The sequence below is a fragment of the Mytilus californianus genome, unplaced genomic scaffold (assembly GCF_021869535.1).
Source record: "Mytilus californianus isolate M0D057914Y unplaced genomic scaffold, xbMytCali1.0.p SCAF_11, whole genome shotgun sequence".
NCBI classification, from domain to species: domain Eukaryota; kingdom Metazoa; phylum Mollusca; class Bivalvia; order Mytilida; family Mytilidae; genus Mytilus; species Mytilus californianus.
The window spans coordinates 69,511,014-69,617,289 of record NW_026262593.1 but is presented as its reverse complement, the minus strand read 5'-3'; the positions used below and the strand labels follow the sequence as shown (position 1 = coordinate 69,617,289).

The following is a 106,276-nucleotide window of genomic DNA, read 5'->3' as shown; positions in this document are numbered from 1 at the left end:
AAAAGATCACCGATGACATAAAAAATGTAAACAAACTTGATTTGTTTCACTATATGAATGTCTAAATTATTATTTTCTGAATAATCTCGTTCTATAGTAATGTTTCAAATGGCTCTCAAATTTTATTTGTAGTTGCTTTATCAAAAATTGGAGCAAAATGGAAATATTTATATAAATTTGATATTTATGATCGTGAGGGATCGGTACCAATTTTTTGTGATCGTAAAAAATATCGTGAAAGATTCGGTGTCGCTTACTTGTCATAGCACAAATCATTGAAAGTGTTAAAATCGTTTCGTAATTATATATACATTTATCATGTAATTGGTACAGCAATATACTGAACTTCCATGACTTGTTCCGGTTTACTTTTGTTGGGGAGCAAAACTATTAGGCTATAATGGTTCAATGTCATTTGGTCTGGTTTTTTAATAAGACCACGCCGACCAATCCGCCGTGCCCTTCACCAATAACTGTCTGTCTGTCCGTTGTCAATATTTTTATGCCGCATTATAAACCAAGATTGCCTCATCTGATATCAATATTTTTATGAATAGTCATGATCTGTAAGTGAAAGATAATTTTGTCGATTTTCTTAGTTAAAATGGGGGAGGAATTTTTGCAAAAAGTCATTCTTTTTGGGTAAAAAACATAAAAATTTGGAAATTTATATTTGAGCTAGAATTTTAATGGAAAATGATAATTGAATCCATAGGTCTCAAATTTGTGGCATGTGAAAATTAGGAGGGAAGTGTCGTAACAAATCTAAGTTTTTATTTAAAATAAACAAATTACGATTTTGATTTTGATCTTCATGTGCTAGGACTTCAACAACAGTTTACATTAGGGTATACTATGGAATTCTAGATTGATGCCCAGTGTCAAATTGTCGATAAAAAAGAAGTTTTTAATAAAAAAAAAACAAATTTAAGGAAAACTATTTCTGTTTTAGGACTTAGGACTTTAGGACAAAATTAAATGAGATATATTGTGCTCTTTTAAATTGATAATTGGTGTCCAATTTGTGGTAAAAAGTGAGCTTTTATTAAAACAAATCACAAAATTTGAGAATCATCTTTTTGTGTTATGATTTTAACGAAAATTTATTCTCGGTGTCAAAAATTATCAGTTGGCTGTCATTTTCGAAATGACCGTCAACATGTATAAACTTTTTCATGGAAGACATTTTGTATCTAAACAAAAGTTTAACAAATCCCGAAATAATTCATGATTTAAATTGTTGTGTTTCAACGTTTCAATGACACGCATTATCTAAATAGCGGCGGTTGAAACAATGAATGTCTTTATTGTATCAGATACGCCGAGCTATTATTTTTAAGGTTTTTTTTTAGCTAAAAAAGGTGTTAACAGTTCGCAGGATCACTACATCCGGACATATCATGTTGACTTAGAGTAAGATACTATACATGTAAAAATTTAACATTCGGGGGGATTTTATCTTGCACGAAACTATTTAATTTATCTGCTTGATATTAGTTGTAATATATTTATCCCATATTGTTGTAAAGTATGTGTTAAAGTTGTTTTCTATATCTTGTATATTATCATAGTCTTATTGCTGAAAGTCATGGTAGTTGGAATTTCATTTTGAACTTTAGGTTTTAAATCCTCATGTGGAAAAAAAACCATGTACTAGAGGGATATAAATAAATAAATAAATAATGAGTATAAGATATCACGCACTGTATCGACCCTCAACCAATATAATCCATCGAGCAGAGCTCTTTGAATTATAATGGTGTCTCGGGTTGATATGGATGTAATATTGAAAAAATCCCATATGATATTCTCTACATAGATATAAGAAGATGTGGTATGAGTGCTAATGAGACAACTCTCCATCCTAGTCACAATTTGTAAAAGTAAACCATTATAGGTAAAAGTACGGCCTTCAATACGGAGCCTTGGCTCACACCGAACAGCAAGCTATATAGGGGCCCCAAAAATGACGTGTAAAACCATTCAAACAGGAAAACCAACGGTCTAATCAATATAAAAAACGAGAAACGAGAAACACTTATGAACCACATCAACAAACGACAACCACTGAACATCAGGTTCCTGACTTCGACCAGCCTGCAAACAAATGCAGCGGGTTTAAACGTTTAAAGAACCTTCACCCTACCTGAAAAAATAGTGTAACATCACAACATAGAAAGACACACTATAAAATATCAATTGAAATGGCTTCATTTTCTTTTTATTTGGGGTCAGTACTATATCTATGTGCTATAATGCGATTTGACTATCGCCGTATCGGTACAACTATAAACTTTTATTAAACCTTATCAAATGCTCATTGCAAGCATATAATGAGGGGTGGAAGGGGGTACCCTTCTCCCTTCTCCCGCCCCCTATCTCCCACCTCCCACTTTTAGAATCTTTTTTTCTCTCCCACCTCCCTCAAAAGTGTCCATCCCCTCTATAATCACAAAAACAGAAACATAAAACTGATTTACACATAGTTACACATGTTTTCACAGAAGACAAACTTGTTGCAATTATACAATATGACATCCGTTTAGAGTATAGAATTAATCAGCTGTATAAAGAACGGGTGAGGGTCTCAACATGGGATTTTGGGTACAGTTGTGCAGCTGGGATTTAACCCCCCCCCCCCCCCCCATTCATATATTGAAATATTGTGAAATCCCTACCTATACATATATTTCACAGCGAAATCATAACCCATTCATATATTCAATAAGTGCAAAAGGTTCGATATGTGACCTTTTTTTTTACTATACTCTAGTGGGTAAAGATTATTAATTGTGACAGTGTAATAAAATTTGATCAATAACAAAACTTGTGTCAATAAGTTTCGGAGCAATGAATGTGGTTTTTAATTTGATAGATGCTTTTGTGCTTTTTTGTAAATAATTGTTTGTTTTGATATTGTAACACAGTGATGACTGCTGTACCCATATTTTGACTATTTTATTTATAATGTCTGTTTTGTTCACGCATCGTTGTAAATATAACGGAATTTGATGAGACTGTCGTACAAGTGAGAGGTTTAGCGCTATAAAACCAGGTTCAATCCATCATTTTCTACATTTGAAAATGCCTGTACCAAGTCAGGAATGTGACAGTTGTTGTCCATTCGTTTGATGTGTTTTGTCATTTGATTTTGCCATGTGATTAGGGACTTTCCGGTTGAATTTTCCTCGGAGTTCGGTAATTTAGTGATTTTACTTTTTTTCAGCAGATGTGGAAATTTTAATGACAAAGAGTTTTGGAAATTCAGTGAAGATCGTTGCACAACAAACTGAAAAATTATGACCCATTGATATATCACAATTGGTCAATTACTACCTATTGATATATTTCCTCGGTAAAATTGCACCCCATTGATATATTTGACGTCTCAAAAAAGGGACCCATTCCAGCGGCACATATGTATATAGAGTGAGAGACCCATATTCGCCGCATAATTCGTTCATTTCCACTTACATCCGACCTACATTCGAATATTTGGAACTTTTTATGAAGGTTTCAGAAATTTAACTATATGAAAAAAATTTTTGTTAAAGAAATTATCTTCAAAACATTGGTTAATTGTTCTAAAAACGAACGCAAACTCAAGAGGAAATCAAGTTGTTCGTGTACCATTTCGCCGCAATGTATGATATGACAATCCTCATTATCCTGGTATCATTATAAAAACGAATGTTTGCAATTACATGAATTAGCTTGAGAGATCATTCCTATACGATTTTTCTCGCAAATATTTACTTTAAGACTGTGCATGATTGCCATATAAATTTTACATAATTGCCAAAATCATTTAAAAACACCTGCGTATTTCTCAATATGTGCGAATAACCTTGGAAATGGGTTAAAGAGGAATATCAACAGTTGTAACATTACAAACAGCCTTTACCATCTATTTAGGCAAGTATTGGGTAAAGGCACACAAATTTTACAGAAAAAATAGCAAAACGTCGAAAATGTGTCCAAGGCGAATATGCGCCACCCACTCTACCTTCATATAGGAAGAGACTCCCCTCGTGGTATAAAGAGAGATAACTCAAATCTAATCTTAATGTCTAAGAACTTCACAATTATTAAATTCCTAAATAACATACTTAAGCATACAAATAAATCATGATGATTTTTTAAATTATTTTCTCCTTCTTTGTACTGTTTCAGAATTTAGTACTAGTGTTACGGTATAAAGCCAAATAGTACGAAATTACCTTATATTAAATAAAGCGTTTATTTAACAAAGACCATGCGTCTGTTTGACATAGATTGTTTACATCGCATACCATAGAAATCACAGAAAAATAGAAAAAAATGAACAAAAAATAGCATATTCTCATAATAATTCCAAGATTGTTTACATCGCATACCATAAAAATCAAAGAAAAATAGAAAAAAATGAACAAAAAATAGCATATTCTCATAATAATTCCAAGAACTATAGAAGTAAATGGACTAAAAGAGAAATAAACTACATAATCCAGGTAAATGCAATTTTATATGCATCTTCATTTACATCTACATAATCCAGGTAAATGCAATTTTGTATGCATCTTGATCTTCATTTACATCTGAATATTTTCAAAGGTTTATCGTAACCTTTTGGCAAATAATAAAATTGAGAATGGAAACGGGGAATGTGTCAAAGAGACAACCCGACCATAGAACAGACAACAGCAGAAGGTCACCAACAGGTCTTCAATGCAGCGAGAAATTCCCGCACCCGGAGGCTTCCTTCAGCTGGCCCCTAAACAAATATATATACTAGTTCAGTGATAATGAACGCCATACTAAACTCCAAATTGTACACAAGAAACTAAAATTAAAAATAATACAAGACTAACAAAGGCTAGAGGCTCCTGACTTGGGACAGGCGCAAAAATGCGGCGGGGTTAAACATGTTTATGAGATCTCAACCCTCCCCCTATACCTCTAGCCAATGTAGAAAAGTAAACGCATAACAATACGCACATTAAAATTCAGTTCAAGAGAAGTATGAGTCTGATGTCAGAAGATGTAACCAAAGAAAATTAACAAAATGACAATAATACATAAATAACAGACTACTAGCAGTTAACTGACATGCCAGCTCCAGACTTCAATTAAACTGATTGAAAGATTATGTCTTCATCGTATGAATATCAGGCACAATCCTTCCCGTTAGGGGTTTAGTATCATACCATCATAACATATATGAGAAGAACATAACCCGTGTCATGCCAACAACTGGTTTTTAAATAAATGTGTTTAGTGCCGATGCAAAGACCCTATAAGTGAATCAATATTAACGCCAAAATATGCATAATAGTATGGTTGTATATTTAAATGCATTTTAAGTTTTCCGAGGAATGCTGATAGATGTATCCCACTGTAGTGTGCATGTGGAGTGGACCCCAATGAACACAATAAACGTATTTACACTTTTGGTATTTAGCTATATTTTGCCTCCGAATGACCTTAGATCTACTCCGAATCACCTTTTGACGTCAGGCAACAATCACTTTTTAATTGTGACGTCAAATGTTTTGAATTATGATGTCAAAGTTTACGGGAACCTGTGATTTTACGTAATGGCAGACAAATTTGCATACAAGTGTAAATACGTCTATTACCAAAACAGTGCTTAGGTCGGAGTGGAACTGATCTGGGTACAGCAGTCTAAAGAAGGTCATTTTGCAAAGAATTCTGCTCAAACCAGTGTTAGAGGCCGTCTTAAACTTGCAGTGAGGTGAAAGGTTTTGTTTTGCTCCGTGTTAAAGGCCTCCCTAGGACTTTGAGATAAAGAACAGCAATAAAAGCACTGTTCTTTTGCTTTTTGTGTGTTTTTTGCTGTGCATGTACTGAATTGTGTCATGGATGGATACCCCATATCCTTTGTTTTTCTATTATGGAATGTTTTAAAATTTGGAAGTAAGCTTTTGCAAGGTCAAGAAATAGAATCTGAAAAAAAAGGTTGATTTTTTTGGATTTTTTGTCTAGCCTTCGACTTTAGTCGAAAAAGCGAGACATAGCGATCCTACATTCCGTCGGCGTCGTCGTCGTCGTTGTCGTCGGCGGCGTCCACAAATATTCACTCTGTGGTTAAAGTTTTTGAAATTTTAATAACTTTCTTAAACTATCCTGGATTTCTACCAAACTTGGACAGAAGCTTGTTTATGATCATAAGATAGTATCCAGAAGTAAATTTTGTAAAAATAAAATTCCATTTTTTCCGTATTTTACTTATAAATGGACTTAGTTTTTCTGCCGGGAAATATTACATTCACTCTGTGGTTAAAGTTTTTTAAATTTTAATAACTTTCTTAAACTATCCTGGGTTTCTACCAAACTTGGACAGAAGCTTGTTTATGATCATAAGATAGTATCCAGAAGTAAATTTTGTAAAAAAAAAAAATCCATTTTTTCCTTATTTTACTTTTAAATGGACTTAGATTTTCTGCCAGGAAACAACACATTCACTCTGTGGTTAAAGTTTTAAAAAATTTAATAACTTTCTTATACTATTTTGGATTTGTACCAAACTTGGACAGAAGCTTGTTTATGATCAAGAGCTAGTATCTAGAAGGAAATTTTGTAAAAAAATAAATCCATTTTTTCCGTATTTTACTTTTAAATGGACTTAGATTTTCTGCCAGGAAACAACACAATCACTCTGTGGTTAAAGTTTTTTAAATTTTAATAACTTTCTTATACTATTTTGGATTTGTACCAAACTTGGACAGAAGCTTGTTTATAATCAAATGCTAGTATCTAGAAAGAAATTTTGTTTTCTTCCAGTTAAAATTACATTCAGTCTGCAGTTAAAGTTTTTAAACATTTATTAGATTCATAAACTATCCTGGATTTTACCAAACTTGGACAGAAGCTTCTTACAATCAAAAGATAGTTTCAAGAGGAATATTTTTATTGATTTACTTCCTCATTTTTGTTGAGCCTGCGATTAACAGAAAAAGTAGGCGAGACACTGGGTTCCGCGGAACCCTTACGAATTTTTTAATGTAAAAGGACTAAGTATTTTAGCAATCAGCATTACACTTTTAGATCAACAGCAGCATATGCAAGCAAGACACAGGGTTCGACCTCTGTGTAACCCTTTACTTTCATGAGCAACACTAAGGGTGCCACTACTGGAGCAGAATCTGCTTACTTTTAAGGAGCCTCAGTAGGAGAGATTACGAACAATTAATTATACATTTGCTAGAATTGATAATAGAAATCCTTGATTTCCTTTTTTGTTTGATAATGCAAATTTTATAATTGGTAGGTAGAAACAAGATATGTCTGGATCTCTGTCTGTTGTGTCATTTGAGGGAGAACTCAATGCCATTGTACAAGAGGTAAGTTATTAATAATTAGACAAATATTTTTGGTTACATCCTATAAAAAAGTGCTATTTTAGTTTATATATAATGAATGCAGTAGTCAAGCCTTTTAGTCTAATAGTTCAATTAATGATTTGAGGTGGACAACACAGAATTTTGAAGAGAGAGTTTAGAGTTATCAAAAAAGAAATGTTTAGTTATGCTGTAAAAATCATCATTTAATTTCTTATTCTATCTAGATGTAAAATATTTGATTTGCAAACTTTATTTCTGTGAAGTATGAGTACTGTCAAAAACAAAACGAATGTTATAAATCTTATTACAAAGTAGAAAATGTAGTACATTTGTAGGTTTGGTTCAGGAAAGGCCCTTTCGGGCCTCAAATATTAAGTCCATTGTTGTAAAATGAAAAGTGCTTTAATTTAATGCATACATGTATATTCACTTACATGTATGTGAGAAAGTGAAATGTGAAGATTTTTGTCCTGATTTTCTTACAAAGCTTTGTCAGTTACACCCCAATTGGGTAGAACCACAGGCACTTGTCTCAGAATTTTTATTTTTATATTAAGGTGTATAGGAAATTTTTTTTCTGAGACAAGTGCCTGTGGGTAGAACATAGAGAATTTTGTGAAAGTTGACAACATCTTCTGGATTTCATCTACAATTAGGTCTAAAATAAAGTGCAGGTTTTACCAAACTGAATTTTCAACTCAGATAAAGTATTTGTCATAATTACTAACATAATTTTAAAAAGTCACTATATGTTTGACAAACATTTTTTTTAAATCTTTTTTATTGATGCATACACTCTGTTTGCGATCCCAAAAACCTATTGAAATTTGCATTGGAAGAAATTTAAGTTGTACATGTATGCTAATTATGCATGACATCATAAAAAGAACACTGATACACTCAACACTGTCACAGTAAACTTTCAAACAAAAATACTCATATCCTATCCATAGTTTTACAAGTTAAGAATTGACCAGTTTTTACTAGCTACTTTTGTTCATCAGATACTTTGTTGGCCATGGGAATTGATTGACAATGAGCTTGACCTTGTACAATTGTATTTTTCAGTACCTGGAGTTTGTGACATTTGACAAGACGTTGGTATCTTTCCAGAAAGAATGCGAAACAAAGCAGAAACCTATCACTACACAGAGTATAAAATCTAAATCAAACCAGAAATTACTGGCTATACAGGTATTCAGTTGTTATGGTAATACAAATCCTTGATTTAAACAGAAGGCATGTGCCTATACAGCTATTCTGTAGTCATGGTAAAAGAAATATAAGTATTTGTACTCAGATTCGGATAACAAAGTACTGGTTATACATTTAATTGGTTGTCATGGTAATTATACTAATAGAAACAACTAAATACTGAACACACTAGGTGATGCAGTAAAAAAAAACACTCTAAGCTTGCTGATGTTTAGGGATACACTGTCATACAAGGTAATTGGAGGCGATAATAATCTATTCTACAACCTCATCATAAATAGTCAAATGTAATTGGAGGAAGATTTCAGAGTGAATCATCTAAGATCACCAGCATTCACTAAAAATTCACCAGTAATAGTGATTTGTAATTGAATCACAGAATAAAGTCAAATTCAAACGAAAAATAAATAGGCAATACAGAAAACCAAAAAAAAAAATATATATAGTGCAATTTCTTTATTCATTTAGAATTAACTGTAATGATTACACAAAGGCAAATCTACACTAAACAAATTATTAAATTTCCAATAAACATGTTATTATGATTTTTGATTGTCCCTTTTGTGTCTTTGGGCCTGGTTGGCCAAGTGATCTAAATAGTTCATCTACAGTGGTTACTAGCCTTTGTACACTCAGGTTGTAAGTTCGAACCCTGTTAAGCCAAGGTTTGTTTGACTCAAATCTTAATCGCCTTGGATTGCAAGTTTTCATGCTGAATGCAATGGATTTTCTGGATACTCTGACTTCCACCACAAATAAAAAATGGCCCTCATTATATAGCCAAGTGTACTGAAATAGGCATTAAACACAAAAAAAAACCAATCACCATCTTCTGCTTCTTTTTTTGCTGGGCTGTTTTCTGCTCCTTGGTCGGGTTGTTGTCTCATTGACACATTCAATAATAGCATTTCATAACAAAAAAATCAAAATATTAAATTCTTCATCAAAATGAAACATATAGTTTTTCATTATTCAGGAATAGTTGATGCTATGTTAATAAAACAAAACCCCCAAAAAGAACGACCAAATCTACTCGATGATTATTTTTTATCCATTTGGAAGATTCCAAATAATGAAATTTTTTAAAGCTGTCATCTTTGAATTTGTTTTCACATGTTTTGTATGAACTTTTGTTTTTAGAATGAATTGATGCAAAATTTCCATAAAGGAAAGAGAGACAGATTTCTGAAGTTATGGAGTGAAAATTTGGCAGCCTCTGTCAAAGACCAGGACCCAGTGGCAAAGAAACTAGAATTTTATGTCAATATATATTTTGCTGTGTATCCAATAAAGTTTGCAAGAGGTCAGGTAAGATAATTTGTGTAACCATGTTAGTATATCCTTTTCAATATTGTTGTACAGATATATATGATATCTGGACCAGAATCAAAATGGTGGTAAAATATTTATAATTTTTGCTGTATTATCTGTAATGTTTTATACTGTGAATACATTTTTTTTGTTGATTGAAGAAAAATTGTAGTTTCTTGGATATTTGATTTTGAGGTTTTGCCAAAAATCAAATATAAACCAATAGTAAATTTGTACTTCGTTGAACTTTAAAATTTGTGGTTTCCCTTTACCCAGGAAATCCACAAAAACTAATATCCCATGAATAATAATTAATATTCAGTAATATGAAGGTAACAGCCATGTTGATTTTTCTTTATAGAGAGATGCTGACAGAGCTATGGGAGATTTTAAGAAGTACTTAGAAACCCGAGGTGCTACACTGAGTCAGACAACAGAGTTTTTACCATACTATGCTTTACCATTTGTACCCAATGCCAAGGGACATCCATCTTATAAAGAATTGTTCACAGTATGTACATACATCTTATAAAGAATTGTTCACAGTATGTACATACATTTTACAAAGAATTGTTCACAGTATGTACATCCATCGTATAAAGAATTGTTCACAGTATGTGTTTACATCGTATAAAGAATTGTTCACAGTATGTACATCCATCGTATAAAGAATTGTTCACAGTATGTACATACATCGTATAAAGAATTGTTCACAGTATGTACATACATCTTATAAAGAATTAATCACAGTATGTACATCCATCTTATAAAGAATTGTTCACAGCTTTTACATACATCTTATAAAGAATTGTTCACAGTTTGTACATACATTCTTTTCACAGAGGCAAGACAGAGTTAAATTCCTCAAGGAAATACAAGGGTGAAATAAAAAAGTTTATACGAAAAAAAGATGCATATTGAACCCCACAGTAAAAAAAAGACAAAATTTCTGTAACATATATAGCATTGGCAAATATAAGAACCAAAATTGAAATCCAGAGGTCAAATCATGAACAAGGGAAATCAAATGCAATCATACAAGTTAAAGATAATTCATTAACAGACATGTATACAAACAGCATACACAAAAAAAAGCTTTAAGCTCTCATAAGAGAGAGTGTTTGTACATAAATAAATGAAGCTTTGATTAAGTAGTGTTTTAGTACTTGCATGCACTCTGTAATGAAAAATTTTAAATGTTTAACAAGAAAAGCAACAAATATGCATGTACAGTACGCACAGAGAGTTTGTAATCGCCAGGGGCGGGTCCAGGTTAGGGCGTAATGGGCGTACGCCCCCCCTTTTCCAAAAAAAAAAAAAAAAAAAAAAAAAAAAAGACTATCGTAATCTGCTAATATTGTATTGAATATGGCAATTTTTCATATTCAACAATTAAACACATACTCTGATTTCTTTTTATACTGATTCCCCCATCCGATGTGTGATCTGTAAAATTTCGTTTCTCCGCCGTATTTGACTCTGCGATTAGTATCCATTGTTGTTGACGTGATATATAGTGAAATCGTCAAAGATGTCGACGTCAAAACAAAAGCGTCAAAAGACCTTTAAATTATCTCAAGGTGTCTTGGACACCTTTTTTAAACAACCAAAAAGGTAAGTAAATCTATACATGAAATGGTTGTTTTGTGTGACACTTCCTCAATGGTCATTATACATCTACCAGGGGGGGCACTCACTATGTATATGATACCAGGTATGTTCCTACAAACGGGGTTACATTTATAGCTAAATTATCTGAAATGGGGTTATGTTTTTTTCGCCTTGCCTTGGAAGGGGTCAGATTTGACTATATCTAGAACGGGGTATCATACGTTAGTACAAGTCTAAATTGAAAACAACGTTCAAACCTATGATTTAGGTGGATAAAAACCACAATTTTTATACGTGTCCATGCAAAACAAATTTCTTGGTAGAGGGGTCTAAATACAGCACAAACACGTCCACCCTGTGGTTTTAATATAATAACTCGAGAACGGCCGGATACATGTTTTTAACATTTGCACAGTTCAATGCAGTTGTTTAGTGTTATAAAATTAAATCCATTACATATGAGGGTTCGAAAAGGGGGTGCTCGCATAAAAAAAACCGGGAAATAAGACATAATTTCACGATGAACGTGAAATAATTTCCGTCATGAACGTTGCGCGAAAAATAAAGACTTTGATGTGAACCTTTTGACTTGTGACTGAGTCACTTTCTTCTTGTATACTAGTATATAAACTCTCTGTTTTACTTGATATTCCCGATTTAGTATACACATTTATGATATAAATGGTTTACGGCTTTTAAACAAAATTATAACAACCCCCCTTGTTTTTCTTGACGATCCCTGCCAAGTGTTTGAAATTTATTTGAAAAATACCGAGCACGAAAAATAAGCATTTGAAAATCACGATGCACGTTAAAATTAAATAAGCAGAACACGTTGAACGTGAATTAAAAAACGATCACGTTGCACAAAAATAACCCTTTACCACCCTCATATATGTTTCGTCAAATTTTGTGGCAGTAATTGGACTTTGATTTTTTACGGCGGATGGCCGTCATTTGGCTACGTGTATAGCAATGACATGAACTTTAACAAGAATGCAAAAATGGGGAAGTTCCGTAAAAATGTGTCAAGTGTATCATCCGTGTTTGTGTTATTCAAATTGTTCTTGCATTCTAGGCTGGTTTGCAAAGGGTCCATGCATCAAGGTGATATAGACGGCGGTGGACGACAATGTACATGCATTTCATTGGCTTTCATGTTGGATAATACTATTCCAAAGACTAGAGATGAAGTAGATAATATTCTTCTAAGAGGTACTGACTTGTACCATAAGGTTTGTTCTACCGATGGCTACATGCTAATAACAGAGTTTCCGGAGAATATTTGTATTGAAAACGAAAGTTACGCTATTACATTGAAAGATCCGATGAGTGGACTTGTGGAACAGGAAAGGGACAATTCTGACGCTTTAACATTTACTTTAGAGTCTGCAATACACCAATCATTATCACAGAGTGAAACCTCTTTCATTACACTTGGGAGTAACCCTGGTTCAACTATCGGTTTAAAAAAGGCTCAAGGGGTACTTTATTGTATTGATTCACACAGTCGCAATGACATGGGACTATGTGTTCCATCCGGTAAAGCTGTTGTACTGTCATTTGCTTCGTGTTCAAGTTTGATATCATATATCAAAGATTTAAACAAATCGATCACAGACCAAATCGCTGAATCACAGTTTGAGATAACACCCCTTATTAATTCTAAACTAAGAGTGGTCGACTCTGGCGTAGTTCGATTCGTCCGGGCGTCTAATTCACCAGTATCAACTGACTATGAGACTGAAATACCAAATATAGAACGTACTGCCCATGAAATGCCAGTTGAGGAAGAGTCTTCGTTCCACTCTGATAACGGAAGCAACAATGAAACTTCGTAGTTGGATGAGTCTTTTGTGTCCATCAATGAAAATAACGTTGAAACTACAGGTACTCGAAATGATGATTCATTTATGTCCTATAATGACAATAACGATGAAACTTCCGGTACTGGAGATGATGAGTCCTCTATCTTCACTAATGAACGAAACGAAGAAACTGCGGGAATTCAAGTTGACGATACCTCGGGATCGCGATTATCAGATGATATTGGAGTCATCGATGAACATACCCTATCGGATGATGTAAAATTCAGGATTTTGTCTAATCGGTGTCTGGAACGGGGCTTTAAATTTCCGTTCAAATTATATAAAGATAAAAGATGCAAAAGCGGTACTTTTAAAAGTTCTTGTTGTCGCGATTGGTTTGAGCAATTCCCATTCATAGCTTATTTAAAGTCGAAAGATGGGTTATATTGCCTTGCTTGTAAGTTTTTTCCGGACACATCCGGTTGCAGACCAAGATTGTTGGTTACAGAACCATTCAATAAATGGAAAGACGCCACTATGGATTTGAAAAAGCATGCACAGACTGGTTATCACGCTGACTCGGTGGTTTGATTGAACGGGTTTAAGAAATCGTGTGTCAATCAGTCGCTCAGAATCGACGTCAATCTGCAATCGAATAATGCCGCAATCATCGCTAAGAACCGCGATATCATCAGATCTATGCTTAAGTGTTTAGAGTTCTGTGGTAGGCGTGGAATGGCGCTTCGGGGACATCGGGATGATGATGCAGGCGATAGTAAGAACAAGGGTAATTTCAAAGAACTTATACAATTTAGAATAGAAGCGGGCGATACAACCCTAGAACAACATTTTGAAACGTGTTCAAAAGTAGCAACCTACACATCAAACACTTCTCAGAACGAGCTGTTAACTTGCATAAAGACATACATTCAGAAATCTATTGTGGAAGAAGTGAAGTCTCAGCCTTTTGGTGGATACTATGGAATCCAATGCGACGAGGTATCAGACACTAGCAATTGGGAACAATTAGGACTGGTTTTACGTTATGTCGTCGATGGAGTTCAAGTAGAACGCCTGCTAGAATTTATTTTGGCGGAGGAAACTACTGGCGAATCACTTTGTAATCTTATCGTTCAGTCCCTCACTAGTAATGGTTTGGACATCCAGTTATGTAGATCGCAGACTATGGATGAGGCAGGAAATATGTCCGGGAAAAATGCCAGGTGTGCCGCACGGTTGCCACGTATCTCTCCACGCGCAACGTATCATTATTGTGCTAGTCACAATCTAAGTTTAGTGCTGTGTAAAAGTTGTATGGTTACAGAAATCCATCTCATGCTAGATTCTCTCAAACAACTTGGGATATTTTTTAAATACTCCCCTAAAAGAAGCCGACGACTAGAAACGGCAGTAGAAGATGTTAACAACAATCGACAAGATAATAACAAAATTTCTAAATCAAAATTCAAAATCTTCTACGAAACTAGGTGGACAGAGAAACACGCCACACTCGACACATTCGCGACAATGTATGAGGCATTGGTAGGGTGTTTAGAAGCCATAAGCTACAATGAGGGACGTTCGTGGGACAGAAAGGCTATTACGGACGCTCATGGCCTTCTGTCCAAAATAACAGATAGTACATTTATTATGTGCTTCCATACAGTACACAACTTCCTTGGTTATGTACGTGGAGTAAGTTCTAAGCTTCAAGGCTCATCTTTGGACATTGTTGAAGGTTATAAAATGATCGGAGCTGTGAAACAGATCATCGAAGAAACCCGTAAAAATGAACAAGAGTTTGACTTAGTTTACAGTAAAGCGTCTGGCATGGCAGTAAAGGCTGGACTTGATGAGTTAAAAATGCCCCGTCGTTGTGCTAGACAGACACATCATAACAATGTACCCTCTACATCAGATAAAGAATACTTTAAACGGGCAATCTACTTACCTTATCTTGATGAGCTAATTCAACAACTTGATATGCGTTTTGGTCAAGAGGCTGTCTCTGTGGTTCGTGCCCGAGTTCACCTTATCTCCCAAGAGATGGAGAATGATATTTATGATTTTTACAATGCTGATATGCCTTAGCCCGAATCATTCAGGCAAGAGATGAGAATCTGGAAGTTGTTTTGGGAAAACCAACCGGAAAAACCAGAGTCAATTACATCAACCTTAACTGATGTAAGGGCATGCTTGACTTTATTTCCCAACATCATGAAAGTTCTCTTCTTACTTGCTTTGACAAGCGTCACGTCAAGCTCCACCGAAAGAGCTAACTCATCACTTAAGTTGATAAAGAATGATTTGAGAAGCACCATGAAGGAGGATCGTCTAAATGCTCTGCTTCTTCTATATGTTCACAGAGACATTCAACTCGATTATGATAAAATAATTGACGATTACGCCATGAGAAATCCGCGTAAAATGGTTCTATTGAATCCACTTTAGTCTAACCATTCATTGAAAATGAGAGTCCGTCAGTATTTCTGTGTTCATTTTAGGTTTTTCGTTCATAGTAACTAAGTGACATTGACCTACATTTGGCCATTAAGTTCAAGCACCATATTTATTTATGTACCATATACCGTATATGGTACATAAATAAATATGGTGTTTGAACTTCATGGCAAAATTACTTACCACCTATCGGAACTAGACAGTGACATGATTGCTTTATTTTAGTACTGTAGTATAATGACGTCAATTTTCATTTTAATCATGTATTCCACATTAAAGCCTACAATATTTAGAACGAAAGAACTTTTTCCTCAGTGTTTGTTTTTCTTGTATCATGTGTGTCGTTCAACGAAATCAGAACTTAATTTAAAATAGAGAGATATTTATCAGTCTGGCTACTTCATAATTTGATGCTTAATTGTTGAAATCCAGGAGCTTCTGAGCTTCCCCATGGACCCTTTACACAGGGCAACCGTAATTACGCCTCCCGTTCACAAAATCCTGGCCTAGGACTATTGAAATGTTAGGTAACGCCTTAACAATACCCTAGAATTTGGAATTTCTCGTTACTGGTCTACTGCTGTTAAGACCCATCCAATCGTTTTAATATACCATAGACAATTAATGGAGAGAATTTGGCAACCAAAATGTCAAATCCTGATACTTCAACTATTTAAAAATATACATGCTCCAAGTCAGGAACCGTTACATTAGTGCATTTCACTATTATTTTATGTTTTTTTGCAAAAAAAAGGTAAAAAAATTTTCGCCTCCCTCCGCTCGGCGAGTTATTTTATTCTACACCCCCTCTTTCAAATATCCTGTAAACGCCCCTGATCGCGAACTCCAATCACGGATTTCGGAGTGTAGTGGTGTCACACCGCGAATCACGGATTATACTCCCAATTTCCTCCAAAGATTCTCTCCCAACACCGCATGGCTGTTAATTGGTTTATTGCCCATCGGATGTACTGAAAATTAATGACGCGTGACAACATAATCGGATTAGCCAGATTTATTACCTTATTTTGTATTTTTATTATAGTCCGGTCAAAATGATGTTTTTACGGTAATTTGTCCAATCTAAACCCAAGAGTTAATTTATCGGATCAACAAGTGAACTCTGTTACTTTCAATTTATTTTGCAATGTAAAATATTATGTTTCACTACCTCGGTAGATTACCGACTTGAAATATTTGAACTCAGAAAAGAAACTGTAAAGTGACAACTCTGTTGAATGAAGGGAAAACGTTTTGTATGCAATGTGCCCTATATTCATAAAAACACAACACTGAGAGACATTCCCCGCCCAGACACAACACAATAATCACAACCTAATTTAATTATATGAAGAAAAAAAAATCATGTGTTGTTTATCTCTGTTATGATCTGTTATTGATCCTTTATTATTTAAAATAAAATTGGATGGGCGCAATCCGTATTTTACTGCTCGTTAAAATTCCTTGGCGAAATAAAAAAAAGAAGTATTTCAACAATTAATACTATAGAATATTTAAATAAAATTATATCGTGTTCTACAAGAAAGAAATATGTGAAAAAAATGTGGATCGGATTTTTACGATCTACACATTTTCACAGAGGATCTCTACCATTGCCCAACAGGAACTGAACGACATGCATCCTGTTTTCATCTACCATTTATGTATATTGTTGACCATGGACGTATAAATAATGTCCAGGTTTATGTCCTGTGTTGACTGAGAAACGTAAAATTAAAAGGCTGGTGTTCGTTTATTCAGAAAAGGATTCTATTTTAGATTCCGGTTAATCAATTGTAAAAGGACCTTCTAGAGCCTCAATCTTAAGGCATACAAATGTCATGAATTTTCCCACGGTCATCCAGAAAGGTCACCTGAGTTTACCGTTACGTGATAATATTTCCCACCAAATAAAAATCTCGTGGACAAAATTGATGTCACTATTTTTAGCATTCAATATTGTGAGCGAAGTCAAGTTCAAAGTTCAACCACGGACTGTTGATCACTGAGATGTGTATCGTCTTCCCACGGCAATTAATTTCTTTTAAAAAATTTAAAAATCACTGTCCTTTATACAACACACAAGTTTACATTCATTGTGCGTAAATGAATATTATGCAACGAGGAGTTGATGCAGCTATAGAAGTATTCCTGTGGTAGCCGAAATGTAATTATTTATCCTAAAGTAATGCCAACAAATCGTAAAGAGAAAATGCTGTAGACTTATTAAGCATAAGAATGGTGAATAGTATTTTCTTTTTTACTTGCATATACAAATTTTGAGACACATAATTTTCTTTAAACTGCTCACTTTTATATTCAGCGTTAGTTTCTGTTTATTTTTACGCAAGTATGTCTCTTTTCGTAAATAAAATAATTTACCGATGAACTTAAACAAGGTCAAAATCAAGTATAGTTTTTGTTATAAAACTTTAATGCAATTGAAAGAATTAACAACAATATTCTGCTTTTAAATCTTTAATTTGTTTCAAGCAATTATGTAATCGTAAAATGAAAATGGCGTGGACTTATTAGCATAACGAATAGTGAATAATATTTTCTTTTTTACTTGTATACAAAACTTTGAGACATGTAATTTTCCTTTAAACTGCCCACATTTATTCAGCGTAAGTCTCCGTTTATTTTTACACAAGTATATCTCTTTTGTAAATGAAATATTAATTTACTGACCAGAAAAAAAACGAGGTAAAAATCAAATATAGTTTATTTTAATAAAACTATTTTTAAATGTACAGTGTAATTGAAAGAATTAACAACAACGTTTTGCTTTTAAATCTTTTATTTGTTTCAAGCAATCAGAAATATAACCTGATTATCAATAGACAGGAAATACAATTGTTTAATTACATAAGTAATCTCGCATACCTTGACTGTCGCGTGCCGGTATAGATCAGAAGGATTAGGGCAATTAATTACCTGGTGTGACACCGCGTCACACCGGACTGGGAGAGATGTCGCTAATACAATAAACAAAAGCTAGCGAATTTACGCGGAAGTCGGAGGGAATACTCCCAAATTTCTCCGAGAATTTAGGGAGGGATGTTGGAGTTTCCTGGTGTCACACCAAGAAAAAACTTGGTGTTCAGAGTTTGGGAAGCCTTTCGCGAAACTTGTACTGTACTTTCCAAAAAACACTAGTGATACTTTGAAGTCATAATTACTATTATTTTATATTCATTATTGATGAAGTCCTCAGTGTCCATGTCGTGTTATGTCAACATGAATACAGGCATATAAGTGAATCTAATAGAGACAAACTGGATGACATATTAGGCCAAATAAGCCCTGATGAGAGTTACAAGTCCTCTGTTATCCCTGATATTGCAGCCACAAGCTTATATATTATGATATTTTACAGGGGACAAGATTCACCATTATTAATGCAGTTACCATGTATTAAAAGTATCGCCTTGGTGATCTCCTGGTAGCATGTTTGTCTCAAGTGCAAGAGTTAAAGGTATCAAACCTCGGTTGAGTCAGACCAAAGACTTTAAAATTGTTATTTGCTGCTTCTCCACTAAGCATGCTGCATTTAGGAGTAAGATATCTAGAGCAAAGACTGGTCGGCTTAGCTTCAGATAAATGTGTTCATGTAGGGTGATCAGGGCTTCCAAAATTTCCTGACGACAGCCGGACATTTTTCAAAGAAATATTTTTGACGGTCAATGATCAGCTGGATACTTAAATGTAACTGAGAGGATGCATAAATTGATATATGTGTCTAAATAATTAGTAGTGTTATATGCAATAAAATTATTTATAACTGTTTTGTTTTCTTCATTCTAAAAATAAATAAAATATTATCCTCGGTATTGTGTCATTTTTCTGTGTATCGTAATACAGTAACCATCATTGCATCAATCAGCTTCAGTACCTGACTGTTCTCATGTTTTTGTTTCTGTTTATATAATCTATCTTCTCTCTGTGAGTACTTAACACTTTGTAAATTAAGGCCATCTTATTTGAAACTGTTGATGTTGGCTTTAATTGCAGTACAACTTGATCATCAATACACGTGATACTTTTCTTTTTGTGTATTGATTACCTGACCACGTGACTTTTACAACTGATGCGGTATTTATAGATAACATTGAGGAGGCCCGATGAAGGATATTGTTTTAAACCGTGTAAAATCTACTGAACAGTGATAACATTTTTCTTTGTACAATTTCCCAACCTGATTTAGAAAATAAGGAATAAATAAAAACATACTCAGTTGATAAATAATTTAATGAATAACAACATGATATTTTATGTAAGCATATAACAACAATAAAATGTCAGAAGAGCACAATGCTGACAAACACACGCAATAAATATTACAATGAGCACATTGAAAAGAAGCACAGATCACAGCACAAGATTAGAGTTCATTTAGTCTAATTAAAGATTTTACATTCATGAGCTTGCTAAATGCATTGTTCTGATAAACATGGCGGTTACGAACGGATTGCCATTTGCGGATAGCAGGAACAGGGTCAAAGTCTTTAACATCTACACCTACTAAGCTTATCCTCATAAGTTGATCTAAAGCGTCAATACCTAGACTACACCTTAGTCGATCATAGTTCCCACGGCGGGACTTAACTTTACGTCGGACATCACCTCTTTCTCTATAACATCGGAAATTGTCTGAATAAATTCGGAGCAGGCATTGTTCTCTTGATATAATTTAGAAGTGATCACGGCACCATTTAACTTAGTTAAATCATTTATTGACTGAAATTTGTCCATTGGTTTTTCCTATATATTTTAGTAAATTTTCCCCTTGAGAGTACCCCAGTATTTAACACGATGTACAGTGTTAAATAAAATAATATATATCATACTTATTCATTTATAAATATCCTTATTTGAAGAATAACTTTTAAATATCAGGATACTTTTAAAACTGAATGCTCATATAAAATAATATCTATAAAGCGTAATTAAATAGGATGTTGTTCCATACACACTTACATGTTTGACCTCGTTTACCGGATTACCTTTATGTACATTGTTATGCATCATTAATTCTATTGATAAAGATAAGCTAAGGACACCTCATCAAAGGTAACAAACCTGTAATCAGTGAATGATTTATGGCTTCAATATAACTTATTGAAGGGATAATTGTTTGACAGCTTGTTGTTATTTAAATAAAAGAAAACGTGTTTTTTCTACTTTTTATTGATGTACACAAGCTAAAGACCAAGCCGTACATTTATGTACCCAGAGTATTAGACTAACTGAGACACTTCAAAGTATCTGAAATATGCTGCTTCTGTTTTATTAAACCCAATTATGACCGAAATATCTTTGTGAAATAGATTGCCACAATTATAAACTAAAATGCCCAAACGGACATGCCCAAAGCCCCAAACGGACATTTTTATCGATCGATAGTTGGTAAAAATTGAAATGACCGTTTCATGAAAATGCCTTGAATAACAAAATGTGGCACACCAATTCTATTTGACCGTTTGAGGCTGAGAGCAGCCGGTCTTTTTATGAAAGTTTCGGTCAAGTCCGGAATATATGACCGTTTTGGAAGCCCTGAGGGTGATATGTCTTCATGTGGAGTGTTAACTTATTAAAATACCACATTAAAAATCAGGCTTTGAGTGTCTGTCTAGTAGAAAGCAGGGTTTATATTAATCTCATATTATCATGTTCATGTCCTGAATATGCATTTAATTTGCCACTGGACATTAAACAGCTATGATTTATAAGCTAATATTTTGACATCTATTTCCAGGACACATGGGTAAAGGATTTAGAGTTAAGACTGGAAAAGTTCCTGACATTAACTCTGAAGTCAACACCACAACCAAAACTGTTCGATCTTTATGTATCCTTTTAAAAAAAGATAATAGCATTATTTTTTAGTCATAGAATGGATCTTACCATACCTTCTTCTTTGACAATTATACAGAACAGATATTGTGTGAAACAATTTACAGCTGCTTTTTTTTCTTAACATCCAATCAGAGAGGAAATAAAGTTGGCGATGAAAATGGTGAGATATCTTTATTGTAAAAACTTTACTGAAGTTGTGTGTCTTGTAAATAGATATCCTTAGCACATACTTATAGAAAGTTCAGAGTGAATCAAATAAAATCACTAGCCACTGAATTAACTTGTGTAAACTCTTTGAGGAGATATAAATGGAATGGAATGTAGTTTTAACAACTAAATCGGTAGATAATTCTGAATATTTATTACTGAATAATATAATCTTCAGTTAGGGTTGTTTCAGTATAAAATATGTGGGATTAGGTATATGGTAAAAAATTCAAAGATGAAGGCATTTTTTCAGAATCCCCACTTGAATTTGTAATGTAAAAATATATTCTGGAATCTGGACCCAGCCACTAATCAAAATGTATATGCATAAACCTTCAATTAGACCCTCTAGATAAACTTTTTTCTGGAATATCCTTAATACTAGCATGACTAGATAGATACCCTTTAATTTCTGAAATAGGATTAAAAAAATGAAACGCTTAGTTCATCTATTTTTTTCTGGCAATATTTTAAGCTTCCAAATAATTTCATTTGATATTGGAAATGATATTAAAATACAGCCAAAGATGAACTTAAGGTCTGTAGACTGTATTGTAGCTGTACAATGTCATACCCAGATGTCCAGAAAAAACATCGCTAATCAAGCCTATAACTTTTAGCTTTCTTATGATTTTATGTTTTGATTTTAACATTTTTCAATAGAGCAATTTCAACAGATATCCCGATTACAGCAGCAGTTAGTCGACTCTGAAAGAAAGACCATGTCATACATAAAACGACACAACCGTGTACAGGTACCTCTAACACTCAATCCTCACTGGTCTAACATGCATGGACATTGTTCATTATTTATTTTGCATGCTAATTTTGGACTTGAACGAACCTCATATTAGTACATGCTAATCAAATTGGTAATCCTCCTTCACCTAAAATTTTAAACATGTTACAAGGCATGAGAAAGAATACATGTAAAACATCATGGTAAGTAAGGTCACACCAATGTCATTTTTAAAACTTTGACATTTTACATGCAAATATGCATGTAACCAAGTTTCCTTCTGAAAATTTAAAGGTTTAAATATGTGTGCATATTTGAAAAAAAAAGAAAAGATACATGACATTTAAGTCACATTAGTAATAGTTAAAAGAAAAGAGAGGGGTAGGAGGGGTGCCATCCGGAATTCCAGTTCTTTCCCAGATCATGAAATATTAATTCCTGAGTCCAAATAAGTGAAATTTCCTGCAAAAATAAAGGCATACTCCCTATGTCCTGAAAAAGATCTTTCCACCCCTCCTAAAGCTAATCCATAGAAATGAAAATCATTGGTGTGATCAAAGCACATGTTAAACCTATGTGTAGTTACCTCAGGTTGGAATAATAATAGTAAAATATTAGTTAGAAATCTCTCTCTAAATCAGTGTAAGATAATTTCTTCTTTCTTGCATGTATTTTCAGTATTCTCATTGGTAAGTTGTCTTTTCAATCTGTTGTCTTTAATGTTTTGTTTGTCTATGTAGCTTTTGTATTATTTTTACAAATCATGAATATAAATAAAAGGTGATGTATGACATACATCAATGAGAAAACAGCAGTATAGTTAAAGGTCAGATAAGTGTGGAAATAGATGTCATTTTTTGTGTGTAAATATAGATACAATGCTGGTCGATAACTGTTTTCTGTCCTGTAAATCTGTCAATATTTATGTTGACTGAGATTCATATATATAGAAGGTTAGTCACTTTAGGTCACTGTACTGCCTTCAACAATGAGTAAAACCATACCGCATAATTTATTGTTTGTATTTACAAAAGTGAAAACTTTGACAACAATGAACAATATTCCCTAATTCTATTTTTCCTTTTTAATTTGTGCATTATATTTCAATTATTTTTTCATAGAGTTAAAATTTTCTTTTCAAGTTTATAGATGAAATTACCTAATATGTTATTTTTAGATGGGCATTTCTATTTATTGCATTTTGATGATTTTAATTATTTCTTTGAAACTGTGAATGAAAAAAAATGTTGCTACTGACTTATTAAAATTAGCTTGAGTTTTTTTCCCTACATTGCTATACCTTAATTAGGAGATAATTTAATAGATTTTTTAACCTGGCCTATGTAAAACCAAGCTTAATGTAGACCAAGTTAAAATACTTAATTCAGTTATTGCCATCTAATATGAATATAAATTAAACAAAACTTTATCACAAAGTGTATAAAACCTGATTAAAAAGAGATTTCGTGTAAACATCAATTAGACAGTTGTCATGCAGCAGAGGCCTAATCATTCTTGAGAGGACACATGCTCCTACACTGTATGACAATATTATATTATATAGACACTTTTGGTGTTTAAGACTGTATGTTGACAACTAGATGTCCATTGGTTTTGTGCCATTGGGTTGCTGTGGACAATACTCCTGACATTAGTTCTATATATATATATGTGGGGATGTTAAGCAAACAACAATCAATCAATCAATTATATTTCTGCTAGGGTAAAACTTGCAAATCAGTCCAAATTACACTCATCAGTTAAAGATGATAGGAAAGTCGAATTCAATTATGTTTTATTAAAAGTATTGGTCTATGAACTTAAAGTGAACAATGTTCCTGCATGCTATAGACCAGTTAAATGAGTTATTGATAGTTAGTGACTTAAGCCATATCAATTAATTTTTTTTATATATATATATATATATATAATTAAAGATTCATGATGAGAGTGTGTGAAAAGCATTGACAGTTAAAGAAATGAAGAATATAACTACCAATACTTAAAATTTCAGTTTTAATGATTAGAATTTTTAATTGTCGTATTCATGTTTTGATGATAATATTGCATTAATTTTTTGATTGATTGTAATAGTACTAGTAGTGAAATAAAGATTTTTCAAAATAATAGTTTTTTAAAAAAATTTTCTTGTTTTTCTTCGTCTAGCTGTAGTAATTATCAATCAGATGAATAAAGCGGATAGTGTAAATTTTACTAATTATATATCTCTACAGGCTGACTACCACAATTTAATAGGAATAACAGCAGATTTGGTTGAAGCTCTGGAATCAACAGTCCAAGGAAAACCAGTAAGACAAAACAGATTGTTCATACTCTAGTAAAAGAACAGTAAGACAAAAAATATGTGCCTAAATTTTTAGATTCAGTTCGTCTGTCCTGTATCAGGTGAAAGTTTTTGGTAAAGGTTGTTTATCATGAAGTTATGATCACGTCAACTTGAAACTTATTACACATGTCATTATGATGTAAACTTTTAAAATTATATGCCAAATAATGATTTTGACTCCAATTTCACAGAGTACTCTGAAAAGGTAAAATAATTAAGCAAGGAGGGGGGGGGGGGGGGGGGATGGTGTCCTAAAGGACACATGTAACATGTTTTTGTTGATATATCTTTTTCAATACTTACAGGGAGATATTTTATTACAGTATATTTGGCAAACTGAAATTAGATTTGCTTTTTGTGAAATAAGATGACTAAGTTATAAAATTATATCATAAATGATTTTCTTTTGTAGATTAATTTAAAATAAGAGGAAACAGATTATAAATTCTATTGCTTCATTTTTAAAGATCAACCATACATAATTTCATTCCAGATTTCTCCTGATTATCTCCAAGAGATTTGCTCTAGACTATTTAGTGGACATATGCAGAATTCAGTTGATTTCACACGACCTGGTACAGCTAGTCAAATGCTTCGTCAGTCAATGGCTCCAACGTAAGTTTTATTTACCTGCAATTGAGTTTGTAGTGATAGCTGTGTTTTGATTTTGTTTGTTTGTCCATCTGTCTACAACTCTTAATAAAGCAGTGACTACAATTCAATAAAACTTTCAAAAAATCTGTAGTATCTACTTTCAATTTGTATTTCCTATTTAAGATCATTGATCCAAATGATAAAAATACAAATGGCAGAGCAAGATTATGAATTTGTGAGTTCTAGTGAAGAGGAGGTTTGTTGTATTGAAGAGGAAGTTTGTGAGTTCTAGTGAAGAGGAGGTTTGTGAGTTCTAGTGAAGAGGAGGTTTGTTCTAGTGAAGAGGAAGTTTGTGAGTTCTTGTGAAGAGGAGGTTTGTGAGTTCTAGTGAAGAGAAGAGAAGGTTTGTGAGTTCTAGTGAAGAGAAGGTTTGTGAGTTCTAGTGAAGAGGAGGTTTGTGAGTTCTAGTGAAGAGGAGATTTGTGAGTTCTAGTGAAGAGGAGGTTTGTGAGTTCTTGTGAAGAAGAGGTTTGTGAGTTCTTGTGAAGAGGGTGGTTTGTGAGTTCTTGTGAAGAGGAGGTTTGTGAGTTCTAGTGAAGAGAAGGTTTGTGAGTTCTAGTGAAGAGAAGGTTTGTGAGTTCTAGTGAAGAGGGTGGTTTGTGAGTTCTTGTGAAGAGGAGGTTTGTGAGTTCTAGTGAAGAGGAGGTTTGTGAGTTTTTGTGAAGAGGAGGTTTGTGAGTTCTTTGTGAAGAGGAGGTTTGTGAGTTCTTGTGAAGAGGAAGTTCGTGAGTTCTAGTGAAGAGGAGGTTTGTGATCTCTGCAAAGAGGGAAGTTTGTACACACACACATTTTGTGCCTGTATCAAGTCAGGCTACTGGACCATTTGTTGTTTCTGTTTGTTTGAACATGTATTTTTTCAGAGGAGTCGGTGTTGGTAGTTGATGTGGTCTGTTGTACTGTCCAGTATTTTTGGTGATTACTGTTATCCTTTTTTTATGACAATTTTAGGGTGTATATTAAGCCTGATTATTCAGAAACATTTACTTCCTAGATTCCTAATGAAAGAAGCATGTTTTTTGTAATGCAGTTTATATTATTTGAAACTGATCACTGATAGTGAAAAAAGTAATCTTTCACAGAGAAATAAGTCATTAACAAGAAAGTGAAGCTTTATAAAAAAAATTGTAACCATTTGATTGCTTTGAATAGCTACCTGTTCAATACAAAGACTACAAATAAAACAGATACTGATGTAGAATGTACACAGATGTATAGAAGGATTATCTTTGGTGAATATTCTATGTCTTTACGATTAAAGTATAGAATAATTTCTTACCCTGTCTAATGTTAAGTCATAAGAAAAGTAAAGTAGTCATTTTTCAATTTATAAATAAATGTCAAATTTAAGTTTCACAATATTCATTTAAAATTTCTTCTGTCATTATTAGAAACAGACAATAGTTTGAATTAAATCCTGTAATATTTAGAAAAACATATATGTTTATTTAGAATATATGGTGTCAAAAAGTTTCCATGGGAGATAATTCAGTAGAACTAATCCCTCCTTTTTTAAAAAGATTGGACTAACACCAACTGGGCCCTGAAGCTTCATAAAAACATATGTTTAGCTTAAAGTACATTTTGCTGAATATTTATGAAAACTTGACAAACAATTAACATAAAAGAACACTAAAAAAGTTAATTAAGATGTTTTCAAAAGTAAGCATAAAATGTTCAAAGGAGAAAAAGTTTAAAATGGATAATGGGTTATTTCCCTTTTAAACTTCATGAACATTTTTTTTTTAGCTAAAAGTATATTTCTATGAGTATTTTCCAATTTAGTATATAGAGAACTCTGTTACTTGTAACTCACAATTTGGAAGCTTAACCAGTAATCCTTTGTACATATATATGCTTGTCACAAAAACTGTTAAAAAACATCCAAATTACTGAATTTTTACAGGAATTCTTTGTCAGTTAGTCAAATCTTGCGCATATCAATTGGTGCTTTGTAAGTTCTGCATGAGTAATATTTAGTAACCAAGACTCCATACAGAGATAATGGATGTTATTTTGTCAGTGATAATCTTTATCAGATTCAATTATATTTTTAGATTTGAAGAAAACTAATTCATTTGATGAAGTTTTAACTTATATTAAACTTAAATTTTCTTTCAGTAATAATTTTAGATTAAGAATTGTTTCTTTGTGATTTATCTCAAATTGAAAATTAATTTTGTAATGTTTATTAAAAACAAACACCATTAAAAATATATTATTGATGTTATTTTCATTGAAGAAATGAAATTTTATTGATCATAAAACTTTTACAAAAATGTTAAGCTGCCATTGCGTATATTGAAGTTTAATACTACGTTGACATAAATATTTGTCTTTAACATGATATTTTATTGACTTATGTGACAAATCAGAGATAAAGATTTATATCCATTGACAAATGATTATATCCATTTTCTCTGTTACTTCCACACATTTTTACACATATTTCATTTATACATATTGACCTTTCAAAGTTGCATTTACATAAATAAAAGCACATATTTTTTTACAATAAAATAATTGATATGATTAGTCTTTTAGATTTAAATTATTCTCTCTTTGATATTAGTATCTTGCTATAAAACTGCTGTACTTTTTCTCCATACACATGACACTTTTGCACAATATTCTTCAATTTTTATACGACCGCAAAAAAATTTTTGTGGTCGTATATTGGTATGACGTTGGCGTCGTCGTCGTCGTCGTCGTCCGAAGACACATTAGTTTTCGCACTCTAACTTTAGTTTGAGTGAATGGATCTCAATGAAATTTTACCATAAGGTTCAATACCACAAAAGGAAGGTGGGGATTGATTTTGGGGGTTATGGTACCAACATTTAAGGAATTAGGGGCCAAAAAGGGGCCAAAAATAAGCATTTTTGTAACTTCCAGACATAACTTGTGTGTAAGTGTATGGATCTCTCTGACATTGTACCACAAGGTTCCATATCACAAAGGGAATGCTGGGATTGATTTTGGGGGTAATTGCCTCCAAATTTTAGGAATTAGGGGCCAAAAAGGGGCAAAAAACAAGCATTTTTCTAGTTTCATGACAATAACTTGTGTGTAAGTCTATGGATCTCTCTGACATTGTACCACAAGGTTCCATATCACAAAGGGAATGCTGGGATTGATTTTGGGGGTAATTGCCTCCAAATTTTAGGAATTAGGGGCCAAAAAGGGGAAAAAAACAAGCATTTTTCTAGTTTCCAGACAATAACTTGTGTTTAAGTGTATGAATCTTTATGAAATTGTACTACAAGGTTCCATATCACAAAGGGAAAGCTGGAATTGAGTTTGGGGGTAATTGCCCAAAAAGTTTAGGAATAAGGGGCCAAAAAGGGGCCAAAAATAAGCATTTTTCTAGTTTCCAGACAATAACTTGTGTTCAAGTGTATGGATCTCTCTGAAATTGTACCGCAAGGTAGCATACCACAAAGGGAAGGCTGGGATTGATTTTGGGGGTAATTCCCTCAAAATTTTAGGAATTAGGGGCCATAAAAGGGCAAAAAATTTTACAAGCATTTTTTCTAGTTTCAGGACAATAACTTGTGTGTAAGTGTATGGATCTTTATGAAATTGTACTGCAAGGTTCCATATCACAAAGGGAAAGCTGGGTTTGAGTTTGGGGGTAATTGCCCTAAACGTTTAGGAATTTGGGGCCAAAAAGGGGCAAAAAAACAAGCATTTTTCTAGTTTCCAGACAATAACTTGTGTTCAAGTGTATGGATCGCTCTGAAATTGTACTGCAAGGTACCATACCACAAAGGGAAGGCTGGGATTGAGTTTGGGGGTGATGAATCATAAGGGGGTTCAAAAAATTGGTGGGGGGGATTTTTTTTCTTTAAAATTTTCCATTTTAAATTGGTTATTTCTGATTTATATATAAAAGCAAATAATAATGATATGCATACATGTGAACCTCCCAACGGGAGTACAATAATCCCGTTTTCAGGGGTCTCCTCCCGACCTCTCGTTGAAGAGAAAAAAATCCAGTGTATGAAATTTTTTCCCCAACATATCATCTCAGACATCTGGTGTAACTGACATTACCTGAAGTTATATTTTACATGTAAATCAATTAGCATGCATAATTATATGGCTTCACTTGTCAGCTTGGGTGTCAAACTTACTGGTAATCAACAATTTTTACCTCAGGCTAACTGCCGTTGTGTAATAAAAACTTTGTGTATTTATTGGGTTACTTCTCTTGATTTATCCTGTTTTAAGTTTCTTTCCTTTCAATAATGTAAATTTTTAAAAGAATATGAATAAAATATAAATTGAACAAATAATCATAAAAGGATGGTAATTAAATAATCATAAAAGGATGGTAATTAAATTATTTTAAACGTCTTAGGACAAATAAAAAAATAATAATTTGAAAATTATTTGAGGGTTCTATACTTCCTTTCAAGACTTAAATTGAAATTTATATAATAACTATGACCCTTGATTCCATACCTTATATATATATTTCTTAATATGCAAATATAAACTAATTGCAATTGCTGATAGATAAACAAATGTTCTGAATGCAATGATTGTTCTATAGAATAATGATATAAAAGATATGAATTAAAAAATTTAAAAAAGATAGAGAAACTTTATAATTACAAGGGTACTATAAACATAATACATTCGGATGGAAAGTTGAAGAATACACACTTTAAAAGACAATTTTTACAGCACACGGTTACATTTACGTCAAAATTTATGTCGACTAAAAACCTCCTGATCTGAGTCCTAATCTCCTGACCAAAATTTCCCAATCTTATGATCTGAGTTTCACAGTCCATCACATGTATGGATATGGTTTGAATAGGTAAATTAAAAATTTTTAAGTTCTTAGACCACTTTCATTCTGTGTCAGAAACCTATGCTGTGTCAAATATTTAATTACAATCCAAATTCAGTGCTGTATCAAGCTTGAATGTTGTGTCCATACTTGCCCCAACTGTTCAGGGTTCGACATCTGCGGTCGTATCAAGCTGCGCCCCAGCGGAGCATTTTATTGAACATATTTTGATTGATATAGAAATTAAGAAATACCGCTTCAGTTTTCATTACTGACATTAGTCCAGATAGGTCTCTTTGGTAATGTCATTATGTTGAATGTAGGACATTTTGTCATAGAAACTATTGAAATGATGCGAAGGCAAGAGCTAGCAATCCTACATTATGTCAGCAACATTAACATTTAGGCTTAGCCTGTGGTTAAAGTTTTTTAGAAATTGATGACTTTGACAAACCCTTATGTAATTTTATGAACCTTGGCGAGAAGCATTTTTATGATCAAAGGACAGTATTCAAAACAAAATTAAGAAAATGTTTAATTCAATTTTTCGTATTTAACCTGTAAACGGACTTAGTTAATTTTGCAGTTAACATTCAGATATTGCAGTGAACATTAAGATGCAGAATATTTGGGGTGAATAAGTCTTCATATACCCAAATGCAAGGGAAATAAATGTATAATGTAAAACAAGGTCACATGCAATTTCATGTCATGCCAACCCTTCCAAAGAAACATTATTTTACTGTTATCATCAGTATGTTTTGATTAACTTGTGTCTATATGTAGGAAAGCCAACCATATGCACATTGGATTTTGTTTTAGGAGTAATCTGCAAGAGCCTGAGACATATACTGCCTTAGATTATGAAAAAATCAAATATGAAATGGCCAATGCTGAAGTGAGAAGGAAGGTTTTACTTCTACAGGCTATAAGATGGGTATGGATACATTTACTGCTACATTACATTTATAGATATATTAACTGCTTCATATCATTTAATGATTTATTTACCATTACATTACATTTGTAGATACATTTGCTGTTACATTACATTTGTAGATACATTTACTGTTACATTACATTTGTAGATTCATTAACTGCTACATTACATTTGTAGATACATTTACTGTTACATTACATTTGTAGATACATTATCTGCTACATTACATTTGTAGATACATTTACTGTTACATTACATTTGTAGATACATTTACTGTTACATTACATTTGTAGATACAGATACATTTACTGTTACATTACATTTGTAGATACATTTACTGTTACATTACATTTATAGATACATTAACGGCTACATATCATTTAATGATTCATTTACTGTTACATTACATTTATAGATACATTTACTGTTGAAGATATATTTACTGTTTTGGATACATTTTTGTGGTTTTCTGTTTTGATATTTATCAAATGATTAAATGAGCTATATTGGAACTCCATTTCGTGATATTTTGTATAGATAGGTGAATTAAAATTTCTTAGTACAGTAATAGTAATACATTGTGCTAGATTAAAATAAGATCTTTAAATGATTATGACTTTTTTATAAAACAAAATAGAGGAAAAAATACATTACCATTCACATGACTCCATTGCTTCTTGTAGCAGCATATTTTACTATGCCAATACAGTCAACTCCACTTGATCACATATTGGTAATTATTGATAACATAATTTGGTAAATTGCATTATTTTCTCCTGCACAAAACCATTTGCTATTCATCTACTGTTTAACAATCTGGTTATCTGCATAGTCTTACAAGTAACCTTTAGGTCAATTGCATAGAAAATAATCACCAGCTAGATATGTTTGGTTAAAACTGATGATTTTTTTTTACCAGAAACAGCAATTTTGTAAGAATAAATTTCTTGAATGCATTCTTATTTTCGAAGTACTTTTTTGTAGAGGTTAACACAGTCAAATCCACAACAGAGAGACTCTTCTATGACTACTTACAGAGATAATGATTTGTTAGGCTGTTCTGTGGCTGGGACACACAGGGTAGGTATTAAGGTGTTCTTGGCTGGGACACACAGGGTAGGTATTAAGGTGTTCTTGGCTGGGACACACAGGGTAGGTATTGGGTTGTTCTGTGACTGGACACACAGGGTAGGTATTGGGCTGTTTTGTGGTTGGGACACACAGGATAGGTATTAAGGTTTGAGGCTGTTCTGTGGTTGAGACACACAGGGTAGGTATTAAGGTTTGAGGCTGTTCTGTGGTTGGGACACACAGGGTAGGTATTAAGGTTTGAGGCTGTTCTGTGGTTGAGACACACAGGGTAGGTATTAAGGTTTGAGGCTGTTCTGTGGTTGGGACACACAGGATAGGTATTAGGGTATTAGGCTGTTCGGTGGCTGGGATACACCACATAGGAGTTAGGCTGTTATGTGGCTGAGACACACAGGGTAGGTATTAAGGTTTGAGGCTGTTCTGTGGCTGGGACACACAGGGTAGGTATGAAGGTGAGAGGGAATTGCAACACTTTAACCCTAAACAGAGACAGACACAGGAATGACTGTGTAAAAAGACAAATATTTTATATATCTTTTTGTGGAACACATGTATTAAATGTTGTAAAGAGCAAAGATGAATGCAAGCAGATCAACAGCAGATGCTTGGCTTTGAATACTTATAGATGCACTTTGTAGATTTATAAATATTAATTGGTTTCTAATTTATGTCTATTAACTGAAGTATGATCTGAACTCTTTTAAATATTTTCTTGAAAATTCTTAAGAGAAATTGTATATTTGCAGAAGAACTTTTCACCTCCCCCCTCCAAAACAAAACCCCAAAAGCAAGAATAATGAAAATAGAATGTGTGGCCAACAAATTGTTATGAAATTTGCACACATGTAGCTTTGCATAATAAAACAAAATGTTACCTTATCCAAGCATCATTTGTGATGTGAAGGATAAGGTGCATTATATGAAGAAGCCTAAGGGCTTTGAGGGTTAATAAGTGAACCTTTACTTTATGTCAAGGCCGCACGCCTTTTTTTCACAGCTGAGTGATTTTTTGTCTGACCACTACTATATAAGCCCGTGCAGAGACGTGACCAGCCTCTTTTTTAAAAACCCAAACCGCTATGGGCATTTATTGGTCTTAATATTTATTTTTGGGACGGGCGTATTACTGAATATATAATTTGGGAGGGTACATATTAACCCTCGAAGCCCTTAGGCTTCTTCATATAATGCACCTTATCCTTCACATCACAAATGATGCTTGGATAAGGTAACATTATATATCATAATCCTGGTCTTGCTCAGGTTAATAAGTGAACTCTTTGTAGCTCCAATAAATGCAACTTCCAAAATATAATAAGAAATAAATGGAAATTAATAACCAACTGATCTCATGTACATTACCAGTAAAAACTTGAACAGAGATATAAACAAAGAAATTCACCAAATATAAATATCCAACACAAAACTGATTTGAAAATCAGTCAAATCGTTTTGACAAGTTTTGTTTTAAGACGAACAAGTCTTTGCTCTCCAGTCTTTATTCCACATACTTTGCAATTTTATCAAATACCAAAATTAAGTCTAATTAGACCCAGTATAAAGCAAATCTTTCACCTAAAAATTCTTGTAGCAATGCAGAAAAATTAAAATATATGATTAATTCTTTTAATCTTGTTGTGTATTAATATGCATCACATGTAAACACAATATAATTGGAAAACAAATATTATTTGATGTCCATCACTAGTTCATAAATCTTTAGTATGTCCATACACGCAACACGATATATAAATAACATCGCAAAAGTCCAGTCACTACTCCTTCACTATTAAGAATCAACATCTGAAATAATGGTTCCTCCATCTCCAATCTGTTAGTTCCTCAGACAGTACATCTCCTGATGCAGAAAAAACCCTGGAACTGTATCTCTAAGTCACTGTCAGCATCAACGTGATCAGGCTGTAAAAGTATGATTAAATACTGAATGAACATAATTTGAATTTGTATTGTCTACCTTGATATCCTTACAGTAAAACTTTTTGAAGGTCTGAGCTGTTTTCAGGATATCATTTAATGATATACCTGCTCTTTTAGCTGCAGAAGAGGAGGCAGATCTGTATGAATGAGCTTTAAATTTCAACACATTTATGCCTGCATTAGACAGTACCAATTTTAACCATCTGGCAATTGAACAGCTTGTTACAGCTTTTAAAGTTCTGAATGAAATGAACAATTTACTACTTTTTCTCAAGTCTTTAGTTCGGTGAATATAATGTTTTAAAGTTTCAACAGGACAAATTTCTTTTTTCTGAAAGACAGGAATAATAACATCTTGTCCTATGTTTTTTGGTCGTGTCGTCTTTAATAAAGTTGTGACACGAAAAATAAATGATGTGCCTGTACTGAGAACAGAGTTTAAATTAAGACTTGCAAGTGTTTGTGATCTTTGAGCAGATGCTAGAGCAATTAAAGCAACACATTTTAGAGTTAACATTTTTAAATCCAAATCCTGTAACGGGTACAGAGATTCTAAATAGCTCAATACTTTGCCAACATCCCAAGTAAACAAATATCTTGGTCTTGGTGGTCTTAGATTAAACACACCCTTCAAAAATCTTTGAATATAACTGTTATTTCAAAAGATAAGTTACCCAATAAAGTCAGTGTCTGACATATTGGTGATTGACTATTTATACAGCTATAAGATCGTCCTTTTTGAAATAAAATGGACAGATAATCTAAGAGTAACTTTACAGATGGAGAAGTGGGACTAGTTTGTCTTGAATTACACCACAAAACCCAGCTTCTCCAAGAGTATTCATACTGAACATTGGTTGACTTTCTCCAAGATTTAAGAAAGATTTTTGTAGTTTTGTCTGAAAAACCTTGATTAAGGAGATGTTTCCTGAAACAAGACAGGCGATAAGAAACATTTTTCTTGTGTTCATTGTATGACTTTGATTGTTGTGTGCTAGAGTTAGCAAGTTTGACAACTGAGGCAATTTTACAGGAAAATCTGTTAATGCTTTCAATAACTTTGGATACCATAACTGAGTTGTCCATACAGGGACGATTAAACCTGCTTACCTGATCGTCTTCTATCTTTTGAAGTACTCTGCTGATTTGACTGAAAGGAGGAAATATATAAGGATATAATTTATGCCATGAAAATGAAAAAGCATCAGTTGCATAAGCATCAGGATCTGGAAACCAGCTTACAAAATTATTCAATTGTTTATTTAGCCTTGAGGCAAACAAATCTGTATCTGGTATGAAAAAATGTTTGGTTACTTCATTAAAAACTGATTCATTGAGTTTCCACTCTGAAGTGTCATTAAAGTTTCTTGATAAATTATCTGGTATAATATTTTCTTTCCCTGGAATATGAACAGCAGATAGTAAAACTTTGTTTTTTATACACCAATACCATATTTGTTTTGTTATTTCTAATAAAGGTAAAACTGATCCTCCTTGATTATTTATATAGTTTACAGCAGTGGAACTATCTGATTTTACACAAATATGTGTTCTTTCTGCGTGACATCAAAGTGATATTATGCTAAAATAGATAGCTTTTAATTCTAAAATATTAATGTGTAAACACTGCTCTTCCAAACTCCAATGACCTTGAGTTTGCTTTCCATGAAAAACAGCTCCCCAACCATTGAGGGAGGCATCTGTATGTAAATAATAACTTGGGGAATCATTTCTAATAGGTCTCCCATTAACTGTTTTAACATTTTCTAACCACCAAACTATTTCAGATTTGCCTTCTACTGAGATATTCAAAAATGAATTGAAATTATTATTTGATGTATGTAAAGCTCGTGTTTTGTCTAAATCTAAATATCTATGAAACAAGTGAGCATATTGTACTGCATAATGTGCAGATGAATAAAGTCCTGTTAATTGTGCTAGACTTCTAATTGATACTTTGTGAGCTTTAAGCATTTTCTTTGATAGTTCAATTATTTTCTGTACTTTCTCCTCTGGTAAAAATACCTTAAATATAATAATGGTAATACAATTTACTGAATCTATAATATATATCCCAAAAATATAATTCTATTGGTTGGAATAAAAACTGATTTTTCAATATTGATGTCAAACCCAACTGACTCTAAGTTTTAACCCTTTCTGTATTTTGGATTGCCAAATCAAAGTTTTCTGCTTGCAACAGGGAATCATCAATGTAAAAATATGAATCAATACCCATGCTCCGAATATGTGAAAATATTACTTTCAGTATTTTTGTAAATACTCTTGGAGCAGAAGCAATACCGAATGGTAGACATTGAAATTCATATAATTTTTCATTCCATATGAATTTTAAATATTTTCTGTCTGATTCATAGATTGAAATGGAAAAATATGCATCTGTCAAATCCAAAGATGTAAAAAAGCTATTTTTAGAAATTCCTTTTAAAATCAAATCTAGCGTTTCTTGTTTAAAATGGTGATAGCTAATAAATTGATTCAATGGTTTCAAATTAATGGCTGGCCTAAATTTTCCATTTTTCTTTTTTACTAGAAATATATTTGAAATATTTTTACTAGAAATATATTTGAAATAAACTGTTCTGATTCATCAAAAGATTCTTTGATAGCACCTTTCTCAAGCATATCAACTATTTCTTTGTCAATAAGGGCCTTTTCCTTATTGTTAAATTTTATAGGAAATGGAATTTTTTCCTGAATTGGCTTTCTATCAAATTCTATCTTATATCCCTTAATTGCAGAAATAATCCAATTGTCTTTGGTTAAATATTTCCAATTTGAAATAAAATTTTTCAGTTTACCCGACTTTGTTTTAATATTTATACTTTTATTTCTCACCTTTAAAATCTTCTTTTCTGATTGAAGGTGTTGGGTCTGTTTCCTCTCAATTGACCCCGTGGGTTCTGATAACTTTGTCTTGGCTGATAGCCCCTTCTGCCTAAAAAAACGGCTTCTTCCCCTGAAACTTCCTCTGTAATTTGAATTTCTACTATAGCTACTAGTAATGTTCTTGTTTATTTTGTTAATTTCATTGATATCTTTCAATCACTTGCCAACTTCATCTCCAAAAAGGCTAGAACCTACATCTTCATTGCGATTGCAAAGTTGGTGGTATTTCTTGTCTATGTGTGGCTTTAAAGACATCCGTCTTTTAATTGATAGCTCAAAGTGAGTATTGCTTAAAATTGCCAAAGCTTTAGAAATGTTTTCTCTCATTAGTTTTACATCTGGAGTTTTGGATTTCAGAATTTCAGCCACTCTTATCAATGGTACCATACAACAACCCAGCGATTTTTGTATAGTTTGCTGATTCAAATCAGCAGTTTTAGCTTTTCTTTCAAGGAATTGCCATATCTCAGCATTAACTGGGGGTGCTACCAGACTTTTACAATTTACAGGTATCTTCATCTCTCTCGTCATTACTGACACATCAGATTTCTTTTTACAAATATTGTCAAATACTTTAGCCAATGATTGGCTTACCTCTTCATCGTATTTTTCATCATCTTCAAAAATCTTAGGTAGTTCATAATCAAATTCATCATCTGATGCAACAACTTGAGGTTCATTCTCTTCATCATAAAAAATATTGTAATTGGTGTCAATCGCCTGCTCGTCGGCTACAGACTCATTCTCACAAAATTCCATGTCAATATTACTACTTGGTCTTTGTGACTTTTCATTATTCTGACTCAATGTGGATACCAGAGTATCCGACAAACCTTTAAATAGAGTTTTAAGTAACTCTGACTGGTCAAGCTGATTCTTTGCAGTATTTTTCTTTACTGTGCCTGTGGTTGTGCGAGGTTTCGTAGACGTAACCTTCGTAACTTTACCACGTTTTTTAATCGGACTTACTGTTATTCCTCTCCCTGATGGCAACTCGTTGTCCATCTCAGTCACCTGCCTTTTAGGTGTTTTTTGCTTGCTTGCTAAAGCCTTGCCTTTTGTAGAGCTTGTACTCTTCTTACCTTTCATTACTCAATTTTTAGTCTGTTGTTGTTTTTGTGTTTTTGCCATTCGGATGTCCTCGGCAATTAATATTTGTGCTTCCAGGTTATCCAACTCAGGGTCATTAATGTTCTCAACTTGAGAAAAACCAGAAAATGAAGCATCAACTTCTTCGTCTGACGCAAATAATTTTAGTATTTCATTGTCATTGTCATTACTGTCACTGTCGCTTAAACGCGATGTACAGCGCGACATAATTTCTGTATAAACAGCTGACAGATTCTGCCAAGTTTTGAAATTTATTTTCAATATTTCCGATTCGGATAAATTATTTTACAACAGAGTCTGTTGTAAAACTTTTATTTCGTGTTTAATCGAGTCGACTTAACCATGTGCGGCCTTTTAAAAAAGAGGCTGGTCACGTCTCTGCACGGGCTTATGTAGTAGTGGTCAGACAAAAAATCACTCAGCTGTGAAAAAAGGCGTGCGGCCTTGACATAAAGTAAAGGTTCACTTATTAACCTGAGCAAGCCCAGGATTATGATATATAATGACTACTTTTGTGAATAAGTTTTGACATTTTGCTTTCTGTACAACTTATTATGTTATATAATGAAATACATGTTATTTTTAAAGGATGCAGTGCTTGCCTTATTGACATCTAGTGATGAACTTGTAAAAGAAGGAGCTGCCAGATTATTTAATGCTTTTGCTTCTCTTTGTGCAGGTAATGTTTTCTGTCATCTATTGTAAACAACTAATTGAGGAATAATGATACTGTTATTCCTTTTCTAATTTTATACTCTCAAAATGTTCAAATATACAGTAAAAGTTGACTGCTATTGTTGCTAATGACTACAACCATCAACCATGGAATTGATGGCAGACCTTATCCAATCAAAGTTGGCGATACTAGGCTTGTTGGATTAGTATTGTCATTATACGACCGCAAAAAAAATTTTGTGGTCGTATATTGGTATGACGTTGGTGTCGTCGTCGTCGTCGTCGTCGTCATCGTCGTCCGGCGTCGTCATCGTCGTCAGGCGTCGTCGTCCGGCGTCGTCGTCCGAATACGCATTAGTTTTCGCACTCTAACTTTAGTTTAAGTGAATGGATCTCTATGAAATTTTACCATAAGGTTCAATACAACAAAAGGAAGGTGGGGATTGATTTTGGGGGTTATGGTACCAACAGTTAAGGAATTAGGGGCCAAAAAGGGGCCAAAAATAAGCATTTTCTAGTTTCCAGACAATAACTGTGGAACGGTGTATGGATCTCTCTGAAATTATACTACAAGTTTCCATACCACAAAGGGATGGTTAGGATTTGCTTTGGGGGGTTATAGCTCAAACCGTTTAAGAATTAGGGGCAAAAAAGGGGGAAAAACAAGGTTGTCCTGGTTAATGGACAAATACTTTAGTACAAAACATAATTTAAAGCAGTGTAAGGGAGATAAATCAAATACATCATTGAAATTATCTCCCTTACACTGCTTTTAAATTATGTATAAAGTAATGGTTAATGAACAATTAAGATGATTTAAAACAGTGTAAGGGAGGTAATCCAAATACAACGTTTTGGTTACTTCCCTTACACTGCTTTTAAATTATGTTTAAAGAAATGCATATTTATAAAGGAAGACCAGTAAAAATATCTGCAAATGTTGCATCTTTTTTTTTTACAAAAAAATCCATATGAAAGATTTGACACTATATTTTAAATTCTATTATAAAATAGATTAAGTTAGCACTATGGTAAATTTAAATGGGTAATTATGGTTTCGGGGAAAAAAGGGGGGGGGTAAAAGGAAATTGTGGGGGGTCAATTTTTTCTCATTTCAGATTTCAGAAATTAAAAAGAATTATTCTTCAAATATTATTTTTTTTTCAAATTTCAAATATTGAAAAATTTCAAGAAGTCATCTTTAATTGCACAGTATGGCGCATTAGATTTGTAAAATCTTTGACCACATTTATTAATTTGTTATGCCGAATCTAACCATGTATTTAGATTTTTAATTTTGGATCCAGTTTTCAAATTGGTCTACATTAAGGTCCAAAGGGTCCAGTTTTCAAATTGGTCTACATTAAGGTCCAAAGGGTCCAAAGTTAAACTTTGTTTGATTTTAACAAAAATTGAATATATGGGGTTCTTTGATATGCTGAATCTAAACATGTATTTAGATTTTTGATTTTTGGCCCAGTTTTCAAGTTGGTCCAAATTGGGGTCCAAAATTAAACTTTGTTTGATTTCAACAAAAATTGAATATATGGGGTTCTTTGATATGCTGAATCTAACCATGTATTTAGATTTTTTATTTGTGGACCCCGCTATCAAATTGGTTCATATTGAGGTCAAAAGGGTCCAAAATTAAACTTTGTTTGATTTCATCAAAAATTGAATTATTGGGGTTCTTTGATATGCCAAATCTAACCGTGTATTTAGATTTTTAATTTTGGGTCCTGTTATTTAAATTGGTCTACATTAAGGTCCAAAGGGTCCAAAATTAAACTTAGTTTGATTTTAACAAAAATTGAATTCTTGGGGTTCTTTGATATGCTGAATCTAAACATGTGTTTAGATTTTTGATAATGGGCCCAGTTTTCAAGTTGGTTCAAGATAAAACTTTGTTTGATTTCAACAAAAATTGAATATATGGGGTTCTTTGATATGCTGAATCTAAACATGTATTTAGATTTTAGATTTTTGGCCCAGTTTTCAAGTTGGTCCAAACTGGGGTCCAAAATTAAACTTTGTCTGATTTCAACAAAAATTGAATATATGGGGTTCTTTGATATGCTGAATCTTACCATGTATTTAGATTTTTTATTTGTGGGCCCGCTATCAAATTGGTTCATATTGAGGTCAAAAGGGTCCAAAATTAAACTTTGTTTGATTTCATCAAAAATTTAATTATTGGGGTTCTTTGATATGCCAAATCTAACCGTGTATTTAGATTTTTAATTTTGGGTCCCGTTTTTTAAATTGGTCTACATTAAGGTCCAAAGGGTTCAAAATTAAACTTAGTTTGATTTTAACAAAAATTGAATTTTTGGGGTTCTTTGATATGCTGAATCTAAACATGTGTTTAGATTTTTGATTATGGGCCCAGTTTTCAAGTTGGTCCAAGTTGGGGTCCAAAATTAAACTTTGTTTGATTTCAACAAAAATTGAATATATGGGGTTCTTTGATATGCTGAATCTAAACATGTATTTAGATTTTAGATTTTTGGCCCAGTTTTCAAGTTGGTCCAAATTGGGGTCCAAAATTAAACTTTGTTTGATTTCAACAAAAATTGAATATATGGGGTTCTTTGATATGCTGAATCTTACCATGTATTTAGATTTTTTATTTGTGGGCCCGCTATCAAATTGGTTCATATTGAGGTCAAAAGGGTCCAAAATTAAACTTTGTTTGATTTCATCAAAAATTGAATTATTGGGGTTCTTTGATATGCCAAATCTAACCGTGTTTTTAGATTTTTAATTTTGGGTCCCGTTTTTTAAATTGGTCTACATTAAGGTCCAAAGGGTCCAAAATTAAACTTAGTTTGATTTTAACAAAAATTGAATTCTTGGGGTACTTTGATATGCTGAATCTAAACATGTGTTTAGATTTTTGATTATGGGACCAGTTTTCAAGTTTGTCCAAGTTGGGGTCCAAAATTAAACTTTGTTTGATTTCAACAAAAATTGAATATATGGGGTTCTTTGATATGCTGAATCTAACCATGTATTTTGATTTTGGACATTGGACCATAATAGGTAAATTAAAAAAATTGAAGTTCTTAGACCACATTCTTTCTGTGTCAGAAACCTATGCTGTGTCAAATATTTAATCACAATCCAAATTCAGAGCTGTATCAAGCTTGAATGTTGTGTCCATACTTGCCCCAACTGTTCAGGGTGCGACCTCTGCGGTCGTATCAAGCTGCGCCCAGCGAAGCATTTTATTTTAATTATATATTCAAAAAGTGTAATCAGTTTATATAGACACATAAGGGAACTCCAATTCTGTAAATTCAAAAATCTATTTTACTGACATTTATTGTTCATGAGGGATTTTTTTTCCATTGAAAAATCTTGAATATTAATCACCAGCTAGTATGTTTTGAAGAAGGTTATGGTTTGAATCTGTATTTTTCTTTTCAATGATTTAGGTAGAACCTATCTTGCCCAGAACCAAGATTTATTCAAAACTTTGTTAGATAATTTACGAGGTGAAGAAAAAGAATCAGTCACAAGAGAAATGGTACTTGGAGCTTTACAGAAACTCTCTTTAAGGTATGAGAAAGTCTTAGATCATTGTCTTAATTTTTTAGATATTTATACATTGTACCACGGTATATACTATTTTATCATGTAAATTCCTCTTTTTTTTATATTTATTGCTGTAAATGACTTGCCATTAATTAAAACTGACATTTTAAACTCTGAATACATAGTTTGTATGCAATATTTTTGGATATAATAATCTTGCATTTTTGGAATCATAATCCTCAGAAACAAATCCACACAAAATTTCTAAATCTACATTTGTTAAAAAATAAAAATAAACAGAACCATTTTGGATGTAATGTATATGATGAAAGTTTTTATTAAGAATGATGCAATACATCTTGCTTAAAATGAACTTTTTCATTTTCACATCATAGGAGAAACTTACAGACAGCCATGATAGAAGCAGGTTTAATAGAATGGCTGGTAAAGGTTCTTGAAGACAACGATTCTTTATCTGATTACACGCTGGAGTACTCTGTTGCTTTGTTAATGAATCTCTGTCTCAGGACCTCTGGGAAAAAACGCTGCGTCCAAAATGCTGACCAGACTTTAAAAGTCCTTAGTGATTTACTAGGGCATGAAAATCAAGAAATCCGTCCCTATGTCAATGGTGCCTTATACAGCATTTTAGCTGTTCCGTCCATCAGAGATGAAGCTAAGGCAATGGGAATGGAAGAAATTCTCCGTTGTTTTATTAAAGAGGACCAGCCTGATATGAATAGACAGATAGAATTTATAATCAAGCAGCTGAATTCAATAGAGACCGTGGATGAATATGATTCTGATGATGAGGAAGAGGAGGAAGAAGAGGTAAGGTCAAAGGTCAAAGTTTTATCAGTAAAGTCATTTTCAGATCATTTCCGGGAAACTAAGGCTGACTAATTTTAGTGATTATGTGCATTACACATTTAAATGCTATCTATTTTTTTTCTCATGAAAAAAGGAACTGAAAGTGTTTATGACTTATTCCCATCTCTTAACTATTTTATTAAAATTACATCATGGCAAAAATAAGACAAGTGGCAAATTACATGTTTACATTTAAAAGAAACTGCTGTAAATTCAGAGAGTTTTTTTGTATGCCAATAATACAACTGGGAGAGTATCACAATAATAAGAACTTACATTCTAATATTTGATACATACATTTGTATGCAGCAATAATTTATTTCACATTTTATGTCCATTCTTCAAAAATTGCAACAATAAAGGCATGCAATAAATTCTGAATTTACAATATTTGCTTTACGTTATGTCTGTTACAGCTGTTGTCAACATGCTGTTTGTTATTCCACGTAAAGAAAACCCAGTTTTTAATATAAAGATAAAATGAGAAAACTATCCTCCAGAGATCATATGAAGTGGATATAAGCAATAGCGATTACTGTAATGTAACACACTACATGTTAAAGTGTCTGTACAAGGAACCATTACAGTGACTGTTAATGTATTTTTGATATTTAAGTGATTTTTTTCTGTTAAGAATGCTGTGTTTATGGCAGAGTGATATTTAGTGTGAATTAACAGAATGTAGTAAATGACACAACAAAATTAAAAAAAAAAATCTTTCAATTGTATATATAGTTTGAAACCTGAATATAATCATTTATAGGAAGATCAAGATGCCATGGAACTGGACATAGACAAAGATGAATCATTTAAACCAGAAGATAACGAAATGTCTGGAGAAAAACTACTGACCACAGAATATCTAGCAGCAAAAACTGGACCAATCAGACACAAGAAAAAGGTAAAACTAATAGTTTATGAAGAAGAACAATCAATTCCATATTTTTTGTCAAATGTTACTGCTCCCTTTTTTTTCACTTTAATATTAAACTAGTTGCACTTTATTTTAGCATACAGATTTAGTAATGGCCAATGAGTTATTACAAAGACCTGTTACACCTAGTCAAAGAAGAGCTGAAAATCAACCATCAGGAACACAGTATGTATATTAACAACAGATTTGATTAAGTTAAACCTTTTCTTCTCCGAGTCAGGTTTGTTGTTTTATCCAGTGTCTCGCTCTTTTTATTCAACTTCACATACACACTATGGTTTGTATGTATGTGTAAACTTTGTAAGTTTTGTAATTAATTGCACTAGGCTTTTTTTCGTATTACTGACTTAAATACAGAGTATATAACTTGTTTGACATGTTACCTACTCTGTGGTAGGACATTCTGGTACTCGGTCAAGTAAGAGCTACTGAAAGAAGTAAAATCAAACTTAATATCAGTGCAATTTAGGGGAAAAAATTATCTGTTTTGCAATGATTTTTTTTTTGTGTATTAAAACATAAAATTGATTTATAAGATTTGAAGCATACATGAATAAAATCACCCTTCAAACATCATGCTTACTGCCCATCTTTTATCCTTTTTAATGTGAAACTAGACCTTTATACTTTGATAGTTTCCCCAATTTCATGTATTTAAACAGAAATTAAATGAAAGAAAGGAGTTCAAGTGTATTTACAAAGATTAACAGCCGAGCAAAACATAGCAGAAAGTAAAATAACAAAATTACTGAACTCCAAGGAAAATTCAAAATGGAAAGTCCCTTATTAAGATGTCCAACCTTAGGAGAAACAACTTGCATACCATTTTTCAAAGACTTGTGTTTTTGCCTTTTTGAAAGTTGCCATCATTGGCTAATTTTGCAGTCATTGCTATAAACGATATTGTGTTTCATAATATGATTAAACTGAGGTGACAATTTCCCTCTGATTCTGTCTGAATTTGGGTTTATTTCAAGACAGAATGCAGCTTACCAGAATGGATTTCAGTTTCTTGTGCTTTTATGTAAAATTAATCCCTTTATTAGCTCTTGTTTGAGTTCCAATTCTTATTGTTAATATTTACTATTTAGGCCAATGACACCTGTGGTGACCAGCCGACCTCCATCCCAGAGTAGTGTAATGAGACCACCAACAAGAAGTGGGAGTCGACCCAATACACAAGATAGTCAGAGAGACACAGCTAGTAAGAAATTTGCATACAATTTTAAGTTTTTTAACCAGGAAGTATAATGTAAGCATGTGCTAGGTTTAAATTGAGATATGACATAAGGCTTGAAACACAGCCATTTCACAGTGCATTTCTTTTACACAATAATTAAATTTAAAAAAATGACACCTTCACTTTCTCAATAAATTTTTACAGTGAAGTGTACTACTTTTGGGACAAATTATATCAAAAGTATAGAAAACTTCATCAGCTCTAACTTAAAAATATTAACAGTTTTATGTTTATGGTGTCTTGAATTCACTTTGACAGCTTTAGACATACGCATTTTTGAGTTTTTTCAACTGGACCAAATCCATGCTTTACCTCAATATTCATGACCTAAATTATTTTACTGTGTAATTTCATCCCACTAGTGGCTATTCTATGCATAAAACATGGTGAAATAAATTAGAAAGGTGTATAAAACTGAAGTAATACACTGTCCACACCAAGGACTATATACTAATCATTCTCCACTTTATAATTGCCACATTGATATTTGATTTATTTTTAGCTCTTTTTCATTATTCAGGATTGTAATTTAAGTCTCTTAGAAAACCATCATTTTTCATACTGTAAATTCAGAATTTATTGCGTGCATTAATTATTGCGATTTTGTGATTTTAGACTAAAATGCGATTTTAATTTTTGCGATATTGAGAAAAATCATGTTTAATTCATATAAAAAATTTCAAATTGCGTGTTTAAATTATTGCGATTATAACCCTGTCGCATTTTTCGCAATAATAAAAACCTCGCAATAATTTCTGAATTTACAGTATTCTAGATTTATATTCTATGGTAACATTAGTGCAGAACACACAATACCAATCAAAAAGTAAAATCACAAAAATACCAAACTCTGAGGAAAATTCAAAACGGAAAGTCCCTTAGCAAATGGCAAAATCAATAGCTGAAACACATCAAATGAATGGATACCAACTGTCATATTCCTGACTTGGTACAGGCATTTTCTTATGTAGAAAATGGTGGATTAAACCTGGTTTTATAGCTAGCTAAACTCTCACTTGTATGACAGTCACATAAAATTCCATTAAATAACACTTCAACTCACATTTGGGTTTTGGAAGGTATCTTTTGTAATCAAACAACTATTTTGTTTGTTTGTCATCTGTTTATAATTGCCAGGGTTTTGCTATACTTTTGGTTCCTTATATAGCTCTCAATGACTCTCAATGTCATTTTGAATTTACAAATGTTTTAGCCTTGAGCATTACTGAACTTGAAGTGACATAATTTGTCACAATACACATCTTGTGCAATAAAACTGGTACAGTTGTCAAGGTATATTTGTTCTGCCTAACAGAAGTTCCCCTGGAAACTTTGTTATCAACAATGCCATAATATCTGTTCCTGTTGGAACAAATATTCTATACCCTTTATTCCGCAAGGGACAAATTCTGTAATATTTGTTCCAGTGAAAATATTATTACAGAATATTTCTTCAACTTGGAACTTGTATTACGAAGGAACTTCTATTGCATGACACTGTATAATATTATAAACACAGGAATACACATTAAACAAGATTTTTTTTGTATGGGCTAATCTTGTTTGAACTTAACAGTAGATTCACTTTTTGTATATAGCTGATAAACATTTTTAACTTTTATAGGAACAGAAGATGGCAGGCCAACTAGTAAGAGCAGCCAAAGGTCAACAGGAAGTAAAAGTTCTTTGAAAGCACCAAGTATTGCTGAGTAAGTTCATTTCAAGTCCATTATATTCATAGTACTTATAGTCACATAGAATTATCCAGGAGAAATCACTACCGATATTTAAAGTTAAGTGTAGAGATCCTCCACACTGAATTTTATAGATCAGTCCTATTCTCTCCTTTGTGTTTGAAATTATTGCTCTTAATTTCTAAGTTCAACCAAAGAACTTTAATAAAAGATTATCTATGAAGGGTGTGGTACATTCTGACTTTTAGTATTTGTTGTCATCTAATAGAAAAGAAAGGATATGAGGTATACATCCATGACACAAAACCAGTATGTGCACAGCAAAAAACACAAAAAGCAAAGGAACAGCGCTTTGATTGCTGTTCTTCATCTCAAAGTCACAGTGAGGCCTTCAACACAGAGCCAAAAAACTCGCACCTCACTGCAAGTTTAAGACAGCCCTAGCACCGGTTTGAGCGGAATTATCTGTCATTTTCCATACAGATATTAATCTTAGTCTTGCAGACACACTTATCTGTGGAGTATCTGGTATTCATCACTTTCTTGCATCAATCTGTTCTTTACACTTTGGTAAATATTATTTATTCATTTTCAAAGTTTTGAACATTGATTTATCTCCCTTTAGACACCCAGAATACAAACAAGCCTTTGGATCTAAGCCAAGGATTCTTAGAACTCCACATGGAAGGGAAGGCACACCATCTAATCCAGGAACACCACATCTCAGGACCCCAGATAGTTCAAGGAGGCCCACCAGCAGAGGATCAGTTGGTAGTCTACCTCCACAGCCACAGTACTCTGAGTCAGGACCAAGACCAAGTTCTGCTGGAAAGTCTGGTAAGGAACATGAAATTACATAAATACAGTGAAACCTGTCAAAATCAGACCCTTTGTTAACTGGAAACCAGTTTTCATACCCTTTGTTAACTTGTTTATTTAGTTTGTCGAAACTGTGCTCTATGATTCCTAGGCCTAAATGATATCAAGACCATTTTGTCAACTTTCACCAAAATCTTTATTTTTGGCATATTTGGGGTTTAAATCTCAAGGCTTTTTTTTTATAAGAAAAGCTGGACAAAAGTAGTTCTATTTATCATTTACATGTTTTATATTCATTAACTTGCAGCACTTGAATCAAGAGACTTAGAATTCCTGGCCAGATAGGGCTCTTACCAAACTTACTACTTTGTAACATTGCCTGACTGGTCTTTTATTTGGTAGGACCTTAATCTATAAAGTCATTTTTAACTATTGTCTATTCTGTTTATTTATTTTTGAGGATCATGATCGTAATAAGTATGTTCTACTGGCTAATTATTTATTTGTTAGTTCCATAATAATAAATTTGTACTGTACATACCAGGTCTGTTTAAGTATTTGCTAAGGACCCTAATTTTAATAAGTTTTTATACGCCCGTTTACGGGACGTATTATGGTATACCGTTGTCTGTCCGTCCGTCGTCAACATGTCGGACAGTAACTCAAAAACGCTTTAACCAATTTGCATGAAACTTTGGTGAATTGTTTATATCTATTGATGTGAGCTCCCTTTCGATTTTTATAAATTTTAGATTTTACGTTTCCGAGTTATCAGGTTTTATTCATTAAAAAAGGGGGGATTTTCCAGATTTCGGACAATAACTCAAAACACTATCACCAATTTGCAAGAAACTTTGGTGAATTGCTTATATCTTTTGATGTGAGCTCCCTTTTGATTTTAATGAATTTTAGATTTTACATTTCCAAGTTATGGGGTTTTATTCATTAAAAAAAGGAGATTTTCCAGTATTCGGACACTAAATCAAAAATGCTTTCAGCAGTTTTCATGAAACTTTGGTGAATTGTTTATATCTATTGATATTAGCTCCCTTTCCATTTTTTTATAAATTTTAGATTTTACGTTTCCAAGTTATGGGATTTTATTCATAAAAAGGGGGTGATTTTCCAGTTTTCGAACAATAACTCATTGTGCTTTGAGCAGTTTTCATGAAACTTTGGTGAGTGGTTTACATCTATCAAAATAACCTCCCTTTAGTTTTTTTATAAATTTCTGATATGACTTTAAGAAGTTATTGAACTTTATTCTTTGAAAAAGCGACAGGCGTATCATGTGCTCATGGCACAGCTATTTATTACTATTGTCTAACTGGTGTATTTATTTGTTAGGACCCTAATTTTAGTAAGTTTTGACTATGACCTTACTGGTGTATTAATTTATCAGGACCCTAATTTTAGTAAGTTTTGACTATGACCTTACTGGTGTATTAATTTATCAGGACCCTAATTTTAGTAAGTTTTGACTATGACCTTACTGGTGTATTAATATATCAGGACCCTAATTTTAGTAAGTTTTGACTATGACCTTACTGGTGTATTAATATATCAGGACCCTAATTTTAGTAAGTTTTGACTATGACCTTACTGGTGTATTAATTTATCAGGACCCTAATTTTAGTAAGTTTTGACTATGACCTTACTGGTGTATTAATTTATCAGGACCCTAATTTTAGTAAGTTTTTACTATTACCTACCGGTAACTGGTCTATTTATTTGTCTGGACCCTAATTTTGATTAGTTTTTACTATTGCCTAACTGGTGTATTTATTTGTTAGGACTGTAATGTTGGTAAGTTTTTACTATTGCCTAACTGGTGTATTTATTTGTTAGGACCGTAATGTTGGTAAGTTTGTTGAATTGTTGTAGGTTTGTGTATCTGGTGTTTTAATCCTATCACTTCTTAGGTAATATCTATTAATATTGAGCATCATTTTGTTGAGAGACCTTTTTTTCTTCTTCAAAATTTTATAAAAACAATCCCCTTTACAGATAATAAAGCATCAAGGATAATATTTCCAAAATGTTGTCACAACACCAACTTAAAACATTCCAAATAATAGATATTCAACTTTAGCTTTAATATTATATTCATTTTTGTGCACAAAAAAGAAACTACCAATAGTTCTTTAGATAATGAAATGATGAATTTACTCACATTATTTTGAAACTTTTTTTGTTTTATAACTTTCTAACTTACCCTCTGACAAAAGACCCACTTTTGTATTAATCTGTATTAAACCAAAACTAGTCTACATGAAATATAATTGCTTGGCAAAAATCATAGATTTTTAGATTGATTTAAAGGTAAAACTGAATGAAATGGTGCTCAGTGTAACAGCTTAAAGTTCACTTTTTATTTTTAATTTTGAAGTTTAATTTCCTTTTTTCTGATTGATTATTACTATTAACTTATTTTGTCATCACTTATATGTATATGAAAAACACAATATTAATTAATGTTAGGCAAATAGCAGACCAAAATGACTTTTTGTTTGGAAGAATTCACACATAGGAATGCTTATTCAGCCAGGGCGGTAGTAAACAATTTGTTCAATGAATAATGTAGTAAGAAATCTATGGTAATAAAAAAAGTAATAACTTAATAATACTGATAAAAGAGAACTGAAAGATACCAAATTAAAGGGACATTGAAACCCAAGTATAAAACAAACTGACAACACCATGGCAAAAAATGAAAAAAGACAATCAACAGTATACAAAACACAGCATTAAAAAATAAAGACTGATACTGATTAATGTGTGCAAACTATGATGCATCACAGAAGATTTGACTAGCCTGCAATTTCACTGAAGAAAATAATGAATTACATGTATTTTGAGGTCACTGATGAAAGTCATAGGTTAGGACAATTTTTGTCTCACTTGACGGAGTCAAAGAGCAAGACATAGGTATGCTGTTGTCGGAGGTTGCGGCGGCAGCGGTGTCAACAATGTATTAGTTTGTGATTAGGTCTAGTTTATGGTGAATCACAAGTGGTAGGTCAATCATATTTGGTATGCAGTTGTATTAGCATTGGCACATCTCATTTCCATGGAGATTATTTGGCCCTGCTCCCTCAGTCATGGTCTATTGACTTTGAAACTTTTGCTTAGTTTACATGTATTAGTTTGTGATTAGGTCAGTTTATGGGGAACCACTGGTGGTAGGTCAATGATATTTGGTATGCAGTTGTATTAGCATTGGCATATCTCATATCCATGGAGATTATTTGGCTCCACGCCCTTAGTCATGGTCTATTGACTTTGAAAATTTTGCTTAGTTAACATGTATTATTGAGTGATTAGGTCAGTTCAAGGGGAACCATTAGTGGTAGGCCAATGTTACTTGGTATTCAGTTGTATAAGCATTAGCACATCTCATTTCCTTGTAGAATATTTGGCCCCGCCCCCTCAGTCATGGTCTATCGACTTTGAAACCTTTGCTTAGTTTACATGTATTAGTTTGTGATTAGATCAGTTTAAGATGAACAGCTAATGTTAAGTCAATGATATTTGGTATGCAAATTTATTGGCATTTGCAAGTATCGTTTCCATGGAGATTATATAGCCCCACCCTCTCTTCATGGTTCATTGACTTTGAAATTTTTACATAGTTTACAAGTTAATGTTTGTGTTTAGGTTTGTTTAAAAGGATGACTTATAATAAGTCAATGGTATTTGGTATGCAGTTGTATTAGCATTGGCACATCTCATTTCCATGGAGATTGTTAAGCTATGTACCTCAGTCATGGTTCATTGACTTTGAATATTTGCATAACTTACGTGCTAAAGTATTGCTATTTTAATTTCAACATTTGCATAATCAAAATTACAAAAAGGCGAGACATATCTCTGTGATAACAGTTTATTATTCTTAAGAACTTCATTGTCCAAAACTATGATATGTCTAAGATGATATGTTAAGCCTGCAATTTCACAAAAGAAAATAATGCACTACATGTATTTATAATAAAGGTCATAGGTTAGGGCAGTTTTTGTCTCGCCTGCGACGAAAGTCACAAAAAGTGAGACATAGGGATTGCTTTTCCGGCGACAACGGCGACGGCTTTGGCGTCAACAGTTGCTAAGTTTTCTGCTTAAGTTAGTTTGATAGGAACTACTTGTGATAGATCATTGATATTTACTATGAAGTTGCATTACTATCAGTACATATCAGTTTGATGACTATTTCGAGGCCCTACCCCCTAAGTCATGGTCCAGTGACTTTGAATTGATAAGCAATTTTCAATGTTAAGTTTTCTGCTTAAGTTAGTTTGATAAGATATAGATCAATGATATTTTGTATGAAGTTGTATTACTATATGTGCATATCAGTTTGACAACTATTTTGAGGCCCTTCCCCCAAGGACATGGTCCAGTGACTTTGAATTAATTAGCAATTTTCAATGTTAGGTTTTCTGTTTAAGTTAGTTTGATAGGATCTACTTGTGATAGATCAATGATATTTTGTATAAATGTGCATTACTATCAGTTCATATCAATTTGACAACTATTTTGAGGCCTTGCCCCCTTGGACATGGTCCAGTGACTTTGAATTAATTTCTAATTTTCAATGTTAAGATTTTCTGCTTAAGTTAGTTTGATAGGAACAACTTACGATAAACAACGATATTTTTCTATTAAGTTACATTGCTGTCTGCACATTTAGTTTGTCGACCATTTTCAGGCCCTGCCCACTAGATCATAGTCCGGTGACTGAATTAATAAGCAATGTTGATACCCTTGAGATTGTCTTTTTCTGAATTTAATGGTGATAGGCGAGACATATCTCTGTGTCAACAGTTTATTATTCTTAAGAACTTCATTGCCCAAAACTATGATACGTCTAAGATGATATGTTTAGCCTGCAATTTCACGAAAGAAAATAATGAAATATATGTATTTTGAGGTCACTAATAAAGGTCAAAGGTTAGGGTAGTTTTTGTCTCGTCCTGAAAGCGAGACATAGGGATTGCTTTTCCGGCGACTACGGCGACAGCGTCAACAGTTGTTAAGTTTTCTGCTTAAGTTAGTTTGATAGGAACTAATTGTGATAGATCATTGATATTTACTATGAAGTTGGATTACTATCAGTACATATCAGTTTGACAACTATTTTGAGGCCCTGCCCCCTAAGGACATGGTCCAGCGACTTTGAATTAATGAGCAATTTTCAATGTTAAATTTTCTGCTTAAGTTAGTTTGATAGGATCTTCTTGTGATAGATCAATGATATTTTGTATGAAGATGCATTACTATCAATACATATCAGTTTGACGACTATTTTGAGGCCCTGCTTCCTAGGACATGGGGGGCCTCGGTGGCCGAGTGGTCTAAGTAGTTACTACTGTAATCACTAGCCAGTCAACACTGAGGTTGTGAGTTCGAACCCCGCTCGTGCGGGTGCACTCGACTCCAATCTTAATTGACTAGGATTGTCAGTTTTCCTATCGAAGGTCGGTGGTTTTCTCCGGGAACTCCGGCTTCCTCCACCAATAAAAACTGGCCGCCACGAAATAGCCCAAAAGCGGTGCTTAAAAGTGGCGTTAAAACACCAAAAATCAAAAATCAAATCAAATCCTAGGACATGGCCCAGTGACTTTGAATTAATTAGCAATTTTTAATGATAAGTTTTCTGCTTAAGTTAGTTTAATTGGGTCTACTGGTGATAGATCAATGATATTTTGAAGGAAGTCGCATTACTATCAGAACATATCAGTTCGACGACTATTTTGAGGCCCTTCCCCCTAGGACATGGCCCAGTGACTTTGAATTAATTAGCAATTTTCAATGTTAAGTCTTCTGCTTAAGTTAGTTTGATAGGATCTACTTGTGATAGATCAATGATATTTTGTATGAAGTTGCATAACTATCAGTTCATATCAGTTTGATGACTATTTTGAGGCCCTGTCCCCTTTGTCATGGTCCATTGACTTTGAATTCATTAGCAATTTTCAATGTTAAGTTTTTCTACTTAAGTTATATTGATAGGAACTATTTACAATAAACAACAATATTTTCTATAAAGTTACATTACTGTCTGTACATGTCAGTTTGTCGACCATTTGCAGGCCCTGCCCACTAGATCATGGTCCAGTGACTGAATTAAAAAGCAATGTTGCTGTCTATCAGATTTTCTTTTTCTGAATTTTATGCCGATAGGCGAGACATATCTTTGTGTCAACAGTTTATTATTCTTAAGAACTTCATTGCCTGATACTATGATTTACTCCTGACATATTAATCAGCTTATTTGATTATGAGGTTTCTTTAAACTGTGTTAATGATGTTTCAGTTCTCACGGTAGTTATGTATATCTTTTATTTTTTGTATACATGGATAAGCTTTGGAACGATGGAAAAGAAGGAACTTTGCATATTAATTCATGACAAATTCCCTACACACTCTGGTCAAAATCCAAAACAAGGGGACATCACTTTAATTGCTGATCTTCTTACCCAGTCATATTAAGGATTTCTAAATGGAGCTTAAGCTGCTATCTAATATGGAATTGTTTGAGGATTTTTATTCTCATTTTCCAGACTTTGGGAACTAAGTCATTTTTCAAATATTCAAATTTTCAGTATAGAGCATTCTCCATTGTTTAATAAACATTCTACACAACCCAGCCATTCAAGTCTTTAATCAATTTTTTTATTGTTAATAAATGTTCTCTTGTTAAAAATATTTAAGTTACCAAATCAGATAATTTTTTTTCTCCCAACATTTTTGTCAATAACTTTGTTTTTTTCATGAATTTTGATTTCAAAACATAAATCAAATCCAATGTTTAATTTTTCTTACGATGTGATTGTAGCTATATTAACTAAAAAAAAAGGGTTAGTAAAACAAAATGCACAAAAAGTACTTTTTTAATTATATATTCCATGTATTTCTTCTTTTTCATGTCTGCATGGTATTAAATATGTGATTACACTGCATTCTTAACCATTTATATGTTTGTTTTAATTTCACATTATATCATCTTCATGTATAAAAAAAAAAAAAAATAATTATATCATAATCCACCACATGCAACAAATTAATCGGAGCAATTACACGAAAACCAAAATATTAACTTGATAATAATCTGCAAGCAGACCCTTTTACTACAGAAAGATTTGTTTAATGTGTAATGCAAACAGTTATTTTGTTTCCTCTATGTCAGTTGAATAATAGGCTGTTTCCTCTATGTCAGTTGAATAATAGGCTGTTTCCTCTATGTCAGTTGAATAATAGGCTGTTTCCACTACATGGATTCAGTAAGCAGAGGTTTTATTCTTTTTTATGTGTACTGATGAGACTTTTGTAGGAGTTACTTTTCTATGTATTCTTTGAATGCTTTATATAGAAGTTCATTAATAAGTGTACTAATCAGTAGTTTAGAGGGGGAAAAAGTACCAGGTACTGTGTTTAAATTGAAGACCCAATTCAGTAATGAGCATTTTTTTTTTAAAGGAATGCTAAATCAACTGGGTATAAAATGAATATTGGATCAAATATATTTAAAAGAAAAGTTTTAATGGAAATACATTTGTAATGAAATCATAACAATCATAACAAGAGAACAGTTGCATATTTTTAAACAAACATGGATAAACATACACAGACAGAAAACACATTAAAATAAAGATTTGGGTTACACGCCAATGAAGGAAATTAAATGCTTTCCCATGATGATCCCCATAAGAATTATGGTGGATCATCACACCTTTAGGAATACAATTTTGATTTTTCCTTTGCAAAACATTAGAGAATTTCAAAAAGAAAAGTCCTGTAAAGGCTCTGCTGCAAATTTAATTGTTTGTAAATGCTGTGTTTATGATTCCTTTAAATGTTTATAGCAGATGACAGGAATTGCCATCAAATATGGCTACTACCATGACTAATCAAGGAAACTTTTACAAGGAAATAATTACAAATATTATTGTCAGAGAACAAACTCATTGCTATTGCTGGGGACAATTTATCCTTGTCATGTCAGAATTAGTAGTTAGATGACAAATATAGGCTTCTTGAATTCTCTTTACCAAGGGATAACAAAATGTTTCATCGTTGATAAAACTTATTAGTCCCCTACCGACGAAGTCGAAGGGGACTTTAGGTTTGCACTCCGTCCATCTGTCCGTCTGTCTATCCGTCAGTCCGGCAAATCAGCTTTCCACACTTTTTTTCTTTGTTCTTGAAGATATTGATTTGATATTTGGTATATATTTTTATCATGACAAGTTATAGATCAAGTTCGAATTTTGTTTCGGTCTGATGATTTAGTCCAGAGTTATGGACCATAACTCTGGACCATTTCTAATGTTAGAGTAGTATGTTAAACCATATCTCTGTACAAAGGGAGATAACTCACTTTTTAAACGACATTCTTTGTTAACTTATTTGAAGAATTTTTTGGCAGGTTTGTTTGTTATTTAGTATAAACTAATTTTCTGAATGCTATATATATATATAAAAAAAATTATGAAGAGAAATCCTTTAAATAGATAATAATCTATTTTTATTAATGTATATATTTCAATACATTACATTGTGTAGATAAAAGTTGTTGACATTTTATAGATAAGTTACAAATCTATATTAGTTTGTGACAAATGAAAGAAAAAATATTTGGAACTATTAATTATATTTGATTATAATTTCAAAAATAGATATACACTGTATTACATCATATCTAATTTTAGAGAACTATTAATCATATCTAATGTTTTTTTCATCATGCTAAGTATAAGATATTGATTGATAATTGGTATATAGTTTTATCATGACAAGTTACAGATCAAGTTCAAATTTTTGTTTCGGTCTAATGATTTTGTGCAGAGTTATGGTCCTTGGACTTGAAAAATTCACTCATATAATCAGTTTTCCACACTGTTTTTAGTCATGCTTGAAGATATTGACATGATATTTACTTTTTGTTTACACCATGACAAGTTATAGAACAAGTTAGCATTTTGTTCCAGTATAATGAATTTTTACCCGGTAGGGGACTATGTATTACCATGCAATACACTCAGAATGCTTGTTTTATATATTTTAGGTGGATCTATTTCTGGTGGATCAAGGAAGCTCTCTACAGGAAGTGCACACAACCAGGATGCATAGACAAGGGAGATTACTCATTTTAATGACTTGTGATAGTTCATAGAACATTCCATTTTTATATGACTTAGTTATATTTTAGTGCTATTTATTAATGTCTTTTATGAATGTTAAATGCAGTGACTTTGAAAAATGTGCATTTACTCTTCTCTAAATATGTTTCATCTGTTTAATTTTGTTCGTAGTTATAAAAGTCAGGTTGTACTGTACTTATATTTGTTAAAAGTCAGGTTGTACTGTACTTACATTTGTTAAAATCAAAGCATTTCATATTGGTACTTCTTGTACTCCCAATATTGTTAAGTTTATCTTGTTTTGAAATTGTATTTTTGAGCTCTTTGTAATGATAAAATTGGAATTTCAGCTATTCAGTAAATTTTACATTTGTATTTATTATATTTTGTGCTTTGAATGTCAGATTAATATAAATTGGTTTGCAATAACTGGAATTTGATCTTTGAAATTTTGATAACCTTGTTTATTTAAAAAAACAAATTTTAATTCTGTAAATTTGGAATAAAATAGTGTAAATTTTGTAGGTCTCTCTTTTACACACATGAAACTTTTGAATTAGGGGCATTGTTAACAATAGTTTTCAATTGACCCAATTTGAGCAAGAGTGAATTCCCTTTTGTTACCATTTTGGAGGTCAATGTGCAGAAATTCCTTCATAAATCACAAAATTCAATTTGTTATACTAGACACTATACTTACTTATTCTAAAAATATGGTTAGTCAAATAAGACAATCAACCAATTTACCCCTCCAAAATGGCAGCCAAGGGAAATAACTCAAACTAAAATTACATCATATTGAAACTCAACAAGCAAAAATGATCAGCAAGACAAGATCTACAAATAAGTCAACATGTTCGAAATTGTTAGTCAACTCTTTATTTGAGTTATTTCCCTTTAATGATTTTTTTTGGGCATTTTTGCTTATTATCTTGAAAACTGAAATAGATAGATTTAGGCACTACAAATAGCAAAAATGGTCAAAAAGACAAGATCTACAAATAAGCCTAATGACTGAAATTGTAAGTCCACTCCTTATATTAGTTATTGCCCGGTTGTTTTCCAATTTTTTGTGTGATTGTCAGTCCCCTTCCGACGAAGTCAAAGGGGACTTTAGGTTTGCCATCTATCCGTCTGTCCGTCTGTCTATCCGTCAGTCCGGCAACTCAGTTTTCCACACTTTTTTTCTTCGTTCTTGAAGATATTGATTTGATATTTGGTATAAAGTTTTATCATGACAAGTTATAGATCAAGTTCGAATTTTATTCTGGTCTGATGATTTAGTCCAGAGTTATGGTCCATAAAAAAACTCCATAAACTAATGTTAGAGTACTATGTTAAACCATATATCTGTACAAAGGGAGATAACTCATTTTTTAAAAGACATTCTTTGGTAAATTTTTTGGGATTTTTGTGGCAGGTTTATATGTTATTGGTCCATAAAAAAACTCCATAAACTAATGTTAGAGTACTATGTTAAACCATATATCTGTACAAAGGGAGATAACTCATTTTTTAAAAGACATTCTTTGGTAAATTTTTTGGGATTTTTGTGGCAGGTTTATATGTTATTTTGTATACACTAATTTTCTGAATGCTACATGTGTATATATATATATATATATATATACAAGTCTAAATTGAAAACAACGTTCAAACCTATGATTGCGTTGGATAAAAACCGCAATATTTATACGTGTGCATGCAAAACAAATTTCTTGGTAGAGTGGTCTAAATACAGCACAAACAACATTTTCCAAAAGACCAAAAAAAGTGAAAAAGTATATTTTAACAAAACGCATTTGACTAGCAGGTCGAACAACGGATGTTCTTAAACCCTGCTGACTGCCATGGCGATTGCCAAATAAACGGATCACCAGATGTAAAAATGGATCTTATTAATTAAATACCAAACAGAAAACAATAAACTTGCAGAAAAGATGGTATACCGCAAACATGAGGTGCAAAAATTTGTACACCATATCCGGATTTCGACAATTAATGTCTCTTCAGTGATGTTAGGAATCGAAACGGTATTTGGAAGGCCATATAATTTACCTCAATTTGGGATTGACTCTTGAATTTTGAAGAGTCAAAATAGGATGAACGGATCATATAAACCTGAAGGCAAATATAATACAAGCCCAAACGAAAAAATATAAACAAGTCTAAATTGAAAACAACGTTCAAACCTATGATTGCGTTGGATAAAAACCGCAATTTTTATACGTGTGCATGCAAAACAAATTTCTTGGTAGAGTGGTCTAAATACAGCACAAACAACATTTTCCAAAAGACCAAAAAAAGTGAAAAAGTATATTTTAACAAAACGCATTTGACTAGCAGGTCGAACAACGGATGTTCTTAAACCCTGCTGACTGCCATGGCGATTGCCAAATAAACGGATCACCAGATGTAAAAATGGATCTTATTAATTAAATACCAAACAGAAAACAATAAACTTGCAGAAAAGATGGTATACCACAAACATGAGGTGCAAAAATTTGTACACCATATCCGGATTTCGACAATTAATGTCTCTTCAGTGATGTTAGGAATCGAAACGGTATTTGGAAGGCCATATAATTTACCTCAATTTGGGATTGACTCTTCAATTTTGAAGAGTCAAAATAGGATGAACGGATCATATAAACCCGAAGGCAAATATAATACAAGCCCAAACGAAAAAATATAAACAAGTCTAAATTGAAAACAACGTTCAAACCTATGATTGCGTTGGATAAAAAACCGCAATTTGTATACGTGTGCATGCAAAACAAATTTCTTGGTAGAGTGGTCTAAATACAGCACAAACAACATTTTCCAAAAGACCAAAAAAAGTGAAAAAGTATATTTTAACAAAACGCATTTGACTAGCAGGTCGAACAACGGATGTTCTTAAACCCTGCTGACTGCCATGGCGATTGCCAAATAAACGGATCACCAGATGTAAAAATGGATCTTATTAATTAAATACCAAACAGAAAACAATAAACTTGCAGAAAAGATGGTATACCACAAACATGAGGTGCAAAAATTTGTACACCATATCCGGATTTCGACAATTAATGTCTCTTCAGTGATGTTAGGAATCGAAACGGTATTTGGAAGGCCATATAATTTACCTCAATTTGGGATTGACTCTTGAATTTTGAAGAGTCAAAATAGGATGAACGGATCATATAAACCCGAAGGCAAATATAATACAAGCCCAAACGAAAAAATATAAACAAGTCTAAATTGAAAACAACGTTCAAACCTATGATTGCGTTGGATAAAAAACCGCAATTTGTATACGTGTGCATGCAAAACAAATTTCTTGGTAGAGTGGTCTAAATACAGCACAAACAACATTTTCCAAAAGACCAAAAAAAGTGAAAAAGTATATTTTAACAAAACGCATTTGACTAGCAGGTCGAACAACGGATGTTCTTAAACCCTGCTGACTGCCATGGCGATTGCCAAATAAACGGATCACCAGATGTAAAAATGGATCGTATTAATTAAATACCAAACAGAAAACAATAAACTTGCAGAAAAGATGGTATACCGCAAACATGAGGTGCAAAAATTTGTACACCATATCCGGATTTCGACAATTAATGTCTCTTCAGTGATGTTAGGAATCGAAACGGTATTTGGAAGGCCATATAATTTACCTCAATTTGGGATTGACTCTTGAATTTTGAAGAGTCAAAATAGGATGAACGGATATATATATATATTTTTATTAAGTGAAATCCTTTAATTAGATAATAATCTATTTTTATTAAGGTATATATTTCATTACATTACATTGTGTAGATAAAAGTTGTTGACATTTTATAGATACGTTACAAATCTTTATTAGTTTGTGACAAATGAAAGAAAAAATATTTGGAACTATTAATTATATTTGATTGTAATTTGAAAATAGAAATACATTGTATTACATCATATCTAATTTTAGAGAACTATTAATCATAACTTATGTTAGAGTGTTATAGGTTTTCCTCACTTTTTTTCATCATGCTTGAAGATATTGATTGACAATTGGTGTATAGTTTTATCATGACAAGTTACAGATCAAGTTCAAATTTTTGTTTCGGTCTGATAATTTTGTGCAGAGTTATGGTCCTTGGATTCACTCAAATAATCAGTTTTCCACACTGTTTTTAGTCATGCTTGAAGATATTGACTTGATATTTTCTTTTTGTTTACACCATGACAAGTTATAGAACAAGTAAGCATTTTGTTCCAGTATAATGAATTTTTACCCGGTAGGGGACTATGTATTGCCATGCAATACTCTCAGAATGCTTGTTTTGAAACTATAATAGACCGAGAAACTTTAAATATCAATAATGATCCACAAGGTCTACAAATAAGTTGAAATTTCTGAATATTTTGGTCAACTCTTTATAGAAGTTAGTACCCTTAAAAGACAATTTTTACCAATTTTTCGAGTTTTTGCCCTTTCTGTTGAAAACTTTTATAGATAGATAGAAACTTTAAAAACACAAAACTGATTAGCAAAACAAGATCTGCAAAAAGGTCAGCATAGATGAAATTGTCAGCTGTCTATTCGAGCGTCACTGATGAGTCTTTTGTAGACGAAACGCGCGTCTGGCGCAAATACAAAATTTCAATCCTGGTATCTATGATGAGTTTATCTACTTATAGGAATTATTACGATAACTGAAAATTTTTACCCTTTTTGCATTTTGGGCAGAAGAAGTTAGAAGATATAAAAGAGAAACTGTAAACAGAAAAAATGATCAGCAAAACAAGATAAAAAAAAAAAAAATTTGGTCATGAACTTTATCCTAGTCTACAATGTTAGAGATTGTCCATTGTTGAAGTTGCACATAGACCTAGGTGAGTGACACAGACTCTTTAGAGCCTCTAGTTTTAAGATGAATTGATTATGTCAAATTTAAAGTTCACATTATACATTGAAATGGATGTGTCACAGTGGAAGGCAATGATTTCTTGTAACCAACACCTCAATTACTGACAGAAACGTGAACCAGTTTTGTTGGGTATGTTTTGAGTTCTGTTTTGTCCCTTCTGATTTTGCCTCTGGCTCACCTGTTACAGTCTGTTTTGGCAAATTATATCGGATGAAACTGTACCCTTTAAAATAAAGATAGTTTTGCAGTCTTTTTCTATGGCGTTTCAGTATATGGGTAACATTTATTGCAAGAATCTGTCTGCCATGACATCCGACAACTAGGTTAACAATTGATGTTCCCCTCTTAAACTTTGTCTTGCAAATGGCATTGCATAAGAAAATTTTGTTGATCGGTCATGGGTGGTCATTAACAAATCCAGTCTTCCTGTACTGTTGTTGTACGGACTAAAAGAGTTTCTAAAGTGAAATTTTGTAGGAACAGCAAGTTGATATATTCCTGCCTGCAACATTCATATGGCCTGATTTAGATTTTTATTGCTTAGTCTCGGCAATACAAAAATGAAACTTTGTTTTACTGATTTAAGTGTGGGTATGGTTTCAAAGAAATGTTTCAAGAAAAAAAAAACCCTTAAAAAATCATGAGTGGGTTTCAAATCAAGAAATTTGTGTGACGTCAATAATCCGGTATGTTGAATTACCTCTTGTAAGTCGGGTATCAAATTTTTGTAAACAGAAAGAAGTATGGTAAGCATGAATCTCAGTTATATGAAGATTAATCATGATTTGCTTTTAAATTATATTTTTGAAAACTTATGGTCCTACATCATGTTGATATTATGTACTTATGTTTTGGCATTGCACAAGGTCATGCTACATTGTGGGAGAACATGATTTATTTAGTAGTTGTTATTGGCTATTGGTTGATTGTCTTATTGACTTAACATTAAATACATTTTGTAGGGTTGAGCGCTCACAAACATGTTTCACCATGCCATATTCTGTATGTTTCTGACTTGTTGGGAGCCTGTAATGAAGTGGTTGTTGATGGTGCTGTCTGTCTGTTATATCTGTTTTTCTTGATTTTTCATAAATGAGGCGGTTGTTTAATTGTCTTGCTTGTGACGAATGTAGCAGAATGCAAGATAGGGATTACAATTCAGTGGTGGTGGCGTAAACTATTTGTATTCCGCTTTATATTTCATAAGGTAAAAGACCGAGAGGCTTCATACCTTCTATACAGATGACTTATGTTTCGTAGTTTCTGTCTGTCATAAGTCAGCTGTCCTTGACCACATTTTAATGGTTCAGTGAGTGCCTGAAAAAAATGAAGTTCTTTTGTCATGTAAATTTCTTACTTATTATAAGTAATAGGATAACTATATGTGGTAAATGGGTTCCTTGCAAGGTCTACATGTCCATCAGACAGGGTTCACCTGAACTAAACCCAATTCCATAGATCAGTGATCAAGGTTGAAGTTACATGATTAGGTACGTTTCTCAGATACTGTAAGCAGAAAATCAACTATATTTGGTGAATGGAATGATTGTAAGGTGTACATGTCTATCTGGCAAGTATCATTTGTCCTTGGTCAAATTTCAGTTTCAGTAATTAGGTCGACTTCTAAGATACTATAAGCAGCAGGGTCAACTGCATTTGGTGTATAGCTTGATTGTAGGGTGTACATGTCTGTCTGGCTTAGTTTATCTGACCTTGACCTCATTTTTGTGGATCATTGATAATGTTAAATGTATGTGATGCGTACAGTAAAACTTAATCTTTACGACTATCAACATAAAATCAATCATGGTTAGAAAAAGAGGCAATACATTTCAGCTTGTGCATCCTTTTCGTTTGTTTCAAATGTTTGAATTTTGTCATGTCAGGTTCTTTCATAGTTGACTGTATAAGGTATGGAGTCTGCTCATTGGTTAAGGGGGGCTTCGGTGGTGGAGTGGTCTAAGTAGTTCAAACACTGCATGACTAGCCTGTCATCACTGAAGTAGTGAACTGGAACCCCGCACGTGACGGGTTCATTCGACTTCAATCTTAATTGACTAGGATTGTCAGTTTTCCTACCGAAGGTCGGCAGTTGTTTCCGGCTTCCTCCACCAATAAAAATTGACTGCCGCGAAACAGCCAATAATGCTGAAAGTGGCGTTGAACACCCATCAATCAACCAATCATTGTTGAAGGCTGTACGTTGACCTATAATTGCTTAAATCATTTGGACTTCGATGGATAGTTGTCTCATTAGCCATCATACCCCATTTCCTTATTTGATATCATGTACGAAACTTTAGTGTTAGTTATCGTAATTTGCCTATTCCATCTAACCTGTCATAAAAAAAAAACGCTGCATGGTGTTTCTAGTTTTTTTATGGAATGCATTGTATCATATAATAATTGTTTCGATATGAAAAAAAATATCGCATTTCTATGAGAAAAATATAGCAATATTAATTTTCATAATAACAAAACTAAAAAAATATCGCATGCATGTAATAAAATATAGAATTAACAATCTATTTCACATGCTTATGGTTTAATATGCGATCGAACACATTTAAAGTGTATTCCACTGCCTTCGTTACATTATTGGTATATTATTTGTATAACTTCAAAATTATAGATCGTGGAAATAAGTTTCATTTTATCTTTATGCATATTTTCTCGTATAAATACAACATTGACATAGAATTATGCATGGAAAGTTATACCGAAGTTTGTACTGTGCGATTTTTCCACAATGCATCTCGTTTACCAAAATAAAATATCGCTACTTCACATAAGAAACGGTTTTCTCGATTATCACTTTTCATAGTTTGAAAGCTGTATGTACGTTTTAGCAAGAAAGTTTATCGGCAGGTCGTATGTATTCCTTCGGGCACCAATTGCGACCCTTCAATAGCACACTTGTTCCTGTGTGAATTTTATTTACAACGATGGTTAGCATCGGTGATTCGAGTGAACGGTGGTTTCACTCAGTATTGGACATTGTCGTGTGGGTTTATTGAAACCACTCACACATATTCTCGTTTTCCAAACAAAACGAACTGTACTTAAGAACTTTTCTTCGTGTAAACATCCAAATTAAACATTGTTCATTTTTAAAACCCAGAACATCCTCTGGTATTTCAACACTGTAGTTAATGGGATTCGTTATTTTTTTTTTAACCTTTTTACTTTAGTTTTATTCCTTTGGTCTTGTGAATAACAAAAAGGACAATCTAACTAAAATATATATTTCTGATTTAGTTATACTCATATGAGGGAGTTACGATTGATCGATATTTTAATTAGTTTGAAAAATGGGGTATTTCATATATGTTTACGCGGGGCCATGAATAATATCATATGTTATAATGTTTTGGTTTGTGAGAAAAATCAGCGTGGTGCGATACTTTTTTCCTGGTGTACAGTATATACAAGGATGTCATTCGATATATCGAGAGAAATGATTGTGAAAGAATAACTAATGGTGGTCAAGCATTGCGATCGGATCGTGAAAGATCTGGTATCGGATCGTGATTGCAATTAAGTGTAATTCTACTTCAAGATCTGTGAAAAATCTGCTGTATTTTCAAAAGGTTGAACAAATCAGAGAAAAAAATTATGCCTGTCAAAATGATTCAACTTCCTTAATAATACTGTGCACTAAGTTAAAGAAAAAATGCAGTACTTTTTAAGAAAACACAAAAGGCGACACACAATCATGTGAGAATCATTAAGAAAAAATCACGTTTTGTGTCTACAATGGTCACATTTTAATATATCATGATATATTTGAAACTAAATCCTTTATATTGTGTCAGATAGTCCAGTAAAATAAAAGTATGTTATTACTTGAAAAAGTTCATATTATTTTTGAAAAAGTATATTTTTGTTGATTTTTAATCAAAATTGATCGTGAAAGATCATTCAACGCATTATTTTGATCGTGAAAGACAAGGCGTGACCAGACTTAATGATCAGAAAACAGCATGTATTTTACCAATTGATATACTTGTAATGATTGAAGCGTGTAATTACTTACTTAGAACGTAAATTGATGCTTTATTTTTTATTTTTTTGTGATATATATATACATAAATATGGGTAAAATGCACACGTATAAAAATTGCGGTTTTTATCCAACGCAATCATAGGTTTGAACGTTGTTTTCAATTTAGACTTGTTTATATTTTTTCGTTTGGGCTTGTATTATATTTGCCTTTGGGTTTATATAATCTGTTCCTCCTATTTCGACTCTTCAAAATTCAAGAGTCAATCCTAAATTGAGGTAAAATAAATTGCTTTCCAAATACCGTTTCGATTCATAACATCACTGTAAAGACATTAATTGTCGAAATCCGGATATGGTGTACCAATTTTTGCACCTTATGTTTGCGGTATACCATCTTTTCCGCAAGTTTATTGTTTTCTGTTTGGTAATAAATTAATAATAAAGATCCATTTTGCTACAGCTGGTAATCCGTTTATTTGGCAATCGCCATGGCAGTCAGCAGGGTTTAAGAACATCTGTTGTTCGACCTGCTAGTCAAATGCGTTTTGTTAAAATATACTTTTTCACTTTTTTGGTCTTTTGGAAAATGTTGTTTGTGCTGTATTTAGACCCCTCTACCCAGAAATTTGTTTTGCATGCACACTTATTGCGGTTTTTATCCAACGCAATCATAGGTTTGAACGTTGTTTTCAATTTAGACTTGTTTATAAATATGGGTAAATATATATTTACCCATATTTAGACCTTTTTTCATTTAAGAGGCAATGCTATATGTAACTAGGTATCCAAGATAATAAGACCTTCAGGAGCGTAAATTGTCGAAAAGGAAATATCTTTGTATATATAATGCGTTATTCATCCACAAATGAGTGAAGCGAGAGGGGGTCTGGTGGTCTTCCTTTGGAAATGTCTTAATGTGTACGTTTTTACTTTCGTAAGGGTTAGATCAAAGAAGCTATAATATTTCATTTTCCATACAGGTGTATTGAAGATGTTTTTTCCATTAACAATACAAACGTTTCTAATTGGGTCCAATTAATAGTCATACAGCTTCCTCGGCCTTATTTTTTAGACATATATCCCGAATTTGACTACAGCGGTCATCTCAATACCAGAGTCTATGACAAACGAGATGATATTGAAATTATCAACTTTTCTCACCTTATCAGCGATTTACCAACTTCATCCGCGAATGGAGTATACATTTCTCAACTCATACGATTTTCAGGAGCTTGCAGCTGCTATTCAGAGTTTGTAAAAAAATAATGAGCTAGAGTTTTGTGAAAGAACATCTCTGTGCTGACTCTATGTAGCATTTTATCTACTTAACAGTTTTCAATGTATTTGTCTTTGTACTAATATGTTCCATTTGATCGTATGCCTCTTGACGTGGTTCGGTATATGTGCATCCAGCTTTAAGGTTTTTGGCTTTTGGCGTTCCTTATGTGGGTTGGTCCAGAGATGCGATTCGGTTTTTATAGTGTTGTTTCATTTTGTATACCCTTGTATTTATATTTACTTTTTTTTTTGTATTTTATCGGGAACGTGTATATGTCATTGTGTAAGGAGCCCCTTAAGTTTCAAGTAAATAATAATATTTTCGTTTGCCGGAGATTTAATCTGGTGCGCACTAGCTTGAAAAATCGTGCGCACGAATTTGAAACTCGTGCACACGACTTTTAATCTCGTGCGGACGACATTTGAAAACTGGTGCGCACGACTTTCAAACTAGTGTGCATCATTTTGAGAGTCGTGGGCACCATTTTTGAAAGTCGTGGGCACCATTTTTGAAAGTCGTGAGCACGAGCTTGAAAGTTGTGCGCACCATTTTGAAAGTCGTGCGCGCCAGTTTGAAAGTCATACGCACAAGTTTGAAAGTCGCTCGTGCGCACCAGTTCTTGAAAGTCGTGCACACCACTTTTGAAAGCCATGAGCACGAGTTTGATAGTCGTGCGCACTATTTTGAAAGTCTTCCGCGCAAGTTTGAAAGTCAGGCGCACAAGTTTGAAAGTCGTGCGCACGATTTTTCAAACTGGTGCGCACCAGATTAAATCTCCGCGGCAAACGAAAATATTTATATCTACATGACACTTTAGGGCTCCGTAATTATGCTTTACTATACTGACTGTATTCTCATTTTGGCTGCTGGATCCCAGATATAGCCACGTTAAACAATTATGTCTGTGTGGGTTCCTTACCCAATTTGACAATATTACGGAAAATTTAACAACTGTCATACAAGTGGGCGTATTAGCTAGCTAGAAAACCAGATTTAAACTACCATTTTCTTAGGAAAATGCCTGTCCCAAGTCAGGAAGATGGGAGTTGTTTTCCTGCTGTTTTTTTTAAACAAACTTTTTCCCAATTTTTACAAAAATCAACAAGGATCTTCGTTTTACAGATATGACTGTGCATAAAAATTAATGGAATTCAGATGAGACAATCTTAACTTTTTAAACGATATAAAAATTATGCAGGACGGACAGTTGGACTTATATTGTAAGAAGAAAACTAGTCGGTGTGATATTATCAAATAATCCAATGGCATTGAACCATCATAGCCCTATTCACAAACAAAAGTGAAGCGGAATAAGTCATACAAATCCAATCTTTTGATATACCAATTACAAATATAAATTATCATTTGTTTAAAGAAAGATTTGATCGTTTTCGTTGATTTTTTGCAATAACGAATAAGCGACAACAGATCTTTTACGATCCTTTTCACGATCATCAAAATGCGGTTCCCGATCTTTCACGATTCGAAATATCAAATTTTTACAAATATTACCGTTTTTGCAAAGTTTTTGATTAAACTAAATCAAAATAACTTTAAACTATTTTAAACAGTAATATTCAACGATATCTTTTTAAGAGAAAAGTAGTTTATGCATTTCAAATTTGAAAAAAACAAGTTTGTTTACATTTTTATTTCTCTGACATTTCGAAGAGCAATCTGCTTTTTGTAGTTTTGTAAAAACTGTTTACTTTTAAGCTTGATTTTTCGGATACTGATCATAATGTTGAACCATTTTGACAGACAGTTTTATTTTTCCAATATTTGTCATTATAATTGATTACATTAGATTATTTACTGACGTGGTTTTCAACAGAACTATCGGAACCAACTGTGCTTCTTTTCCCACCGACAAATACCTAGATTCATATAAGCCAGACTTCATAGTTCCTATAAACGTGACATAATGAAAATTAAAATTCAATAACACCGAATCTGTACAAAAGCATTTTAGAGGAGATCACAATTCTGTCAGTTATTTTTGTTCTGATCAGGACCTGATCAAGGTATTAAAAACCATACTTTTATTCTCTATTTGAATGATAGTAACTTGTCTCTTCAAAAATACTTTTTAAAACCAAGCTAGGATTTTAATAGAAAGGGATATAAAGTAATTGAGAAAACTATCAGTACGTTATTTCTTTAATTTGGGACACACTATTTTATTCTAAAATAGCCAGTGGCTTTTTTTTTGTTTTAAAAATCATGATTACAATACAATGAAATCTTAACCTTGTGGTCATTCATGCATAGTTACTAATTACACGGTAAACGTATGTACTGTGAAACTTAGTAGGTTAACTCCAGCAATTTGATTGGACGTACGAGGAGTTGTAAACATGTGCTAAATAAAATAAGTTTGGTGTTTTGTAAAATCTACTCACTTATATTATAGCTGTAATATTTGTGCAATTTGTGCCTGACATTAACCAAATCTTGAGTTTATAAATATAGGTAACACGGACAGGGAACTTGACCGTTTATATGCCAGTTAAACATAAAAAATGTTATTTTAAAAGGCGCTTGACTTCAGAATGAAAAGTATGGTAGCTGCTGTTTTATGTAAGTAAAGTATATTGAGATCACTATGTGTATACTTCTCTCACGTTTGTAGGACAGAATAATATAACCCATAGATAGGCGTTTTACATGCTTTGAAAACATCTTTTCTAATTTTACAGTAAAACTAGGCATGCTAAAGCTATATATATAATTTATTAAGTGAAATATTGATTTATGTTGCCCCTTGATAGTCTAGTGGAATAGGCATTAAAATGAACAACCAATAGATCAATTATAAGGTTACAGTGATGTTTGAAAACATTTTTTTTTTCAATTTCGTAGTATTTAAAAACGGAAGCTATAATTTATCGAAATGAAGATATAGGATCATATAGGTGGCACATTTCTTTTGCGTTAATTCGTGATGAAAGGAATAAAGCTTCTTAAGGTTCATCATAAGGTATTGAAAAATATGGTTTTGTTACATTACAAACGAGAACTGATGCACTTGTAAAAGTTTAAGGCATGGCTGAACCCTAATTGAATAAGATTCAAATGCATTGTATGCTTTAGAAAATTGAGAACTTATCTAGATTTTAATGTTTGAGTTTGGTTGACTTATACTGAATTACTTAATAACACATACCATAGGTACACCATTTCCTGTCATACTGTAGGTACACAATTTCCTGTCATACCATAGGTACACCATTTATTGTCATACTGTAGGTACACCTTTTACTGTCATACCGTAGGTACACCATTTCCTGTCTCACTGTAGGTACACCATTTCCTGTCATACTGTAGGTACACCATTTACTGTCATACTGTTGGTACATCATTTACTGTCATACTGTAGGTACACCATTTACTGTCATACTGTAGGTACACCATTTCCTGTCATACTGTAGGTACACAATTTCCTGTCATACTGTAGGTACACCATTTCCTGTCATACTGTAGGTACACCATTTACTGTCATACTGTAGGTACACCATTTACTGTCATACTGTAAGTACCCACTTTCCAGTCATACTGCAATTATCCCCTTTCCGCTCATACTGTAAGTATCCACTTTTCTATCATACTGTAAGTATCCCTCCTATTCTCTGATACTGTAAGTATCCCTCCCTTATCCTATCTTACTGTTAGTATCCCTCCACTTCCCTGTGTAAGTACCCGCTTTCAAATCATACTGTAAGTAACCTCTTTCCGGTCATACTGTAAGTATCCCCTTTCCAGTCATTTTAATAAGTATCCCCTTTCGTATCATACTGTAAGTATCCCTCCTATTCTCTGATACTGTAAGTATCCCTCCCCTATCCTATCTTACTGTTAGTATCCCTCCACTTCCCTGTGATACTGTAAGTACCCGCTTTCAAATCATACTGTAAGTATCCTCTTTCCGGTCATACTGCAAGTATCCCCTTTCCGGTTATTTTAATAAGTATCCCCTTTCTTATCATACTGTAAGTATCCATCCCCTCTCCTGTCATACTGTTAGTATCTCCTTTCCTTTCATAGTGGTAATACACTCTTCCCTGTGATATTGTAAATATCCCATTTCCTGTCATTCTGTAATTACACATTTCCTTTCCTGTCATTCTATAATTACCCCTCCTCCCCTTTCCTGACACTGTAATTACCCCTCTCCAGTCATTCTCTTATTTCTCCAATTACCTGTGATACTGTAAGTATCCCTCCTCTCCCCTTTCATACTTTAAGTATCCCCGTTCCTGTCATAATAAAAGTATCCCCTTTCCATCAAACTGACGGGGTCTCGGTGGCCGAGTGGTCTAAGTAGTCGAACTACTGTAACACTAGTCTGTCAACACTGAGGTGATGAGTTCGAATCCGGCCAAAGGTCAGTGGTTATCTCCGGGCACTACGGCTTCTTCCACAGAAAAAAACTGGCCGTCTAAAAGTGGCGTTAAAAACCAACCAATCAATTCTGTCAAACCGTTACTACCCCATTCCATGTGATACTGTAATTCAGTATCCCCCCTTTCCCTTTCATACGGTAACTACCCCTCTCCGTTCCTGACATAATGTAAGTATCCCCTTTCCTATCAAACTATTAATACCCTATTTCATGTGGGACTGTAAGTATCCCTCCCCTTCCCCGTGATACTGTAAGTATCCATCCCTTTTCCTGTCAAACTGTTAGTATCTCCTTTCCTGTCATAGTGTTAATACCCTCTTTCCTGAGATATTGCAAGTATTCCATTTCCTGTCATTGTTTTATTATTCCTCCCCTTTCCTGATATACTGTTTGTATCCGTTTCCTGTCATTCTGTTATTCCTCCAATCCCCTGTGATACGGTAAGTATCACTGCCTTCCCCTGTGATACTGTAAGTATCCCTCCCCTCCCCTTTCATACTGTAAGTATCCCCTTTCCTGTCACACTAATAGTATCCCCTTTCCATCAAACTGACGGGGCCTTGGTGACCGAGTGGTCTAAGTAGTCAAACTACTGTATCATAAGTCTGTCAACACTAAGGTGATGAGTTCGAATCCGGAACGTTGCAAGTGCGTTCGACTCCAATCTTAATTGACTAGGATTGTCAGTTTTTCCTGCCGACGGTCAGTGGTTATCTCCGGGCACTACGGCTTTTTCTACAGAAAACTGACCACCACGAAATAGCGCAATAGTGCTGAAATAAGCATTAAAAACCAACCAATCAATTCTGTCAAACCGTTAATACCCCATTCCCTGTGATACTGTCAGTATCCCTCCCCTTCCCCGTGTCAATGTAAGTCAGTATCACTCCCCTTCCCTGTGATACTGTAAGTCAGTATCCCTCCCTTTCCTCGTGATATTGTAAGTCAGTATCCCCTTCCCCTTCCCCGTGATACTGTAAGTCAGTATCCCCCCTTCCCTGTGATACTGTAAGTCATTTTCCCTCCCCTTCCCCGTGATACTGTAAGTCGGTATCCCTCCCCTTCCCCGTAATACTGGAAGTCAGTATCCCTCCCCTTCCCCGTGATACTGTAAGTCAGTATCCCCTTCCCCTTCCCCGTGATACTGTAAGTCAGTATCCCTCCCCTCCCTGTGATACTGTAATTCAGTATCCCTCCCATTCGCCGTGATACTGTAATTCAGTATCCCTCCCCTTACCCGTGATACTGTAAGTCAGTATCCCTCCCCTTCCCCGTGATACTGTAAGTCAGTATCCCTCCCCTTCCCTGTGATACTGAGAGTCAGTGTCCTTCCCCTTCCTTGTGATACTGTAAGTCAGTATCCATCCCCTTCCCATTCATACTGTAAGTACCCCTCCCTGTTCTTGACATAGTGTAAGTATCCCCTTTCCTGTCATGCTGTAAGTATCCCCTTTCCCGTCAAACTGTTAGTTCCCTATTCCCTGTGATACTGTAAGTATCCCTTCCCTTCCCTGCGTTACTGTAAGTATCTATTTCCTTTTTTGTCAAACTGTTAGTATCTCCTTTCATGTCATATTGTTAATATACCCTTCCTTGTGATATTGAAAACTGACCACCACGAAATAGCGCAATAGTGCTGAAAGTAGCATTAAAAACCAATCAATCAATTCTGTCAAACCGTTAATACCCCATTCCCTGTGATACTGTCAGTTTTCCTCCCCTTCCCCGTGATAATGTAAGTCAGTATCCCTCCCCTTCCCTGTGATACTGTAAGTCAGTATCCCTCCCTTTCCTCGTAATACTGTAAGTCAGTATCCCCTTCCCCTTCCCCGTGATACTGTAAGTCAGTATCCCTCCCCTTCCTTGTGATACTATAAGTCAGTTTCCCTCCCCTTCCACGTGATACTGTAAGTCAGTATCCCTCCCTTTCCCCGTGATACTGTAAGTCAGTATCCCCTTCCCCTTCCCCGTGATACTGTAAGTTAGTATCCCTCCCCTTCCCTGTGATACCGTAAGTCAGTATCCCTCCCCTCCCTGTGATACTGTAATTCAGTATCCCTCCCCTTCGCCGTGATACTGTAATTCAGTTTCCCTCCACTTCCCCGTGATACTGTAAGTCAGTATCCCTCCCCTTCCCCGTGATAATGTTAGTCAGTATCCCTCCCCTTCCCCGTGATATTGTAAGTCAGTATCCACTTCCCCGTGATACTGTAAGTCAGTATTCCTCCCCTCCCTGTGATACTGTAATTCAGTATCCCTCCCCTTCGCCGTGATACTGTAATTTAGTATCCCTCCATTTCCCCGTGATACTGTAATTCAGTATCCCTCCACTTCCCCGTGATACTGTAAGTCAGTATCCCTTCCCTTCCCCGTGATACTGTAAGTCAGTATCCCTCCCCTTCCCCGTGATACTGTAAGTCAGTATCCCCTTCCCCGTGATACTGTAAGTCAGTATCCCTCCCCTCCCTGTGATACTGTAATTCAGTATCCCTCCCCTTTGCCGTGATACTGTAATTCAGTATCCCTCCCCTTCCCCGTGATACTGTAAGTCAGTATCCCTCCCCTTCACTGTGATACTGTAAGCCAGTCAGTATCCCTCCCCTTCCCCGTGATACTGTAAGTCAGTATCCCTCCCCTTCCCTGTGATACTGTAAGTCAGTGTCCTTCCCCTTCCTTGTAATACTGTAAGTCAGTATCCCTCCCCTTCCCTTTCATACTGTAAGTACCCCTCCCTGTTCCTGCCATAGTGTAAATATCCCCTTTCCTGTCATGCTGTAAGTATCCCCTTTCCCGTCAAACTGTTAGTTCCCTATTCCCTGTGATACTGTAAGTATCCCTTTCCTTCCCTGCGATACTGTAAGTATCCATTCCCTTTTTTGTCAAACTGTTAGTATCTCCTTTCATGTCATATTGTTAATATACCCTTCCCTGTGATATTGCAAGTATCACATTTCCTATCATTGTTTTATAACCCCTCACCTTTCCTGACATACTGTTAGTATCCGTTTCATATCATTCTGTCCTATCCCCTGTCATTCTGTTAGTATCCCTGCCCTTCCTTGTGAAACTGTAAGTATCACTCACCTCCCTGTTGTTTCTGTAAGAATTCCCTTTCCTCTCTTACTGTAAGTATATCCTTTCCTGTCATACTGTAGGTATCCCCTTTCCTGTCAAACTGGCGGGGCCTCGGTGACCGAGTTGTCTTAGGAGTCGAACTACTGAATCACTAGCCTGTCAACACTGAGTTTGTGAGTTCGAATCCGGCACGTGACAGGTGCATTCGTCTCCAATCTGAATCGACTAGCATTGTCAGTTTTCCTACCGAAAGTCGATGGTTTTCTCCGGGCACTCCGTCTTCCTCCAACAAAAAATTACAGACCTCAACGAAATAGCGCAATAGTGCTGAAAGTGGCGTTAAACACCAATCAATCAATCCAACAATCCTGTCAAACTGTTAATACTCCATTCCCTGTGATATTGTTAGTATCCCTCCCCTTCCCTGTGATACTGTAAGTCAGTGTCCCTTTCCATTCATACTGTAAGTATTCCCTTTCCTGTCATACTGTAAGTATCCCTTTTCCTGTCAAACTGTTAACACCCTATTCCATATGATACTGTAAGTATCCCTCCCCTTCCCTGTGATACAGTAGGTATCCATCCCCTTTTCTGTCATACTGTTATTATCTCCTTTCCTGTCAAAGTGTTAATACTCCCTTCTCTGTGATAATGCAAGTATCACATTTCCTGTCATTGTGTTGCTATCCCTCCCCTTTCCTGACATACTGTAAGTATCCTCTTTCCTGTCATTCTGTATGTATCCCTTCCCCTCCCTGTGATACTGTAAGTATCCCTCCCCTTCCCTGTGATACTGTAAGTATCCATCCCCTTTCCTGTCATACTGTTTAAATAGTATCTCCTTTCTTGTCATATTGTTAATACCTTCTTCCTGTGATATTGTAAATATCCAATTTCCTATCATTCTTTAATTACCCTTCCCCTTTCCTGTTATTCTGTAATTACCACCTCCCCTTTCCTGACATATTGTAAGTATCCCTCTCTAGTATTTTTGTGATTCCTTCCTTGTGATACTGTAAGTATCCACTCCCGTTTTTGACATACTGTAAGTATCCTTTCCAGTTGCTGACATACTGTAAGTATTCCCTTTCCTGTCATGCTGAAAGTATCTCCTTTCCTGTCAAGCTGTTAATACCCTATTCCCTGTGATACTGTAAGTATCCCTTCCCTTCCCTGTGATACTGTAACTATCCATCCCCTTCTTTGTGATACTGTAAGTATCCATCCCCTTTTCTTTCATACTGCTAGTATCTCTTTTCCTGTGATAATGTTGATACCCCTTCCCTGTGATATTACAAGTATCCTATTTCCCGTCATTGTTTTATCACCCCTCCCTTTTCCTGACATACTGTAAGTATCCCCTTTCATTTCCTGACATGCTGTAAGTATCCTTTTCCAGTCATTCTGTTATTCCTCCAATTCCCTGTAATACTGTAAGTATCCCTGCCCTTCCCTGTGATACCGTAAGTATCCCTCCCCTCCCCTTTCATACTGTGAGTATCCCCTTTCCTGTCAAACTGTAAGTATCCCCTTTCCTGTCAAACTGACGGGGCCTCGGTGGACGAGTGATCTTAGTAGTCGAACTACTGAATGACTAGCTTGTCAACACCGAGGTTGTTAGTTCGAATCCGACACCAATCTTAATTGACTGATTGTCAGTTTTCTTACCGAAGGTCGGTGGTTATCTCCGGGTACTCCAGTTTCCTCCGTCAAGAAAAAAAAACTGACCGCCACGAACTAGCGCAATAGTGCTGAAAGTGGCGTTAAACACCAATCAATCAATCAATCCTGTCAAACTGCTAATACCCCATTCCCTGTGATACTGTCAGTATCCATCCCCTTCCCTATGATACTGCAAGTCAGTATCCCTCCCCTTCCCTGTGATACTGTAAGTCAGTATCTCTCCCCTACCTTTTCATACTGTAAGTACCCCTCTCCGTTCCTGTCATACTGTAAGTATCCCCTTTCCTTTCATGCTGTTAGTATCCCCTTTTCTGTTAAACTGTAACGTTAATACCCCATTCCCTGTGATAGTTGTAAGTATCCCTCCACTGCCCTGTGATACTGTGTATCCTTCCCCTTCCCTGTTCTACTGTAAGTATCCCCTTTCCTATCATACTGTAAATATCCCCTTTTTTATCATGCAGTACGTAACCCCTTTCATGTCAATCTGTTAACACCCAATTCCCTGTGATACTGTCAGTATCCATCGCCTTCCCTGTGATACTGTAGTATCCATCCCCTTCCCTATGATACTGCAAGTCAGTATCCCTCCCCTTCCCTGTGATACTGTAAGTCAGTAGCTCTCCCCTTCCTTTTCATACTGTAAGTACCCCTCTCCGTTCCTGTCATACTGTAAGTATCCCCTTTCCTTTCATGCTGTTAGTATCCCCTTTTCTGTTAAACTGTAACGTTAATACCCCATTCCCTGTGATAGTTGTAAGTATCCCTCCACTGCCCTGTGATACTGTGTATCCTTCCCCTTCCCTGTTCTACTGTAAGTATCCCCTTTCCTATCATACTGTAAATATCCCCTTTTTTATCATGCAGTACGTAACCCCTTTCATGTCAATCTGTTAACACCCAATTCCCTGTGATACTGTCAGTATCCATCGCCTTCCCTGTGATACTGTAGTATCCATCGCCTTCTCTTTGCTATTGTAAATAGCCCTCCCCTTTCCTGTCATACTGTAAGTATCCCCTTTCCTGTCATACTGTAAGTATCCCCTTTCCTGTCATACTGTAAGTATCCATTTTCCTTTCATACTGTCAGAATCCCCATTCTTGACAGATTGTTATTCCTGTCCATTCCATGTGATACTGTCAGTATCCTTCCCTTTGATACTGTAAGTACCCCTCCCCGTACCTGACATACTTTAAGAATCCCCGTTCCAGTCTTTCTGTTATTCCTGCCCTTCCCTGTGATACTTTCAGAATCCCTCTTTTTCTCTGTGATACTGTAAGTATTCCCTTCCCTGTGATACTGCAAGTTTCCCTCCCTACTCCGATCCACCTGTAAGTATCACCTTTCTTCACATATTGTAAGTAACTCTTTCATTCCCTGTCCTACTGCAAGTACCTCTATTCATTCTGTAAATATCCCCTTTTCTGTCATACTGTTTTTCTTTAAGTACCCCTCTCCTTTCCTATCATCCTGCGTGTACCTCCTTTCCTATCATCCTGCGTGTACCCCCTTTCCTGGTATACTGCGTGTATCCCCTTTCCTGTTATTTTGTTAATACCGTCTTTCTTTTCATACTATAATTACCCTTTTTCCTGTTTTAAAATGTACTGAAATTCCTTCCCTGTGATACTGTAAGCACTCCATTGCTGTCATACTGTTTATATTGGCACTACCTCTTTGATTTTAAAGTCAAATCAATCTTGAGTATGAATCCGCACGTACAAACGCATGCACTCACGCAATAGACATACGGTCTTCAAAAAAGAGGGGTGTCTATGCTATAAATGTCAAGATCTTAATCGAGTATTGAAATGTAAATAGATATAAGAAGATGTGGTATGAGTGCCAATGAGACAACTCTCCATCCAAGTCAAAATTTATAAAAGTAAACCATTATAGATCAAAGTTCGGTCTTCAACACGGAGCATTGGCTCACACCAAACAGCAAGCTATAAAGGGCCCCAAAAATTACAAGTGTAAAACCATTCAAACGGGAAAACCAACGGTCTAATCTATATAAAAAAATCGTAAGGGTTCCGCGGAACCCAGTGTCTCGCCTACTTTTGCTGTTAATCGCAGGCTCAACAAAAATGAGGAAAAAAATTAAATTGTTTTATTTAAGGATCGTTTGTTTGAGTTTAGAAATCTAAAAATTGGTTTCCTCTGAGTTGTTATTTTATTACAAATGATAAAATCCGCAAGTTAAATCTGTTAAATTTCCTTGTGCAAAAGTCTACAGACTGACATCCAATCAATAGAGCTTTATTGCGAAAAAAAATTGATAATAATACTTAAGATGATAAAACACCTATAAAAGATTTACATTTAACGTGGAATGGTGAGCCATAGTTATTCCTTGACTGAAAAGTAGGATTTAGATATACTTAGCCCACCCAAAAAAGAAGAAATTCCATAAGTATATCAGGAAAATAACTGCCATAGGTTCTTGCGAGAAAAAGTAACAAAATGAATAAAAACTAAGAAAATGCATTATCGTGTGAAAAACTGTATTGTTACGTTACTGTCGAAGGAACATTTATCCAAATTCCATTCTTATTGCTCTCGGAAAAAATGTGCCATTTTGTTATAAGATCATGTTGACTGTCGGATTGGTCAAATCGGATCCAAAATGATTTGTCTAGATTACAAAAAAAGTACTATATCACTGGCATTCACATTTTACTCCGAACTGAACACCACTGTCACTATAAAACATAAAAGTCTAAAATATATTAATATGCAGCCGATGCGGGAAGGGGACTCAGTAATTTAAATGTCATTTAAACATAAAACAAAATTGTGTTTTAAAAAGGCTGGATTGATACCAGATCAAACAAGATGACACCTTATGGTGTAGATATGGTATATATATCAATAATACTGAGTGCTAGTCCTTTACATTTTTATAGGGCCAATTTAAATGGAACATTACAGGCATAAGTAGTTTAATGGCAGTGACCACTGTACACCTTTTGGAAACATATTTCTTAATGTCAAGACTTCAATAGTAAAATTATTATTTTTAGTAGAATTTTGTCCAACATAATGATTTTTAAATAATTAACACACTTTACTTACTCATTAAATTTCAGACACTAAAATTTGTCCAAAATAGCCTGTGGCACTAATGGCTCCGAACATAATACCTTGATTACAATTCAATTTACACAAACATTTACTAATCATAAAATATAAATGTCACCTACGTTGATATTTCAATATATTTGACAATTCAATTGCAACCAGCTATATTGGAATTACCAGGTAACCACCGAATTTCTTGGCGAGTACTGACAAATGCCTAGGAATGCATGCACATATAAATAAGACGCATGCATATTGTATATGAAGCTTGGTAGCGTACTAGCCTCGATAAAAAGCCGACTCAATGTACCGTGTAGTAGAGAAGAAGGTATCTCTTAGGCATCATGCATCTAATTTGCCACTGTGCGTGCCCCCACTCGATCAATTTTATATAACTGTTATTGTGCACAGACAAAATATATTTCATTGTAGAAGTCTATAACATTTCATGCTTTATGTAATACGATATACCACATCGTAAATGATTGGATTTTAAGAAGTGTTAAATGGTCGTACAAGTAAAATGTCTCATGCCATACTAAGTTAGGGATGAGGGAGGGATAAATACCCTGCCACGTCCGGTCTGTGTTTTTGTTTGATGTTTTTCTGCTTTGTATCGATCTGATGAGTTAAGCCTTTTTCAACTGATTTTTATAGTTTGTTCTTATGTTGTCCTGTTACACCGCTGTCCAAGGTTAGGGGAGGGTTGAGCGCTCACATTTTTTGATGTGACTGGCAACGTCAGGAGCCTGTAGTTCAGAGGTTGTCGTTGGTTCATGTCTGTCATATTTGTTTTTCTTAGATTGTTTTGTTATAAATTAGGCCGTTAGTTTTCTCAATTGAATTGTTTCATATTTTTCATGCCGGGCCATTTTATAGCCGACTATACGGTATGGGTTTTTCCGCTCATTGTTGAAGGCCGTACGGTTGCCTTGCTTACATCCACTTCATTTGAACTTGGGTGGATAGTTGTCTGATTGGCAATCATACCACATCTCCTTATTTTTATAGTATAGCAAATTCTCACAATGATCTAGAGACGCCAACTACTGCTAGGGGGAAATAACGGGAGATAATAAACCTGTCAAAATTCCTGACCATAATTTTTCTTGCGTTAGGTCGCGTCAACCATGTGACGTCATCATTAGATATTATGTGACTAATTAATCTTAATTTTAATCAACTAATTGCTTTGGAGGATAAACTCATCGTAAAAGAGAGGCTAAAAATACCAAAGGATATTCAAACTCATAAGTCGAAAACAAAGTGTCAATGGCATGGCAGAAAAACGAAAAACGACGAAAATACAAACAACAGTATACAAAACACAACATAGAAAACCAAAGACTTAACAACACGAACCCCACCAAAACAGGGGGTAATTAAAAGATAGTGTTAAAATTGCCGGATTCGAAACTACCAAAATCAGATATTTTATTAGGGATTTTCCATATTTTATGAAAATATAGAAGCGACGAAAATTAAAGGTACATGTAGTCAAGGTCGTTAAACACGCCCTAGTAGTAATAGGGATTCGTCAGTCCTAAGGTGAATCGCGCCAGATTGTATGCGATTTAAATGTATGGAACGCCGCATTACAATAATAAGATGTGACATGAAAAATTTACAGTATTATGTTTCTTAATTATATGAGTTATAATCAAATAATAAGTGTTATGTTTGGTAATTATTTGCATCGGCTCTGGGATCGACGGCGTGCGCATGCTCGACTATATGAGATTAAAAGGGGGAATATTTCTCATATGGAGGTCAACCAGAGCTTCCCTGAGACGTTTCAGTCACCGACACCGTAAGATCAACTCCGTTGTGGAAGATTAGGGCGGTGGTCCTAGATGCTCGCAACTCTACACAATTGTTACAAGCAGAACTGCCTAATCTTGTAATCTGGGTACTTCAGTGAAAGTGACTTAAACGTTATTGCATACAAAAAGAGGGAGTAACATATTTCAATTTAATGTTCTCGAAAATTTGAAGTCGTCTCCTCCGCTGGAATGGTGATCAATAAATCACACTAGATAACTCCGTGGTCACATTTGCATAATGATACACTATGTAGTTGTGGTGTGGTCGTCAGTTTGCAAAGATTTTCGCTCAAACCGGTGCAAGGCGCCGTCTGAAACTTGCAATGAGGGGAGAGTTTTTGATCCGTGTTGAAGGTCTCACTGTAACTTTGAGATGAAGAATAGAAATAAAAGCGCTGTTCCTTTGCCTTTTGTGTTTTAGCTGTGCATGCACCGATATATAAAATAATATGAGAAACATCTGTACATCATTAATCAATAACGCCAATTGATAAGCCGTAATCAATAAAACACTTTATGATGAGGTTATCCTCCAAGAAATTAATTGATTAGTCTCATAAATACTTAATGATGACGTCAGTGGGTATCCTCATTGTGTATCCCCTTGGGTAGCATCTCTTAAAAGTTTAACATTAACACAATGTCGCTTTAACTATTACTCTCCTCATTACTGATATACTTTTTTTTTTAGTTCTTCTGATGTTTGTGGCAGACAATAGACATTTGCAAAAAAAGTTTACAAGTTCAATATTTCTAACATAAATTAAAAGTTTTATTTCGACTCTGATTAAAATATTGTTAAAAGTTATTTTCAATTTGAAAGTTTTAAACAAATATAGTTATTTTTCTAAATCGTTTTACTCCACCGAAAATAAAATTTTTCTTAACTAAATATCGTAGAAAAAACCAAACACAGTATATAGGGTTGTGCGTTCGCTACATGATCGCATTTAATATAACATATTTAACATATCTACAATCAGACATACATAAATGCATCAAAATTCACCATAACAAGTCGATACGAACTGAGAAGGTAATATATAAAAGGTTATTTGGGGTTGATGGGTGGGAAATAGTGTACCAAAACTAACTTCTGTGTCGTAACTATCTTGTAACGAACGTTGAATTGCCATTAGTCAAGCGCGCCTTAAATTTTCTTTATATACTGACCGCCGAGATCGTCCGTGCAGAAAGGAATTCAATGGGTATTACCTTATCTAATTTAAATATTGAAAACCGTTATGTTAAACATAGGACCGAAAAGAAATGTAATGATTTAAAATTTTGACTTCAAATCAAACGAATTTGAAGCGATCAATAATTTAAAGAGTTAAGCAAGCATGGATTTTTAATAGCAATTTATGAATGCTAGTACTTGATTTTCCTTCGTCGGTGTGCCTGTGATGCCGGATTTTTTAATAAGCTGTGATAGATCTCTTATAGTTATTTGTGTGCAATACTCGAAGTAGTTACGTCGTTCAAAAACAATTTTCCTATTTGGCGACAGAAGTTTTATCTAGTGACGTCACAATTTTTACGGGAACGTCTGTGATGTCTAGTTATAGCGGACAAATAGGGATAAGGTGTAAAAGCAAATAGTTCTTCATCTTTTCTCTACTCATAATACGCTAAAAATACTCCCGGTATCTCCTTCCGCATGATTGACGACATTGAGCATCAGTACAAGTCAATTAATATTAATTGATTAATTAATTAGGGTGCTTTTTCATAGCTCAAATTAAAGAGAAATAAATTTACAGTACAAGATTCTTTATTTTTTGAGAAGGAAAAGAAGAAGTTGAATTAATTGTTGATGGAGAAACAATCACCGTCTTTGCTTCCATATAACGTTTGTATATATGTACATATGCATTATGTAATATTTATTGTTGTGTATCTCTATACCAATTGTAATTTGGTTTGTTGAGAAATAAAGATATATATATATATATATAAACAATCACTGTCTTTGCAGACAATGAAATAGCCAAAAAGATCCATGCCAAAGGTTTTTAAGCATTTATGAAGATATATAATTGACAACGCCAAAAAATTAAAAGAATTTGCTACACAGTATAATATGAATATCATAGTCACAAATATAAAACAAAACCACTGCATCAAAAGAAATTCTACTATCATTTGTTGTTGGTTTTTTTTTATATATATTATTTATATGTTCACCTACTATTGCAGTCAAATGAAATATTAGTTCTTCAACTTGCAGTATAAACTTTCGTTAATATTTTTATATGCTAGGTCATAAAAGTGCTACAATAAACTTTAAAAAGGGTGATCTTACATTTTATTTAAACACTTACAACCTTTGGTATGTATACAAGTTTTTTTTCTCTCAACAGACACAACCTTGTTCAACAAGATCATTCAGCAGGCTAAACATGGCAAATGGAAGGAACAATAAGACACTAGTAGTCAATTTTCAAAGCCACTACCAAAATGTCTATCCTCCAGCACTTCAGGCACATCTTTGATACCAGTGTCAATTTCTACATTCCCATCGTGGACAGCAGAACCAATTATTTCAGGTACACCACGGACACAACAATCTAAAACTTCAGGCACATCTTTGACACCAGAGTCATACACGTCAAGCACTAAGGAAGCATTTCAGGCACATTTTTGACACCAGAGTCAAACACTTCAGGCACATCTATGACACCAAGAGAAACCTCCGAGTACAGGTAACTCACTATTTACTTTTAAGCTGTGCATTTTTAATCGAGACGTTGAATAAATTACCTCCCCTTTAATAACAAAAAAATATGAATCCTCAACCATTTTCTCTCTTAAACAACCCTAAAACAGGACTAAAATTATTTTTAAATGAATATAGGATGGTATACTTCAATCAGACAGTAACCCACCTACAAAAACAACCAAAAGACACGTAGTGGGCAAGAAACAGTCTTGAACAAGGTATTAATTTAATATGTAAAGCTTAAATGGTCCCAAGTCTAGACTACAAAAGTGTGTATAGATTAAATACAAACATTAATACAGACAAACTTTGCAAAGTTAAAGATATTAAGATGTGACGTCAAACATACACGAGTGTTATATATGTATGCAAATACAAATTAACATATTTTTGCATTTATACATGGATTTATCCAATAAGAAATAATTTTGAGTACTTCCTTATTCATCGTAAATTATGGGCAAACAAAAGACAAACAATAAAAATCACATTTGTGAGCTAGAACACACAGTGAACTATGCATCTATTTTTAGAAGCAGATCGACCAGGAACAACAATCAATCTTAATTCAGATGATGAATCATAAAAAAAGTGGTCAAAGAAGAATGAAAAGGTACTAACTAGCATTCAATTTATCTGAAGACTTTGCACAATTTTTTTGCATTTGTTTCTAAAATATCGTTCTGAAAATGCATGAAATATTTGCCACTTTATTATGCAAACAACAATCAATGAATATATACAATACCGTATTATCCAGGCATCAGTGAAACATGTCAAACATGAACCTGCATTATATGGTCTGAACAGTAGTCTCATAAATTAAAAAAAGCTTACAAAATTGTTTCAAATGTGTCCTAATCATGCTTAAAATAAACTTTGTGTTTAAATTATTATCTATTGCAGATGCGTTAAAATTCTATGACCCAGATGCCAAATATTTATGGTTAGGACTTCACCACTGCTTGTACACGACTTCCTGTCATAATGGGATTTAGGGAACGTCTTCAGGTGACAGGAAGGCAATTAAAAAAACGAATGGTACTTCACAGAACTTGCATACAACTATACATTCCCTGAACCAACACCAAGATACTTTATATGGTGCCGTAAAACATGGGAGTTTAAATTGCATCCAGCTGCAAAAATGGATTTTGAATGCGGGTAATGTTTTTTTTCGCTAGTTAAAGATATCTAAAAGTTCTACAATTTGTAAATACTTTAACATTTGAAGCAACTAAAGAAATTGTAGCAGTTTCATACAGTTTATTCTGAAGCCCTTTTCTAGTTTCAGAAGAATGTATATACAAAACCTATAAATAAGCATTCAAAATTAAGTGCCATTATCAAATCTTCAAATGGGTGTATCACTGTTCAACAACAACAATCAATCAAATCATACAACAGGTGGTTTTAGGATGCATCAAGTTCTTCTGATTAATTTGCTTTTGGCATAATATATTCATGCATGCAGGCTGGATAAATATCTTATTCTCTGCTTTAATAGTTTTATCAAATTTCATTGAGAAAATTGATTGAAATCATACTTTGAAAAAAAATAGCTATTTAATTTGTTAATTCATCACTATATTGTACATACCTCTTGCCTATTACACTACCAGTCTTACATGTACGAGAAAATGTTAACTATCTTCCATGTTTGAATGTACATACTGTATGTTAGGTGACAATGTAAGCTTTGAACATAAATTTATTGGGAAATTTCATAACAGCCGTATAAAAGCAGGTGACTTTAATGTGCATGGTCATACCATTTGATTCTTTTTTTTTAATTTCAGTTCGATTTTCAACATCAGATATTACCCAGCTTATAACCAAATCGACCGAAGATGTAGAGAGGAAACAACAGGAAAGGATGGCTCTACAAACAGAACTGGTCAATGTCGTGAAAGACTCTGTATAACAAAATCTAGAATTGGAACTTTGAATGAAAACAAAAACTGTTTCAATGATTACATAGCACAGGGTTATTTTAATTTTTATTGGAAGTTTGTGATTATGACTTAAATAAATGACACTTAAGATAGGTTTATTGAACTGAGATATTTTTTCTGAGGAAAAGTTGTGAACTGTTGATTGGTGTTGATTTTCAAATTTATTTAAAATATTATCTTATCATTTAACTTGAAACTTATGTATATATTCTGTTTCCTGATTAATTCTAGGAAATAGCATGAAATATGCAATTCATAATTTAATTCCAACATAATTTTGATTTAGGTTATGGATACCTTTCGTATATATTTTTGGATAAATACTCAAAATTTGCCAAATTCTGCCAAACTTGCGGTTTAAGGCTATCTTCAGGCATTTAGAACTTGGCCATAATATTGTAAGATTCTCAAAGTGCCCACATGGAGTTGTGAAACTATTACATTGATTAAAGATTGACATACCTTTTGAAACGCGGCCCTATTGTGAAATAAGTTCGGAGAATATTGGCACTACCTCTTTGATTTTAAAGTCAAATCAATCTTGAGTATGAATCCGCACGTACAAACGCATGCACTCACGCAATAGACATACGGTCTTCAAAAAAGAGGGGTGTCTATGCTATAAATGTCAAGATCTTAATCGAGTATTGAAATGTAAATAGATATAAGAAGATGTGGTATGAGTGCCAATGAGACAACTCTCCATCCAAGTCAAAATTTATAAAAGTAAACCATTATAGATCAAAGTTCGGTCTTCAACACGGAGCATTGGCTCACACCGAACAGCAAGCTATAAAGGGCCCCAAAAATTACAAGTGTAAAACCATTCAAACGGGAAAACCAGCGTACTAATCTATATAAAAAAATCGCAAGGGTTCCGCGGAACCCAGTGTCTCGCCTACTTTTGCTGTTAATCGCAGGCTCAACAAAAATGAGGAAAAAAGTCAATAAAAATATTCCTTTAGATACTAACTGCAGACTGTATTTAATGTTAACTGGAAGAAAAACTAAGTCGATTTATAAGTAATATACGGAAAAACAGGAAATAAATTTTTACAAAATTTCCTTCTAGATACTTGCTTTTGATCATAAACAAGCTTCTGTCCAAGTTTGGTACAAATCCAGGATAGTTTAAGAAAGTTATAAAATTTTAAAAACTTTAACCACAGAGTGAATGTAATGTTAACTGGCAGAAAAACTAAGTCCATTTATAAGTAAAATACGGATAAACAGGTACAAAACTTTAACAAAATTTCCTTCTAGATACTAGCTTTTGATCATAAACAAGCTTCTGTCCAAGTTTGGTACAAATCCAGGATAGTTTAAGAAAGTTATTAAAATTTTAAAAACTTTAACCACAGAGTGAATGTATTGTTTCCTGGCAGAAAAACTAAGTCCATTTATAAGTTAAATATGGAAAAAATAAAAAAACATTTTAACAAATTTACTTCTGGATACTATCTTATGATCATAAACAAGCTTTTGTCCAAGTTTGGTAGAAATCCAGGATAGTTTAAGAAAGTTATCAAAATTTCAAAAACTTTAACCACAGAGTGAATATTTGTGGACGCCGCCGACGACGTGTAAATTGAATTGTAATCAAGGTATTATGTTCGGAGCCATAAGTGCCACAGGCTATTTTGGACAAATTTTAGTGTCTGAAATTTAATGAGTAAGTAAAGTGTGTTAATTATTTAAAAATCATTATGTTGGACAAAATTCTACTAAAAATAATAATTTTACTATTTAAGTCTTGACATTAAGAAATATGTTTCCAAAAGGTGTACAGTGGTCACTGCCATTAAACTACTTATGCCTGTAATGTTCCATTTAAATTGGCCCTATAAAAATGTAAAGGACTAGCACTCAGTGTTATTGATATATATGTAGGACTCTAAAGTGCGATGGTACTCTAAAGTGCGATGGTCACGCTAAAGTGCGATGGTCTACGCTTAAGTACGATGGTGTCTCACGCTAAAGTGCGATGGTTGTTTGTTTGCTAAAGTACGGTGGTATATCAAGCTAAAGTGCGATGGACCAATAAGGTAAGGTTCGAGGGCTTTAAAAACGTTAAAGAACATAAGATGTAAAAATAGTCCTTTTGCAAAATCTAGTATTCTGAGGTATACCATATGTGATAGGCATTATAATCTACTGGTAGGCTGAGTTATTGTTTCTAAATTTAGAAGACCGACCACGTAATAATTGCTAAAAAGGTAATTTAGGTGTAAAAAAATACTATATTTCTTGTAAATGAATTTTTAACAATTCGGGCGTATTAAATATTGTGATAATTGGCGTAGTTTACCATTCACACAGTCTATCACTAATAGGAACACCTCCCCTTACAGTCGTCATTATAAATTACAAATACAAAATTCGATTATTGTCGGAATATGTAACATTTATTTGTTTAAGCTTTAATTTAAATGAGAGAAAAAGGCGATGTTCGCCGAGTTTTCTCCTTTTTCGTAGCGACTACACATACATGTTATATTTTCCTATAATGTACAAACTAATATTTAAGACGACAATTTATAATTTACGCATGCAAACATGTACCTTTATTTTACCAATGTTACTTTTTAAAGCCACAATATTTTAACGGGGACCGCAAAGTAAACTGCAACATATACAATGATTTAAATTTATCCGTAAGCTTCCAATAAAAGCACGATACAGGATATGTATGGGAATACTATTTTGTATCTAAATAGTAAAAATGGTCGACTGCAGGATACAAGTTCTTCTTCCAGCTACCGAAAAAAAAAACACATTTGCTTCAGACGTCAAAGCACGGTTAGGTTTAAATTAATTATTTATAAGTCATTGACATTTGGTTTAACAGTTGTTAATCAAATATTAGTAATTTTTCTTCCCGAGTGTTCATTTTCAGTTTGTATAAACGACTGTTAACGTCATAATCAAACTACGTTTCTTACGTCTATACTTTCGCGGACCATCGGACTTTAGCGTATGGAGGCATCGCACTTTAGCGTATACCATCGCACTTTAGCGTGACCATCGCACTTTAGCGTCCCCATCGCACTTTAGAGTCCTACATATATACCATATCTACACCATAAGGTGTCATCTTGTTTGATCCGGTATCAATCCAGCCTTTTTAAAACACAATTTTGTTTTATGTTTAAATGACATTTAAATTACTGAGTCCCCTTCCCGCATCGGCTGCATATTAATATATTTAAGACTTTTATGTAGTATAGTGACAGTGGTGTTCAGTTCGTAGTAAAATGTGAATGCCAGTGATATAGTACTTTTTTTGTAATCTAGACAAATCATTTTGGATCCGATTTGACCAATCCGACAGTCAACATGATCTTATAACAAAATGGCACATTTTTTTCCGAGAGCAATAAGAATGGAATTTGGATAAATGTTCCTTCGACAGTAACGTAACAATACAGTTTTTCACACGATAATGCATTTTCTAAGTTTTTATTCATTTTGTTACTTTTTCTCGCAAGAACCTATGGCAGTTATTTTCCTGATATACTTATGGAATTTCTTCTTTTTTGGGTGGGCTAAGTATATCTAAATCCTACTTTTCAGTCAAGGAATAACTATGGCTCACCATTCCACGTTAAATGTAAATCTTTTATAGGTGTTTTATCATCTTAACTATTATTATCAATTTTTTTTCGCAATAAAGCTCTATTGATTGGATGTCAGTCTGTAGACTTTTGCACAAGGAAATTTAACAGATTTAACTTGCGGATTTTATAATTTGTAATAAAATAACAACTCAGAGGAAACCAATTTTTAGATTTCTAAACTCAAACAAACGATCCTGAAATAAAACAATTTAATTTTTTATTACACTGTACATGCTTCATACTGACAAACTTTTGCAATAAGGCAAATTATTATACCAGCTGATAAGTTTGATTTAAAATGAACTTCATGAGTTTAACAGCCGAACGGGATAAGTCGAGGTGACCATGTGTCAATACCTAAGCCAACCCTTGAACAAGTGAAAATGAATAAAAAATTCGTAAGGGTTCCGCGGAACCCAGTGTCTCGCCTTCTTTTGCTGTTAGTCGCAGGCTCAACAAAAATGGGGAAACAATTATTAAAAATTTTCCTCTAGATACCTTTTTTTGATTGTAAGAAGCTTCTATGCAAGTTTGGTAAAAATCCAGGATGTTTTATGAATCTAATAAATGTTTTAAAAACTTTAACTGCAGACTGTATGTAATGTTAACTGGAAGAAAAACTAAGTCCATTTATAAGTAATATACGGAAAAACAGGAAATAAATTTTTACAGAATTTCCTTCTAGATACTTGCTTTTGATCATAAACAAGCTTCTGTCCAAGTTTGGTACAAATCCAGGATAGTTTAAGAAAGTTATAAAATTTTAAAAACTTTAACCACAGAGTGAATGTAATGTTAACTGGCAGAAAAACTAAGTTCATTTATAAGTAAAATACGGATAAACAGGATTTATTTTTTACAAAATTTACTTCTGGATACTATCTTATGATCATAAACAAGCTTCTGTCCAAGTTTGGTACAAATCCAGGATAGTTTAAGAAAGTTATTAAAATTTTAAAAACTTTAACCACAGAGTGAATGTAATGTTTCCCGGCAGAAAAACTAAGTCCATTTACAAGTAAAATACTGAAAAACAGGAATTTTATTTTTACAAAATTTACTTCTGGATACTATCTTATGATCATAAACAATCTTCTGTTCAAGTTTGGTAGAAATCCAGGATAGTTTAAGAAAGTTATTAAAATTTCAAAAACATTTAACCACAGAGTGAATATTTGTGGACGCCGCCGCCGACGACGACGACGACGCCGACGGAATGTAGGATCGTTATGTCTCGCTTTTTCGACTAAAGTCGAAGGCTCGACAAAAACGAGAAACGAGAAACGCTTATGAACCACATCAACAAACGACAAATACTGAACATCAGATTCCATTTAGTTCTCAACAATGTTAAGATTTTAAAGCCTAGAAATAGTGGAGAAGGATCTGCTAGTTCTGCTTACCCTTCCGGAGCACATGAGACACCCCCACCCCACCCCCAGGTTCTGGTGGGGTTCGTGTTGATCAAGTTTTAATGTAGTGTTTTGTGGACATGTTTTTCTTTTCTGTGTCTTTGTTTTTGCCATGACGTTGTCATTTTTACATCGCGATGACCTTGAGGTCATTACGATGTATTGCTATCGCCTAGATTTCCATTATGTAAATTAGTTTTGGGTTTGTAACCGATCTATAAACATGATAAATATGCGCACATAAACGAGTGCAAAATAACATTCCTTGTCATTTGATATAAATACATCTCTTCAATGAATACTGATAAAAATATTTTTGTTTACAACATAAATTAATAATGTGAAAATATTTTGTAGTTAGATATATATATATAAGTAAAAAATCATTGATAATATCAATGCACACGTACCGAAAAATTGTGTTAAAGCATGCGGAAGAATATCTCAAAGAACGTTTTGCGACAGGACCGGTAACTCTGTAATTGTTTTTGCGGGAAAATATGAATGCCTACTAGTATCCAATCTTAGAAAAATCGAATTTTTACAGAAAAGTGTCCACCATGCACTTGCATTGCACTATTATTAGAACAGTAGAATAGAATGATATACAAACGGATGCAAATCATATATATATGTAACTGTTATTTTAATATAGTATATAACAACAACAGTGTATACTGATTTGTATCACTACAATATAATAGTTATTACGGTGAAGTTGAATTTCCTGTCATTTATTCATCATACTCGCACGCACTTGTCTAGAAAAAAATATATCTCTGTACATTAACCTCAGTTTCAGGTAAAGAGATATGTTGTTTTTTTTCTGAGACAAGTGCTTTTGACCATCCTCAAGAACTTGTGGTCATCCGATGTACAATACTTCAGTACTTTGATTCTTCGTCTTATGAGTGTTGAATGTATAAAACAGTATAATATAAGGTTTGGCGCCTTCCTCCTCCCTTAATCTACACGTAACCGCTTCCCCTTTTTAATAGTTCGCTGATCCACTACTGATTTAGTATAAAGAACCTAAATATTAGGTATCTGTGATTTACCTCTTTCGAACAATGCATCAAGATAAATAAAACAATTACTATTATAAAAATTGGGTAAAATACATGAATTTAAAATGTTATGCATTGGTTGAATCATGGCATGATTTAGAAAATAAATGATGTCTTGCTTTTAAAATTAGAACTATCTAACACTAGAACAAAAAAGACTGTTGAAAATATGAAAGGTCTACGCTGTGAAAATTTAAGGAAAAGGGACAACCAACGCATACTGTTTACACAAGAAAGGGGCACATGAGTATAGAATTATAGTCACTTAAACTTCTCCAGTCGCGTATTGGGAAAGGGTGTCTGTTTGACTGTTTTATACACAATCAGGTCTGATTGAAATGAGAACATTCATTGAATGCATTATCTCTTTCGATCCTCTGTGACCATGGAACCTAGCCAATTGATTAAATGTTATATTTGTCTTAAATGTGGCTGAAATTTTTCACACTCGACGTAAGAAAGCAACTGCAATTTCTTCTTTTAGTCTACATGGAAATGGACATCTGCATGATTTATTCGCAAGCCATTAGCTCTTAGGTTCATCCGAGTTAACAGTACGTTAGTACTTTGATTTAAGTTTATAATGAAGTCAGTTTAACAAGAAATTTCTTAACTATAAATCAAAATTTATACTGCTATAGTCTTTGGTACCGTGTCGTCTGCCATTTGCCTTTAAAACATATATAGATGATAATCACTTACTTTTCTTAAACAAAGCACAAAGTTAAATTTTAATTTATATAAAGCACCAAATAGCAAAAGAACCAAAGGAACTCAATGTCCTAATTTCTTTGAAAAAGAAATGAATAACATTAAGATAGAATATTTTAAAGTTCCCCCTTTTTTCTGTAATGGAAATAAAATGAAATGAACATAGATATAACAAAGGTAAAAGTAAGACATGTAGCTGGTACTATATTTATAATTAACATTTTGAAAACTATACTGTTCAAATAATCGAAAATAAGACTTTGGAATACATTCACTATAAAAATCTAAACATATAAATCCAAATAGCATATGTACTTTCATTACGAAGAATTTAAAATTCGTATCTAGTAATATTACCTGCTTGTTTAAAGAAAATTTAAACATCTGCTTGATACAACAGTGATAATGCGTGTTCGTGAATCCCTCAATTTCGTCAAGTCATTCGTCAAATCAGGCAATTTAATTTTCGTTTTCATTTATATCCTTTGACACAATTTGCAATTACCTACCGATCTTCTATTATGACAAACTTAAATCTTGATTTCTTTAATATCTTATTAGATGCAAACTTATTACAGCACACACGCATCTTCATAGAAACATGATATCGAGGAACGTAAAATGTAAACGTTTTATTGTATTTCGACCTTCACAGAAGCATATATATGCCCGTCCCAGTGTCCGTACCCCATATGAAGGGATATTTTCATTTTTTGTTTTAATATCCGACTTTCAAACAATATATTGTATATAATAGTTTTGAATAACATATTTAAAACACATACATATATTAAGGAAACGCATTTAAAACAATACATATAAGGAATACATAAAAAAAATACATATAAGGAATACATAAAACAATAGAATATTAAAAGAAATTCTATATAAAAATAAGGAGATGTGGTATGATTACCAATGAGACAACTATCCACCAAAGTTCAAATGAAGTTGATGTAAGCAATTATAGGCAACAGTACGGCCTTCAACCATAAGAAAAACCCATACCGTATGGTCGGCTATAAAAGGCCCCGACATGAAAAATATGAAACAATTCAATTTAGAAAACTAACGGCCTAATCTATAACAAACCAATTTACGAAAAACAAATATGACAAACATGAACCAACGACAACCACTGAACTACAGGCTCCTGACTTGGGACAGGCACATAAATAATGTGGCGGGGTTAAACATGTTTGTGAGCGCTCAACCCTCCCCTAACCTGGGACAGTGGTGTAACAGTACAACATAAGAACAAACTATAAAAATCAATTGAAAAAGGCTTAACTCATCAGATGGATACAAATAGAAATATATCTAACAAAAACACAGAGTAGACGTGGACGGTTACTTGTACATCCCAAAAACGAAACTCAAACTTTCAGATTCACTGAATAAGAATCCGCGAGAATACTGGAACTTTAAAAAACTAAGATCACAAGACAACAAAAATATTTGTGGAGATGAAGATTTAAAAGAACTGTCAAGGAACAGTGAAAGCACAATATAATATTTTCAAAATCAAGGAAAAAGTAAATAATTTAAACAACTTAAAATATATAGAAGATACTATTTATTTCAACCCAGACGTCAATTTTCTTAATCTTAAATGTTAACCACAGGATACTATCCAACTACTCCCGGTTTTTGGTGGGGTTCGAGTTGCTTAGTCTTTAATTTTCTATATTGTGTTTTGTGTACTGTTGTTTATATTTGTTGTTTTTCGTTATTTGCCATGGCGTTGTCAGTTTGTTTTCGACTTACGAGTTTGAATTCCCTTTTGGTATCTTTCGCCTCTCAATGAAATTCTGCGTATATAACTTTAGTACATACATCAGGTGACAAATGCAATCCGAGTAATTATAGAGTAATTTCCACATTCAACTGTATATCCAAAGTATTTAGCAGTATCTTAAATCAAAGAATGATTAAAACCCTGGGAAAAAACTAATTCCCAGACATATAGTGTAGAAATATTATACATGGATACATATTATTCTTATTATAAAGCTAAAGGCAAATTAAAATCCCAAACAAAGATATCTATAATTTCCATATATGGACAGGACTCCCTTTGAAAGGTTCGTAGTTATTTCTTTAGATATATTCTAGGTACAAAAAAGACATCCTCTAATTAAGGGGTTAAAGTTGAACTTAGTAGACAGCTAATAGAAAAATATATAAAAACGCAAACAATCCTTTATTTAGCTAGAAAAAAAAATTCTGAAAACATAAACCTATACCAAAAGAAAGTTATACATTACGTAAACTGGTCCACTTTTATCAAAGATTCTACGCAAGAAATGAATATTGACATGCAAAAAAAAAACCAGAATGCTGTAAAGATATGTATGAAGTAAGAAAACTAAAGACTTAGGTTAAGAATATTTCAAGCAACTTTTATTCAGAACTACTCGAAAATGAAAAAGACAAACTTTTTCAATATAAAAGCATTTGCCCTTGACCCTCTTATGGGTGTAATTTGTGCTTAGTAAAGATTATTCAAGTCAAACAAGACCAAGAATTCTATCTAAATATATATTGAATCCAAGCGCTAGTTTTGTAATTGAAAATAAGATTTTTTGTTATTATTTTTATTCTGGAGACCCCTTTTCACCTTTGGGCAGTAAATTCGTCTTGCAACATCGTTAATGTAAACGAGCGGTTGGATTCAATATTTTTCTTTTACAATCGGTTGTTCACTGCTTCAAGATCGTCATTTCAGAACTGAAAAAAAAATCAACGGTATATTTTTTCCCTGTAAGCATATGCAGTGGTAAGAAAACTGTCTACGCCTCCTTTGATTCTTTCACAATAGTTCTACACAATTTAACCTCCAACTTTGTAAATAACTTGAAGTGGGTGAAAATATCTCTACTCGTTTGATTGGAAGTTGTGATTTTTCCGGACAATTATTGAAATGTTGAATTTTAAATTAAACATGACAAAAAACCAAACTGAAATACTAAGTATCTCGTAGTATTTCAAGAGTGCATATCAAAGCTTTGTCAAAATTTCAACTTGATATGTCTTTTGTATTATATGATTCTAAGCAGTAACAACTCAAGTAATATTGTCTTTTTCAAGTATTTATCAATAATTATCTAGCAACATTGTACGTAAAAAGAAGTATTCAAAATAAAGGCACTTGGTAAGTGCACCGCGCTGAAGTACGTTCATCATTCATTTTTCATTATTCAAAATTCAATAATGAATAATGAAATAGTTCACTATTCACTATTCAATGTTAAGTGATGAATAATGAATAATGAAATAGTTTATGTTTCATTATTCAAGTTGAAGCGGTGAATAGTGAAATAAAAATAAAAAAAATGACTGTCACACTATAGCTATATCCCGTATTTCTAAATTAGTCTTTTTGGTGTTGTCTAACAAATATTCAAATTGATATCAGAAAAAATAAATAAAAACACTCTTTAAATTTTAATTTGATTTATTTATCTGGTTCTTAGTTTCGGAGGATAAACTAGTGGGTTTGCCTAACTATTTTTAACAGAAATTCCTTGGTTCAATGTATGGACGACCTGAATACCAAAACATATATATATAAATTAAAATACTCTATGTGGTCTTTTTTTATTTTCACTGGACCTTTGCTATTCTTCATCCTCTAATTATAGATATAACAAGTCGATTGTTCAGCAATGACCATTAGAGGGGTAACGGAGGGCCTAAATGCCAAAATACGCGTGAAAATTAAGAAATAGCCAATTTTGAATAATGAAATGGATATTTTGAATAATGGAATGGACTGCTGCGACCCTTTAGCCCTTAATTATTGATATACCTTATACCTCATTCGAAAGCTTATTAAGAGAGAAACAAAAGGTATATAATCAATATGTTCCGCAACGCATATTTGAGGAGTAACGAATGATCTAAATATCGAAATACGCGTGAACATTAAGAAATAGCTTATTTTGAATAATGGAATGGACGGCTGCAACCCGTCAGCCCCTAATCAAGGAAAAATTTATACACCAAATTAAAGCTTATTGATAGAGGAATAAACTGAGTATAAACGATATGTGCCGCAATGACCATTAGAGGGGTTACGGAGGACCTAAATGCCAAAATACGCGTGAAAATTAAGAAATAGCCAATTTTGAATAATGAAATGGATATTTTGAATAATGGAATGGACTGCTGCGACCCTTTAGCCCCTAATAATAGATATACCTTATACCTCATTCGAAAGCTTATTAAGAGAGAAACAAAAGGTATATAGGCAATATGTTCCGCAACGCATATTAGAGGAGTAACGAAGGACCTAAATATCGAAATACGCGTGAACATTAAGATATAGCTTATTTTGAATAATGGAATGGACTGCTGCAACCCGTCAGCCCCTAATCGAGGAAAAATTTATACACCAAATTAAAGCTTATTGATAGAGGAATAAACTGAGTATAAACGATATGTGCCGCAATGACCATTAGAGGGGTTACGGAGGGCCTAAATGTGAATACGCGTGAAAATTAAGAAATAGCCAATTTTGAATAATGAAATGGATATTTTGAATAATGGAATGGACTGCTGCGACCCTTTAGCCCCTAATTATAGATATACCTTATACCTCATTCGAAAGCTTATTAAGAGAGAAACAAAAGGTATATAGTCAATATGTTCCGCAACGCATATTTGAGGAGTAACGAATGATCTAAATATCGAAATACGCGTGAACATTAAGAAATAGCTTATTTTGAATAATGGAATGGACTGCTGCAACCCGTCAGCCCCTAATCGAGGAAAAATTTATAAACCAAATTAAAGCTTATTGATAGAGGAATAAGCTGAGTATAAACGATATGTGCCGCAATGAGCATTAGAGGGGTTACGGAGGGCCTAAATGCCAAAATACGCGTGAAAATTAAGAAATAGCCAATTTTGAATAATGAAATGGATATTTTGAATAATGGAACGGACTGCTGCAACCCGTCAGCCCCTAATTAAGGAAAAAATTATACACCAAATTAAAGCTTATTGATGGAGGAATAAACTGAGTATAAACGATATGTGCCGCAATGACCATTAGAGGGGTTACGGAGGACCTAAATGCCAAAATACGCGTGAAAATTAAGAAATAGCCAATTTTGAATAATGGAATGGATATTTTGAATAATGGAATGGACTGTTGCGACCCTTTAACCCCTAATTACAGATATACCTTATACGTCATTCGAAGGCTTATTAATAGAGGAACAAAGAGTATATAGTCAATATGTTCCGCAACGCCTATTAGAGGAGTTACGGAGGACCTAAATGTCGCAATACGCGTGAACATTAAGAAATAGCCTTTATTAATGTTATAACCAATAAAATCAATCTTTAAATATTTTACTACTGTGGTAAATTTATAACCTTAAAAGATAAGTTTGTTGATATGATCAATTTGTTTACATTAATCGTATCTAATTTTACGGGCTTTATAAACAACATCGCCATAACAATTAGGGTGTGATATTCCACTTTTAATAAAAACTCTACAGAATACACCTATAAACTAAATATTTGTATCTATGAAATAAATACGTGTGAACATTAAGAAACAGCCTATATTAATGTTATAACCAATAAAAAAACAATCTTTAAAGATTTTACTACTGTGGTAAATTTATAACCTTAAAAGATAAGTTTGTTGATATGATCTCCCGCCTCCTCCTTTTTGTTGGAAAATTTGGTTGATTATACTGGGAATCACTGAAGCATGACTGGAGCGGGTCCCCTCTAAGGCAGCCAGTGGGCCCCACTTATGAAAATTTCGGGATCCGCCACTGCCAATTACTGTAAATGTTTTAAAAGTATCAATTAAATGTAATTCAAACGGATCTTTACTGAGTTTGGCCATAAACTGTGATTTATAACAGTACAACAAAAAGTCTTAAAGAGGCGCAATTGTGCCCATCGGAATACCTACATAATGTCGGTAACATTTATTGCCGAAACGTACATATGTGTTGTCAAGAAGACAGTTTAAAGCTTTAATCATCTCATTACATCATTACAGTAAGCATATATAATAGAAAAGCAAAGAATATGGGGTATGACACAAAATCAGTACATGCATAGCAACAAAAAAAACCCAAACACACAAAAAGCAAAGGAACAGTGCTTTCATTGATGTTCTTCATCCCTAAATCATAGTGAGGCCTTCAACACGGAGTAGCATATTTCCCGTTTTCATTACAGAAGAACCTTTGTATGATTTGAAGCAATTAAATCTGCGACCATATGGTAATATAGTCTATAGAGTCGAAAATATCATAACTGTCAACCGAATTAAACGGACAATCAAAAGCACGTAATTTATCTAAAACATCCAAATAGTTTATGACACTCCAAAAAAAAGTTAATTGCATTACTTTTTATATGCTTTATTACAAAAATTAATAACAAGTTTTGTAATATAAGTAAGGGGACAAATTAACAGCCAACAAAGATTAGAAGTAGAACATTTGCTAGAACCCGAGAGGAAACAAAATATGAACGTTTTTTTTGTGTGTAGTTTAGGATGTCAATACATAGTAGGGACTTTCAAATTTCAGAGGAGTCCTCTAGCTGTGCGGTGGTAGTGACATGGTTATTTACTATTTGACTATCAATGTATGAAGTGTACGGTCTTGAATATATTTGAATGAGTAATTTCATTCTTAAGGACTTCCGTGACGTATTTACGTCATACCACCACCACATCGTTGGCTGCTTTGTCGGCAGGTACGAACACAAAATTCTTTGCGATTACTTAAATTTTGTTTTTAGTCCTAAATTGGAAGTATTACTTACTTTTGTTTATTTCTTGATTATTTTCAAAATGTGATATGCGGATATCTACAATATTTAGACATTTTAATATTGAAATATGAATCAAGTGACTTTTTGTCAGATTTCTCTTGTTTACATCAATTTTTACAATAGGATGAAAAAGAATCTTTAATGACCTGACGACACACTTTCCAATTTATTTTCGACGGAAAGCAAAATTTTATCTCTTTTTTTCCGAATGTTTATAACTTATAGGAGTATTAATTTCTATACTGACGTCTTATGTAACTGACGAATAATTAAAAATTAAACTTGTACTGGATTTTTGTATACGTATAAGAAATTATAGGTGGTTCTTAATTATCAAAATATGGAGGTATAATGTTTTGAACGGTAGAGTCATTAAAAATACTAGAAAAACTAATGTAAATGTATTTTATTCTAAGAAAATACCTTTTATGATCTTTGTTTATTCGATGGAATAGTCTATGGTGACAAACAGCTGTAATGCTACGTGAAAACATGTATATTGGATTAAAACACGATTTTTTTTTTCATAGGATGAACAGTCAGCAGGGTTTAAGAACATCTACCTAGAAATTTGTTTTACATGCACACGTATAAAAATTGCGGTTTTTATCCAACGCAATCATAGGTTTGAACAATGTTTTCAATTTAGACTTGTTTATATTTTTTGTTTGGGCTTGATTTATATTTTCCTTCGGGTTTATATGATCCTTCATCCTATTTCGACTCTTCAAAATTCAAGAGTCTATCCTAAATTGAGGTAAATTATATGGCCTTCCAAGTACAGTTTCGATCCCTAACATCACTGAAGAGACATTATTGTCGAAATCCGGATATGGTGTACAAATTTTTGCACCTCATGTTTGTGGTATACCATCTTTTCCGCAAGTTTATTGTTTTCTGTTTGGTATTAAATTAATATTAAGATCCATTTTGTTACATCTGGTGATCAATTTATTTGGCAATCGCCAATGGCAGTCAGCAGGGTTGAAGAACATCTGTTGTTTTACCTGTTAGTCAAATGCGTTTTGTTAATATATATTTTGTAACTTTTTTGAACTTTTGGAAAATGTTGTTTGTGCTGTATTTCGATCCCTCTACCTAGAAATTTGTTTTCCATGCAAAAGTATAAAAAATGCGGTTTTTATCCAACGCAATCATAGGTTTGAACGTTGTTTTCAATTTAGACTTGTTTAAATTTTTTGTTTGGGCTTGTATTATATTTTCCTTCGGGTTTTTATGATCCGTTCATCCTATTTCGACTCCTCAAAATTCAAGAGTCTATCCTAAATTGAGGTAAATCATATGGCCTTCCAAGTACAGTTTCGATCCCTAACATCACTGAAGAGACATTATTGTCGAAATCCGGATATGGTGTACAAATTTTTGCACCTCATGTTTGTGGTATACCATCTTTTCCGCAAGTTTATTGTTTTCTGTTTGGTATTAAATTAATATTAAGATCCATTTTGTTACATCTGGTGATAAATTTATTTGGCAATCGCCAATGGCAGTCAGCAGGGGTGAAGAACATCTATCGTTCTACCCGTTAGTCAAATGCGTTTTGTAAAAAAAATACTTTTTCACTCATTTGGTCTTTTGGAAAATGTTGTTTGTGCTGTATTTAGACCCCTCTACCAAGAAATTTGTTTTGCATGCACACTTATCAAAATTGCGGTTTTTATCCAACGCAATCATAGGTTTGAACGTTGTTTTCAATTTAGACTTGTATATATATATATAATATATTTAAAAACAATGGTAGACATCAATTATTGTGCAAACTGGTTCAAATGCCAATCAGTTAAATACATAATATTTATAACGAGTTCGAAAAAAAATCGTGTTTTAGTCCAATATACATGTTTTCACGTAGCATTACAGCTGTTTGTCACCATAGACTATTCCTTCGAATAAACAAAGATCATAAAATGTATTTTCTTAGAATAAATTACACTTACATTATTTTTTCTAGTATTTTTAATGACTCTACCGTTCAAAACATTATACAAGTACCCGGCCACGTCCACTTGTATTTGTATTATTTGTATTTTTATCCATCTGATGAGTTAAGCCTTTTTCAACTGATTTTTATAGTTCGTTCTTGTGTTGTACTGTTACACCACTGTCCTAGGTTAGGGGAAGGTTGGGATCCCGCTAACATGTTTAACTTCGCCACATTATGTATGTATGTGCCTGTCCTAAGTCGGGAGCCTGTAATTCAGTGGTTGTCGTTTGTTTATGTGTTACATATTTTTTTTTCGTTCATTTTTTGTGCATAAATTAGGCCGTTAGTTTTCTCGTTTGAATTGTTTTACATTGTCATTTCGGGGCCTTTTATAGCTGACTGTGCGGCTTTGCTCATTGTTGAAGCCGTACGGTGACCTATAGTTGTTAATTTCTATGTCATTTGGTCTCTTGTGGAGAGTTGTCTCATTGGCAATCATACCAACATTTTTTATATTACCTCCATATTTTGATAATTAAGAATTACCTATAATTTCTTATACATATACAAAAATCCAGTACAAGTTTAATTTTTAATTATGCGTCAGATACATAAGACGTCAGTATAGAAATTAATGCTCCTATAAGTTATAAACATTCGGAAAAAAAGATAAAATTTTGTTTCCCGTCGAAAAAAATTGGAAAGTGTGTCGTCAGGTCATTAAAGGTTCTTTTTCATCCTATTGTGAAAATTGGTGTAAACAAGAGAAATCTGACAAAAAGTCACTTGATTCATATTTCAATATCAAAATGTCTAAATATTGTAAATATCCGCATATCACATTTTGAAAATTATTAAGAAATAAACAAAATTAAGTAATACTTCCAATTCTAGGACTAAAAACAAAATTTAAGTATCGCAAAGCATTTTGTGTTCGTACCTGCCGACAAAGCAGCCAACGATGTGGTGGTGGTATGACGTAAATACGTCACGGAAGTCCTTAAGAATGTGATTACTCATTCAAAAATATTCAAGACCGTACATTCCATACAAAGTCAAATAGTAAATAACCATGTCATTACCACCGCACAGCTAGAGGACTCCTCTGAAATTTGAAAGTCCCTACTATGTATTGACATCCTAAACTACACACACAAAAAACCGTTCATATTTTGTTTCCTCTCGGGTTCTAGCAAATGTTCTACTTCTAATCTTTGTTGGCTGTTAATTTGTCCCCTTACTTATATTACAAAACTTGTTATTAATTTTTGTAATAAAGCATATGAAAGTAATGCAATTAACTTTTTTTTGGAGTGTCATAAACTATTGGGATGTTTTGGGTAAATTACGTGCTTTTGATTGTCCGTTTAATTCGGTTGACAGTTATTATATTTTCGACTCTATACACTATATTACCATATGGTCGCATATTTAATTGCTTCAAATCATACAAAGGTTCTTCTGTAATGAAAGCGGGAAATATGCTACTCCGTGTTGAAGGCCTCACTATGATTTAGGGATGAAGAACATCAATGAAAGCACTGTTCCTTTGTATTTTGTGTGTTTGTTTTTTGGTTTTTTTTTGCTATGCATGTACTGATTTTGTGTCATGGATGGATACCCCATATTCTTTGCTTTTCTATATATATGCTTATTGTTGTACTGTTATAAATCACACTTAATGGCCAAACTCAGTAAAGATCCGTTTGAATTATATTTGATTGATAAATTTAAAACATTTACAGTAAATGGCAGTAGCGGATCCAGAAATTTTCATAAGCCTAAGAGGGGGCATGCTTCAGTGATTCCCTATATAATCAACCAAATTTTTCCAACAAAAATTCTTTCATAGATACAAATAGTTAGTTCAAAAGTCTGGCTGTATTCTGTTGAGTTCTTATTAAAAGTGGAATATCACACCCTAATTGTTATGGCGATGTTGTTTATAAAGCCCGTAAAATTAGATACGATTAATGTAAACAAATTGATCATATCAACAAACTTATCTTTTAAGGTTATAAATTTACCGCAGTAGTAAAATCTTTAAAGATTGTTTTTATTGGTTATAACATTAATATAGGCTGTTTCTTAATGTTCACGCGTATTCCGACATTTTGGTCCTCCGTAACTCCTCTAATAGGCGTTGCGGAACATAATGACTATATACCTGTTGTTCCTCTATTAATAAGCTTTCGAATGACGTATAAGGTATATTATAAGTTATCTACGTTCATATCCGCAGATATGGATATTTTAACACCCTGAAGTAACCAAGTACACCCTGAAGCGAAGCCGAAGGGTGTACAGGGTACTGAAGGGTGTTAAAATATCCATATCTACGGATATGAACGTAGATAACGAATTTATCCCCGGTCTTAGTCCAAATATTGCGATTTTTAGAGAAATTCAACCACAAAATGTAACGTGAAAGCAACGTTTTTTTATTTTTTAAAAATCTTTTATTGAAATTTGGGAATTTGACATATTTTTAACGGGGTGTAGGGTACTACCTTTGGTAGAACCCTACAAGTAGTCAAATACAAGACATTTTTAATCCAGAGACAGAGAAACGGGAATGGGTCGAATTTGGCGCTCAATGTTGTGAGAGTTACATCATAGACGGTGTGACGTCAACGTGGGTCATTTGCATAGCTAGGTCAGTAGTCCCATTCATTGACAATGTGGCAGCCAAGTGATGCATTAACTAAAATGAGTGCAAATGATCGACATAATAAGATAAAATCGTTAGTTGATTAAATATTTAATTACAGACATCATGGATAATCTACAGAATTCGATATTTTACAAGGAACAACCATGCAACTAAGGAAAACGCGAGTGATGTTCCCCGTTGTAATGGGTAGCAACGTCCGGGTATATGGGTTAGCAACACCCAGGGGCTATGGGTTTTGTAACGACGTGCGTTAACCAATCAAAATCCTAGAAATATACTACGCCGGGGCTAACTATAATTAGAGGCTAAAGAGTCGCAGCATTCCATTCCATTATTCAAAATATCCATTTCATTATTCAAAATTGGCTATTTCTTAATTTTCACGCGTATTTTGGCATTTAGGCCCTCCGTAACCCCTCTAATGGTCATTGCGGCAAATATCGTTTATACTCAGTTTATTCCTCTACCAATAAGCTTTTATTTGGTGTATAAATTTTTCCTCAATTAGGGGCTGACGGGTTGCAGCAGTCCATTCCAATATTCAAAATAAGCTATTTCTTAATGTTCACGCGTATTTCGATATTTAGGTCCTTCGTTACTCCTCTAATATGCGTTGCGGAACATATTGACTATATACCTTTTGCTTCTCTCTTAATAAGCTTTCGAATGAGGTATAAGGTATATCTATAATTAGGGGCTAAAGGGTCGCAGCAGTCCATTCCATTATTCAAAATATCCATTTCATTATTCAAAATTGGCTATTTCTTAATTTTCACGCGTATTTTGGCATTTAGGTCCTCCGTAACCCTTCTTATGGTCATTGCGGCACATATCGTTTATACTCAGTTTATTCCTCTAACAATAAGCTTTTATTTGGTGTATAAATTTTTCCTCGATTAGGGACTGACGGGTTGCAGCAGTCCATTCCATTATTAAAAATAAGCTATTTCTTAATGTTCTCGCGTATTTCGATATTTAGGTCCTTCGTTACTCCTCTAATATGCGTTGCGGAACATATTGACTATATACCTTTTGTTTCTCTCTTAATAAGCTTTCGAATGAGGTATAAGGTATATCTATAATTAGGGGCTAAAGGGTCGCAGCAGTCCATTCCATTATTCAAAATATCCATTTCATTATTCAAAATTGGCTATTTCTTAATTTTCACGCGTATTTTGGCATTTAGGTCCTCCGTAACCCGTCTAATGGTCATTGCGGCACATATCGTTTATACTCAGCTTATTCCTCTATCAATAAGCTTTTATTTAGTGTATAAATTTTTCCTCGATTAGGGGCTGACGGGTTGCAGCAGTCCATTCCATTATTCAAAATAAGCTATTTCTTAATTTTCACGCGTATTTCGATATTTAGGTCCTTCGTTTCTCCTCTAATATGCGTTTCGGAACATATTGACTATATACCTTTTGTTTCTCTCTTAATAACCTTTCGAATGAGGTATAAGGTATATCTATAATTAGGGGCTAAAGGGTCGCAGCAGTCCATTCCATTATTCAAAATATCCATTTCATTATTCAAAATTGGCTATTTCTTAATTTTCACGCGTATTTTGGCATTTAGGCCCTCCGTAACCCCTCTAATGGTCATTGCGACACATATCGTTTATACTCAGTTTATTCCTCTATCAATAAGCTTTTATTTGGTGTATAAATATTTCCTCGATTAGGGGCTGACGGGTTGCAGCAGTCCATTCCATTATTCAAAATAAGCTATTTCTTAATGTTCACGCGTATTTCGATATTTAGGTCCTTCGTTACTCCTCTAATATGCGTTGCGGAACATATTGCCTATATACCTTTTGTTTCTCTCTTAATAAGCTTTCGAATGAGGTATAAGGTATATC

At 33.6% G+C, this 106,276-nt stretch overlaps 1 protein-coding gene and 1 long non-coding RNA gene across 5 annotated transcripts; both read left to right on the top strand.

The window, feature by feature from the left end:
• Window positions 1–4,260: 4,260 nt before the first annotated feature.
• Window positions 4,261–57,771, top strand: LOC127720602 (lisH domain-containing protein ARMC9-like). 4 transcript variants are annotated; one of them, XM_052227274.1, is made up of 22 exons: window positions 4,261–4,490; window positions 7,271–7,343; window positions 8,412–8,537; window positions 9,699–9,866; window positions 10,231–10,380; window positions 21,507–21,599; window positions 21,740–21,767; window positions 22,478–22,569; window positions 24,788–24,862; window positions 25,394–25,515; window positions 31,175–31,289; window positions 32,277–32,372; window positions 38,931–39,021; window positions 42,455–42,578; window positions 42,950–43,385; window positions 44,188–44,325; window positions 44,435–44,523; window positions 45,450–45,562; window positions 47,223–47,307; window positions 47,918–48,129; window positions 49,960–49,972; window positions 57,176–57,771. In XM_052227274.1, exons 2-21 carry the CDS (start codon window positions 7,284–7,286, stop codon window positions 49,965–49,967), a joined length of 2,421 nt encoding a protein of 806 aa, XP_052083234.1. In that variant the 5' UTR covers window positions 4,261–4,490; window positions 7,271–7,283; the 3' UTR covers window positions 49,968–49,972; window positions 57,176–57,771. The 4 variants fall into 4 exon arrangements, with proteins under 4 accessions (XP_052083234.1, XP_052083232.1, XP_052083233.1 ...); XM_052227272.1 differs by lacking the exon at window positions 49,960–49,972; XM_052227273.1 differs by lacking the exons at window positions 4,261–4,490; window positions 49,960–49,972 and adding an exon at window positions 4,525–4,537.
• Window positions 57,772–83,718: 25,947 nt separating this feature from the next.
• On the top strand, window positions 83,719–86,159 carry LOC127721018 (uncharacterized). Its single transcript, XR_007991036.1, has 4 exons — window positions 83,719–84,201; window positions 84,752–84,831; window positions 85,125–85,382; window positions 86,018–86,159. It is a non-coding gene; the product is annotated as an uncharacterized LOC127721018 (long non-coding RNA).
• The last annotated feature ends 20,117 nt before the right edge of the window (window positions 86,160–106,276 follow it).

Bases quoted from the DNA above. Each gene is read 5' to 3' on its own strand.
- LOC127720602 (XM_052227272.1), top strand. From the start codon at position 7,284: ATGTCTGGATCTCTGTCTGTTGTGTCATTTGAGGGAGAACTCAATGCC. The intron at 22,570-24,787 runs GTACCTCTAACA...ATATCTCTACAG, and splicing joins AACGACACAACCGTGTACAG to GCTGACTACCACAATTTAAT. The intron at 44,524-45,449 runs GTATGTATATTA...TTTACTATTTAG, and splicing joins AATCAACCATCAGGAACACA to GCCAATGACACCTGTGGTGA.